This window comes from Pelodiscus sinensis, chromosome 20 (genome assembly GCF_052426305.1).
Source record: "Pelodiscus sinensis isolate ZL-2025 chromosome 20, ASM5242630v1, whole genome shotgun sequence".
Classification (NCBI taxonomy): domain Eukaryota; kingdom Metazoa; phylum Chordata; order Testudines; family Trionychidae; genus Pelodiscus; species Pelodiscus sinensis.
Window position 1 is genome coordinate 3,482,579 of NC_143071.1, and position 135,629 is coordinate 3,618,207.

General features: G+C 63.5%; 6 protein-coding genes across 13 annotated transcripts in view; 1 reads left to right on the forward strand and 5 right to left on the reverse strand.

The window, feature by feature from the left end:
- Positions 1-3,643: 3,643 nt before the first annotated feature.
- On the reverse strand, positions 3,644-16,793 carry GPRC5C (G protein-coupled receptor class C group 5 member C). 2 transcript variants are annotated; one of them, XM_075904047.2, is made up of 5 exons: positions 16,634-16,793; positions 12,935-13,982; positions 8,457-8,551; positions 6,756-6,899; positions 3,644-5,980 (listed from the first exon to the last, which is right to left on the reverse strand). In XM_075904047.2, the coding sequence occupies exons 2-5, from the start codon at positions 13,947-13,949 to the stop codon at positions 5,948-5,950; spliced, it is 1,287 nt and encodes a 428-aa protein (XP_075760162.2). In that variant the 5' UTR covers positions 13,950-13,982; positions 16,634-16,793; the 3' UTR covers positions 3,644-5,947. The 2 variants fall into 2 exon arrangements, with proteins under 2 accessions (XP_075760162.2, XP_075760163.2); XM_075904048.2 differs by lacking the exon at positions 16,634-16,793 and adding an exon at positions 14,303-14,434.
- A 10,049-nt stretch (positions 16,794-26,842) lies between these two features.
- On the reverse strand, positions 26,843-34,137 carry GPR142 (G protein-coupled receptor 142). Its single transcript, XM_075904046.2, has 2 exons — positions 33,994-34,137; positions 26,843-29,497 (listed from the first exon to the last, which is right to left on the reverse strand). The coding sequence occupies exons 1-2, from the start codon at positions 34,127-34,129 to the stop codon at positions 28,623-28,625; spliced, it is 1,011 nt and encodes a 336-aa protein (XP_075760161.1). The 5' UTR covers positions 34,130-34,137; the 3' UTR covers positions 26,843-28,622.
- Positions 34,138-52,904: 18,767 nt separating this feature from the next.
- BTBD17 (BTB domain containing 17) lies at positions 52,905-58,177 on the forward strand. 2 transcript variants are annotated; one of them, XM_075904045.2, is made up of 3 exons: positions 52,905-53,011; positions 55,079-55,355; positions 56,207-58,177. In XM_075904045.2, the coding sequence occupies exons 1-3, from the start codon at positions 52,918-52,920 to the stop codon at positions 57,285-57,287; spliced, it is 1,452 nt and encodes a 483-aa protein (XP_075760160.2). In that variant the 5' UTR covers positions 52,905-52,917; the 3' UTR covers positions 57,288-58,177. The 2 variants fall into 2 exon arrangements, with proteins under 2 accessions (XP_075760160.2, XP_089627992.1); XM_089771866.1 differs by lacking the exon at positions 52,905-53,011 and having other exon boundaries at positions 54,692-55,355.
- A 4,234-nt stretch (positions 58,178-62,411) lies between these two features.
- KIF19 (kinesin family member 19) lies at positions 62,412-96,695 on the reverse strand. Of its 2 annotated transcripts, none has more exons than XM_075904043.2 (20): positions 96,311-96,695; positions 92,222-92,302; positions 82,590-82,700; positions 81,743-81,830; positions 81,324-81,460; positions 79,087-79,212; positions 78,117-78,311; positions 75,960-76,106; positions 75,590-75,712; positions 74,773-74,929; positions 72,772-72,946; positions 72,333-72,531; positions 69,867-70,137; positions 69,455-69,576; positions 68,796-68,950; positions 67,493-67,598; positions 66,941-67,037; positions 65,099-65,484; positions 64,684-64,843; positions 62,412-63,886 (listed from the first exon to the last, which is right to left on the reverse strand). In XM_075904043.2, exons 1-20 carry the CDS (start codon positions 96,347-96,349, stop codon positions 63,735-63,737), a joined length of 3,027 nt encoding a protein of 1,008 aa, XP_075760158.2. In that variant the 5' UTR covers positions 96,350-96,695; the 3' UTR covers positions 62,412-63,734. The 2 variants fall into 2 exon arrangements, with proteins under 2 accessions (XP_075760158.2, XP_089627974.1); XM_089771848.1 differs by lacking the exon at positions 96,311-96,695 and adding an exon at positions 92,393-93,883.
- Positions 96,696-101,514: 4,819 nt separating this feature from the next.
- Positions 101,515-127,026, reverse strand: DNAI2 (dynein axonemal intermediate chain 2). Of its 5 annotated transcripts, none has more exons than XM_075904036.2 (15): positions 127,009-127,026; positions 124,848-124,953; positions 124,485-124,675; positions 122,938-123,099; positions 122,661-122,782; positions 121,001-121,143; positions 119,867-119,980; positions 117,284-117,423; positions 116,790-116,912; positions 106,021-106,244; positions 105,514-105,649; positions 104,641-104,787; positions 103,543-103,767; positions 102,448-102,501; positions 101,515-101,639 (listed from the first exon to the last, which is right to left on the reverse strand). In XM_075904036.2, exons 3-15 carry the CDS (start codon positions 124,665-124,667, stop codon positions 101,631-101,633), a joined length of 1,782 nt encoding a protein of 593 aa, XP_075760151.1. In that variant the 5' UTR covers positions 124,668-124,675; positions 124,848-124,953; positions 127,009-127,026; the 3' UTR covers positions 101,515-101,630. The 5 variants fall into 5 exon arrangements, with proteins under 5 accessions (XP_075760151.1, XP_089628155.1, XP_075760152.1 ...); XM_089772029.1 differs by having other exon boundaries at positions 124,485-124,672; positions 127,009-127,024; XM_075904037.2 differs by lacking the exon at positions 127,009-127,026 and adding an exon at positions 125,981-126,101 and having other exon boundaries at positions 124,485-124,672.
- Positions 127,027-129,837: 2,811 nt separating this feature from the next.
- The window catches only part of TTYH2 (tweety family member 2), a 42,484-nt gene continuing 36,692 nt past the window's right edge, over positions 129,838-135,629 (reverse strand). The window contains exon 14 of the mRNA XM_075904039.2: positions 129,838-132,409. Within this exon, the coding sequence (XP_075760154.1) occupies positions 132,329-132,409 (81 nt within the window). The 3' untranslated portion in view covers positions 129,838-132,328. The remainder of the gene's footprint in view (positions 132,410-135,629) is intronic.

Here is a 135,629-nt window from a genome sequence, read left to right on the forward strand (position 1 = left end):
CCCACGTCTGGCCCCAGAGGGCTGGGACCCCTGCCCCACGCCTGGCCCCAGAGGGCTGGGACCCCTGCCCCACGCCTGGCCCCAGAGGGTTGGGACCCCTGCCCCACGTCTGGCCCCAGAGGGTTGGGACCCCTGCCCCACGCCTGGCCCCAGCCCCCCCCCCAGCCCCAGCGGGCGCCTTGGCGGAGGAACCTGGCGTGAACCGTCCCGCGGCCCGTGGCCCAAGGGTGGGTGCGGGCGGCCGCTGGGTTCCCCGTCCCCGCCGCGCTGGAGGGGGAGCCGGGTTTGTTGACGAGGCCGGCGCGGCCCGCGGAGCTGAACCGCCGGTTGCTGAGCGACCCCGTGCTGCTGGCGCGGTGCCCGGTAAACACCAGCTGGCGGGGGGGGGGGACTCCCATGCCCCCCCGGGGGAGCCTTGGGGTTTGGCTCTGGGGCCCAGGGGCTCCAGCCTGTCTCGGCTGCAGCGGGCGGCTGGGGGGCGGCAGGGCCGGGGGGACGAGGGCTGGGAACCGCCGGGTCCTGGCACTAGCCCAGGCAGGCGCAGAGCAGCCGGCACCAGCCCAGCGACCTTTCCCAGCTGCGGGCAGTTAATATGTTACCAGAGCCGCCGATACCAGCCAGATCCTCCCGGCCTCCCCTTTCCTGCCCTTCCCCCCAGGGCTGGGGGCGGGGATGGGGGGTCAGAGCGGAGGGCAGCGCAGGGTGGGCGCAGGCTGGCCCAGTGGTTTGCCGGCACGGGTCCCTGGGAGAGCGCCGCACGCCCGCAGCCGGGGTCGCCTTTCTCCTGGGGCGCAGCCGCACGGGCCTCGGTGCACAGAGCGACTTTTATTCCGCACGCGGGGGGACGCGATTTGCGGGGGGGGGGTGCGTTCCAGCTGCGGGAGGGGTGCAGTCGGCCGCTTCCGGCTCGGGTCTTGGCTTTCGGAAGGGGGACTCCCAGAGCCGGGGGCCCTGCCGTGTCACCCCTGCAGGGGCGTTAGAGCAGGACCCTCGGGTTACCCAGAGTTGCTACTAACCGATGGGGGGCACCCCAGAGGCTGAACTCATGCTCCAGAGGAAACCAGCCCCGCCTGGCTTTGGGCCCTTCTGTACCTACCAGAGGCTGCCGCCCCAGACCTCTCCCGGCAGGTCTCGTTGCTGGGGGGGGGGGGGGGGCTGTCCCCCCCCCCCCCTCGCGGCAGGTGCCTCTAGTGCCACTCTCAGACTTTCCCCACAGGGTTACTCAGTAACCAGGATGGTCTCCAGGCAGACAACCAGCCGGAGGAATCAAGCCAGCAGCCTGGCTGGGCAGTGCTTGTGCACAGGCCCTCGCACACGCAGGGGCGCTCCTTCCACCCCGGGGCTGGGGGGGGGAAAGGGAGGCCCCAGGGTGGGCGCCGAGTGCCTTGGCAGAGCAGCCCGTGCAGCTCAGTGAGTACACGCTCAGCAGGCTGCGTGCGAGCTGTGTGCGCACAATATGCGTGCGAGCACGTGCAAGAGGGAGGAGGTGGGAGAGCGCTGCGGTGGCGGCACATGCGTGGGAGCAAGCAGCAGGCTGGGCACGGGTGCAGGGGCACGTCGCTGCAGCCCCAGGGATAAGGCTATGTGGGGATGTCTGATGTGCAGGGCACGGGGCTGTCGTGCACTGCACCGTGAGTGTGCGCACACGCACGTTTCGACGTGCAAGCCTCCCTCCCTTGCCAGACCGCGACCCTTGCCCTGGAGCTGCCTAGGAGAGGCTGTGTCCGGGGCCCCCATTCTGGTCCCTACCCCTCCAGGCGGGGGGGAGGGAAGCTGCTTAGCTCCCAGGCTGGAAGAGCCGGCAGGCACAGCCTAGAAGCTGCACAGGGTTAATGGTAGCGCCCAGCCCGGCTCCTCCCCGCTGCCCCTTCTGCAGGCCTTGAAACGGTTCCGTGGCACCTTTTCCCCTTTTCCGGCTGAGGCCCCAGGCCACGTGCAGCCTCCAGGAACGGCCCCTTTCCCTGCCCAGGGCTGGCTGGGGCTGTGGTCCCAGCCTGACACCCGCGGCCTGGGCTCACGCCGTGGGGGGTGCCCCCTGCGGGCTGCGCCTGCCCTGGGCACCGTGGTGCTGGGGGCAGCTCCCCTCACGGTTCCGCCACGTGGCGGCTCACGGAGGCAGCAGCCCCCAGGGCAGGGCGGGGCTGTGAGTTGCATCCCAGCGGCAGTGGCAGGGGGCTCAGGACGCCCCTCGGGCCGTGGCGCTGGCCTGCCTGGGGCGAGCCAGAGCCCAACCCCCCGCTCTGGCACCCCCAAGCTCTGCGGGGCTGGAAATCCCTGGAGAGCCGGGGCGAGATGCTCTTAGGAGCTGGGTGATGGAAAGGGGCAGCCCGGCTCCGTCCTCAGCTCGACCCAATTTGCATCCCCACGGGCTGCCCCCTTCTCACCCTCCTGCCCCTGCAAGCCACTTCCCCGCCTGGGCCTCTCCGTGCAGCACGGTCGCACCCTGCCCGTGCCAGGCCAACGCCCAGGGCACTGGCACGTGCCACGTGGGGGTAGGGCACCGTGCCCACGAGAGCTGGGGGAGGAGCTGCCCAGGGCTTGTGCCACACTCCCTGCCCTGCGAAGGCTGCGTGCTGGAGGCGGTAGTGCCCTGGGTAATGCCGCTGCTGCCTGGCTCGGGTGCTACTGCTCCCCGGGGGCATCTCAGGGAGGTGCCCATGGGTGCTGGGCGTCTCTCCCACCTGGTGCCAATGGCAGGGGCTCCGGCACAAAGCCTGGGGAGAATCCAGGTGTCTGGGGCCCCAGGGTAGACACCTGCCCACACTGACGCCGGCCACTGGGCCTCTGACGTGCCCCGGGGCCGGCTGACCTGCCCCACCCCAGGGGCGCCGAGGTCTCAAGGAGGAAGAGGTCGCAGGCCCCCATGAGCCCTGCCTGACGAGCCTCAGGTGCTAAATAATTCACGAGGACGCCGTTCGCTCAGCCTCCCTCTTCCTGCCTGGCAGGAAAATCACTGCAGAGTGGGAAACCCAATCCGGGGAGGAGACGCCTCCCCTGACCTTGGCATGTCCTTCCCCACCCCCTGCTGGCTGGCCCCCGCCCCCGGGACACGATACACGGCCAAGCTGCTGCCCCCGCCCTGCGCCTCTGGGGCCCCAGTTCGGACCCTGCAGGAGCTGCCAGGGATATGAGTTTGCTAGGACTCAGCCCCCCTTCCCTGGTCAGGCATGTGGGCCGCCTCATGGCACATCTGGCTACCAGACTGCTCTGCAAACCGGCCCAGTAGGAGGCGGGGAGGCCAGGGCTGGTAGCAGGGCTGAGGGGCGCAGAGTGGGGGATGGGAACAAAGAGGAAAAGTAGGGGAGGTTAGAAGAGCCTGCTTCCAAAAAGGGAGGAAGCCAACCTGGCCGTGTCCAAACTGGGCTGGACACGTTTCCATATAACCCGCAGCAGGATCCCACCGCTGCCACCTGGCTCAGCCACACTCCTCCTGCTGCAGCCCAGCCTCCTGCAGCCGTGTTCGTGGCAATTGGGCTGAGCCGGGATGTGCTTGGGGGCACCGTGACTCCGACCCATGGAAGGCCCAAATGGGAACACCACCGCCCACTCCCCCGCCCCCGATAGCGCACACGTGCAAAGCACCCTCTCCCCTCCTCATCCAATAGCAGCTCCCCTCTGACCCGGACAGGGACCAACAACGTGCCAGGTAGGAAAATCCAGCTTTATTCTGCACACACAAAGCCAAAAGCCACCTGAAAAGAAAAAGGGGCATTGCCCCTCCCCCAGCGCTGGGCGAACACTCGAGCCAACACCCCCTCGCCCCAGCGATCCTGAAACACGGTTGGGGACGCCAAGGGGACTCGCTCCCCCTCGATGCAGCGGCGAACAAGAGCAGAACCTGGCCTCAGAGACCAAAGGCAGTAGAGGAATTGGCCACGCCCACCTGGCACAGGCCACGCCCACTGCATAAAATCTATTTGCTTGCTGGGGTAACTTAAAAACCTAAATGCTCCTCCAGTCTCCGTAGGAAGCCCTGAGTGTGCCGCTCTCACAGGCCAGAGAAGAGGCCAAAGGGTTATTCAGAGAAGGGGGAGCCAGGCCGCCAAGGACCTGGGACAGCCCTGTTTCTCAGTCTTTCCCCACTCAGTCTCCTCCTGCCCCCACACCACGGCCTGGTTCTTGCCTCCGATCCCAGAAGATCACTTGTCCTCCTGCAGCCAGCGAGGAGGGAAGGGGATCAGGGCCGTCCTCCCCAGTTGGTGGATGGGGAAACTGAGGCACGGGAGGCATCACGGCTAAGGAGAGAGCTGCGGTGCTCCTGGCGCCCCCGGCCTGCATTCCGAAGCCAGCCTCCTCCCCTTCCCCCCAGTCTACGGGGGAGCAGGGGAGGCACCTTGGGGCAGCCGAAACCAAGGGGAAGCTCTAGGAGGGAGGACAGGCCTGAGAGCAGCTGGCTGGCAGAACAGGGCGCTCCCAGTGTGTGTGTGGGGGGGACAGGCCCCCAACCCCCGTTCTGCACCACGGCACGTCCACACGAGGCAGCCCACTTGGGGCATCCCCACACGGCATGGACTCAGCTGCCCGAGAGCCACCAGGCCCGGGCCCAGGGGACTCGCTGCCGTCCCATGGATCCTGCTGCTGCCCCCACGGCCCCGGCTGGGGAGACCCTCCGCCCCCCCAAGCAGCGGCTGGGCAGGGGGATCAGGCAGCCGTTACGTCCGGGTCCTGTCCAGCAGATCCACGAGCGGACGCCTCCCCGCACCTCGCTCCCCAGGCCCGGAACGGAGCCGCCCAGGAGACGGGCTGCCCTGCCGGGCTCTGACCCATTTCCCATCCCGGCCCCGAGGCGGATCCCTGGGCTGCTGCAACCCCACCAGGGACACAGCGCTGGAGAACTGAGGTCGCCCGATCCCCGGTGCACGTAGCCGTCTCCAAGCTGGGGCAGCAGGCAGGAGCTGCCCACAGCTCCGGGCTCCCCGTCAAAGCTGCAGATCCTGCCGGTGGCTCGCCGCAGGGCAAGTCCCAAAGCCAGGCAGCTCCGCAGCCAGAACTCGGGCTCCCCGCCGGGGGCTTCCAGGGTGCGGTGGGGACACACCACTATGGCCACCCCAGGCATGGCACAAGGAGCGGGCCCCGGGCAGGGGATGTGGAAATGCCAGTCCTGTGACCCAGCCTTTTCCTTGCCGGCTGCCAGGCAGGAAACGCCACACAGCCCTGCAGGGCCCCCGCCACAGGGCACAGGCCGGGTCTCCCATGCGGCTCTGCCCAAGGCAGGTCCCAGCTGAGACCGGCTCAGCTCGGCTCCCTGCGAAGAGGCTCTGCCTCGCCCGTCTTCCCACTGCCTTGAGAGCCAGCAGCCCTCCCTGGCCGCAGCGCCTCGGGGCGGGTTCCCCTCCACCCGGCAGCAGGCTGTCCTGAGAGCGGGTGCCAAGCTCACTTGGCTGGTGCTGCCGAGAGGCGATTCCCGCGGGGACGTGGCACCAGGCAGCCTGCGCGTTCCGTGGCTGGGAGGGCGAACGCCAGTGTTCCCTGTAAGCCGAGTGCGTGGCGGCCACCCAGGAGCGAGTCAAATGCCGCCCACGTGATTAGTGGCGCGCCAACCGCCAGTTTCTACTGTTGGTGCACCTCCTCTAGGGGCAGTGCACAAAATTAATTCCGCACATGGATGGAAACACGTAGAGGGAGCACTGGTGAACGCTGCCCAGAAAGGGACCTGGAGGTTGACAGCCAGGGCTGCTGCCATGTTCAGGTTCCCCTGGGCAGCCTCCCCAGCAGGAGCATCAATAGAACAGCGGGGTGCAGGGTCAAGTGTGCGTTTAGAAGAGCTGCAGGGGATGCCGGGCGGGGATGGAGCCGGATTGTCTCCCCTCTCCTGGGCTCAGACCTGGCCTTGCTGGAGGCGCCAGGGTCAATTCCCGTCTTCGAGCTTGGCGTGGCTGTCCGTGGCTGGAGGCAGGGGACGGCGGGTGATTTCCGGAGCGGCAGGAGCCAGGGTGGCGGGCGCCTCTCACCACCGGTTCTTGCTGTACGGAGCGGGAGCCTAGAGCAGACAGACCTGGGTGAGGACGCGGCCCCCGAGCCAGAGACCCGGATCTCCCCCCGGCCTGGAGTCGGTGGCGGTTTGCCCAACAGCCTCTCACTTTGTCCCACGCTCCGGTCCGGGCTCGGTGGAAACAACCAAGCCGATGGTTCCGCGGCGAGGAACAGGCCAGCCCCGGCCCGTCAGGCCGCAGCGAGACCCCCACGGTCCCCGGGAGGCGGCTCGGAACGGGGTCCTCTTAGCTTTGCTGTGTCTCCTCTGAAGGGAGGATCTATGGGAGAGGCCTGGATCCCTCCCTCCACTTGGGCTCGCTGCTCGCCCGCCAGACTCACCGCCTCTGAATTCTAATGCAGGTAGGGCCGGGCCCAGGCTGAGCAGGGCTCTGGGAGCCAGGACTGATACCAGTGCTGACCGCGCGAGGCGGGAAAGTTCACCCCTGGCCCTAGGCCCTGGGAATGAAGAACGATCCATTTCCGATCCTGCAGGTCCCCTGGGCAGCTGGGAAGTATGGAGTCAGCCGAGGGAGGCCAGGACGAGGACTCCTAGCAGGAAGATAACCCCTTGGACTCACACGCAGGAGTCATTTCCAGCAGGCGGCCTCCAGACACCGTCCCAGGGGAAGGGGGGGGGTCTACTCCCAATTTAACAGGTGGGGAAACTGAGGCACGGAGCCCACCAAGAGACAGCGGCAGCAGAATCACAGCCCCCTCCTGCTTCCCAGCTCTCCCCGCCCGCCCACGCTGCCCCCGTGGTCCCGCTGTATGTCGCCACCAACCTGGAGGCCCCAGCCGTCCTGGGCTGCTGCGTGCTGGCTCTGGGCCGCGTAGGCGTCCTCTGCGCGCAGCGTGGAGTTGGCGCTGCCGATGGCCTGGCTGTTGGCGGTGGCCCGGGGCAGGATGAGGTCGTAGCTGCCTTCGGGCTGGAACAAATGGGGGGGGGGGCGAGTGAGGACAGGGCGGGGAGGAGACACGGCTGGTTCCGGCAGCTCCCCCCCACCTCCCCAAGGGTCCCCTGGCCACACAGGCACCCACAGGGGCCATGCAAATCAGCTCTCCCCGTGGAAAGGGCAGGGCCCGTCTGCCCCCCTCACCCGCCTGCCATGGGGCTGGGGACGTCTGGCTGCTCCCCAACGCGGCTGGGATCCGGAGCAGCTCGTCCTGCCGGCTCCCTTCGCAGGCTGATGCCCCTGGCAGCGCCCACCCAGCTCCCGCCGGGCAGTCGAGGGGGGGGACACTGACGGGGGAGCTCCTGAGGTGACCTGGGCGTGGCTGCCGGGGGAGGGAATAAAGCCACCGCCTGGAAGTGGCAGAAGTCCCCGGGCAGGACTCTGGGGAACCCCCCGAGCGGTCGCCAGCCCCCCCGTGCCAGGGATCTAGCACAGCCGAGATCAGGCCCGCGGGCCAGGCGCTGCACAGACATGGGGGACAGCCCCTGCCCGGCTGGCTTCACAGGCCAGAGAGGGCAGGGGGGCACCTGAGGCCCTGCGGGAGGAGCGGCTGGGCCCAGGGAGGACAGAGCCGGAGAGAGAAGCCCCCCGCCCCGGGCCACCCAGATCCCCTCAGCCAAAGCCACTGTCCTGGCCGGAGAGCGGGGCCTGGTCCGGGACACCCCCGGCCTGCCCTCAGCAGCTCCTCCGGCAAGCGACTCAGTGGGGAGCCGCGGGGGTTAGCTGCGGTGGCTCCCGGAGCCGGCTGCGGGCTCAGCCCAGGCCAGGTACGAGCGCGGCCCCTCAGCCGCAGGCCCCACACCTTCCCAGCACCCTCCTTCCAGCTCTGCCGGTGGGGGAGGGGGGACAAGACCCTCCCCCCTTAACCCTCCTGCTGCTAATGGGGGCAGGGAGTCAGTGGCCTCAAATCTCCGCTTCCAGGTTATGGAGCCCTTCCCAAGCACCCAGGGTGTCCCCGAGCCAGCCCCAGCCCAGGGAGCTGCCCGTGTCCTCGCCCCAAAGCCAGCCCTACAATCCCCCCACCCGTCCCCACGGGCCAGCCAACCCTGGCCCCGCCTGCCCGGCCACTCCGCTTCTCTCCTGCTCCACTCACCCTGGGGCAGGCCCGGTGCCCAGCCGGCTGGCTCTGCCCCAGGCAGGGGCAATTCGGAGAACCCCTCTGGGGAGGCACCGACGCGCCCACGTGCCTGGGCCGAGCCCGCCGGCCCCGTGGCAGAGAGGCTGCTCGGTAGCTCGCAGGGCTGCAGCCGAGCTAGGGCCTGGCCACTGAAGGCCGAGAGTTCTAGCCCCCCCCACGCAGCCGGTGTGTGGGCGTCCCCGGGGTCTGTTGCACCCCTGCTTATCCAGAAACAGCCCCCTCAGCAGGAAGTGACGCTGGACCCAGTCCGAGGCAGCAGGCCCCGGGCTGCACCGCTCCTGCCTGGCAGCGCCTGAGCCTCCTGCCTGGCAGCGCCCGAGCCCGTCCGTCACCTGGAAGCGGGGCTGGGCCGGCTGACGTGGGAGAAGACGCACGCTCGGCGGCTGACTTACGGGTCCTTTGTGCATCAGCGCCATCTCCGTGGGCTGGAACACGCTCGTCACCAGCTGCCCGTTGTACCCGCTGTAAGGTGACACCGGCTTCTTGGCTGCAACGAGAAGACGCACGGGGCCGTGCTCACGGGGGGGATGAAGATTTACTGGGTCCCTCCCATGCCAGGCCCGGGCCCTGGGCCTGCTCCTATTAACACGGGCACAGTAGCCTCGGGCAGGTGCAGTGGGAGCAAAATCTGATCTGATCTGGCCTATTCTCGGGGGGCAGGGACATGGGCTGGGGCTACTCCTAGCCCAGGCAGGTGGGGGGGCTCAGGGCTCCCCGCACCAGCCCAGGTCCCCGGGGGCACCAGTGTTAGGGATGTAAAATCCCATTTGAAATGTTAAGCTGTTTCGCCAGTTCCCAGGCCCAACACGGCGCGCTGGCCTGGCTGGAGCAGCCCCCCACCCGTGACACGCCGTGGAGGGCCTGACGGGGCTGGCCCCCCGCCCCACAGCCTGCCACGGGGCCCTGGGCATGGGCTGTGCATTAGCCCCCACTGGCCGTGCCGAAGCTGGTGCCAGGGGTCCGGTTTTTGACTGGAACACCTGGGACCGTGGGATAAGGCAGGTTTCCTGCTGCCCCGGCTCCTAGGTGCAGGGGTGGCCACAGGGGCTCTGTGCGCAGCCCCCACCCTGAGCGTTGCCTCTGCAGCTCCCATTGGCTGGGACCCTCGGCTAATGGGCGCTGTGGGGGCACAGGCAGCGCGTGGAGCTCCCCGGGCTCTCCGCCTAGGAGCCGGGCGTGCTGCAAGCGCCGCCCAGCCGGAGCCCACACCCCAAACCTGCTCCCGCAGCCCAACTCCTGCCTCAGCCCTGAGGCCCCTCCTGCGTCCCACACACCCCTGCCCTGGCCCCATACCCCCCCTCCTCCTGCGTCCCACACCCCCCAGCCCTGGCCCCACACCCCTCCTCCTCCTGAACCCCACAGCCCTCAGCCCTGGCCCCACCCCCCAGCCCTGGCCCCATCCCCCCCTCCTCCTGCGTCCCACACCCCCCAGCCCTGGCCCCAGCCCCCCCTGGCCCCACACCCCTCCTCCTCCTGCACCCAACAGCCCTCAGCCCTGGCCCCACACCTCCATCCCCCTCCTACACCCCACAGCCCTCAGCCCTGGCCCCACACCTCCATCCCCCTCCTACACCCCACAGCCCTCAGCCCTGGCCCCACCCCCCATGCCCCCTCCTGCCCCCCCCCCACACCCCCCAGCCCTGGCCCCACACCCCCATCCTCCTCCTGCACCCCACAGCCCCCAGCCCTGGCCCCACACCCCTCCTCCTCCTGAACCCCACAGCCCTCAGCCCTGGCCCCACACCCCTCCTCCTCCTGAACCCCACAGCCCTCAGCCCTGGCCCCACACCCCCCCTCCTCCTGCACCCCCCAGCTCTCAGCCCTGGCCCCACACCCCCCCTCCTCCTGCACCCCCCAGCCCTCAGCCCTGGCCCCACACCCCCCCTCCTCCTGCACCCAACAGCCCTCAGCCCTGGCCCCACACCTCCATCCCCCTCCTACACCCCACAGCCCTCAGCCCCGGCCCCACCCCCCCCCCTCCTGCACCCCACAGCTCTCAGCCCTGGCCCCACCCCCCCCCTCCTCCTGCACCCCACAGCCCTAAGCCCTGGCCCCACACCCCCATCCTCCTCCTGCACCCCACAGCCCTGGCCCCACACCCCCATCCTCCTGCACCCCACAACCCTCAGCCCTGGCCTCACCCGAGAGTCTGCACCCTCAGATGGAGCCCTCCGAGCCCCTGCCCCAGAAATGAATGAAGGGAGGGGGACAGTGATTGATGGGGGGGGGAGGGGGAAGAGAGTGGGGGGTGTGGCCTCAGGAAAGGGGCGGGGCAGGGCAGAGATGTTGGGTTTGTGCAATGAGAAAGTTGGCAATGCCAAGCGCTAGGGGCTGCAGGGAGCGTACGGGCTTCTCTCCCAGGGGCAGGGACCTCCTGGCTGGACACTGGGGTCTGAGCCAAGCCCACTGAACTCAAGGGGAGCCGGCCCCCCAAGCTCAGCCGGCTTCGGATCGGGCCCCTGCCGCGGGGCAGGTGGAGTGCTGCTTGTCACGCACCTGGCAGGGGCCACACAGACCCGAGTCCTCGCCAAGAGCAGCCTCTTGCGCGGAGGCAGGAGCCGGCTAACCTCGCCGGAGCCCGCCGGAGCCGCACCCCTGGGGGCGATTTTCCACCACTGGGCCCCAGATGCGGAGGCAGTCGCACTGGGCAACGTGGGCTGTCTCAGGGCCACGGGCCGGCAGGACCTGGGCGCAGGGACCCCGGGAAGTGCCCCCCGGTCCCGTGGCCCGCAGCCATCCTGGCTCCAGCCCCTCCGTCCCGGGGCGGCTGCGCCCCCCTCGCATGGCACCGCCCGGCCCAAGCGGGCGGCGTCACCGGGATGCGCAGGGCACGGGGAAGGGCTTGTGGTCGGCAGAACCGGAACAAACAGGGTGTAAGGAGCCAGTTCACAAGAGGTGCCCCCCGCGGGCCGGGGCAAGGCCTGTTTGGTCCCAGCGCCGGCAGCAACTAAGTCTGGCGCAGTCGGAGCCCAGCAGCCAGGGTCTACAACAGGGGCCGGGAACCTCCCCTGGGTGGGGAGCCCCGACCACCGAAAAATGAGTTGGGGGCCCTGCTCTGGGACGAGCCCTCGTACCCCTCCCACATCAAAGCCTGGGAGGGGGCAGGCAAGTGGATTTTGTGGGCCCCCCTACGCTCTGGGGGGAGGCCAAAAGAAAGGAGTTCAGTGTGTGGGATAGGGCTGCCGGGGAGCAGGCTTGAGGGTGCGGGGTCTGGGCAGGGAGGAGGGGGCAGGAGTGGGGGAGGGGTCTGGGCAGGGGGGAGGGGGCAGGAGTGGGGGAGGGGTCTGGGCAGGGGGGAGGGTGCAGGAGCAGGGGGGTGCGGGGTCTGGGAAGGTGGGAGGGGGCAGGAGCGGAGGGGGGTGTGGGGTCTGGGCGGGAGGGAGGGGACAGGAGCGGAGGGGGGTGTGGGATCTGGGCAGAGGGGAGGGGGCAGGAGCGGAGGGGGGTGTGGGGTCTGGGTGGGAGGGAGGGGACGGGAGCGGGGTCTGGGCAGGGGGGAGGGGGCAGGAGCGGAGGGGGGTGTGGGGTCTGGGCAGGGGGGGGGGGCAGGAGCAGAGGGGGGTGTGGGGTCTGGGTGGGAGGGAGGGGACAGGAGGGGGGGGTGGAGGGGGGGGGGCAGGAGCAGAGGGGGGTGTGGGGTCTGGGTGGGGGGAGGGGGCAGGAGCGGAGGGGGGTGTGGGGTCTGGGAAGGTGGGAGGGGGCAGGAGCGGAGGGGGGTGTGGGGTCTGGGTGGGAGGGAGGGGACAGGAGCGGGGGGGGGTCTGGGCAGGAGGGGGCTGCAGTCCCCGAGCACCAGCCCTGGCCCCCCCGATGCTGGGGAAGGAGTCCAAAGACCCCGGCCCTCGGTCCCCCTGTGACAGGGTGTCCCGGATGCCGCTGGGCTTAGCGGGGGGAGGCCCGAAGCGGGGGCAGGAGGGAGCGTGGCTGCGTGGCTGGCAGCAGGCCGGGGAGCGATGGGTTGGGCTTCTCTCGCCCGAGACCCGTGGGAACCGTCCCGGCCGGGACACATCCCGGGCGCGTCTTCCCAACGCCAATCGGCGTCGCTATTCCCAGCGGCCGGGTTGGTCACGCCCCGCCGGGCTGCTCCGTCGCCGACCCCCGTCACCCAACTGTCCCCACAAACCTCCCCCCTGGCTGGCCACCCCCGGCGGGAGCCACGGTCTGTTGCTGTAGCAACCGGGGGCCCGTCAGCACCAGGGCCCTGCGTGCACCCCAGGGCCTGAGCGTGTAACACGCCGAGGGGAGGCGCGGCGGGGGAGGGAGAGACACGTGAGCGAGCCGGGGGCCGCCGAGTCGCCTCCCGGGGGTTAATTAGAAGGGATAAACAAACACGGCTGATCCGGCCAGTCACTGCCTCTGGGGCAGCCCCATACACAGGGGTATATAACCCTGAGCACGGACGGGGCGGTGCCTCTGGGCAGGCACAGGGGTGAAACTCTCCCCGTGCCCACGGCCGGTGGCCTCGGTCCCTGCCCAAGCCACGCCGTCCCCCGCTGTCCTCCGGGCTGGCGCACGGCCGCTCCGGCCTCGTTATGGGCCTCAGCAGCCCTCTCAGCCCGGCTCCTTGCCCCGATATTTGGCCGAATGGAAATGGGGGGGGGGGGGCCCGCAGCCTCTGTCCCAAAGGGCCCAATCCTGCATGGCATGGAGCTCCCTCGCGAGGTGGGGTGCCGCCAGTGCCCGCTGAAGTCAAGGGGGCGGAGGTTGCTCAGTGCCAGGCAGGGTTGGGCTACAGGAACAGCTCCCAGTGGGGCTCCCCTTGCCCTGGGAAGGGCTCCGGTCCGCTCGGGTGGACCCCCAACACCTGCATCGTGCCACCCCCCACGCCCCAGAGAGACAGGCCACAGCTGCCCCTCGGCCCCCCGCCTACCTGAGGCCGGCTCGTCCATGGAGAAGGCCTTGTTCTCCACAAACATGCTCTGGGCTTTCTGCTCCTTCAGGATGGTCTCGTAGCCCACGCCCCGGGTGGGGTAGGCGTCGTTCTCGTAGGCCTGCTCCGGGCCCGGGCGCGTCACGTGGCACAGCTCAGGGACGACGTAGAAGAAGATGAAGACGGAGGCGTTGGTGACCAGGGCGATGGCCAGCGTGGGGTCGTCCCAGGAGGGGCTGCCCCTCTGCTGGTTCCCATAGAGGTACATGACGATCCAGACCACCCAGACGGCCATGGAGAGGGAGGTGGTGAGGAGGATGAAGACGGCGTGTTTCCTCCAGTGCCGGTAGCGGCCGCACAGGGCGGGCCAGGCGGCGGCGAAGGCGGCCAGCAGGAGGAACATGACGAAGATGAGCGCCATGACAAAGTCCTTGTTGGCCACGGCGCAGGGGCTCTGGGAGGGGGGGCCGCTCCTCACCACCGTGATGAGCAGCCACTCGGCGTTGATGATCATCTCCACCAGGGCCAGCAGCAGGGCGGCGCCGAAGGTCAGCCAGCCCGGCAGCCCCTGGTTGCGCCGGGCCAGGACGTTGAGGGCGCCGGCGTGGGCCGCCAGGCAGGAGAAGCAGATCCCGAAGAGGACCCCGAAGAGGAAGCGCCGCGAGGCGCAGGTGGAGAAGGACGGCTTGACGATGAAGTCGAAGGTCAGGCAGAAGAGGCCGAAGGTGCCCAGGAGGAAGAGCGCCTGCGTCCCCACCAGGCTCTTCTTCCGGGGGTCCTGCATGAAGGGCAGGCTGGCCACCAGGACGATGCAGAGCACGAAGCTGCTGGCTATCCCCAGGCTGGCCAGGGCCTCCAGCACGATGCCCCAGGGCGCCGACAGGTCGCAGAGGTTGTAGTACAGCGAAGGCAGGTCCTTGCCGCACCCAGGCGGAGGGGTCTCCTGGGCCAGGCCCGTCGGGAGAAGGCTCAACAGGAGCCACACGGCCAGCGGCAGCGCCCGGGGCACGGCCATCCTGGGCTGTCTGGGGCGGGAGTCCCAAGGAGCCTGTGTAAACAAAACGGAGAAATGACGAGAGCAAGCTGAGAAAACAAGATCGGGACCCCCGGGGGCGTGGGACCAGGCGCCAGGCTGGCACCTCCCCAGCGCTCTGCTCTGGCGGCCGACACCTGCCCGGCTGCTGCTTGGCTTTTCACCGCCGCCTGCTGCAAGTTTCCCAGGCTCGGCGAGGGCAATCGCCTCCCTCTGCCTGCCCGCAGCACCTGGCTCTTCCTGTCCCCGAGCCGTGGCCTCCCTCACCTGCATGGAGCCACTGCTGGGCTCTCTCTAGCATGTCCTGCCCCCCCAGGGCCCAGGCCAAGACCCACCTGACTGCACCTTCCCTTCCTGCCCAGAGACTTAGCTCCTCTGCCACTCGCTCGGTGTCGGCACACTCTGTACCCAGGGGATGCACACGCTCCCCCGCCTCCCCACCCCGTCACACTCCCAGCTCCACCCCGCCCCGGCCGTGTCACCGCGGCGCTCTTCAAAAATCAAGAGCCGTGACTTTAAAGCCCTCGGCTACTTTGCCAGCCTGCCCCTCCTGTCCCGCTGGAAGGTTACAGCCAGCTGGAATGCTATGGTGGCCGGCTGGCCGGCCGTTAGGGAAGGCGCCTGGCTTAGCACCTTGCCCCTCCTGGCTGCGCTGTGCCAGCTGCATGTCCCCTCTCCAAAGCTAAGCTTGGCGAGGAGTCCCAGAAAGCTGCGGGCGCTTTGCCGGGGCTGGGGCAAAGCATTCCTCTTTGTCAAGGTCCAGACTGCTTGGTCAAGCTATCGCCAAGGTCCAGACACCAGAGAAAATAATCCCCCAACAATAACCCTGATAATACGTAAACAGAAGGACGTGGCGGCCTGCTCAAAGGCGCCTTGCGGCCTGCACGTGGCCCACGGGGTCCTGACGACCCCGGCCCTGGCAAGGAACCCCAGTGCCCCAGGAACCCCAGGAACCTGGCGTTGGAGCGAGTCTGCCTGTCAGCGCTGGGTGTCCCGGGCAAATCCCAGTGGCCCCTTCCTAGATCGCCAGGCCTGGCCCCTCACGTGCCAACCTATCCCAGAGAGAATTTCCTCCGGCTCCGAGGCCTCCATGCAGCTGGGGCTGGTTTGGCTCAGGCGAGGAGAGCGCCCTGCTCCTCCAGACCTTTACAAGCAGCGTGTCGTACGGGGGCAAAACATAAAGAGGGATCCGGCACGTGGTTACTGCTGGGGTCCCCTGGGGCTGACTGCAGGGCCAGGCCTGAGCAGAATGGCCCTTCTTGGTTCCACCCTGCACCCACCCCACGGGAGACTCTCCCCCCCCCCCCCCGCCTCTAGAACATGTCAGGCCCCTCCTGCCACTAGCTGGTTCCGCTTTTCACCTTCCCCCTCCCCCTCCGCGAAGCTCCAAGCCAGAGCAGGTCGCATCTCCTTGTACTTAGTCCAAACCAGCCCTTTTCTCAGCTGTGGGCATTGATCCCCCTGCCTCTCCAATTCCCTGCGCCTCGCTTTCCCCAGGCAGCACTTCCCTCCCTGGGGGGCTGGTTGTGGCCACCGGACCCATCCTGGATTGCCCAGCTCTGGGCCGTGCGTGTCCGTGGAAAGGCGGGGGGGGGGGGGGTAGGGGGAACATCTCTGCTCCCGGGCCAGAGCCAAAGCCACTGCTGGAGCAGCACTTTCCTGTTCAGGGCGGCAGGTACCGCTACGCTCCTGGCACTGGTGGGGAAACCGAGGGCCAGGCAGGGTAAGCCACCCACTCAAATCCCACTGCTCCTCTGCGGTGGAGCTGGGAATCCTGGCTCCTGCCTCCTCGCTCTAACTACCATACCCCACTGCCCTCCCGGAGCCAGGCAGAGAACCCAGGAGCCCTGACTCCCAGCCCCCCTCCCCCCCACTCTAACCACCATACCCCACTGCCCTCCCAGAGCCAGGGAGAGAACCCAGGAGCCCTGACTCCCAGCCCCCCTCCCCCCCCCGCTCTAACCACCATACCCCACTGCCCTCCCAGAGCCAGGCAGAGAACCCAGGAGCCCTGACTCCCAGCCCCCCTCCCCCCCCGCTCTAACCACCATACCCCACTGCCCTCCCAGAGCCAGGCAGAGAACCCAGGAGTCCGGGCTCCCAGCCCCTCCCACTCTAACCACTAGCCCCCACTCCCCTCCCAGGGCCGAGGGGAGAGAACCCAGGAGTCCGGGCTCCCAGCCCCTCCCACTCTAACCACTAGCCCCCACTCCCCTCCCGGAGCCAGGCAGAGAACCCAGGAGTCCTGACTCCCAGCCCCTCCCCTCTAACCACTAGCCCCCACTCCCCTCCCAGGGCCGAGGGGAGAGAACCCGGGAGTCCTGGCTCCCAGCCCCTCCCACTCTAACCACTAGCCCCCACTCCCCTCCCAGGGCCGGGGGGAGAGAACCCGGGAGTCCGGGCTCCCAGCCCCTCCCACTCTAACCACTAGCCCCCACTCCCCTCCCAGGGCCGGGGGGAGAGAACCCGGGAGTCCGGGCTCCCAGCCCCCCGGCGAGGCAAGTCTCCAGCGCGCGGAGGCTCCGTGGCACCGGGGGCCGCTCGCTCCCAGCTGGGAACCGGCCCCCTTTGTTCGCGGCCGCCCCGCGCCCCGGCCCGGCCCCTGCCCACGGGGGGTCCCGAGCCTCCGCTCCCGGGGCCGGCTCCGGCGGGGGTCGGGCTCCTACCTGGGCGGTGGCGGCGCTCGGCTCGGCCCGGCCCCTGCGCGGCCGCTCGGAGCTCCCCTGCCCCGGCCCGCTCCGCTCCCGGCCCCTGCCCTCCGCGCAAACTTCCCGGCTGCAGCCAGCCCGGCCCGGGCGGCCCCTCCCGCCCCGGCACCGCCCCCAGCTCCGGCCTCGCCCGCCGCCCCGCGGGGGGGCAAAGGTGACTCGTGGCAGCTCGTGCGCCGCCCCCCCGTGCCCCCCCGGCGATTGCTAAGCGCCCCCCCCACACAAGGGAGCGGTGGGGCCCGTCTCTGGCCGGGAAGCCACAACCTTGGAAGGCCCCGGGCCAAGTTCCGTGGCAGGTTCTGGGCAGGGGGGGGGTCCCATTAAAGGGGGGATCGGGCAGGCAGAGGTCCACGGGGCGCACACGCCACCCCCAGCATAGCCCCGAGCTGCTTCGGGCCTTCCTTCCAGCAGGACAGATCCCCCCCCCCCCCGCATCTGCCCAGGGCTGACCCCTTGCCTGAGCTGGGGGGGACGGGGCGGCAAAGGGCCGCTGCAGTGGCAGGATGGCACCCTGGCATTGCGGGGTGGGGAAGACGCGGCAGCCTTGAGCCGGTGGTGTGGGGGGCGCAATCTGGGAATGGGGGGCACAGTCTGGGAATGGGGGTCCATGGAACCCAAAGCAGAGATGCAGGGAGTCCCTGGAAGAGAAGGATGTGGGGGGTGAACAGGGGGACCCCTTGTACGACGCTCCCAGGGGCTGTGGGGCAGGCGCTCCGCTCCCCACGTCACACCTCAGCTGTATCACGTCCCCACCGTCCTAGCCCCTCTCCTGCGGCTCCCTGGTTCGGCCCTGCAATCCATCACCGTCAGCCACAGGGAACTGCCAACCGCAAGAAAAACAGCCCTCTTCGCGGCAGCTGGCCCCCGTTTTTATAGGTCCTACGAAAACCCTTCTTTGCTCCCCCGGTGTCACGGCAAGGAGAGTACAGCCGAGAGAGGCTGCGCCAACCTGCGTCTGGGATGATAAAGGGACTGCACAAACGCCGTGCCTACGGCATCGCTACAATGCAGCTGCCTCTGGGGTGGAGGGCAGCAGGGAGGGGAAATTTGGAGCAAAACAGCAGCCCCCCTTGTCTTCCCACAAGGAGCCCGGACCCCCAATTGCATGGCCAATGAAGCGCATGGCCGTCTCCTGGACACCGGGCCGAGCGGAGCCTGCTGGGACCGACGGGGTGTGTGCGTGCGCGTCACGCCCCTCGCCCCCGCGGCGTTTGAGATCCTGTGTCACGCCCTTCCCCCTCTGTCGTTCTGCCCCGGCACACACGGGGCGGTTTCGCGCTGCAGCGGGCCCTGCGTTGCTGCTGGGTTGCCAGGGAACTGGCTGCCAGGCCCTGCGTCAGCGGGTTACCGAGGGGTTGGCTTGGCTCTGACCCCCGGGCCCTTGTCTCCGGGGGGGCTGGGGCTTCATGCCAGGGCACCCAGGAGGCAGGGGCAGCATCTGAGAAACCCCAGGGGGCCGCATGGCTCCCCATCACAGCGGGGATGGGGCCCAGCTCTGCCCTCATGGAAGTGGGGCTGGCTCCCACTGGGGCGAGTGGAGCCCCAAGCATTGGCCCCACCTGGCTAGTGCCCACATTGCCCCAGGGAGCGGGGTTGGGGGGGGGGGGAAATGCAGCCGCTGCCTGAAAGGTGCTTCACCCTCCCCCCACCCCCATAGCTCCTGGAGCTCTCAGGAGAGTCCCATAGGAGTCTCCTGCTTTCCCCTTAAAGGCCCCAAATTGAGAGGTACTGGCCAGCGGATGGGAAGCCGCAGGTTCAAACCCAGAGGACAAGCCCAGCTGGGGAACGTGGCAAAGCCGCTGCGTGAATGGGAACTCTGATTAGCAGAGCGCCCGCAGCTCGGGGTTTTTCCTGCTACGGGTGGTGCACATCCGCACCTGCCACGGGGCACGTAAAATTTATTCCACACATGGGGGCCAGGATGAGCGGGAACGTTGCTTGTGGGTGGAGGCTGGTTGTGCACGAGGGCGCTGCCTCCGCTTACGGGGCGGGGAGGGAAAATGCCCCGAGACTGCGGGGAGGGGCCCTTTGCCCGACGTCACAAACATGGGGAGGGCTCCGGGGAACTGCCTGGCTGGCGAGCGTCACCTGACTGTGGCTGCTGGAGCCTCTGGCAGGGCGCAGGTGTAATGAGCAAAGCTGCCTGGGCCGCTCTGGCAGCCAGCAGCCCAGCCAGGAAGAGCCCCTGGCGTGGGAAGAAAGGCCCGTTGTTCGGGAGAAGGGGGTTTTCGAAGCCAGCGCTGCTCTGCCCTGTGGTTAGCTGGGAGTGGCGGGGGAAGGCAGGCACCTCCACCCCAGGGCAGGCAGGCACGGCCTCCCGGCAGCCGAATCCAAACAACCGGGCACGCCCAGGCCCTGGCGGCTGAGTCCCTGTGGAACCGGGGGCAGGTAGGGCCGGCTGCAGCCGAGGCTCAGGGAGGCAGGAAGGGGAAGGAATCAGCTGAAATTCAGGATGCGACTTTCTGCCCCCCCGTGAGCCATTTAAATCGAGATCCTTTGACAGTTGGGCTTGTGATCCTTTAATCTCCGGCGCTGAGAGATTCCCCCTGCGGCGCACTCTGGCTCGGTTTGTTTAAACGGGGCTGGACGTGCCGCCCCCTGCCCCCGCGGCCTGGGCGCTGATCGCCGGCCGGCTAACCCAGGCGAGAAAGCGGACACGAATCCAGCTACGTGCCCAGGAAAGCCAGCAGGATTCACACGCATCCCTGGGAAGGGTAGCGTTGGGCACGCAGCGAGAGCAAGGGGCAGGGGCCCAGGAGAATTGGGCTTAATTCCCAGTGACATTAGGCCTCCTATAGGACCACAGGCAAGCCCCCTCTCGGCCTCAGTTTCCCCAGATCAGAGTGCAGGGGAGAATGGGTAAGGGGGTGGAGAATCCAGGAGCATGGTCGCCCCACTAGCCAGAGCTCCCAGGGCCTGCTCTGGTCACTTCCCAGCACAGGGCAGACCTGGATTTGGGGAACAGCAGAACTTGTCCTGGCCCGGGACCCCTGGCTCAGGTGGTGGGGCGGTCCCTAGGGGGCTGTGTGCGTGCGGGTTGGGGGGGGGAAGCGAAGACTGAGAGGGTTTGTGGGGAGAGCGGGAATCCATCTGACCCCCCAATAATGTCCCCCCCAGTCCAGTCCAGGCCTAGGGCGACAGCCCCACTGTGGCAGGTTGCTGTGTCTCCTCCCCCAAAGCGAGCCCCCCCCCCCCACGCGCCCTGTGGCTTGGTGCAGCCGCCCAGCCCGCGGCCCCCACAGAAGGGCTGGGCTGTGTTTACACTGCAAGCAGCATGGCCCAGTTCCCCTCTCCTGCGGGCAAAATGCTGACCCATCACCCCGGCCCAGCCACATGCCGCTTCCTGCGGCCGCTTCCTTCCGCGGCCTGGAGCCTCAGGTTCTTTTGCCAGAGGCTGACTCAGCCCGGCACCTGGCACTCAGCGTGCGGGCACCGGCTGCCTCCTCCCAGCCAGGGCAGCGCATGGCAGCCCCCCGCCTCCCCCTCGTGCCGGCGCGGCGAGCAGATGGCTGCGGAGAGGGGCCGTGCGCCCGGGGATCTGCCTGCAGCCGATGTCTACTCCAGGGGTGGGACCTTTTGTGGGCCAGGGGCCGCTGAGCCCAGGAAAAATCAGTCGGGGGCTTGTCATGGGCCCAGCCCTTGCCCCCACGGCGCCTCCTGCTGGTTGCTTTGGGAATGAGCTCTTCAGCCCTGGAGCACCCCCTTTCAGCTGGTACCATCTCAGGGCAGTGCCCCTGGGGTCCTCCGCTCCCAGGGAACCCCCACCCCCAGGCCCGCCTCGCCTCAGGGACCCTCAGCGGCTATGTGTACGCTCGCGGCTTCTTGTGCCAGAAATATGCAAATGAGGCTAAGCGTGGACTATCGCCGAGCCTCATTTGCATACCTAATGAGCCACCCTTTTTGCAGAAGAGGCTCTTGCGCCAGAAGGAGCTGTGTCCACGGCCCCTTCTTGCGCAGAAACCCCCTCGTGCGCAACGCCGTTCTTCCTGAAGATAAGCGGCGTCGCGCCATCGCGCAAGAGGCAGGGCAGACAGCGCCTTCTGGCGCAAGAGCCGCTTCTGCAAAAAGGGTGGCTCATTAGGTATGCAAATGAGGCTCCGCAATAGTCCACGTGTAGCCTCATTTGCATATTTCTGGCACGAGAAGCGGGGAGGGTAGACATAGCCAGCGTGTCCTCATCTAGCTCCTGCCTCAGGGCAAACTACAGCCTGGCACAGCCACTCATCACTGGCATGGGGGTGTGGACCTGCTGCCTTCACCTGTGTCCCTCCAGCCCTAGTACCCCCAGCCTGACCTGACCAGAACATCCCCAGCTCGGCTCCGGCAGCCGCCAGTTTCCTTGGCAGCCAGCTCCCTCCTGCTCCCCAGGTGGAGTCCGAATGAGCCTGATCTCTCCTTCCCCCCAGGAGCCTCTATTTATACTGCCCCAGCTGGGCCCTGCCTGGCTGTATCTGCCCCAGCTGGGCTCTCTCAGCCCTCTCCCAGGGCTGGCTTGTCCCCTTAAAGAGCCAGTGGGGGGCACATGCCCTGTCCCCGGGCCTCACAACCAAAGAACACCCGACTGCGCAGCAGAAAGGCCCTCCACTCCCCACACCCCCCTCGCACATCAGAGCCTGGGGGGGGGGGGCTAGTGGATTCGGTGTGCCCCCTTATGCTCTGGGGTGGGGCCAAAAAGGAGGCGTTGAGTGTGTGGGAGGGGGCTGCTGGGAAGCAGGCGTGGGTGGGGAGGAAGGTGGGAGGAGGCCGTAGGGCTGGAGGGCCAGCGCCGGCTCCCTGATGCTGGGGGAAGAGCCCCAAGACTCGGGGGCTGGATCCACGCAAGTTGGGGGCCAGCTCCAGCTCTGGGCCATAGGTTAGACCCCTGGTCTAACAGCTTCTACCCAACAGCCAGGGCCAGCCATGCATTGTGCCGCTGCTCAGGGACCGGCTCGCGGCTCTTTCTGGCCTTCCTCCTGTGGCTATAGCCACCCAGGGGCTTCATCACATCTCTGACAAATCACAATGTTCCTAAAATGCAAGACACGGTTTTTATAGGTCCTACAGAAACTGTCACCTGATTCCCCACCCCCCCCCATCCTGATGTGCGGACATCCCCATCCACGAGAACACCCAAAGGGACGCAAAGAAACTGGAGCGATTGCTAGGCCAAAGGACAGCGCCTTGCGCTCCGGGCTGGGGTTGAGGAGAGCTCGCCCCTGCAGGATCAGGCCCTAATGAGGAGTGAATTTCCCTTGGGGGTGGCTAGGAAAGACTCACCCGCTCAATAAGAATCGGCTGCTGGATTTCTGTCCAGGCTCAACTTTCCGCTCCTGTCAGACCGCTATGTATCGAGCCCAGAAACTCGGCCAGCACATTCAGGTTTCCTGGCTCTTATCAGCGTGTGTCACTGCTCCATTGTTAGCTGAGCGAGTCCTTTGTTTGTTTTAAGCAAGCAGACAGACTCACCTTCTGGGGAAGGTTACACACTGCTTTACTGTGCACAGCCAGCGCTCAGGGCCTGGGGGTTTCTCACCCCCCCTTCTTACATTCTGGACTGGGGCACATTCCTGTCTTGGCCGCGTCCCTCCGGAAATCAGCCCCTCGGTGGAAACTCCCAGAGCTTCCAGATTCCGATTTTCTTCTCGGGAAAACAAAACGCAAGTTCTGAACCAAAGTGGGGTGGGGGGGACTTTTCATCACGGGGCGAATGGGGCAGGATGCAGAGTGGTACCGGGGAGCCCAGGAGCACCTCGCTGAGAGCACAGCCCCACTGCACAGGCGTGGAAGGAGACCCACCCCCTGCGCCAACGAGCTTACAGTGTCGACACGCAAAAGGGGGCGCAAACAGAGGGCAAATGGATGTGACCAAGGGCACCCTGCAGGTCGGTGGCAGAGTTGGGAGCAGCGCCCTTGTTTTGGGGGCACCAGGCCCAGGTGCTACCCACTGCTCCTGCCCCCTCCTTGCTGGGAAATGCCCCCCCCATTGTGGCACCCCACTGGGACCCCTTGATGTCTCCGTTGCCAGTTGCCGCCTGCTGGCTCCCAGCGGTAGCAGCTGGACTTGTAAAGATGCACCATCCCTGCCCTTCCGCACGCCTTGATCTGCACGTGCCCCTCGCCCCGGCCTGACCCCTACGGCCAGCCCCGGCTCCAGGTGGTATGGAACTGAACCCAGCACCCGGAAATGTTGCTGGGGGCCGGCATGAGCCAGCTCATCTCATCACGAATGCCCCCCCCCCCCCAGTGACAAAACCTCACTGGTTTGGTCCAGGGCATCCCCCCGCCGCCAGTTACATGGGCTGATCCCCAGACGGTGCAAAGCCATGTCGCTCCCTCAACGTGTCTGCCCCGGGGAACAGCAGCAGGGCCAACGGCCCCCGGCCCAGGGACTGGTGCTGTGAGCCGCCCGGGGGGAGCCGGGCAGCCGCCTATGCCAAGGCACCGCGCTACCCGGGCAGAGCGTGCCCACGTGGGCACTGAACGTACCCTACGCCGAGCGTGCTGCGGGCAGGGCGGGGGGCAGCCCCCCGGTTAGCCGGTTACCCCGGTAAGCACGCTGGCGGGGGCATGCTTACCAGGTAACCGGTTAACCCTTTGCATCCCTAGTGCCTGCTGGACATGGTGCCAGGGAGCCAGGGCCGACGGGCTGGCTGGGGCGGGCAAACACATCTCGGCCGGGTACCCAGCAGCCGAGTGCCCGCCACACGTGGCACAATGCCCCCCTCCAGCTGGCGAGAGAGCGGGCTGGATGGGCTCCGAGACAGCTCTCTGCCCATGGCTGGGGCCACACTCCATCTGCCCTGGGGACACGGGCCGGGTGTCGGCCCTGGGGCAGGACCACGGGGTGGAGAGGGACGGTCGCTGGGTCAGCTGCTGCTCCCACTGCTGCAGCCCCTCTGGTGCCAGCGTGCGGCCGAGCGCCCCTTGTCTGACGGGTGCCGCAGCCTGGGCAGAGCCACATAGCGCCCTGGATGGAGGCTGCAGAGCGGTTACGCTGGAGGCCGTGAGGTTGGGTGGAGGCCGGAGCAGGGCTGGGGGGGGACGGTGAAAGGTAAGAGGAATGGGTCAGGCGGGCCGGGGGGACATGCTGAGCTGCGGGTACCCAGGGTTCTGCTGGGAGCACGCGCCGGGTTCCTCCCAAGGCTGGCCCCGGGGGGCGGGGCGGCTCGCAGGACTCCCGGGCGCTAAGCCGCGTGGTGCAGGCAGACTTAGTGTGGGAAGCACGCCCTGGCTTTGGGAATTACCGGGGGATTAGGCTAAGGATCTTAGGGTGGGAAAGTGGGGCAGGCAATCCTGGCTCTCTGCAGGGCCAGCCCGAGACGTTTCGGTGCCCCGCGCTCAGGGCTGCAGGGGCAGAAGCTGGGGGGGGCAACAGGGCTTGAGTCCCCCCCCCACTCACCAGAGGCAGCGGGAAGCGGAGCAACACGGCTGGGACCAGTGGAGCGGAGTGGGCTGGGGCCGGGTTGCTCCGTTTCCCCCCACTGCAGGTGAGTGCGGGGGGGGGAGAGGGAGACACCCCTGCTGCCTTGGCCAGGGTGGCTCGGGGGAAGGGCGGGGTTGGGGCAGGGGTGGGAAGAGGTGGGGCAGGGGCTTAGAGGAAGGGGGGGAGGGTGGGTGTGGTCGGGAGCAGAGCAGGGCCGGAATCGGGGTGTCCCGGGCCCTGCATACCACTAGAGATGTCCCTGCTGGGCAGTGTCTGGGGGGGGGGGCTGGCCGCTGCCGAGGGCACTGCTAAATAGGGGGCAACTTGGTGCCTCGGTGGCTGCGAGTTTTGCACGTGGGGAGGGCCGGCCCTGGCCGCGCGAGCCCCCGGGGAGGGCGGCGCGTGAGCTGCTCCATGCACAGCAAAGCGCCGCCATTCCTCGTTCCCTCCCACCTGCTCACCGGGCCGGCCCCCGGCCACCACTCTCCCGCCCCAAACGCCCCCTTGGGCTCAGCTCCCAGCCGGGAGCCCTGCCAGGGCAGCCCCAAGCCCGGACTCCCTCCAGCAACCCCCCCGAAGAGGTGAAAGCTCTCTCCAGCCCCCCCCCATGCACAGCCCCTGCCAGGATGGTCCTGTGATGGGCTCCTACAAGGTCCGTTCCGGGTGTTCCTCTGGCTTCATGCAGGCCCAGCGGAGGCCAGGCCCCGGCTAGCGTCCCGTCCACGCAGCTCAGTGCCCTTCACAACAGCTGAACCCCTGCTGCAGGGGAGGCGCCTATACCCCTTTCGCAGAAGGGGAAACTGAGGCACAGGTCAGCCGTGGCGGGGGGGCGGAGGGAAAGCTCTCAAGCCAGGGCCCAGCTAGGTCCAGCACTGGGTTTGCAGCCTGGCGGACCCAAGCAGGATGGCGAGAGAGCGGCTTTCCGGCCACAGCTCCCTGGGGACGGGGGCCCCCCATCCACTGGGTCTCCGTGCAGCGCCAGGCACCCCACAGCCGCGGCGAGGTGGGGAGTGACGGAGATGGCGCAGTGCCAGGCCGGGCCTGGAGAGGCACATGCCACCCGAAGCCTTCATGGAACGCCCCCTTGTCCGCCCCACGGCAGCCGCCTGTTTGCAGAGCGCCGGGCAGCGAGGGGGGGACCCGGGCTGCAGCTGGGTGTGCGGATAAATATAGATACACCCTCCCCATGCACCCCCCTTCCTCTGCCTTCCCCTTCCCTGTAACACGCCCCCTCCGGGCTCCGTCACCCCCTCCCACCAGGAGCCTTACAAAAAAGGCTCTTTCCCTACAAAACCAGCGGCTGTAACCCATTGCTTCTTGGCCTGCCTCAGCGGCCAAGGGGACCGGTTCTTCTCCCTCCTTGCAACGCCCTGCTGGGTGCTCGAAAGCGGCTCCCCTGTCCCCCTGGGTCTGCTCCGTTCCAAAGGGGACACGCCCAGTGCGGTCAGCCTGCCCCAGAGCTCATGTTCTCGAGACCTTGCATCTTTCTTCTTGCTCTTCGCCGGCCCCTCTCCAATTTCTCCACCTCCAGCCTGAAAGGAGGCGCCCAGAGCGGGACACAGCTCCCCGCGGGGGCTGCCGGGTCACCTCTGAGACTCGGAACCAGCCACTGCCGAGGGCTGGTGTCGTGGTTGACGTGGCTTCGCCAGGCAGCCTCTCTCCGGGCCAGGCGCTGTGGGGCAGTGCTCCGCTCTGGGGGGGCCCGGCTGCCGGCAGCTGTGGAATGGGGCCACCTTCACCCCGAGCGCAGCGAGCAGACGCTCTCGCTCCACTGCTCACCCTGTGCCAGATGCATGCACAAGCTGCCAGAGTCCCTGGAGTGGGGGGTCAGGGGTGAGGTTCTGGGGGTGAGGCCTGGGGGAGGGGGGGGAGGGGCACCGGGGGAGGAACTCTGGGGGAGGGACACTGGCGTGGGGCCCTGGGGGAGGGGCTCTGGGAGAGGGGCACTGGGGGAGGAGCTCCGGGGGAGGGGCACTGGGTGGGGCCCTGGGGGAGGGGCTCTGGAGGAGGGGCTCTGGAGGAGGGGCACTGGGGTGGGGTTCTGGGGAGGGGCTCTGGGGGAGGGGCACTGGGGTGGGGTTCTGGGGAGGGGCTCTGGGAGAGGGGCTCTGGGGGAGGGGCACTGGGGTGGGGTTCTGGGGAGGGGCTCTGGGAGAGGGGCTCTGGGAGAGGGGCTCTGGGGTGGGGTTCTGGGGAGGGGCTCTGGGGGAGGGGCACTGGGGTGGGGTTCTGGGGAGGGGCTCTGGCTGGGGGAGGGGCACTGGGGTGGGGTTCTGGGGAGGGGCTCTGGGGGAGGGGCACTGGGGTGGGGTTCTGGGGAGGGGCTCTGGAGGAGGGGCACTGGGGTGGGGTTCTGGGGAGGGGCTCTGGGGGTGGGGTTCTGGGGAGGGGCTCTGGAGGAGGGGCACTGGGGTGGGGTTCTGGGGAGGGGCTCTGGGGGAGGGGCACTGGGGTGGGGTTCTGGGGAGGGGCTCTGGGGGAGGGGCACTGGGGTGGGGTTCTGGGGAGGGGCTCTGGGAGAGGGGCTCTGGGGGAGGGGCACTGGGGTGGGGTTCTGGGGAGGGGCTCTGGGAGAGGGGCTCTGGGGGAGGGGCACTGGGGGGGGGGAGAGGGGCTCTGGGGGAGGGACACTAGGGTGGGGCCCTGGGGGAGGGGCTCCGGGGGAGGCTCCGGGGGAGGGGCTCTGGGAGAGGGGCTCTGGGGGAGGAGCTCTGGGGAGGGACACTAGGGTGGGGCCCTGAGGGAGGGGCTCCGGGGGAGGGGCACTGGGGTGGGGCCCTGGGGGAGCCGTGGCCCAGGGGCTGGCAGCGTGCCGGGGAGGCAGCGCCCAGCGGGTGAGCCCTGCTGGTCGGTCCCTAGCTGCAGAACATGCTCAGCAATGGCAGGGGCGGGGGGTTCTGCCCCTTTTCTACCCTTCCTTTGCTCCGGGGCGCGGGGCTCCTGGAGCAAACCCCTGGGGGGGACCTGGGGCCGGGTTCCCCTCACTGCAGGGTCGCTCCAGCTTGGCAGGGGGCTGGGCCCCAGCTCCGGGGGCTCTAGAAACGCCCCCACCACACCCCGTCCCGAGCACTCAGAGCTGGGGGCCTCTTGCGCGTGCCTGGCAGCCTGGAGGGGGTCCGACCCTTTGGGGCAGGCCTGGGCTGGCTCTGGACTCTGCCCTGAGGGAGGGCAAACGGCACCAGTCCCTGCAGCCCGGGGTGCCCAGGCCAGCAGCTGCCCCTTTCCCTGGCCGTGGGTCAGACGTTGGGGGGGGCTCTCCCCTCCTAGCTTGGTGGGCGCGGATCCCGGTGCACTGGGCAGACGGGCCAACCTGCAGGGCATTCGGGGGGTCCTGAAGCCCCCCCAGATCCCGGGGGGCAGCCTGGGTTAAAATCCAAGCACTCAATGGGTCTGCGGGCACCTTGGGGTCCCTCCCTGCAAATGGGAAGCCAGGGCTGGGGGGGCAGGGTCTGAGTGGCTGAACCCCACCCCCCAGCTGGAGTCACGGGAGCGGGGTAACCTGGCCAAGGCATCTGTGGGGGAACCTACATCGCCCCCCCCAACCGGAACCTGCATTGCTGCCACCCCTCAACCATGGGCCTTCCCCTCTCCCCAGATCTGCCGACGATGGCCCACGGTCCCGCACTGGGGCAGGTATCCCATGGGCTAGGAGAGAGACGGGGGAGGGGGGACTCGGAAGCGAGGATTTTCTCGCAGGTTGCGGTGTGAGCGGCAGGGCTGTGCCCGGAGCGTTACTGTAGGGTCTCTGGGGCTTGAGGACAGTGCTGTGTTATTGGAGGGGGGCACGGGGGCAGCCAGAGGTGGATGCATCAGAGAGCCGAGTCTCTTGCAGACCCATGGCACCGGGAGTCACTCTGGGAAGAACGAGACCCAAAGCGAGAATTTTATCATGACCTGGAGCTCTACTGGACTTGTGTCCGGTGACCTGGGCAGGGTGCGTCCCAACGTCAGTGTCCCGCAGGCAGAGCCCTTTGCTTCGGGAGCGATGGGCAGTAAAGCAGCCTGGCCTAGTGGTTAGAACGGGAAACTGTCAGGGATCCTGGGTACCTGCCCTTTCGTTCCTCGCCCTCTCGGCTTCCCCTCCTGACAATCAATATTTCCTGGGGTCCGGGTTAGAACTGCAGAGCACCCCCTGCAGAATCCCCGAAGAGCTGCGTGTCTCCTCCCTCTGGCATTAAAAAGGCTCCCTGCAGCCTGACCCTGGCAGGGGTCTCAGACGGTCCTCGTGGGAGAGCGGCATGGGGGGAAGCAGCCTGGTGCACCAGGCCTGGCGCTTGCCCAGTTCGGTGTCGTGGGCCCAGGATCGGGCCGGCCTGGTTCCCTCCCGCACTCACAGCATGAATTCACAGCGATCACGGATGACTCAAGTCGGGCACCAGGTCCAAGGGTTCCCGTTGTGCTGGGGCCACTGTACCTGCTGGCATCCCAGTGCTAGCTGCCTCCTGCCCTCCGCTCTGCCCTGGCTGCTGCAGGGGCCGGGATGCAAGGGGCCGAGTGGCCAAGCTGTGCTTTCCGGGGTCCCTGGCTCCGGGGCGACGGCGTTGCCTATCGGGACACGCTCTCCAGCAGCCCCAGCCGAGCGGCACGCAGGAAGCCTCCCTCGGCGGGCAGCCGCCCGTGCTCAGCGCAGAAGGGGGTGCAGGAGCGGATCACCTGGCCTGCCGTCCGGCGGAAGGTCTTGCTGACGAGGCAGTAGAAGAAGAAGTTGACGGTGGTGCTGAGCATGGCGAGCATGTTGGCCAGGTTCAGGGCCACGTGCACCTTCCAGTCCTTGCTGGCGGCATCCGTGGAGAGGTGGAAGATGATGATGAACGTCCGGGGTGCCCACAGCACCGTGAAGGCGCCGGTGACGGCCATCAGCATGGCCACGGACTTGCCCACGCGCCGGCGGTGCCCGTCCACCCGCTTCCCCCGCCGGAGCTTGCAGACGATGACCGAGTTGGTGGCCAGGAAGATGCCGCAGGGGACAAAGTACATGGCGAAGCAGTGGCTCCACTTCAGCACCGTGTCCACGGCGGTGGGCGGCTGGGCGTCGCGCCAGAGGTCCAGCCACCAGTAGAAGGGGATGCCGGTGGCTAGGGCCGCACCGAACACGGCGGCGATGAGCTTGCGGGTGCGCGCGGGGTAGGAGAGCCGGCGGTAGCGCAGCGGGTGGCACAGGGCCACGTAGCGGTCGGCCGTCAGTAGCACCATCACCCAGATGGAGGCGTGGTGCGTGGCAAACTGCAGCACGTTGCCGGTGTGGAGGAAGGCCCGGGGCACTTTGTGGGCCAGGATGGCCGTCTGCAGGAGGAAGCCCATGAAGACGATGATGACTTGGGTGAGGATGTCGGAGGCTGTCAGGGCCAGCAGGTACCAGTAGGAGGACTTCTTCGTCCGGGCAGCCAGGCGGGACAGGGCCACGGCCGTCAGGGTGTTAGCTGGAAGGGGGAGAAGCACAGCGAGACGCGGCAGGGGTGTGAGTGGCTGTGATCAGGGCTCCTAGCCCAGGGCTGGGCAATAATTTTACCAGGGGGCCAACTTTATCATAGCGTCCTAGAGCACTAGGACTGGAAGGGACCTCGCGAGGTCATCGAGTCCAGTCCCTTGCCCTCACGGCAGGACCAAGCACGGTCTCCATCATGGCTACTGGACACACGCAATCGGCCCACGGTGCGTTTTGAGTTTACACGGGGCTCAACACGCGGCCTGCGGCGGGATCCTTTGAACGAGGCCTCCACTGGGAACACGCTCCACAACGGCGCGTCAATAGCACGCTCGTCGGCTGAGACGTGTTTTAGTCCAATTCCTGGACTGTTATTGCTCATTCAAAGTGCTGGCATATGGGTGGAAATTGGGTCAATGTTGCATTTTAATAATATCAGCAGAACTGACTTACATGGGGCCTGCGTGTTGTGTCGTCTGGTCTTAATCTTTGTCCTCATGCCAGTCAGTGTGAAAGAAGCTATTTGCATATATTTGCATGTACATGCAACTATAACCACCACCTGGCGGATTTGAACCTAGGACCTCTAGAGCTGAGTTTAGGAGCCTCTACCCTCTGAGCTAAAAGCCAGCTGGCTCCCAGCTCATGCTGTAGGGCTGTGTATACACTTCTTTTGCACAAAAGCACACGCCAGTGTAGATGCAGCCTAGAGGTCTCTTGATCTTGGCTGTTGCTGTGGTCTAGGTACCACTTGCATTGCTCAGGAGCCACACTAGGTGTGTGGCTTACACAACCACACAAGTTGTGGCCCTCAGCATGTGGCCCCCGGAGCTTCTAAAGTTGAGTAGCCGTGGTCTAGATGGTCGTTAATGGATTTTGGGAGGCGGTCACGGGCTGGTTCCGCCCTGGAAGGGGCGTGGCTTGGGGCAGAAGGGGCGGGGCTGGGGACTAGAGGCGTTGAATTAAAAGGGCTTGCAGCTCCTGGCACCGCAGGCTGGGCACCCGTCTCACTTGGGCACGTCTAAAAAACAAAAGGCCCCGTCGCTACCATGTTACCTGGCAGCCGCCGGGGGTTGCTGTGGAGATTTAAAAGGCTCACGGCTCCGGTCCCTGTTGGGGTAGCACCGTGTCCTGGAGCCATTTCAATAGGATCCTGCTGCCTGAGCCACCGCCCGGACATTCGGTGGCACGGACAGCAGGCTGGGAATAGGAAGCAGCCAGCTGGGAATAGGAAGCAGCCAGCTGCCGGCCGCGGGCCGGATCCAAGTGGTACGTGGGCAGCATCCGGCCCCATGGCCACATCTTGCCCAGCCCTGTCCTAGAGCAAAGCGAGGCAGCCTCTAAGCACCCACCACCCCGGCTCCAAAGCGGCAGGGAGAGCCCACCGGTGAGGTTCCTGCTCGGAGAGGAGCCAGGACCCTCCGCTCTCGCGGTGGGTCTGGAGAGGCCGCCAGCCCCTGCACTGTGCTGGCGGGGGTGAGGGATATCTGGGGCTGGAAAGAAAATGCCAGGGGCTGGGGGACCTGCAGCTGTGGGTGGCGGCGGCAGGAGGCAGCTGTAAATCCCATGGGCACTGTTGCTGGTTAATCTCTCCCCTGGGTCAGCAGCAAGAGGCGGATGCCACCTGTTCCCGAAAGCTGCCGGCATGGGGCCAGCTTGCTGGGGCTGCCCACACAGTGCCCCCTCCTGGCAGGCCTGCCTCCTTGCTAGCTCAGCTGTGCTGCCATCGCCACGGAGAATCAACGGAGCCGGGCAAAGGGGAGACAGGCCGACTGGCTGGAGAGGCTCTGACCCATGCTCCTTGGGTTCTCCTGGGGCTCCCCCTCTCCCCACAGGGCCCTTTCCCCTCCCCATCTCACGCCTTCCCTTTCCTTCTTCCTTCTCTCCAGGGAGCGTCTGGCTTAGCCAGCCACAGCACCGCTGTGAGCCTGTGGCCGGAAAGGCAGCGAAAAGCCAGGCCCTAAACACCCTGTCCCTGGGACGAGTTTGCCAGGCCTCAGCGCGGCTGAGGAGACCCCAGGCTGGGCCTGTGTTTCCCCAGAAGTGAGGCTGCGGTTAACACCAGGGACTGGCGCTGCATTTTCCCATTTTGCTGCTTTTTTCGGTTCCCCTTTTTTGGAGTGTGTGTGTTTTGTTCTCCTGCTAGGAGCCGGGACTGGATTTTACCAGCAGGGCCAGGGCCAGCGCACCCCAACGAATGGCTCCTTCTCTCCCCACATGTGCCACCTCAGACCCCATCTCGGCCTCTCAGACAAGGGGACTTTGGAACCCTACCTCTCCCCAGCGAAAGGGAAAGGGAGCACTTACGCTTAGCTCAGTGGTTCCCACACGTTTCGGCATCACGCCCCCTTTTTGATTTTTGAAAACAATTGTGGCCCCTTTAATTCCCAGGACCAGTGTTCTGGTGGACGCCCAAGCCAGGAAAAACAGAAAATACCGGACAGTTCACATGGTATTTTCTGAATTTTTTTACCAGACGGACTGGGCTCTTTCTTGGTGGGGAGGGGAGATTGTTGGGAGGGGACTGGGTCGCCTCGCGCTCCCCCCCTGGAATTTCTTCACACCCCCCCAGGGGGGCACACCTCCCCAATTTGGGAACCTATGGTTTAGCTGGTCTCTGCTCAGAGAGGCGGTGACAGGCAGGCAAGCAGCCCAGGAGCAATAGTGCCTCTAATCTTGTCCATCCATGTGCGGAATAAATTTTATATACACCGAGGCATGTGCGGATGTACACCCCCAGTAGAAACCTAGCGGGGGGTGCTCTGCTAATCAACTAGGCAGCCCTGGACTTGCTCGCAGGAGCGCATAGCTCACAGGGAACACAGCCCGGGAGACACCAGGTCCCATCAGCTCCTCCACCTGGCGACCTTCGAATTCCCCTGGGGGAGCCAACAGACACTGCCCGGCGGAGAGGGGTCCTGGGGGTGTGGTGGCCACATGCGGCCCTTGTGATACCCGGTTCCCCTTAGCCAGCCAAATCCGCCGCCATCTCACTACCAGCCCTACCCCTCTCCTGGCTCTCCACTCCCTGCGGCGGGTGGGGGTCTATGAACCTGGGTCAGGAGGCTCGGCGTTACCCTACAAAACTCCCATCACCAGGCCCTAGACGCACTCACGGGAGCCGGGCAGTTTTCCAAAGAAACGTTTTTTCCAATTGGTGAAAGGTCAGTTCTGGGGAAGGGTCCCCCAACGGCCGGGGCGCCTGGCTTGATAGAGACGCTGGGGACCCCCGTGTGCCCCTCCAGCATTTTCTCCGGGGTTTTCGAACCGGACGGTTGGAGCGAATTCACCCTGAAACCCAGGGCTTACACAAGGGCTGGAAACTAACGGCGGCCCCGTTAGCCCGAGGTTTCGATCGCCCAGCGCAACGTCTCAGCCGGGCAGGGAACTGCTTCTCACCCCGCCCAGCAGAACCAGCCTGCGGGGGCGCCGGGGGGATCACCAGCCTGTGCCCGGACCTGTGCCCTCGGGTAGGGGGCGTGCCTTGTGCCTCTGGCAGGAGCTGATGCCCACACCCGGCCTCCCTGGCTGCCCCCAAAGGGGCGCGATTCTCTGTGCCCACCCGCCAGCACTGGTGCCGGGGGAGCCCAGACAGCCGCCCGCCCTCCATCCCGGCACCCTCCTCCCCTCCCACCCTCCAGTTTGCAGGCTTGGGCTGCCCTAGACTACCCGGGCCCATTGCTGGCCAGCAGCTCAGCTCTGCCCCAGGCTGCACCAAGCGTTAGACCCAGCCCAGCCCCCCTGGTGCCGTGGGCAAGGCTCTGCCCGGCCTCCCTGGGAACCCCCTGGGCCAGGCTAGGGTTACCTGGTAGTCATAAGAAAAATACCAGACACGCTTCATCGGTCGGGAGGGGAGCGGTGCTGGCTGGGAGGGGGGGGGGGGCCGGGAAACAGAGCTAACTGGGGGGGACAACGGGGTTGGCTGGGGGAGTGCAGGGCTGGTTGTTGGGGGGGGGGTTCAGGAGGTACAGGGCTGGCCGTGGGACATCGGGGGGGGGCCGGCGGGGCCGGAGCTGGCCGGGGGAGCTCAGGAGGAGATGTCGGGGAGGAGGGGGGCTAGGAGGGGGCGGGGGAGGGAATCAGCCGGCGGGGGGCAGGACTGACCCAGGCTGTGCAGATCCCAGGGCGCTCCCGTCCCGCGCGAGTCAGTCCGGCTGCGGCTCCACCACGCGCTTGACCAGTGCACAGGAGCATGGACCGAGCTGCCCCCCCCCCACAACCAGGGCTCCCAGCGCCGATCGCGCCCCCCTCCCAGCCACTCCCCCACCCCCACCAGGCCTCCGTCTGGCGCCCAGCCGGGAAACCGGGAGACACCGGACACTGCCCATTGCACATGTCCGGGATTCCCCGGGTCTTTTTACTGGACAGAGGCCCCCAAACCGGACTGTGCGGTAGAAAAACGGACACCTGGCAACGCTGGGCCAGGCAGCCGCACCAGCCCCGTCCCTTTGCCCCGGGGCTGTGTCCCGCCCCAGCCCCGCCCGGCCTCACCTGGCAGCCCCAGGCCCAGCAGGACGCTGTAGTACACCATGGGGATGACGCCCCCACAGGGCGCCGGCTCCTCCCACTGGCGCGGCGCGGCGGGGCTCGCCCGGGCCCAGGCGGTGCTGTTGGGCGGCGGGAGCATCCTCCTTCACCATCAGCAGCTGGGGGGGAAGCCAAGGGCGTCAGGGCGGGGGAGGGGGCTCAAACTCTGCTCCAGGCCAGCACCGGGGCAGGATGGAGGGGAGCCCAGGGCTGGGCTAGCTGGGGGCAGGATGGAGGGGAGCCCAGGGCTGGGCTAGCTGGGGGCAGGATGGAGGGGAGCCCAGGGCTGGGCTAGCTGGGGGCAGGGGTGGGGGGAGCCCAGGGCTGGGCTAGCTGGGGGCAGGGGTGGGGGGAGCCCAGGGCTGGGCTAGCTGGGGGCAGGGGTGGGGGGAGCCCAGGGCTGGGCTAGCTGGGGGCACGGGTGGGGGGGCAGGCACTGCGGAGTCTGCTTTGGTCCCGGGGGGACATGGTCCCTCAGGCTGTCGGGGAGTCACACCACAGGGTTCCTTCCCCCAGCCCCCCGAGTGAGCAAGCCCCTAGGTGCTGGCGTGTGACCGCGGGGAACCCCTCAGCTCAGCCAAAGGCTCCTGCGGAGCCAGACTGGAGAACCGCCCCCCCCGGACAGGATCCCCCTGGCCTCCTCCAGCAGCCATGGGCTGGATACCAACACCGGGCAGGGAGAGGGAAGGTCGATAGAACAGCAGGGGGGTGGGGAGAGAGAGAGCAGGGCATGTGTGAGGATGGATATAAAGATGGCAGGGCCTATGTGGGGCAAGATAGGTAGCAGGGCGCATGTGGGATGTATAGACAGATTGCAGGCTGGGTGGGGGGGCTGGACGGACAGATTGCAGGGGTAAGTGGGGATGGACGGACAGACAGCTCACAGATGTATGGGCATGGACAGATTGCAGGGATAAGTGGGGATGGACGGACAGACAGCTCACAGGTGTATGGGCATGGACAGATTGCAGGGATAAGTGGGGATGGACGGACAGACAGCTCACAGGGTGTATGGGCATGGACAGATTGCAGGGGTAAGTGGGGATGGACGGACAGACAGCTCACAGGGTGTATGGGCATGGACAGATTGCAGGGGGTAAGTGGGGATGGACGGACAGACAGCTCACAGGGTGTATGGGCATGGACAGATTGCAGGGGTAAGTGGGGATGGACGGACAGACAGCTCACAGGTGTATGGGCATGGACAGGTTGCAAGGGTAAGTGGGGATGGACGGACAGACAGCTCACAGGTGTATGGGCATGGACAGATTGCAAGGGTAAGTGGGGATGGATGGACAGACAGCTCACAGGTGTATGGGCATGGACAGGTTGCAAGGGTAAGTGGGGATGGATGGACAGACAGCTCACAGGTGTATGGGCATGGACAGGTTGCAAGGGTAAGTGGGGATGGATGGACAGACAGCTCACAGGTGTATGGGCATGGACAGATTGCAGGGGTAAGTGGGGATGGACGGACAGACAGCTCACAGGTGTATGGGCATGGACAGGTTGCAAGGGTAAGTGGGGATGGATGGACAGACAGCTCACAGGTGTATGGGCATGGACAGGTTGCAAGGGTAAGTGGGGATGGACGGACAGACAGCTCACAGGTGTATGGGCATGGACAGATTGCAGGGATAAGTGGGGATGGACGGACAGACAGCTCACAGGTGTATGGGCATGGACAGGTTGCAAGGGTAAGTGGGGATGGACGGACAGACAGCTCACAGGTGTATGGGCATGGACAGATTGCAGGGGTAAGTGCGGATGGACGGACAGACAGCTCACAGGGTGTATGGGCATGGACAGATTGCAGGGGTAAGTGGGGATGGACGGACAGACAGCTCACAGGTGTATGGGCATGGACAGATTGCAGGGGTAAGTGGGGATGGACGGACAGACAGCTCACAGATGTATGGGCATGGACAGATTGCAGGGGTAAGTGGGGATGGACGGACAGACAGCTCACAGATGTATGGGCATGGACAGATTGCAGGATCTCTCTGGGGATGGATCTGTACAATCGCTGGCAAACCCTCGCCCGAAGGAGTCCTTTACCGACTCCTTAAGGGCCCTCTCGCCCGCCTGTAGGGCCAGCCTGGCCCGCGCTGGGCTCCGGTCCCGTGCCCTGGCTGTGTCACCCTCACTCGCCTTGGCTCTTTGAGAGCAGCCTTCCCGCGGTGGCAGGGTCTCCGGCGCCCGCTAGACGGGCTCCCCGTGTTCATGGCGCCGCGCTGGGCTCCTACCTGGGTGCCCCTCCGCAGCACCTGTCCCGGGGTCCCTCGCTGGCCTCCCGCTGCCCGAAGAGCCAGTCACCGCGCCCTGCCCCCGGAGAGCGCGCCCAGGCATCTCACCCCGGCCCCGTCGCCAGGGAAGTGCGCGCGGGTTCCTGGCAGCCAGTGGGAGCGGCTGGAGAGTCTAGAGCCCTGCAGAGGGGAGGGGAGAGGGTGTGTGGGCAGAGCTAAGGGAGACAGGGGAGGGAGCCCTGGCCAGCAGCTGGGCAAGCAGCCTGGGGCTTGAATAGCCAGGCTTGCACCCCTGGGCCTGTGGGGTGAGCCGGGACCAGGTGCTTCCCCCTGGCAGGGTGCAGTGGCCTCCCGGGGGCTCACCTGCACCCTCCATCCCTGGGAACTGAGACAGGGCTCTAGATCTCAACCACACTCCCTCGTGCACTCACACTCATGCACCCACACTCACGTGTGCACTCACACATGTGCACCCACACTCGTGCACCCACACTCACGTGTGCACTCACACATGTGCACCCACACTCATGCACCCACACTCACGTGTGCACTCACACGTGTGCACCCACACTCATGCACCCACACTCACGTGTGCACTCACACGTGTGCACCCACACTCGTGCACCCACACTGACTGATGCACCCACACTTACTTGCGCACTCACACTCCCTTGTGTACCCACACACACTCGTGAACATCTGTGCAAGATCACACCCACATGCGGGGCACGCACTACTTCTCCGTACAGAGAGCAACCTTCCCCCTTCGGCCCAGCCAGCTTCGAGCTGCCATTGAACTGGTCCGTGCAAGCGCACCGGGTGTGACGTCGCACGTGCCGGAGAGAGCGCAGCATGCGAGACTCGGAAAGCTGCAGCTCTCATTGTGGCTACTTGGAGGGATGAATCACAGCACGGCGCTCCTGCCGCGCTCCCCCTCCCTCAGCCCGGGCCCTGGCCTTGTGGTCACTGTGAGGAAGTGGGGAGTTCGGGGGGCTCAAAGGGGGCTGCATGCGGGGGTGTGTGGGGGGGGCTCAGTGCCCCGGGATCCTACTGGTTCAACGTGACATGGGGGAGGGAGTTTATTGTTGCAGAGACCAGCCCAGAACTGGAGCTGCGCTGTCCGGAGCCCTGGTGACCCCGGCCCGGCTCAGAGGACACGGCCGGTTCCGGCCAGAGACAAGGGGCTGCAGACAGGCCCAGCTGGTCCCAGCAAGGGGGGAACATTGGACGGGAGGGAGGCGGAGAAGAGAGGGGCCAGGTGACCCTCGTACCTGGAGAGAGACACTGGGGGGGGGCGGTTGCTGGGGAGATTGGAGGCTCTGGGGGGAGATGGGGGCTGTTCGGGGCAGAGGCAGGGCAGGCCCAGACCCCACAACCCCCCTCCGCCCCTGCACCCTCCCCCCTCCGATCCTGCACCCTCCCTCCCTCCCGCCCAGACCCCACACCCCCACTCTGCCCCTGCACCCTCCCTCCTGCCCAGACCCCCCCACTCTGCTCCTGTACCCTCCCTCCCGCCCAGGCCCCACACTCCCGCCCCCCCCCCACTCTGCTCCTGCCCCCCCCCCACTCTGCTCCTGTACCCTCCCAGACCCCACAGCTCCACTCCGCCCCTGCACCCTCCCTCCCTCCCAGACACCCCACCCCAAGCCCACTTCCCAGCAGCCCCCTAAGTCACACTGAACCTCTCATGTTTGGCCCCCTCCCCCAGAGCATGAGGGGGCACAAAAATCTCTGCCCCTGCGCCCCCCAGGCTCTGGTGTGTGAGGAGAACGGGGGGGGGGGGTTGTGCTTCTCACTTTCGTGTGGCTCCCGGCTGATTTTTCTGTGGGCCGCTGGCCCCAACCCAAGAGAGGCTCCCTGCCCCTGCCAGACACCCAGAGCCTGAAGGGCGCTGCCGGGCGAGAAAGCAGCTGTCCCCCCATCTGGGAGAGCTCCGGGCATTGCCTGCTGGCGGGCGGGCACACGGCCAGGAAGACGGGCCCAGAGGGCTGGGGAGCAGGGCTGCATCGTAGAGCCCCGGGGCTGGGAGAGACCCCAGGAGTCATCGAGTCCAGCCCCTGCCCAAAGCAGGACCAACCCAACTCAATCATCCCAGCCAGGGCTTGGTCAAGCCGGGACGTAAACACCCCTAGGGATGGAGATTCCACCCCCACCCTAGGGAACCCAGCCCAGCGCTGCCCCACCCGCTTAGGGAAACAGTTTTTCCTAATATTCAACTTAGACCTTCCCCACTGTGATTTGAGCCCATTGCTCCTCGTTCTGCCCCCCTGAGACCAGCCTCTCTCCAGCCTCTCTGGAACCCCCCTGCAGGGAGTTGCAGGCTGCTCTCAAATCCCCCCTCACTCTTCTCTTCTGCAGACTAAACAGACCCAAATCATCTTACCGTCCATTTATCCAGGTCAGCCCCCCCCCCCCGGTTTGATGGGGACCGATGGGGCCCTAGAGGAGCCAGGACCCCCTTGGGAGATGGGGCTTGCCCCCTTCATACACCTGGCACAGGGGCCTCGTGTGCCAGCTCCCCCCCTCTGCACCTCATTTGTCTGGGCTAGTGCTGGGGAGAGGAACCGTCCATCCCAAGCCTGCTTCCTCAGAGTCCTCCCTGTCCCTGACGGCTCCCTCCCCTGCTGCCACCCCCCGAGTGAGCTGGGCACCCAGTGGTGCGTCAGAACGCCCGGGGCTCAGGCACCAACCTGCTCTCGTCCCCGCCACGTGGCCTGGGGGGTGCCCGGGGGCAGCCACATTGCCCCATCTTGGTGCAGGCCAGCGGGGGGAGCAGAACCTCCAGGGAGCTGTACCAGGCACCGGCTGCCTGGCGGACTCTGGAGTCCCAAGGGCCGTGCCTGGCACCTGCTTCCCCTCACCAACCCGGCCCCCCTACCCGAGAGCAGCTCTGGGCTCGGCAGCCCGGCAGCCAGGTCTCGCTGGGCTCCCAGCACTGGGGCAGAGGCTGGCGGGAGCAGGGGAGGTTCGGAGCCCATTAGCGCCGCGTGGGCCCAGGAGGAAATGGCTGGTTAATCAATCGGGCGTTTATTGCCGTCAATCTCCGCCTGCCAGTCCCCGGCTGCACTGACCTTTGGCAAGGGGCAGCGACGTGCCCAGTCTGGCCCGGGCGGCAGGTGCGCAGCCAGGGAGGCTGTCTCATCCCGGGGGCCTGGGGCGCGCAGCTGCCTCGCCCCGTGCCTCAGTTTCCCCAGCTGCGCAATGGGGCTAACGGGATGGCCCCACCAAGGGGGCAGGGCTGGGGGCGGGGAGCGATCATGCTGGCTGCTTGCTCTGCCATTCTAGAAGGGCGAATTAATTGCGTGGCCTGAGGGGCCTGCTGTCCCTTTCCGACAGCTTGGGCCATTCCCTCAGGGGGACGGGCCTTGGATCCCAGCTAGGAACACAGTGTCCTTGCAACCCCGGCTGCCAGTTCTGCCCCCAGGCCTGGCACTGCCCCTCCCTCGCCGGACAGTCATTTTCCAGGGGAGCAGAACCCTGGGGTCAGGACCGGCTGCTGCAGGGGTGGGCCAGCCTGGAGGCTGTTGCCATAGGAACAGGAGATGCTGGATGCAGGTAGCAGCATCCCCAGGGGCCCTCAGATCCTGGGGTCGAGGGGCAGGCCTGGGGACATCCCCCCTCATGGCTGGGCAGAAGATTCAGGCCCTCAGCCCGTCCCCTCCCAGCACTTCCAGGCTGGGCAGGCAGGACTGGTGTCTCCCAGGGATAGGCCGTGGGCCACCCCCAATGGGGGGTGGGGGGCATGGGGCAGGTAGGGCAGAGAGTAGCATGTGCCACGTTGGCCATGGCTGCCGGCTGCCAGAGCAAGGCTTCTGGCGTTTCTTGTCCCCGGGTTCCCCTCGCTGCCCCAGTGACACCCCACACCCCGTGCAATCCAGCCCCACCGCACGGGGTGCGCCCCCAGCGACTGGCGTACTCTGTAGGATGCCGAATGCTGAGGGGCTCCGCCCCCCCCCCAGCCCGGCATGGCCTGGGGGAGGCGACTCCCACGCCAACTGGCCTCAAAGACTCTCTGCTTGGCTAGGGCTGGTGTCCACAGGGGGCCGCTGCCGAGGTCTCAGTTGGGGGATGCACCCCCCGGTTCCCAGCCCCCCAGTGGGCACTGGGCTCGCTCACCCCATGGCTGGCAGTGAGCCAGCTGGTGCCGCCCCACCCTGCAAGCTGTTGTTTTCCAGGCAGGCGGTGAAATGAGCCGTCAGCAAATGCAGCCTGGGCCATTAAGCTGCAAAGAGCAGGTGGGGAGGGCGTTGCCCCCCCTGCGCCCCTCTCCCCCCACTCCCAGGCAATGCAGGAATCCGGCTCGGCCCTGTTTGCTCTCTGGGCGGCGAAGCCATCTGGAGAGCCCAGGGTCAGCAAAGCCCTCGCAAGCCTTTTGTCCCCTTGTGAGGAAGGGGGGGTTTTGGGGGCTCAAAGGGGGGTTGCATACAGGGGCGCTCGGTGCCCGGATGTGACTGGTTTCATGTGACAAAGGGGGGGAGTTTGTTGTTTCCGAGACCAGCCCAGAACTGGAGCCAACGTGTCTGGTGCCCTGGTGACCCCGGCCCGGCTCAGAGGACACGGCCGGTTCCAGCCAGACAAGGACCGACCCAGCTGATCCCAGCGAGGGGGGAACATTGGCCGGGGAGGGAGGCGGAGAAGAGAGGGGCCAGGTGACCCTCTTACCTGGGGAGAAGACAATGGCCGGGGGAGGGGCTGTTGCAGGGGATATTGGAGGGGGTTGTTTTTGGGGGGGCCGAGAGCAGAGCCGGCAGGACTCCGCTGGCTGCAGGGGAGACGGACATGGGGGATCCGTTGCTGTGTTCAAAGCTCTTCTGTTTGGGGGCTGGCTGGGGGTCGCTCTGGTCTAGAGAGCAGGGCTGCGCTGTTCCCTCTGGGGGTGGAGGCCCCGGGGGGCCAGAGGGAGGGGACCCCTCCAAGGGACTCACAGCAGAGGCAGGCGGCTGACGGCCCTGAGAGGCGCCGTCCTGGGGGCAGAGGGGCAGACCCCCCCAGTGAGAGTGGGCCCCCCAAGAGAGGGTCGCTGCACTGGAGTGGCCCCCCCAGTCTCACTGCTGCTGGACAGGAGGGGGCTCCCAGATAAGGGGCTGATGCACTGGAGAGGGGGGTCCTGCCTGGGGATCGAGGGGCCAAGTGTGGGTACCACCTGTGAGCCGTGACACCCCCTCTCGCTGGGCCTGGGTCCCCCAGCTCCCGGGAGGAGGCCGGGCTCGGGGCGCAGCAGATCAGGCGAGGAGGCACCAGTCAGCTCAGCTTTCAACCCCAAAGGCCAATACGTGTGTGTGTGTGTGGGTGTGGGGGGGGGGGGGACACCCTACAGCACAGGGCAGCCAGAGCCAAGCCTCCTCTAGGAACCTGGAACCCACATGAGGGGAGCGACCAATGCTATGTCCTAGAAGAGGATAAGAGTCTACTACAGCTGCCAACTAGTGGAGCTACTCCTTCAGACTGTGCTGTCAGCTCATGTAGGGCTGATATACCCGGTACGGCCTCCCGTCAGCTCCCCTCCCTCCACGCCTCTGGCCCCTGCAAGGACCCCCCGGGAAGGAGAGGGGCGTTCAGCTTCCCAGTCCCATCAGACCAGCTCCTCCACCCCAGGCTGCGAGCAAGGGGGTGGCAGTGTGTCAGGAGAGGGGCAGGGCTTGCAATGTGGGCATATGTCTACTAGGAGCCGCTCTGGAGAGGAACGCAGACAAAGGGGCAGTAAAGCTCTGCTCCTCGGCTGCTTGCCTTGGACCTCTAAAGCACTGGATTCCATCAGGGACACCCAGAGCTCAGGGCTCTCGGGCTGTCAGGGCTTTTGTCTCACTTATAAGAACATCAGAGGGAGGAAACAGAACAGGGAATCATCACGTGATCCCTCCCCTGTCACCCATTTCCAGCCACTGGCAAACAGAGGCCAGGGACACCCTCCCTGCCCATCCTGGCTCATAGCCATAACCTCTTTTTTTCACCTTGTTAAAGTCCTGGTCTTCACAACATCCTGTGGCAAGGAGTTCCGCAGGTTGATTGTGCGTTGCATGAAGAAAAATTTCCTTTGGTTTATTTTAAACCTGCTGCTTGTTCATTTCATTTGGTGACCCCCCCTAGTTCTTGTATCATGGGGAGGTCCCCTCCTGGGTTAGATAAAAAACAGGAAATAAAGAGTCAGTTTTCACAATGGAAAGGCGTAGATAGCGAGGTTCCCCCGGGATCTGTGTTGGGACCAGGGCTGGTCAGCAGATCCCTAAATATTATGGCCAAAGGGATAAACAGAGAGTTTGCAGGTGACACAGAACTCCGCCAGATGATTAAAGCCACAGGTGACTGCGATAAATGCAAAGTGATGCCCATTGGAAAACAGCTTCCCAGCGAGACGCCAAGGGATGGGTCTGAATTAGCTGTTACCACTCAAGAGAGATCTTGGCGTCACCGTGGAGAATGCTCTGAAAACAGGCCCAGCGACCGTCAGAAACCCAACCGCATTGAAGGGCCATGAGAAAAGGGATCGTTAATATGGAAGCTGTAATATAACAGGGGCCTGGGGCACCGCGGAGAGGGTCAAATTGGGGCCAATTGCCTAGGACAAGGGCTACCTACAGCCCAAGACTGGGGGGCCTCCTCTGTGAGGCACAAACCAGCCCCACAGCGCTCCAGCCGCCACTCTGGCCAGCAAGAAGTCTCATAAGCAAATCCCCTCAGACACCCCAGAACTCCCTGTGCCCCCCAGCCCCCCCTACACAGGGGAGAGGTTATAACCCATCCCCCACCTCCCCTCACACACCCCAGTGCTCCCTGTGCCCCCCAGCCCCCCCTACACAGGGGAGAGGTTACAACCCATCCCCCACCTCCCCTCAGACACCCCAGTGCTCCCTGTGCCCCCCAGCCCCCCCTACACAGGGGAGAGGTTACAACCCATCCCCCACCTCCCCTCAGACACCCCAGTGCTCCCTGTGCCCCCCCAGCCCCCCTTACACAGGGGAGAGGTTACAACCCATCCCCCACCTCCCCTCACACACCCCAGTGCTCCCTGTGCCCCCCAGCCCCCCCTACACAGGGGAGAGGTTACAACCCATCCCCCACCTCCCCTCAGACACCCCAGTGCTCCCTGTGCCCCCCCAGCCCCCCCCTACACAGGGGAGAGGTTATAACCCATCCCCCACCTCCCCTCAGACACCCCAGTGCTCCCTGTGCCCCCCCAGCCCCCCCTACACAGGGGAGAGGTTATAACCCATCCCCCACCTCCCCTCAGACACCCCAGTGTTCCCTGTGCCCCCCAGCCCCCCCTACACAGGGGAGAGGTTATAACCCATCCCCCACCTCCCCTCACACACCCCAGTGCTCCCTGTGCCCCCCCAGCCCCCCTCACACAGGGGAGAGGTTATAACCCATCCCCCACCTCCCCTCACACACCCCAGTGCTCCCTGTGCCCCCCCAGCCCCCCTCACACAGGGGAGAGGTTATAACCCATCCCCCACCTCCCCTCAGACACCCCAGTGCTCCCTGTGCCCCCCCAGCCCCCCTTACACAGGGGAGAGGTTACAACCCATCCCCCACCTCCCCTCACACACCCCAGTGCTCCCTGTGCCTCCCCAGCCCCCCTTACACAGGGGAGAGGTTACAACCCATCCCCCACCTCCCCTCAGACACCCCAGTGTTCCCTGTGCCCCCCAGTCCCCCTTACACAGGGGAGAGGTTACAACCCATCCCCCACCTCCCCTCACAGACCCCAGAACTCCCTGTGCCCCCCCAACCCTCCTCACACAGGGGAGAGGTTATAACCCATCCCCCACCTCCCCTCACAGACCCCAGTGCTCCCTGTGCCCCCCAGGCTCCCTTACACTGGGGGGAGGTTATAACCCATCCCCCACCTCCCCTCACACCCCCAGTGTTCCCTATGCCCCCCAGCCCCCCTTACACAGGGGAGAGGTTATAACCCATCCCCCACCTCCCCTCACACCCCCAGTGTTCCCTATGCCCCCCAGCCCCACCTACACAGGGGAGAGGTTATAACCCATCCCCCACCTCCCCTCACACCCCCAGTGTTCCCTGTGCCCCATCCAGCCCCCCTTACACAGGGGAGAGGTTATAACCCATCCCCCACCTCCCCTCACACCCCCAGTGTTCCCTGTGCCCCATCCAGCCCCCCTTACACAGGGGAGAGGTTATAACCCATCCCCCACCTCTCCTCACACACCCCAGTGCTCCCTGTGCCCCATCCAGCCCCCCTTACACAGGGGAGAGGTTATAACCCATCCCCCACCTCCCCTCACACCCCCAGTGTTCCCTGTGCCCCATCCAGCCCCCCTTACACAGGGGAGAGGTTATAACCCATCCCCCTCTCTCCTCACACACCCCTGTGCTCCCTGTGCCCCCCAGCCCCCCTTACACAGGGGAGAGGTTATAACCCATCTCACCGACCTTGAAGAGGTTCTCCCAGTCCCAAAGGACCAACCACAATCCCAGATCAATTGATACCTTGGATCTCACCCCAAAGAGCAAGCTGGGCCGATCCTTTAGCACGTAACATCAGATGGTTTATTAATAAAAAGCAAAGGCCGAGAGCAGGCTGGTCACAGAAAGCCCATCACACACGTCACTCCCTTAGTTCTTGGTGCAGGCTCTTAGCAGAGAGGGAACAAACTCGCCGGAGCACGTGCTATGTCTGGGTGGGCCGACGCTCCTTCCGGGCCCTCTGTCCCTAGCCAAGGTGCTTCTGGAGAGGAGGGCAGGCGGGAGGACCGAGAGGGAGGATCCTTGTAGCCCCTTGCCCAGGTGGAGGGAGATCCGTTGTGCTCCCGTGTGATGGCGCCTCCCAAAATGGAGCTGATCACATGATCACCGTGTCCTCCTGAGGCAAGGAGCCAGGGGGTACCCAGGTCTGTCCTGAACCAATGGGTCATTGCGTGCTCCTCTGGGGTCAGCAGGGAACCCTGAAGAGCCATCGTCCCTGTGGCATTCGCTGGGCCTCCCAATCGGTGGGCGACGCCTGCCGCCATCTCCCAGACGGAAACCATTTCCGGCCCAAGTGCAGAGCCCCGACCCGTAACTTGACAGACAAGCAGCGTCCCCGTACCCGAGCCGCGCAGACAGCATCAGCCGCGCAGCCGCTTCCATTAGACGCCGCCCACAGAATCGGGGGCAACCACGCAACAGGGGGTTCTCCCCTAAGCTGAATTTTCCTATTCCCGCCCCACAACGTGGCACCAGTGAATACCCCAGTGCTGCTATTGACGCCCCTGGCACGCCCAGCCCCCCGAAAGCTATAGTAGAATTGCACAGGGCACAGAGAAGCCAGCGCAGACCAGGAGGGGGATGGCAGACGAAGCAAGATTAAAAAGCCCGGGAGGTTCACCTTGGAAAGGGGAGGCCCGAGGGGCATGGGAGAGCCGTGCCATCGCTGGGGTGGCGCCAGCGAGGAAGTGCCCTTCCCCCTCCCCACAACACACACACCGGGGTGCCCCAAGGAAGCGAACAGGCAGCAGATTTCAAAGCCCACCAAGGAAGCTGTTTTCTGCACACACCGGGCAGCCCCCCCGTGCCGCTAGGGGGGTGCTGGGAGCTGTTCTCTAACCGGGTTAACACCCAACGGGGTCCAAGGCGCCGAGGGTCACAAGCCCGGCGGCAGGGGACGGCACGCGTGGTACATTGCCCGGTTCTGTTCCTTCCCTCTGGGGCACCTGGCACCACTCTCGGGGGCCGTTCTCATGCTCTGCACTCCCCTAACCAAGCCGTGGATTCACCCTCAGGCCCCACAGCCTGTGCCAGAAGGGGGTTTCTCCCACAGTCCTGCTGCAGCGACGGAAGATTTGTTGGGAGCGTGGAGGACAGGGCGGGGGCGGCCACAGCCCCAAACCGTGGTCTGGTTGCAGGACAGAACCTGGAATATTAGCCACCCCCGGCCATACCCGAGATCCGCACAGGGCCCTGGCCCAGGGAGCCCCCCACCGGTGCTTTCCCCGCACAGCCCGGGTCAGCCTGGCTGGCAGATCCTGCATGGCCGGCCGGGCTGGACTCCCTGGCTTCCCTGCCGGGTGAGCGCTGGCAGGCAGAGAGCAGCCCCAGCATCCCGGCCCCCCAACACCTCCCCGGCCACGTACCTGCGGAGCCCAGGTGGGCAGGAGCTCTGGTGCCAAGGTGCCCTCTGGTGGGCAGATGTGTGCGCTGCACCCCATGGTGGGTCAGGTGCAGGCTGGCTGACTTGGCTAACGCCACCCTGGGCCAGAGCCTGTGTATTTCATCCCCCTCCCTCACCCAATAGCAGCTGACAATCCGTCCTCCTGCGGCCGCTTGGTGGGGTCCCCTCCCCTCGCCCGCCCCACCCCAGGGCAGCCAGCTGCTCAGGAACAGTGTCACCATCCGCGCCAGCAAACCTCCGGCAGTCTGGTGCTGAAAGCCTCCAGGGATGCCCAGCACTGACAGGTCTTGGGGGGATAACGCGGGGCGAAAGAGGGGAATTCATGCTGCCACAGGGAGCTCAGCCCGTGTACCCCAAGATGTGTTCCCACCTGCCTGGCACCCCTGGGAGAGCAACAGCCGAGGCCGGACACAGCATTGCTCTCTGGGGCTGGTGCTGCGGTCAGGAGCCAGGCTACAGAATCCGGATTGCCCCCGGCCTGGTCTACCGCACAAAGCTGCTGCCGGAGCCCGGAAGCAGCGACTGGAATCTGGGTTAGATGCCAGCAGCCAGGCCTCGGGGGACGGGCTGAGTTCAGAGACGAGCAGGCAGTGTGTCGAGCTAACGAGGAACCTGTCTAGAGCCAACCGAGCCAGGCTGGTTGGGACCCAGTGCGCAAGTGGCCAGCTGGGGCTTTGCCCACCCGCAAGCAGAGCCGGCCACAGGCAGCACAAAGCGGGGACCTGCCTACCTCAGCCTAGGCCGCGGGGGAGCGTGCTGGCTTCTGGGACTCCCCCAATCGTCCCTGAGTTCTACACTGAGGGGACCCCCACTCTAGCGTGGCTCCGACGGATTTCCCGGGCATGTCTGGGCCGCCAGCCTCTGCTGACCAATGTCCTCTCTAGTTTTTTTCCGTTCAGGTGCAGAATAAATTTTGTGATGCGCACTGAGCGGTGTGCAGATGTGCACCACAAGTAGGAACACAGGCTGCAGGCACTCTGCCTGTCAGCTGGGCGGCACCTGAATTTCTCCTGGATGGGTGTGACATAGTGTGGGTACCTTGCTGGCTGCTAGGCTTGGGTTGTGAGTGACCTCCACTGGCTGCTGTCTGCAGCACGGCTCAGCAGGGCAGGGGATGAGTCATTATGCAAGGGGGCTAAGAACCTGTCCGACCAGTTATCTCCCAGGGAGCGGAACAATGGGAAGAAGGGGAGTGGAGCCCTGGCTGGGGGCAGGGCTGGAAGTGAGGGAGTTAGGTTTCTGGCTGGGATCATGGAGGAAGCAGCCTAGGCAACGAGCTGGGATTTCGGGGCCCAGGCTCCCCCATCTCAAGGGGGGCTGAGGCATCCTAGCCCTGCCCTGGAACCAGATTACATCTGTGCTGTGCTGTATCCTGGAGAAGCAATAAACTCCCTCTGTTCTACTGGCTGGGGGAGTCTGTCCGTGCCATTCTGGGGGTGCAGGAGATGGGAAAACCCCAATGCGCCGTCACAGGGGGCCACCCAAGCGCTCCGCTTACAGGGAACAGAGCCCGTGGGGAGCAGCTGCCAGGCCGTGGCAGGGTCGCCAGTTTTCCAGTTGCCTAAACGTGGACAGGACAGGCCCCTGCCCTGGCTGCTTGCTCCCCTCTCCCCGCCCTGGGACTCACCTGCCATGTGCAGGGCCAGGCTGCGAGCTGACGTGCAGGACACATGGGGGCAGCGACCCCACCTGAGAAGAGGCTGGCAGCGGCATGGATTGTTGGCTCCGCCCCCCGCTTTGGCCTCTCCCAATCCCCACGCCCCTGACCAGGCTGGCGGGGGGGTGGGAGGCTGGTGGATCAGGCGGCAGCACCCCCCCCGCAGGCGGTAACCAGACCTGGGGTGTCCTGTCAGTGCTTCTGCCTGGACGCCAGACAGGTCCTACTTAGACCCAACTTTCAGATAGAAAACCAAGCACCTGGCACCCTGGCAGCGAGCTAACTCCCCTCAACGTGGGGGGTGCGCCGCGTTCACGCAACAAGGACTCGGGCCTGCAGCATATCCCGGAGCAGCTCCCCTGCCCGCACACTCGGCCGCCTCTGGGGAGGAGCGCAGCCCCCTCAGCAGGACCCGGTCACTTTGGATGGATCCCAGAGAACAGTTGCCCGGTGGCCTGCGGCGAGCAGACACATAGCTCCAGCATGGAGCGAGGCTGGGGCCCGGCGGCTTCACCCGCCACACGCGTTATCACATTACTGGATTTTGAGGAGAGCAGCCAGATCACTGCTGCACCCATGGGGGGGGTGTTGGCCCCAAAAATGGTACAAAGGGGGCCATGTGAGGTGTCGAATAGAAGCTTAGTGTCTGCTGATTCTGTATATGCTATTCATGTAATTGTAGAATGTCTGTGTGTGAAGTTATAAGCATGGACTCTGTATGAGCACTGAATGTTTCTCTGTATGTGGTTGAGCAATGGGCAGAGCTCGGCCTATGGACATGCTAATTAGTGAGGCGCTGTGGAACAATAGCTCTCAATAGGCCAAGGACACACCTCAAGGATGGGGACAGACACCTAAGGGCGGCCAGCAGGGAACACAGGGATAGGCCGCTGGCCAGGTGACCTGCTGCAGCTAAGAAGAGACCAGGAAGGAGGGATAAACAGGCCAAGTGGCCGACTCCATCTTGGTTCTCAGCTCAGCCCTTCATCCCAGAGGCAGCCGTGCAGGGATCGAAGAGCCAAAAAGAACTGTGGATCCATCCTGATGTAGGATGTTCACCAAAGACTTCTAAGCCAGCAGCTATTACATCTCTGCTAGAGCCTGCATCGAGAACTGGGAGATTCGAGGCATGTAATGTAGGATACCTTAACAACCTCACTCTCAGGCTTTTCTTTCTTGTAGTAATAAACCTTTAGTCGTTAGATGCTAAAGGATTGGCCCAGCGTGATTTGTGGGTAAGGTCCAAAGTGTAAATTGACCAGGGATCTGTGGCTGGTTTCTTGGAACCAGACAGAACTCATTCGGGGTAGGTGGGATTGGGTTCTAAGACACCCCCCCCCCCACTGGTGTATGAGGCCCGGGGCCATCTGGGGCATGGTTATTGCTGGGGTGTCGGAGGGGTTTTGCTCGTGAGGCTTCAGGCAGGCGGCTGGAGTGCTCTGTGGGACTGGTTTGTGGCCTGTTTGGAGAGGTCACCAGTCTGGGGGCTGTAAGGAGCCCCGGATTTGAGCAATTTGCCCTGAGCGGACGCCCTCAGCTGTGCCCAGACTGGCCCGGTCCATCACACGTGTCTCAATAGCCGCGCAGGATCAGGGACGCCCCAAAAGTCAGGGCCGAGGGAAAGCGACCGGCTGGCTCTCGGGGCGGGGAAATCAGGGCAGGCCTGGCAGAGCCATTGTGCTGCTCTGCGTGGAGGCTGAGCAGGGCAGGGGCTGGCCCAGGGTTCTTTTGTCCTCTGTCACTGAGCCGGCGAGCCGCTGGCCGGCCGCCAGCGCGGGGAGGGGGGAGAGCGGGCGGCGGAGCCAGGCGTGAAGTGCACAGCAGCCGGGCAGCGCTTTCACGTCCCTCGGCAGCGCCGCACAAAAGCCGCACGAAAGCAGCTGCCAGCTCTAATCCCATCAGCCCGACAGCTACTCGATACATGGGAACGGGCTTATCGTCCCACTGCCGCCCCGGCCCGAGCGGGCTGCTCAGGAGCCGTGAAGGTCACTGCGACTGGTCGAGCAGCGCCCGGGGGCCGTGGGGGACGTAGCGAAGCATCAAAGCTGCTGGGCCACCCGGTCCATCCCCCATCGCCACGTGACTGCCAGCAAAAGCACATTCTGCTGGCCAGGCTGGCAGGGGGGACGGACGGGACATGAGGCCCCTTGTGCCAGGCTGGCCTTTTTGGTGAGGTACCGGGCAAGGCACCTGCGTCCCCGTGGGACCTCGGCCCATCACGACAGCGCCCTGGGCCTCAGTTCCCCAGCTGTAAAATGGGCAAAATCGTTTGTATTAAAGAACTAGAATAAGGACATCCAGGACCCGGAGTAACAGCTGGACAGGGTTCCGAATGTCCCTGGGAATCGCCAGGGAGTGGGCATGAGTCTGGTGGGGACCTACAGGGATTGGTGCTTGGCCCCTTGCTAGTTACTATTTTCACCAAACTTCACAGATGATGTTTTTGCAGGAACTGGGGGGGTGGGGAATAGCAGGGAACAGGCCACCGGCACGGAGCCGGCTCGTGTCGCGCGGTAAACGGGGCACAGGCAAATAGCTGTTTCGATAAGGACAGACATGACCCTGCAGGGCAGGAGCAGAGGTGGCAGCCATGCGGCCAGGCTGGGGCGCAGCCCAGGGGAGCAGCAACACCGGACAAGGCTTGGGGGTGGCGGTGGGAATCAGCCGAACGCGAGCTCCCGGTGCAACGCGGCCAGCAGAGCCGCTGGGGCCCTGGGACACCCACGGGGATCTGGAGCAGGAGCCGAGAGGTTCTTGCACCCCGCCCTGGGCTCTGGGGCCACCCGGCGGGGCTCCTGGGTCCAGTCCTGAGACCACAACTCAAGGGGGAGGTCGATGAATCGATCGGAGGCGAGTCGGGGGGCTCGAGGGCTCAGAACATGCCGGGAGCAGAGCAGAGATGGCTCCGGGGGCCGTGGCCCCGGCTGTAAGGACCGTGGGGCGGGATATTGCCCAGTGGCGCTTTGGGGCAGCAGAGGAAGGTCTCGCACGGCCCGTGGCTGGAGGCCGAGGCGTGAATGGTTCACGATGGGAGCAACTCGCCATCGGACCCGTCCCCCGAGGGGCGCAGGGGACTCGTCATCGCCGGCGGGTTGGGAAAAGCTCTGCGCGGGGGTTAGTGTGGGGCGGGGCCCTGGCCCATGCGCTGCAGGAGGGCAGACGAGTCAGGCCTGGGCGCCTGGCTGGCGGGGGAGAAGTTGGGGACAGTTAGCAGGGAGGGGCTGCGGGCGGGGCAGGAGCTGGGGGAGGTGAGGGCTTGTGGGCACTGGCTGTTTGAGCTAGGCCAAGAGAACCGGACTTGTAGATGGCCCCCCAAAGAGCCACCCCAATGCCAGGGAGAAAGCAGCCCCAGCCCAGCTGCCAATACCAGCTCTGCAATCCCACGGGGCAGGCAGACACCCGATGGCTGTCTCGGCCCCAGTGCTCTGCCAGCAGCCCCCGCTGCAGCAGGGCCGCTCCCAGGAAGGTCAAAGCCCCTTGTGTCAGCCGGAGTGGGCACCCGTCCCCCAGGCAGGCAGGCACCAGGCCACCATGGCGCCCCTCAGCACGCCCCTGTCCCGGGGCGCAACCAGGAGGCCTGCGGGCAGGGACCAATTCCCCAGTGTCAATCCGGAGCAACGGCTGACTCCCAGGGGTGGCTGTGCCGTGACTCGGTGTCAATCCAGAGTGACTGGGCTGACTCCCATGGGTGGCTGTGCCGTGACTCGGTGTCAATCCGGAGCGACGGCTGACTCCCATGGGCGGCTGTGCCGTGACTCGGTGTCAATCCGGAGCGACGGCTGACTCCCATGGGCGGCTGTGCCGTGACTCGGTGTCAATCCGGAGTGACTGGGCTGACTCCCATGGGCGGCTGTGCCGTGACTCGGTGTCAATCCGGAGCGACGGCTGACTCCCATGGGCGGCTGTGCCGTGACTCGGTGTCAATCCAGAGTGACTGGGCTGACTCCCATGGGCGGCTGTGCCGTGACTCGGTGTCAATCCGGAGCGACGGCTGACTCCCACGGGCGGCTGTGCCGTGACTCGGTGTCAATCCGGAGTGACTGGGCTGACTCCCATGGGCGGCTGTGCCGTGACTCGGTGTCAATCCGGAGCGACGGCTGACTCCCATGGGCGGCTGTGCCGTGACTCGGTGTCAATCCGGAGCGACTCGGCTGACTCCCATGGGCGGCTGTGCCATGACGCGGTGTCAATCCGGAGCGACTCGGCTGACTCCCATGGGCGGCTGTGCCATGACGCGGTGTCAATCCGGAGCGACTGGGCTGACTCCCATGGGTGGCTGTGCCGTGACTCGGTGTCAATCCGGAGCGACGGCTGACTCCCATGGGTGGCTGTGCCATGACGCGGTGTCAATCCGGAGTGACTCGGCTGACTCCCATGGGCGGCTGTGCCGTGACGCGGTGTCAATCCGGAGCGACGGCTGACTCCCATGGGTGGCTGTGCCGTGACGCGGTGTCAATCCGGAGCGACTCGGCTGACTCCCATGGGCGGCTGTGCCGTGACGCGGTGTCAATCCGGAGCGACTCGGCTGCCTGGTGCACACGGGCACTGGCCCGCCCAAGCCTGCGGGGCGGTGGGTGAGCGGGGCCCGTGCCTGTCGGGAGCAGCGTGGAGGCAGGCGGGGCCACGCGGGGCCCGGGTGCCTGTGGCGCAGGCTGGCGGGGCAGGGGATGCTCCGGACGGCTCAGCCGCCCCGGGGAGAAGCCGCCAGGCTCGGTGGGGAAAGGGAATCAATTCACCATCCGAAGAGGTTTCCTTGGTAACAGCCGTTGTCCGTTTCCACCAATCAATGGCGCGGGGCTGGGAGGGTCAGTGTCCTACATAAAGAGTCAGGGAGGCACATCCCCAGCTCAGAGCCGGGTGCTGGCGGAGCCATGGCTGGGCAGGCGGGGGGCAGGCCGGCCGGGGCTCGGCGAGGGGGCTGCAGCTGGGTCACCCTGCTGCTGCTCTTACTCCCCGTCCAAGCAGGTAAGGGGCGTCGCCAGGGACTGATGGGGGGGGTCTGTGTTTTGGGGGTCACGGCCACTCCCAGCTTGGGGGCCGGGTGGGGCAAAGCCGATCGCTCTGGGGAAGGGGCACCGTGAGCCAGACAAAGTTCCGGGCAGGGCCGGGAAGGGGGCTGCCTGGGCAGGCTGGCATGGCCAAGCTGGCTCTGGGTCCGGACCACAGGCAGCCAGCTCTCCCCTCTCCCGAGGGGCACCTACCTTGGGCCCCTCAGCTCTTTGGGTGCAGGGAATCCACGCCAGGCTCCGTGCTGCGGTGGGACGGCACCCACCCCCCGCCCCGGCTTGGATGCGCGTTGCTAATCCCGGCTCCATGGGGCTTAGCGGGGAGCCGGTCCATGCGGGGAGCTGGTAATCCGCCGGCTAACCTGCGGGCGCGGATTTAGGAGCTATAATAGGGGGCCAAATTCACCAGGGCACAAGCAGCTCCGGCTCCAGGAAAGTCGAGGCCGGTGCGGACCGACGGTGTTTCCTGCTCCCCGGAGAACAGCTCCAAACCCAGCCGCCGCTGGCACAGACGGGGCGACTTGGGCGCTGGCCCTCCACCCCCAGCAGCTCCGCAGATTTGTCTGTGGGTTTCCCCCTGGGGGGATCACAGCTGAGAGGGCCGGGGGCGGGGGGGCTGGCTGACAGCAGGAGCAGGAAGCTGCTGGGAAGTGAAACTTGGCAGCTGTGCTGGATTCACCCCCTTAGCGAAGCGGCAGGGCTGGCATTGAGTTAATGACGGGCTGGGAAGCAGCTGGCTCGGCTGGGAGCCAGATCCCAAATTCCCCACTCGCTGGAATCTCTGCCCCTGGCAGCCGGCGCCGGGGGGCAGCAGCAGTGAGAGCCAGGGTGCCCATCGCGCCGTGGGGCGGGCGGCCTGCGAGCCCCTGGCCCAACGCAGGAGGCCGGGTGCTCTGGGAACTAGACAGAGCTTCTTGCAAGGGGTTTCCTGACGGCTCCCGGCTCGGGCTGTTGCCGAAGCCCCAGAGTCAAGTAGCCTCTGGCTCCCGGAGTTGGCACGGGAAGCGGAGGCCGGCTGGTGCTTTCCTGGCCAGCTGCCAGCCTCGCGGGGATTGGGAGCAGCATGTCCCCAGCCCGGCCCAGCTCCTGCGGGCGAGGACCCAACCCTGCTGCACCCGTTCCTCCCGGGGCTGTTTGGGAGCCAGGGGCCCTTGAGCCAGCGGGGGAAACGTCTAAGGGCGGGTTTGTCCTCCCACTGCCCCGGAGAGACCCCGATTGGCACCTGCGTCAGAGCCCCCCGCTGGGACCCGGGCCAAGCCCAGCAATGGAAGGGGTCACACGGGCGCTGCTGCTGTTCAGGAGGAGGAGGGGGGCACATCTGAGTCCTCTGGGGCAGGGGAACGGCTGGACGAACTCCCTGCTCTCTCCCCGCCCCGACGGGGGGAAGTTTTAGCTCCTCCGAGGGAGCTGGGAGCCGTGCCAGGTGACTCTCAACCGGCCAGAGCCTGCCCTGCTTCCAGGAGGTGGATTTCTCTCGCCAAGTTTCCCCTCCTTAGAAGCGCCTGGCTTCCCAGGGCAGACAAGTGCGCCAGCGTCCTAGCCTGCTGCGACGGACAAATCGCCGCCTCTCTGCTTTGCACCACGGAACCCTAAAACCAGCCCCTGGGAATCCAAGGTCCTTCCAGGCAGGGGGTGTCTGGGGCAGCCCAGACAAGTCGAAATGTGGGTTAGTGCTGACGGGGGGGGATCAGGGGGAGCGCTGGGTGCGCCTGGGGATCTGCAGACCCCTGGCTGAGAGCCACTGGGTGACAGCACTTGCCTCTGGGCTTCCTGTGCCTGCCCATCATCCGTGACGCTGTGCCCATCACCCTGCCTCATGCCCACCCTCCTCCCACTGCCCAGGCCCTGCAGCGTCCCAACCTCAAGGGCCATTCCCCAGCTCCCTCCATGTGCCCTGATCGCAGCCCCATCACCATGGGTTGGCCTGGCACCCACTCTCCAAGGCGCTCCCCCCCGTGTCCTGCCCACACCCTGCCCACGGACTGGAGAACCTGCCGCCGCTCAGCTGACTGTCCCCCCCGCACAGCCCAGAGAGCGGATCTCAGCGGCGAGGCCGCCGGGGCCACCATTAACCACTCGCTGGCGCTGCTCCACCGGCTGCAGGAGCTGCTGCACCACGGCAACGCCAGCGACACCACGCTGCGGGTGCGCACCGCCGGCTCCGACGAGGTCAAGGTCTTCCACGCCCACCAGCTGCTCCTGGCCCTGCAGAGCGAAGCCTTCCAGAGCCTCCTGCGCAACGAGAGCGTGGTGACGCTGCACGAGCCGGCCGACAGCGCCGCGCTCTTCGAGAAATTCATCAGGTGCGCGGGGGTGGGGGGGGACCCTCCGCACCCAGGGCCCCTGGCCTCCACGTCCCCACCGGGAGAGAGGCGGGCCCCGGGGACAGCCAGGCAGGGAAGCGAGGCAGGGAAATACCAGCCGAAGGGCTGAGGGAAGAAAGGGGCTGGGGGGCCAGGACTGTAGAGCACCCACCACCAGGGAGCCGGGAGCACACCCTCTGGGGGGAGCTGCACAGCCGTGGCCCAGTCGGCCCCATTCGTGCACCTCACAAACCACTCTGCCAGCTTAGGGAAAAGGGTGGAGACGACGCCAATGAGAGACCCAGGGCTGGACTGGCAGGGGCTGCGGGTCTGGACTGAGGGGCCCCGGCAGGGCTGGGGGGCGGGGGCTGCGGGTCAGGACTGAGGGGCCCCGGCAGGGCTGGGGGGCGGGGGCTGCGGGTCAGGACTGAGGGGCCCCGGCAGGGCTGGGGGGCGGGGGCTGCGGGTCAGGACTGAGGGGCCCCGGCAGGGCTGGGGGGCGGGGGCTGCGGGTCAGGACTGAGGGGCCCCGGCAGGGCTGGGGGGCGGGGGCTGCGGGTCAGGACTGAGGGGCCCCGGCAGGGCTGGGGGGCGGGGGCTGCGGGTCAGGACTGAGGGGCCCCGGCAGGGCTGGGGGGCAGGGGGGGGCTGCGGGTCAGGACTGAGGGGCCCCGGCAGGGCTGGGGGGCGGGGGCTGCGGGTCAGGACTGAGGGGCCCCGGCAGGGCTGGCGGGCGGGGGCTGCGGGTCAGGACTGAGGGGCCCCGGCAGGGCTGGCAGGCGGGGGCTGCGGGTCAGGACTGAGGGGCCCCGGCAGAGCTCATGCCGGAGGCACTGTGACTGTGTGTCCAGGTACCTGTACTGCGGGGAGATCTCCATCCTGCTGCACCAAGCCATCCCGATGCACCGGCTGGCTAGCAAATACCGCGTGGCCACGCTGCAGCGCGGGGTGGCCGAGTACATGAAGAGCCACCTGGCCAGCGAGTCCAGCCAGGGCCACGTGGTGGGCTGGTACCACTACGCGGTGCAGATCGGCGACGCGGGCCTGCAGGAGAGCTGCCTGCAGTTCCTGGCCTGGAACCTCTCGGCCGTGATGGGCAGCGCGGAGTGGGCCACGGTGAGCGCCGAGCTGCTGGCCCTGCTGCTGGCGCGCTCCGACCTGGTGCTGCAGAGCGAGCTGGAGCTGCTGACGGCCGTGGAGGCCTGGGTGGGCCGCCGGCAGCCCGAGGGCCCCGTGGCGGAGAAGCTGCTGCGCGCCATCCGCTACCCCATGATCCCGCCCGGCCACCTCTTCCAGCTGCAGACGCAGTCGGCCGTGCTGGCGCGGCACCACGGCGCCATCCAGGACCTGCTCTTCCAGGCCTTCCAGTTCCACGCCGCCTCCCCCGTCCACTTCGCCAAGTACTTCGACCTCAACTGCAGCATGTTCCTGCCCCGCAACTACCTCGCCGGCGCCTGGGGCTCGCCCTGGGTCCTCAGCAACCCGGCCCGCGACGACCGCAGCACCAGCTTCCAGACCCAGCTGGGCCCCAGCAACCACGACGCCAGCAAGCGGGTGACCTGGAACGTCCTCTTCTCCCCCCGCTGGCTGCCCGTCAGCCTGCGCCCCGTCTACTCCGACTCCGTCTCCGGCGCCATCCAGTCCGTGCGCCTGGAGGACGGGCGGCCCCGGCTGGTGATCACCCCGGCCATGACCAGCTCCGACTTCGCCGGCGTCAGCTTCCAGAAGACCGTCCTGGTGGGGGTGCGGCAGCAGGGCCGGATCTTGGTGAGACACGCCTACAGCTTCCACCAGAGCACGGACGAGCTGGCCGATTTCCTGGCCCACGCCGACCTGCAGAAGCGGGCCTCCGAGTACCTGATCGACAACGCCCTGCACCTGCACCTCATCGTCAAGCCCGTCTACCACTCGCTCATCAGGGTCCGGAAGTAGCCGGGCGGGGAGCAGGGGCCGGGGCCCGGCTCCCTGGACACAGAGGACCGCGCCGCGCACGGAGGGGGGGCCGCTAGGTGGCCGTGGGATCAAGCAGATGGACCTGCCAGGGCAGCTCTGCCTCTTCTGACTTCGGGGCCCCTCTGGGCCGGGCGGGGGACGACCGGGACGCCCTGTCTCCCCCAGGCTGGGCTCGCGGGCGCCTGGGGGGGCCCACGGATACCGGCCCTGTGCCAGGGCAGGACACTAACACACAGGCCCCTTTGAGAGCCAACCTCCCCCTCCCAGTGGTGCAGCCAGAGGGGCCCACGTGGGTGGGCTCTGACTTCGGAGGGGGGGGCAATGACGGGGATGGGGGTTAAGCCCCCGCGCCCGAGCCCTGCTCCCCGGCTGGAGCTCCAGGCAGAACAGGGTCGGGCCCCGCACTCGGCTGCGAAGTGGGTGGCCCCAGCCCCCTCAGGCCCACCCATGGCAAGGCCCCTGCCCCCCCCCTTTGTAAAGCCAGTTCCGTGCCCACCCCCCGGCTCCTCCACCTCCCGCCAGGCAGGGTCCCCGGTGGGAACTGGCCAGGTCCCCACCCCACTCACACACACGCCCCCCACCCTGGCTCTGTGGGCGTCCCGGCAGCCAGGCGCCCCAGCTCCTGGGAGCCCCAGCCTGGCAGGGCGTGCTGGGGGGTCAGGGTGTGCGTGGAGGGATTCGCCCCTACAGAGCACACCGTAGCTGCCCGCCCGCGGCTCCCCGGCTCTGCTGCCCCCTGCGAGCCCCCCATGCTGCATCGGGGGTGGCCCCCCCCCTACCCCGTGTTCGCCTCCTTCCTGGGACCTGCCGCACGGAAACTGGCTGCCCCGGGACAAGCCACTGGCACCATCTTCCGAATAAAAAGCAGAACAGGCGCCTGGGGTGCTGCTTTCGGGGGCTGGCGGGACGGGGCCTGAAACGTGGCTCGCGGCAGGCAGGAGGCGACCTCCGGCCTTGGTCCCCCGGGCCTCACATGGGGCTATGACGAGAGCTGCCTAGCCCAGGCCTTCGCCCCTGGCTCGGGGCCTCCTGCCTGGCGCCCCGCCCGCCCCTCTGGTTCTCACGATGCCGGGGAGCAGGTGCTGACCAGCCGGAAGCTCGGCGCACGCAAACACTGGGCGGACGCCCCTCGGCCCGCGCAGCTGGGAATGGGCCTGCCTGGAGGCCGCGCTCGTTTGCAGGGGGGTAACGAAACGATGGTGTGACGGCGTGTTGGGGGTTCCCCGTCTCCTGCACCCCGAGATGGCACAAACAGACTGCACCAGCCAGTGGAATTGAGGGTGGTTTATTGCTCCTCCAGCACAGCGCAGCACAGATGTAATCTGGTCACAGGAACTGGGCTAGGATGCCTCAGGCCCCCTTGAGATGGGGGAGACTGGGCCCCTAAACTCCAGCTCCTCTCCCTAGGCTGTCTCATCCATGCCCTCCGACAGCCAGCAACCAACTCCCTAACTTCCAGCCCTGCCCCCCAGCCAAGGCAGCATTCCACCTTCCTTTGTTCCTCTCCATGGGGGGTGTCTGGCCACTGGTTCAACCAGTTTGGCATTAGCTTTGCATAGTGAGGTTTTCCCTGCTGGGTCTTGCTCCAGACAGCAGGGGTCACCACAGCCCAGCAAGTACCCCCACTACGTCACAGTTCTCCCCCCTCCGAGAGCGAACTGAGCAGGGTCACTCCGCTCGTGACCTAGGGAAGTTCGGGTCCTCTGCGTGGGAACCCGCCCCGGGGACATGGGTGCTCCCCTTGACTCAGGCCGGCCGTGGCGAGGCCCCACATGAGCTGGCTTCCCTCTGTCCACTCGCCGCCCCGCTCCAGGGCGACTGGCGCAGGCCTGTCCTCGGGGGTCACACCCACCCTTCCGCTGGCCTTGATCTCTGGCCAGGGTCTCTCGGGCTGGGGCCATGAGCCCAGCGAGCCTTCTCTGGACAACCAGGGCGGCTTCCACCCCCGAAGCTCCATCCAGGGAGGACTTCCCCTCCCATAACTCTCTCAGCAAGCCCAGAGGGTCTATCTTGGGCCTTCCCGCCCCTCTGGCAGGAGTCACAGGACCGGCAGTACCGCTGCACGGCTGTAAAGATTCCCGGCCAATAGAAGTGCTGGAGCAGCTTCAGCCGGGTGCTCCGGATCCCCCGGTGGCCCCCAACGGGGACATCGTGGGCCAAATACAGCAGCTTGAGGCGATACTTTCGGGGGACGACCAGCTGCCGCTGGACCCCCCATGCCCTCACCTTCCTGGGGGGGAGCCACTCACGGAACAGGAGCCCACGCTCCCGCAGGAATCTCTCCTGGCCACCTCTCCCCCGGGGCTGAGCTGCACGGAGGCCAGCCTGGTCCCTCAGCCTCTGCAAGGAGGGGTCTGCCTGCACCTCAGCCTGGAATTCAGCTGCTGAGGCAGGGATCGGGACCTGTCCCCCACCTTTGCCTAGGTCCGGAGTCCCAGCCTGGCTGGACCCCGTGTCCACTGGGATGGGACCCTGAGGACGCTGCCAGGAGTCCTTCCCTGGACCCACGTTGTCAGCCCCCCGCTGGCTCTGGCTCCGGGTAGTGACTAGAGCCCGCTGGGATTCATGGGGCCACTCCTCTAGGTCATTCCCCATCAGCACCTCGGTGGGCAAGTGCGGGTGCACCCCCACTTCCTTGAGGCCTTCCTTGGCCCCCCATTTCAGATGCACCCTGGCTACAGGCACCTTAAACGGGGACCCGTCTATGCCCTTCAGGGTCAGCTGCGCGTGGGGTAGTATCCGCTCCGGGGCCACTATGTCGGATCGGGCCAGAGTCACCTCCGCCCCCGTGTCCCAGAAGCCCGTCACCTTCCTACCATCCACCTCCAGGGGTATGAGGCACTCGCTCCGCAGGGGCCGTCCTGCCCCCACCCGGTACACGGAGAAATCCGCCTCCTGAGAATCAGACCTCCCAGGGGAGGTGCACTGAGCATCCTTCCCCTCTCTCTGAGCGGAGGTTTGCCGGCCAGCCCCTGCCTCTGGGGCAGCCTGCCCTTCCCCCAGCCCCAGCCAGTTAACCCTGGAAAGTCCCCGGTCCTGGGACCTGGTGCACTGAGCCCTCTTGTGGCCTTTTTGCCCACAGCGATGGCAAGTTAGGCTTTGGGCTGTCTCTGTCCAGGCCCTGGCTGGTTCTCTGGGGCGCAGACGACCTGTTCCTTGGTCTCGCCCCGTAGTTGACTCCCTCCGTCTCTCAGCCGAGATCCGGTCTCTGCGCGGTTCCCTTTCTCTCCGGGACTCCCGTTCACACCCGGACCGGCTCTCCGTGAACTCGTCCGCCAGTCTCCCGGCCTCCTGGGGGTTCTCTGGTCTCCGGTCCTTGAGCCACAGCCTCAGTTTGGGTGGGCACGCTTCATAGAACTGCTCCATCATGACCAGCTTGAGCAGCTCCTCTGCGGTCTGGGCTCCGACTCCAGACACCCACTTGCGGCAGTATTGCGACAGGCGGGAGGCCAGGTCCACATAGGTCTCCCGTGGCCCTTTCTGTACCCCCCGGAACTTCTTCCTGTACATCTCGGGGGTCAGCCCGAACTTGTGCAGCAGGGCCTCCTTGACTCGGTTGTAATCCCCTGGCTGTAGGTCCTCCAGCTGACTGAGCACTCCGGCCGCCTCCTGGTTCAGTGCGGGGACGAGCTCCTGCAGCCAGTCAGCCGGGGGAACCCGTTGCAGTCCACAGGCCCTCTCAAAGGCACTGAGGAACCCGTCTATGTCACCCACGTCCTTCAGTTGGGCCACCACGGGCCTCTCCAAGCGCCTGGCAGCCCCGGGACCCTGGGGCCCACCCGCACTTGGCGCAGCTGGTGCCCCGCCGGTTCTCCGCTCTGCCCTGGCCAGCTCATGCTGTCGCTGCCTCTCTCGATCTTGGCGCTCCTTCTCTCGATCTTGGCGCTCCTTCTCTCGGTCCTCTACTTCCAATTCCCTGATCCGCAGCTGGATCTCCAGCCGCCGCAGCTCCGCTGGGCTGGCCCCTGCCCTAGATGGGCTACGGCTTGCAGGCCTCCCGGGAGACGCTGTCTCATCTCTCCGTTGGGTTCCAGCGCTCCTCCCCCTCTCTGAGCCTGACACACTCTCAGGGGGGGTCTGGCTGCTTCCCCTGGGGACAAGATCCTGGCCCCGTGGCTGGTCATTCTCTTCCAGCTGGGTAATCAGCTGGGCCTTGGTTGCTTTCCGCACCGGCAAGCCCCTCTCTCTGCACAGCCCCACCAGCTCTGCCTTCAAGAGTCGGGCGTAGGCCATCTGCCCGCTGGGCCCCTCGGTGCAGACTCACCAGTCTAGTGCTGCAGCGCCCCACGATTCCCAGGAACCGCTTCGCTCTGTCTCCAGCACGCCTGGCTCCAGGGCTCTTGCTTCTACTGCGCCTTGTCGCTCACCGCTGGGAGCTCCATCCACGGGGTGCAGTGCATCCCGCTCCTGACACCAGTGTGACGGCGTGTTGGGGGTTCCCCGTCTCCTGCACCCCGAGATGGCACAAACAGACTGCACCAGCCAGTGGAATTGAGGGTGGTTTATTGCTCCTCCAGCACAGCGCAGCACAGATGTAATCTGGTCACAGGAACTGGGCTAGGATGCCTCAGGCCCCCTTGAGATGGGGGAGACTGGGCCCCTAAACTCCAGCTCCTCTCCCTAGGCTGTCTCATCCATGCCCTCCGACAGCCAGCAACCAACTCCCTAACTTCCAGCCCTGCCCCCCAGCCAAGGCAGCATTCCACCTTCCTTTGTTCCTCTCCATGGGGGGTGTCTGGCCACTGGTTCAACCAGTTTGGCATTAGCTTTGCATAGTGAGGTTTTCCCTGCTGGGTCTTGCTCCAGACAGCAGGGGTCACCACAGCCCAGCAAGTACCCCCACTACGTCACAGTTGGCCAGACGGTTCAGCAAACGCCCCGTCCATTGGCAGGGCCTCAGGGGCTGCTTATAACCATGTGTCCCGCCTTCCCCCGCTGGGTTCCCAGTGCTCTCCCCACCCCGCTGGCCAGGGCTGCGACGCGCTTCCCCCAGGTCGACCGGCTATGGGCCTGCAAGACCCAGAACCGTGCCCCCCTTACTCCCTCAGGCAGGAGGGGCGGTCCCAGACAGCAGGATGGAATGACTTGCCCAAGGCACCCGGGGAGTCGGTGGCAGAGCCGGGGCAGAGCGCACGGCCGTGCCCAAGGCGGGTAGTCGCACACAGCCGGGGAAGGCAGCCGGCGACTGCGCGGCGCGGCCACTGCCCCAAAGCCGCCGAATCTCAACAAATCGCATTTTAATTGAGTCTTCCCAAGAGGAATAAAAAACAAGGTTCCCTGGTTCAATCCCCCGCACCCACCCAGAGACCAGGGCAGCCCTGGCAGCTCAAGGGCCAGGGGGCTGGGCAGGTGCTGAGCGCACCTGGATCGGGCCCAGCCGTGAGCCCCCGGGTCACCCCCGCTGCAACACAAGGGCCTGACCCCGAGCGCCGCAGGTCCCGCTCGCCGCGCCAGGTGAAGGGTTTGGCAACACGATTTAGCGACAGCGTGACCAAGCCCGCACGAGGGCCGGGCGCCTCCTGCCTGCTGCCCGCTGCCCATGCCACGGAGATCCCCTCCCGGGCTCCGCCCACCCCAGGAGACCACTCTGGGGCGCGCCTGGCCCCCCAGCAAGCCTCAGCCCCAGAGCCCCAGGGGAGCAGAGCCGGGAGGCCCCGAGCTCCCTGGTGACAGTGCCCTGTGGGGATCCCCTTCAATGGGGACGGCCTGGGGTGCCCCCAGCCGGATTCTCAGCCCCCGCTTTGTAGCCGGCCAGGCCTGCTGCGACTCGGCCAGCAGGGAGTGCTGCTGAGAGACCCGCCCTCCAGGGACTGGGATCAGCTGCCCCTGGGGAGCATCCCGCAGGCAGGACCAGGGAGGCCGGTGGCTGGGCACCCATCCCTGGAGCTGCAGCACTGACCCCCAGGGGACGAGCCCCGGGGGGAGTCGGCCGGCACGAGGCAGGCATAGGGGGCGGCAGCCGGCACTGGAACTCGGGGTTCTAGGGAGCAGGCACCCCACATCCAGCCCATGCCCAGAGGCTGGGGAGCGGGGCAGACAGGGCCAGCGGTCCGGAGGGCGCAAGGGGGCTGGGCGGCCACGGCCACTGGCTCAGCACTTCACTGCCCCCTACTGTCCGCCGGCCGAGCGACTCTGCAGAGAGCTCGCTGCACCCTGGGCCAGCTCCCGCCTGGAGCGGGAGAGGGAGCGTGTCCACGCCGCGGCGGAAGGGCCAGACCCCCGCGGCCATCGGGGAGACAATCATCCGCCCCTAGGAGCCTCGCCGGCCAGCCCCTTTCCTCCTACAGGCCCCAGGCCCTGCGCTGGCCCCACCCACGGGCCCCTGCTGAGCCCCCACGGTCCTGCCAGGCCCCAGCTTCCGGCCACTGTCTCCCCTGGCCCCGAGAGCCGGGCGCTTGCGGTCCTGCGCTCGCTGCTGGCGGCCTGTCAATACCGCTGGCTCCTGCCATCCTTGGCGCAGGCGCTGGCGCCCTTCAGCACGATGTAGCCGAGCCGGGGGCGCTGGCCGGGCTGGGGGCCTCTCTTCACGCTGCTGGGCTGGGCGAGGGGCAGCGGGAGAGACGCCGGGTCCCCCAGACCTGGGGGGATGGACACAAAGAGGGGAGGGTTGCAAAGCAGCCTCCAGCTGGGCCCCACCATGGACCAGGGGGAGGCGCCCTGGGCAAAGTGGCCACTAGGGCAGGAGCAGCCACAGATAAAGGGCCAGCAAGGCATGCTGGGAAAAAACAGCTGCTAGAGAAAGGGCTCTGGGTTCAAGTCCCGTGCCTCCCGGGTCGGGCTGTGCTGGGCTGGGGCGACTTAGCAGGGCCCAGAGGGCGCCAGGGAAGGGCACTTGGCGCGGCCCCCAGTTCTGCCCTGCCAATGGCCCCTGGCTTCCACCCTCTCCTTCCGGCGTGGAGGGAGGAGCAGGGAACCAGCTGGTGACACGGCTTGTCCTGGGAAGGGATCGGGCAGGCGGGACGGGGGCGTTTACTGCCGGCTGGTCTGGGGGCACCATCTGGGGGTGGCACGGCTGGCAGAGGGCCCCCGTGGCGGGTGGCAGGACACTAGGGGGGGCGGCATGGCGCAGCCGGCCCTGCTGTGGGCTGGGCAGTGCCCGGTGAATGAGCGGAGCGAGGGCTTGGCAGCCATCACGCCCAGGTGCGCTCCGGTGGCCGATGCGGGAGGGGTTTGTGCCCAGCCTGGCACACCGAGCCCTGATCCAACAACACAGGGTCCCCCAAAGCACGAGGGGAGGCGGGATCCCATGTCCACGTGCTGGCATCGGGGGGTGCCCTGGCAGGAGATACTCAGTGGTCCCCTGCGGTGGCCGGGGCAGGCTCGGTCTGGCCCAGGCGCGTGTGGGCAGCCGTGGCCAGGCGCCGAGCTCACCCACCTGCATGCTGGCTGTGCGGGAGCCTCCCCTTGGCGAGATGCAGGGCGGCTTTGCCAGGCGCCCGGTGGGGCGGCGCCAGCGGCCCCCCCGGCGGGAACCTGTGCTCGGACGTGCTCTCCAGGGCGCGGCCCCGGGTTGCGTTGCTCCTCGGTCCGGAGAGCTGCGGGGGGAGGGGCAGACACGGTCACCGTGGCTCGGAGGGGCGGGGGGCAAGACTCAGCCGAGGGGGCAGCGCGGAGTAGCCGGAGCCCCGGATCCAGGGTTACATCTGGGAACCCCCCAAGCCAACGGGAGACGAGGGGGGAGACGGCCCAGTGCATGCAATGCCAGGTGGGGCACCCCCCAGTGCATTGTGGGTGTCCTGGAAGCTCCTCCCACCTCCGCAGAGGACCCGCCCCCAATGCACAGCACGTACCCCGTGGCCGGTGACCTCGAAGGACCTGGACCGTCGCTTCCGCCTCCTGCCGTCCTGCGAGCCCTCCCTCTTCTCCAGCTTCTTCCCGCCCTTCCGGTGGCCCCGGAGCCAGGGCCCGGGCGAGTGGGCGGGGCGGGGCCGCCTGGCGCTGCTGGCCAGGTTGCCGTCGCTGGCGGCGTGCTGCAGGCCGGGGCCGGGCGGGCGCCGGGCCGCGGGGGTGTCCGGCAGCAGGGGCTCGTCGGTCTCGCTCAGCGAGCGCAGCGACAGGCTGCTCTGCTCCTTCATGGGCGCCAGCAGGTGCAGCCGGTCGGCCTCCAGCACCCGGGAGCGGCGCCGGGCCGCCTTCACCGCGATGCTCTTGAGGCTGCTCAGGATCTCGCTGCGCTCTGCAAGGGGGGGGGCGTGTGAGGGGGGGGCCCCCCAGTCCTAGGGTCCAGTCGGGGGGAGGTTGGGCCCCTCCCTGACCCCCTCACCCTCTCCCCATCTGGAACTGCAAACTGGGAACTCTGTGCCCTCAGTTTCCCCTTTACTGGGCCCTAAGCGGGCAGCCCCCCAAGGGCTCTGTGAGCTGCAGCAGCGTTTGGGGGGGGGGGCGCACCGGCTGCCCTGTCCTGTGTTGGCTCGGTGGCTCTGATCAGGGCCCCCAGAGGGACGCATGTGGGGAGGGGGGGAGATGGCCAGTCGCTACAGCTTGGGCCACACTCAGCAGCTGGGCCTGGCAGGAGCGTTTCAGGGAGCGGCCTGGGGGGCAGAGCCGGCCACACACCAAATACGAGTCAGTGGGACACGGCTGCCAAAGCAGCAAACAGGAGTCTGGGGCGTATTCGCGAGGCGTCATTCTTCCCTCTGCTCTGCGCTAACCAGGGCCGGCCCTGCCACGAGGCAAACTGAGGCAGCCGCCTCAGGTGCCAGACTGTAGGGGGGGAGGGGGGCGCCCCTAGGACCCAGAGGGTAGAAAGTTGTGTCTGCTGCTGGTGCAGATGTATTCTCTCTGCTCTAGATGCACCGAGATGGAGGAGTGCTGGGCTGGAGGAAGGAGGCAGACTCGAGATGTTTCAAAGTTTTGGCCCAAGCGAGGGGACATGGGGGGCGTCATTTGAGCTCCCCGCCTCAGGTGCCAAACTGTGGTGGGCCGGCCCTGGCGCTGACCCGGCCTCAGCGGGAGTATCGTGGCCAGGTCTGGGCCCCCCGTTCAGGAACATTTTGGGGAAGCTGGAGGGGGTACAGAGAAGAGCAACGGAAAGGATGAACGGCCTAGAAGTCAGGAGCTAGGAGGGAAGGCCGAAAGAACCGGGCTTGTTTAGTTTGGGAAGGAGAAGACCGAGAGGGGACAGGAGCGCGGTTTTCAGGTCTCTAAAAGGGTGTCAGAAGAAGGAGGGAGAGAAATTGTTCCCCTTGGCCTCTGAGGATAGAACAAGAAGCAATGGGCTTAAACTGCAGCAAGGGAGGTTTAGGTTGGACATTAGGAAAAACTTCCTGTCAGGGGGTTAAACACGGGAATAAGTTGCCAGGGGGGTTGTGGAATCTCCACCACTGGGGATATTTCGGAGCAGGGTGGACACACCCCTGTCAGGGCTGCTCTAGATGGGGCTTGGCCCTGCCGGGAGGGCCGGGATCTGGACTCGATGGCCTCTCGAGGTCCCTTCCGGTTCTGAGTCCGATTCCATGGCTTCCACGCCCAGCCCCTGATCTCCCCACAGTCTGGAGCAGTGGAGACCCCAAAGCCCCCAGACGGGACCCAAGGGTGCCCCAGATGGCGCCTGGGCGGCAGGAGCCCTTTGCTGCTGGCCCGGCCCCCGGGGAGGCGGTGCCTGGGCCTGGCCCTGCGGGGAAGCGCCTCACCTGTGTGCGTCGGGGCGGGGTCCGCGCCGCTCTCCACGCTCTCCGGGGAGGAGTTGGGGTGGCTCTGCACACTGGCCAGGCTGCCCCGGTGCGGGTGCTGGGGGCGAGGGGAGGGGGTGAGCACGCCTGCCCTGCACTTGCTGCCTGCCCGGTAGGACCGGCGAGGGCAGGGCCCAGCCCGAGAGGTGGCACCAAGCCCCGAGCCCAGGGCAAACTAGAGCAACCCAGGGTGACGCTAGGCGGCGGGAGCAGAACCTGGCCCACTTTCCATTTGAGTTTCAGGTTCTGAATCGCCCCCGGCCAGTGACCACCACCGAGCGCCAAGCCCCGGGCGGCCGGACGTGGCACAGCGAGAACAGCTCGGGCTGACCGAGGGGAAACTGAGGCACCTACACGCACCGAAGGTCACCCAAGCAGGCCAGTGGCAGAGCTGGGAGTAGCCCCCAGGACTCCACGTGCTGTGCAGTGCTCCAGCTACTAGGCAACGCTGCCTCTCACCGAGGCACATCCGTGCCCTGGCCCCTCCCACACCGGCACCTTCCCCATGCGCACCTCTTGGGTCACCAGGCCGTTCACATGGATCGGGGGCGGGGTCAGCACGGCCAAGCTCTTGATGTGCCGCACCTGTGGGCTGGTCCGGAACAGCTGGGCCAGGTCGCTGCCGGAGGGGGAAAGGCGCCAGTCACACCGGCGCAGAGGAGAGAGCTCGCCAAATTCACACGCACGGGCTGGGCCGAGAGCTGCTCCTGGCTCCGATCCAAAGCCAAGCCTGGAGCTCCCAGCCCCACGCTCAGCGAGCCGCTGTGGCCGCAGGGGCAGCAAGGAGGTGTCCTTTGCTCTGAACGTGGCCCTTTAATACCCCCCAGCTTTTCCCCTCTGAGCACAACTGAGCCGGGAGCCGGGCGTCTTCCTCCCCCGGGATCTGCAGGCGACCAGAGCCTGGTGCTGGGTCTTCCACACAGACACCCATGTGTTCTGGACATGTGGCTTCTCCTGCCCTAGGGCTCTGTCTCTGGTCCCAGGGGTGCAGGGTGCATGGTGCTTGGCCCCTCTTCGCCAATGTTCCCTCAAATCTTTTCCATCCATGTGCAGAATAAATTTTTCTATGTGCACCCAGGCATGTGTGGATGTGCACCACCCATCAAAACACAAACCCAGCTGTGGGTGGCTGGTAAATGGCCGGGCAGCACTGGATTCTCTCCTGAGTGGCCACACAAGTGTTCAGTTTGCAGGGAACACTGCTCCTGCCCCGCGGGCGCGCCCCTACCTCTGCCTCCGGCACCAGGGGCGGCAGGGCGTGTGGTGCCCGGCCCCTCCTGCCCCGCGGGTGCGCCCCTACCTCTCTGCCTCCGGCACCAGGGGCGGCAGGGCGTGTGGTGCCCGGCCCCTCCTGCCCCGCGGGCGCGCCCCTACCTCTGCCTCCGGCACCAGGGGCGGCAGGGAGTGTGGTGCCCGGCCCCTCCTGCCCCGCGGGTGCGCCCCTACCTCTCTGCCTCCGGCACCAGGGGCGGCAGGGCGTGTGGTGCCCGGCCCCTCCTGCCCCGCGGGCGCGCCCCTACCTCTCTGCCTCCGGCACCAGGGACGGCAGGGCGTGTGGTGCCCGGCCCCTCCTGCCCCGCGGGCGCGCCCCTACCTCTCTGCCTCCGGCACCAGGGGCGGCAGGGCGTGTGGTGCCCGGCCCCTCCTGCCCCGCGGGTGCGCCCCTACCTCTCTGCCTCCGGCACCAGGGGCGGCAGGGCGCGTGGTGCCCGGCCCCTCCTGCCCCGCGGGCGCGCCCCTACCTCTCTGCCTCCGGCACCAGGGGCGGCAGGGCGCGTGGTGCCCGGCCCCTCCTGCCCCGCGGGCGCGCCCCTACCTCTCTGCCTCCGGCACCAGGGGCGGCAGGGCGTGCCTGTCCGAGTCGCGCTGCGGCAGCGGGTGCTCCGAGCTCAGCGTCCGCACGCTCTCCTGGTCGGAGTCGGGGGCGCTCTCGGCAGCCGGGAGCTGGGGAATCCTGGGCAGAGACGTGTCCTGTGGGGGAATCAGCTGCTGTTAGGCCCAGCCCAACTGCCCTGCAGTTTCCGAGGGGTGTCCTGGGGGCGCTGCACCGGCTGCTGCCTCTCCCCTCCACTTGCCAGTGGATTGGCCCCGGCCCCCCTCCCCTGGGAAATTACCTGGTTCTCCGATTGCCCCTCCCCCCTGTGCACACCACTGACCCCCGGGGGCCACATCTGGGGCTGGACGCAGCGCTCCCTTTGCCTGGGCACCCCTCCTGTGCCAGGGTACGCGAGGGCCCAGACAGCACCCAGGGACATCAGACTGGCCAGGCTGGGTCAGACCGACGGTCCCTCCAGCCCAGCGTCCTGGCTATCACCACATCCCCTGGCGAGGAGTTCCACAGGTTGGCAGTGCACCGGGTGAAGAAAAACTTCCTTTGGTTTGTTTTAAACCTGCTACCCTGTGTCCAGGGGGCTTAGCAATGTCCTGGCCCCATGAGGTGTGAGTCCGAGCAGAGCAGGAGGGACCAGCAGGTACCTTCAGGGCTTTGGCAGCCACGCGGTCCAGGCTGGCGACGCGGTCCAGGCTCCCTTCCTCCAGCTCACGCACGTAGATCTCGTACAGCTCCTCCAGGTGGTGCGGCACGGAGAGGTGGTACTCTGCCAGGGAGGGGGGGACAGGGAGGGGGGTTAGAGGGGGGGGCACCCCACAGAGCACCCCACTGCCCCTGACACAGCTCCTTGGGCCAGGGCGAGCCGGGGGAAGGGGCTCGTGCCAGGCCCGGAGGGGCCGAGAGGACACGCTCATGTGGCGACAGGACAGCCAGGCCCGGGCTCAGCACGACGCCCGCGGACTGGCGCTGACGTGCCAGCCACTGCGCTGTGGCTGCCTCCCGCGGCACCGCCGTGGCATCGCGCCGGGGCCCCGCGGAGCCGCCCGGCGCCCCTACCGTGGATGAGCTGCCGCTGCTGCTGGATGATGCGGTGGCAGAGGCCGCGGTGCTGCTCGAAGCGCTGCACCACGTAGCTCTTGTGGCGCAGGGCGTTGTCCTTCAGCAGGGCGCTGGACTGCATCTCCGTGTTCTCCAGCTCCAGCTCGTGCACCTTGCAGAGCAGGCTCAGCACCTCCCGCTGCTCCTCCGAGCTGATGCGCCGTGGCAGGACCTCCTCCAGCCGCCGCCCCCGGCGCCGGGTCTCCCGGAACCGCTTCTCCAGCTCCGCCTGCGGGCGCAGAGCAGCCGGGGCCTCGCGTCACCGGCCCACGCAGGGTCACCGTGGAATGGACTGGACCTCCGGCCAGGGGGACCCTGCCAGCCCCGCCATGGGGACCCGGCCAGCCCCGCCCTGGGCTCCCCCTGCTCTGCCGGGGCCCCTCACTCCCGACCCGACCCACAGCCCCTGCCAGCCCCGCCCGGGGCTCCCCGCACCTCTGCCAGGGCCCCTCACTCCCGACCTGACCCACAGCCCCCGCCAGCCCCGCCCTGGGCTCCCCCTCACTCCCCACCCGACCCACAGCCCCCGCCGGCCCCGCCCTGGGCTCCCCCTCACTCCCGACCCGACCCACAGCCCCCGCCGGCCCCGCCCTGGGCTCCCCCTCACTCCCGACCCGACCCACAGCCCCTGCCGGCCCCGCCCTGGGCTCCCCCTGCTCTGCCGGGGCCCCTCACTCCCGACCCGACCCACAGCCCCTGCCAGCCCCGCCCGGGGCTCCCCGCACCTCTGCCAGGGCCCCTCACTCCCGACCTGACCCACAGCCCCCGCCAGCCCCACCCTGGGGACCCGGCCAGCCCCGCCCTGGGCTCCCCCTCACTCCCCACCCGACCCACAGCCCCCGCCGGCCCCGCCCTGGGCTCCCCCTCACTCCCCACCCGACCCACAGCCCCCGCCGGCCCCGCCCTGGGCTCCCCCTCACTCCCCACCCGACCCACAGCCCCCGCCGGCCCCGCCCTGGGCTCCCCCTCACTCCCCACCCGACCCACAGCCCCCGCCGGCCCCGCCCTGGGCTCCCCCTCACTCCCGACCCGACCCACAGCCCCCGCCGGCCCCGCCCTGGGCTCCCCCTCACTCCCGACCCGACCCACAGCCCCCGCCGGCCCCGCCCTGGGCTCCCCCTCACTCCCGACCCGACCCACAGCCCCCGCCGGCCCCGCCCTGGGCTCCCCCTCACTCCCGACCCGACCCACAGCCCCCGCCGGCCCCGCCCTGGGCTCCCCCTCACTCCCGACCCGACCCACAGCCCCCGCCGGCCCCGCCCTGGGCTCCCCCTCACTCCCGACCCGACCCACAGCCCCCGCCGGCCCCGCCCTGGGCTCCCCCTCACTCCCGACCCGACCCACAGCCCCCGCCGGCCCCGCCCTGGGCTCCCCCTCACTCCCGACCCGACCCACAGCCCCCGCCGGCCCCGCCCTGGGCTCCCCCTCACTCCCGACCCGACCCACAGCCCCCGCCGGCCCCGCCCTGGGCTCCCCCTCACTCCCGACCCGACCCACAGCCCCCGCCGGCCCCGCCCTGGGCTCCCCCTCACTCCCGACCCGACCCACAGCCCCCGCCGGCCCCGCCCTGGGCTCCCCCTCACTCCCCACCCGACCCACAGCCCCCGCCGGCCCCGCCCTGGGCTCCCCCTCACTCCCCACCCGACCCACAGCCCCCGCCGGCCCCGCCCTGGGCTCCCCCTCACTCCCCACCCGACCCACAGCCCCCGCCGGCCCCGCCCTGGGCTCCCCCTCACTCCCCACCCGACCCACAGCCCCCGCCGGCCCCGCCCTGGGCTCCCCCTCACTCCCGACCCGACCCACAGCCCCCGCCGGCCCCGCCCTGGGCTCCCCCTCACTCCCGACCCGACCCACAGCCCCCGCCGGCCCCGCCCTGGGCTCCCCCTCACTCCCGACCCGACCCACAGCCCCCGCCGGCCCCGCCCTGGGCTCCCCCTCACTCCCGACCCGACCCACAGCCCCCGCCGGCCCCGCCCTGGGCTCCCCCTCACTCCCGACCCGACCCACAGCCCCCGCCGGCCCCGCCCTGGGCTCCCCCTCACTCCCGACCCGACCCACAGCCCCCGCCGGCCCCGCCCTGGGCTCCCCCTCACTCCCGACCCGACCCACAGCCCCCGCCGGCCCCGCCCTGGGCTCCCCCTCACTCCCGACCCGACCCACAGCCCCTGCCGGCCCCGCCCTGGGCTCCCCCTGCTCTGCTGGGGCCCCTCACTCCCCATCTGCAGCCCCCAAAGCCCAGCCCAGAGCAGCATTGCCCAGAATCTGGCACTCACAGCAGCTGATGCCGATCAAGCGGTCGGGGGGGGGGGGGGGGAGGGACCACTCCCAGCACGGGGCCAAGACCCACTAAACTCATCTCCCTCCATCAGGCGGAGGCCCAGCCCCACAGCCCCGACCCCCGACCCCTCCTGCCCGCTCTGGAACCTTCTGCCGGTGCAGCTTCTTCTGCTCGCCCACGAGGGCAGCGATGTTCTCCCTGGCCGAGGTGACGTCCTGCGGCTCCGGCCTGTCCAGCAGCTCGTCCCCGGCGTCCGAGTCCTTCTCGCTCCCGGCCCTGCTGAGCGGCTCCTTCGGCGGCTGCTCCCTGCTCCTCTGGGCGCGGCGCCTCCTCTCCTGGTCCCAGCTGGAGCCCCCGGAGAGAGCAGGCGTCAGCTGCTGACCGAGGGCCGGCCCCGGGGACCCGGCTGTGCCCAAGGGCTGATGCATGGTGCTCCTGGCACACTGACTCCTGGCTGGGCGATATCTGGCTATACTGACCAGCCCCGCCCGCTGCTGAGCCCGGGCTCTCCCCGTAACGCCCAGGTCGGGGTGATTCCTGCAGCCCCAGTGACAACCCGCTCTCGGGGGGCAGGGCCGGGCTTACTCCGCAATGGTCAGCAGGTGCCGGGTGCTCTCCAGTTGGATCTCCATGTAGCTGTTCTCCAGCTCCATCAGCTGGCGCCGCACGTCCATCTGCTCCTGGAAGGCGCCGATCAGCTGTTCCCGCAGCCGGTCCATCTCCTGCCGGTCGCAGAGGGCGCCGTGGAGCTGCACCTCGGCTGGAACACACGAGCGGGGATCGGGCGCCAGCCGGATCGGGCACGAGCAGAGCGGCCGCCGGCCCCGGGGCGCTGCACACAGGGGGGCAGGCAGGGGTCCCACGAGGATCGTGAGAACCGGCCTCCACATGGGCAGGGCACAGACGCCCAGACGCCCCTGCCAGGGAGGGGCCACGGCCGCCCAGCCACCCCCTGCCAGGGAGGGGCCACGGCCGCCCAGTCGCCCCCTGCCAGGGAGGGACCACGGCCGCCCGGCCGCCCCCTGCCAGGGAGGGACCACGGCCGCCCGGCCGCCCCCTGCCAGGGAGGGACCACGGCCGCCCGGCCGCCCCCTGCCAGGGAGGGGCCACGGCCGCCCAGCCGCCCCCTGCCAGGGAGGGGCCACGGCCGCCCAGCCGCCCCCTGCCAGGGAGGGACCACGGCCGCCCAGCCGCCCCCTGCCAGGGAGGGACCACGGCCGCCCAGCCGCCCCCTGCCAGGGAGGGGCCACGGCTGCCCAGCCGCCCCCTGCCAGGGAGGGGCCACGGCCGCCCAGCCGCCCCCGCCGGTGCCCCGTGGGCCGTGGCGGCTGGGTGGTCCCGGCATGGTGCCTCAGGGAGAGGGCGGGGCTGGCAGGCCGGTGCCCCGTGGGCCGTGGCGGCTGGGTGGTCCCAGCGTGGTCTGTCAGGGCAGGGGCAGTGCAGGCAGGCCGGTGCCCCGTGGGCCGTGGCGGCTGGGTGGTCCCGGCGCGGTGCCTCAGGGAGAGGGCGGGGCTGGCAGGCCGGTGTCCCGTGGGCCGTGGCGGCTGGGTGGTCCCGGCGCGGTGCCCCAGGGAGAGGGTGGGGCTGGCAGGCCGGTGCCCCGTGGGCTGTGGCGGCTGGGTGGTCCCGGCGCGGTGCCTCAGGGAGAGGGCGGGGCTGGCAGGCCGGTGCCCTGTGGGCCGTGGCGCCTGGGTGGTCCCAGTGTGGTCTGTCAGGGCGGGGGCAATGCAGGGAGGCTGGTGCCCCGTGGGCCATGGTGGCTGGGTGGTCCTGGCGGGGTGCCTCAGGGAGAGGGCGGGGCTGGCAGGCTGGTGCCCCGTGGGCCGTGGCGGCTGGGTGGTCCCGGCGCGGCGCCCCAGGGAGAGGGCGGGGCTGGCAGGCCGGTGCCCCGTGGGCCGTGGCGGCTGGGTGGTCCCGGCGCGGTGCCTCAGGGAGAGGGCGGGGCTGGCAGGCCGGTGCCCCGTGGGCTGTGGCGGCTGGGTGGTCCCGGCGCGGTGCCTCAGGGAGAGGGCGGGGCTGGCAGGCCGGTGCCCCGTGGGCCGTGGCGGCTGGGTGGTCCCGGCGCGGTGCCTCAGGGAGAGGGCGGGGCTGGCAGGCCGGTGCCCCGTGGGCCGTGGCGGCTGGGTGGTCCCGGCGCGGTGCCTCAGGGAGAGGGCGGGGCTGGCAGGCCGGTGCCCCGTGGGCTGTGGCGGCTGGGTGGTCCCGGCGCGGTGCCTCAGGGAGAGGGCGGGGCTGGCAGGCCGGTGCCCCGTGGGCTGTGGCGGCTGGGTGGTCCCGGCGCGGTGCCTCAGGGAGAGGGCAGGGCTGGCAGGCCGGTGCCCCGTGGGCTGTGGCGGCTGGGTGGTCCCGGCGCGGTGCCCCAGGGAGAGGGCGGGGCTGGCAGGCCGGTGCCCCGTGGGCTGTGGCGGCTGGGTGGTCCCGGCGCGGTGCCCCATGGAGAGGGCGGGGCTGGCAGGCCGGTGCCCCGTGGGCCGTGGCGGCTGGGTGGTCCCGGCGCGGTGCCTCAGGGAGAGGGCGGGGCTGGCAGGCCGGTTCCCCATGGGCCGTGGTGGCCGTGCCGGGGGAGGGCCGGCCCACGGGCGTTACCTTGGATGTGGCGGATGCTGCCCCGCTCGCCCCGGGCCGGGCCCAGCTGCTGCGCGTCGATCTTGCTCTTGAGGCGCTGGATCTCGCTGCGCAGGTCCGAGATGATGCTGGTGTACTGGGCGATGTGGTACGAGACGTTGAGCAGGTTCCGCTTCACCTGCAGACACGGGCGGGGGGGCGTCAGCACGGCAGGGGCGGGTGCACCCCTAAGGACTGCGTCTGGGGCGGAGGGCTCTCGCCTAGATGGCAGGAGGGGTGAGGGGCTGGCACACAGGCTGGGGAAGGGTCGGGATGCAGGGTGCCCTAGGTGGGGGAAGAGAGGGGGGTGCTGGTGCCCAGGCTGCGGAGAAGGTGGGGGCAGGGTGCTCAGGCTGTAGTGCTGGGTGGGGGAAGGGAGGGTCATAATATAAGAACCACACTGGGTAGCCCAAAGGCCCATCTAGCCCAGTCTCCTGTCTCTGACAGTGGCCAGAGGGAGTGAACAGAGCAGAGAATCATCCAATGACCCCTCCCCTGTCGCCCATTCCCAGCTTCTGACAAACAGAGGCCAGGGACACCATTCCTACCCATCCTGGCTAACAGCCATTGCTGGACCTAACCTCCATGCATTTATCTAGCTCTTTTCTGAACCCTGTTCAAATCCTGGTCTTCACACCATCCTCTGGCGAGGAGTTCCACAGGTTGGCTGTGCATGGAGTGAAGAAAAACTTCCACTGGTTTGTGTTAAACCTGCTGCCTATTCGTTTCCTTTGGCGCCCCCTAGTGCTTGTGCTGTGGCGGGCAGGGCCCTGGGTGCCAGGCCGGGTCCCCGCCGTACCGTGGTTTTGATGCTCTTGGCGCGGTCGGCGTAGGTCAGGGTGCTGCGCGACTCCTCGAAGGCGCTGCTGGCCGGGCTGATGTGCGCGATCATGACCGTGCGGCTGTTGCCCCCGAGGGAGTCCTGGCGACAGAGGATCGTGGGGCTGGGCGCGCGCCAGGGGGCTGAAGTGCAGCCCTACCAGGAGCTGGGCCCCAGCTTGTCTCCCCACCCCCAGCCGGGTGCTCGGGGCACACTGGCTACCGCGGACGGGGCCCAACATGGCGCCAGGCGATTCCAGCCGGGGCGCTCCAGCCCGGGGCCCGTGCCTGCCCCCAAGCCTGCCCACCGCCCGGCCCTGGCCAGGAGCAGGCGGCCGGCCCCGCCGTACCTTGAGGAGGCGGGTGAGCTTGCTGTCCCGGTAGTTGACGTACTTGGGGCCCCCCTTGTCGCTCAGGGCGTTGATGCAGTTCCCCAGCGCCAGCAGCGAGCGGTTGATGTGGGCTCCCTCCTTCATCCTCTGCCCGCGGTTCTGGGTCTGGGGGGCAGGGCGAGGGCGTGAGGCAGGGGCCCGGTGCCAGCCCCGGGGGGAGGGCCCGGTGCCAGCCCCGGGGGGAGGGCACGGCTTGCAGGCTCCTAGCAGCACACGGAGGCGTCGGCTGGAACCGGACAGCGCCCGGCAGCAGGAGTCTGGGCCGACCCAGGCCAGGGCAGGGGGCCTGGACCTGCCCTGCTGCCCAGGCAGCAGCCTCGCCAGCTCCCCTGGCAGGGCAGGGCGTGGCCAAGGGTCACCCTCCTCCGCTTGCCACGTGCTCACAACCAGGGGTGCTCGGCTGCACTGGACACGTCCGCCCCTTCCTGCTTACGCGGCCTTTTGCTTTTAAAAGGAGAGAAAATCCAGGGCAACAGCCCAGCTCTGAGCAACAACCGCCAGTCCACACAAGCAACCCTACAATAACACACCAGTCCACACAAGCAACCCTACAATAACACACCAGTCCACACAAGCAACCCTACAATAACAAACCAGCGTGTACTGCGCTGCCCACAAATGACACTATATAATAACCAACCCGTACACACAAACAACCCCACAACAGGAGTGTGGTGAGCAAGACACGAGCAGTCATTCTTCTGCTCTACTCTGCATGGCTCAGGCCTTGGTTGGAGTACTGTGTCCAGTTCTGGGCCCCACATTTCCAGACAGATGTGGAGAAGCCGGAGAGGGTCCAGAGAAGAGCAACAAGAATGATGAAAGGGCCAGGAGACACGAGCTAGGAGGGAAGGCTGAAAGAATCGGGCTTTAGTTTGGAAACGAGAAGCCGGAGAGGGGACGTGAGAGCTGCTTTGCGGTATCTACAAGGGTGTTACAAGGAGGAGGGAGAAAACTTGTTCTCCTTGGCCCCTGAGGATCGGACAAGCAGCAAAGAGCTTAAACTGCAGTGAGGGAGGTTTAGGCTGGACATCAGAGGTGCGTTACACAGCACCCTTAGCTCGAAATAAGCTACGCAATTTGCGTTCTTTGCATCACACAACCTGTGTCGCTTCTTTCGACGATATTTCGAAATAGCTTATTTCGTACTTTGCCACGGTCCACACAGCGCCCAATTTTGCAATAACTGGCTATTCCGAAATGCGGAAGGGACAGCCGAGGTCATCCGACCTGGCCCCCTCCTCGGGGACACCGCCAGAGCCCCCAAACTCATGCTCTGCCCAGAACATGGAGCGGGAAAGGGGGCGTGGCCAGAAGGCTGATCCCAAGCCTGGGCACTAGGGGGTGCTGCGAGCTTGGCTAAACCCAGGCAGCACCAGCTGGCCAAGTTCATCGTTCTGCCTGGCACCGGAGTACCAGAGCGGAGCCGGGAGCGAGGACTCCGATCCCGTCTGCTCCCTGCAGCCCAGGTCGCTGAGCCGGCCGGCGGCTTGACCCGCCTCTCACAGGGACACACGAGGGGCCTATGGCCCGGGCCTGATCCAGCCCCGAGGGGCACATGCCGGGCTCCGCTGGTACCCCCCTCAGAGTCCTGACCCGCCGCCCCTGCAAGCGCCAGTCACTGCGTAGGAGGGGCCGGCTGCTGGAGCCTGCCTCTCCACCCCCACCCACTGGCCTTGCTCGTCCAGCCCTGGCTCGCCTGTGCCCAGCAACGGGCACCTGGGTCCCAGCACCCACACGGGGCATGTCCGGCCTGCGCCTGGGGGGGTGCATCGGGCATGCCCAGCTTCCAGGGCCCCTCCTCTCTCCGTTCAGGGGCCAGCCCAACCCCGCAGCCATGGGGGGCTCGGGCAGCAGGGCCCCCCAACCCTCCTTTCCGTGGGAAGCAGAGTCCATCCCCAGCCTCAGTGACCCCTGGCTGAGCTCTGCCCAGGTCCGGGCCCCCGGCCCTGCCTCACAGACGCAGCTGGGGTGCCCGGCTCGCCCACGGCGGAGCCGCCAGGCCCCAGCAACCCTGGGGCTAGAACCCGCCGTCCTGGCTGCCGGGCCCAGCCACGTCCCCGGGACCAATCCTGCTGCCCCCGCCCTCTGGCTCCCTCCAACCCCCCCTCCTACCTGAGACGCCCTCTCGGAGCCGGCCAGGTCGATCATGAAGAGCCGGCCCAGCCGCACCTCCTGCAGGACGTCCTTGAGGCGGCTCTTCTGGCGCACGGTGACCTGCAGCACGGCGTGGGAGCGCGACGACGTCTGGTTGGCGGCCGTGGGCTCCTGCATCCTCTGTTTGTTCCCCTTCAGCAGCAGCTGCATGATCTGCAGGGGGCGGAGGGGGCCAGAGGAGATGGGGGGGCTGCTCCCCTTCCCACACCAGCCAGTCGCTCTGCCACGCAGTCCCCCCCAGCTCCCGACTGCTGGGCACCGCTGCAGCACGTGCAGCCTGCACCCATGGATTTTCACCCCCCCTCCCTGGCGCGCCAGGATGGTACAGGCCCCGCTGGAGCCTCCCTGGGGTTTGTTTCCCCACAACATGGCTGGCACCGCGCCAGGCGAGGGGCAGGCCGTGGGGCTGGGCTGGCCATGGAGACAGCTGGCACCAGCGCTCCCTGTAAGCTGAGCGCTTGAGCGGTTGCCCAGGAGAGATTCCAATGCTGCCCAGCTGATTAGCAGAGCACCCACAGCCACCCTCGGCCATGTGTTCCTGGGGTGGTGCACATCCGCACATGCTTTGGTGCCCAGAACAAAATTTATTCTGCACATGGATGGAAAAAGTTAGAGGGAACATTGGCTGGCACCGCGCCAGGTGAGGGGCGGGCTGTGGGGCCGGGCTGGGCATGGATGCAGCTGGCACCGCAACAGGCGAGGGGCAGGCTGTGGGGCCAGGCCAGGCCAGGGCACTCACACGACTCGGGGAGGAGGGGCTGACGTCTGGATGCCCACGGCCACCAGCGGAGCCGCGGCTGTTCCCGACCCAGCTCGGCTGGCCTGGCCCTCGGGCACAGGGCGAGTCCCCAGGCTCCTATGCTCAGGGCTGGGGGGCGGGGCAGGGCGGCAGGCCACCACGTGGCGCGGGGACCTGGCCCCGCCTCACCTCCTTGGCGTTGATGGTGGAGACTTCCGTGATCCCCGCCACCTGGATCACGCCCTTGGCGTCTTCCCGCAGCTCCAGGAAGCCCAGCGAGGGGTTGAGCAGGTCCCGGATCATCTCGTTGTAGATCTGCTCAGAGCGGGCATGGTTGGCGAGGGAGGGAGAACTGCAGCCAAGCCAGCCCTGCACTGGGCCTTGGCCATGCCGGGGGCCAGCCAGCTGCAGGGACCCAGCCCTGGGCCATGCCGGGGGCCAGCCGGCTGCAGGGACCCAGCCCTGGGCCATGCCGGGGGCCAGCCGGCTGCAGGGACCCAGCCCTGGGCCATGCCGGGGGCCAGCCGGCTGCAGGGACCCAGCCCTGGGCCATGCCGGGGGCCAGCCGGCTGCAGGCACCCGTCCCCCCGGGGCCTCCCCATGCCTGGCTGTGACCATGCCCCAGCTGCTGGGTTCTTGGGATCACATCCTGGCAGGGTGAGGCCCACCCGGAGCCAACGTGGGACAGTGCCAGACACAGACCCGCCCTCCCCACAAGCCAGGGCACCCCCCAGAGCTCTGGGCAGCTGCTGGGAAGGGCCAAGTTCCCCTCCGCTGGGCGTCAGGCTCCTGCCCTGACCCCGGGCAGAGTCTGGCCAGGGCCCCGTGTGTGGCTGGTGGGGGCTGGGGGTCGGTGCCCGGGCCCGCTGGGTGCTGCCGGAGGATGGGTTTGATGCGCCAGGGCAAAGCGCCCCGGGGGTGAGGCTGAGGAGCCGAGAAGGAACAGGAGCGCACTCGGGAACGGGGCACCCGCGAGCTCCCTCCGGCCCCACGCCTGCTCCCCACCCTGCCCCATGGCAGCCCCGGCACGGGGCTCCTGGAGCCAGCCCGCTGCCCCTGCCCTCCGAGCGAGGCGCCGGCTGGGCCCGCCCCCGGCTGTGTGTCCTCCCGGCCCCGTTGCCTGGCTCCCGAGCGGTCTGGGGGCGGCGCCCGGCTGCGTGTGTCAATATTGTACGAGCCCGAGCAGGCAGCGGGCTGGTGGCGCGTCCCCGAGCGTTACCACGGCGATTATCTGCGCTGGGCGCAGAGCGGTCCGCTGGACCAGAGTCGGGCACCCGAGATGGGCGGGGGGGGGGGGGGGGGCTCTGCAGGAGCTGGGGGAAGCCAAGTCCCTCCGGGGCCAGACACATGAATGCACATAACATCCCCGCCCACTGTCAGTACGCACATGTGCACTCGCACTACACACGCCCCCCATGGGCACCACACACAATAGAAACACACCTGCCTCTCCCCTACACCTGTCCTCTCTCTCGCTCTCTTTCACGCACACCCACCCACCCTCTATGGGCCCCACCCACCTGTACACACACACACACACACACACACACACACACACACACACTATGTAGACCAGTGTTTCTCAACCTTTTTTTATAAAATACCCCCTTTAAAAAAATTATAAGTGCCCCCCCAGTACCTATAGTTTTCAGACACACAATTTTTCTACCATTGCAATGCATTTGTTTAAACAATTTAATCGTAGCCGGGTGGGCGATGAAATTTTTGGGTGTAAACAGTACAAAAATAATCAAGCGCTGTAAAACTTAAAACAAAAATTCGGTTTTCTCCAAATGTCAGTTGTGCTGACGTACCCCCCAGACTTCTCTCCAGTACCCCTAGGGTCCTTGTACTGATATAGACACACCCTGCATGGGCATCACACACACCAGAAACACACCACCCGCATCTCCCCCCACACCTATCCACACGCACCCATATCCTGCATGGGCATCACATATCTGTAAACACACACACACAAATGCACTTCATACATACCTACCCTGCCTGTGCACCCCACATACAGTGCACACACAACCCACATGTAAACACAGGCACCAACGCACTCTACAGCACCTGCACACCACATACACTTTGCACAAGTACTCACATCCCATTGCACACCGCACACCCTGCTACATAAACAGACCATCCACAAGAATGCACCTGACACAGACACCCCCTACCTGGACACCCCTAGACCCTTTGGCCATCCTGTGCCCCTCCATTACCCGCCCCCCAGGCCATGCCAGTTATGGGTACAGAAAGGGGTCTAAAAGGAAAGTCAGACCCTCCAGGCCGGCTCGCTGCAGGGTGCCGCAGAGGGGGTGTCAGTTACAGTCAGCCCAGTCCCCAGACAGCGCCCTGCTCCCGGCCACAGACCCCGTGTGGATCCGGCCGCCTGGCTGTGCCCGGCCCGGCCATACCTCCAGGTAGGACATGGACACCTCATACTCCATGGCGTCGCTGGTCTCCTCGATGGCTCGGAACAGGTCGTGGAGGGTGCGTGCGTAGATCCCGGGTTCGTGGTCGGTGCCCAGCATGGTGTACGTCTTCCCGCAGCCTGGGGGGCCATGGGGGGCAAGCAGTCAGGGCTCTGTGGGGCAGGGGGTCCCAGGGATCTGAACTGGGGGTGGAGGGAATGGGGCCCGGGCCACATGGCATCTGTGAACCCCTGCCCCATGCCTCCCCCGAAGTGCCAGGCCTGCAGACCCTGGGTCCCGCCCAGTCCCTGCCTTCCGCCCTCCCCCGGGTGCCGCCATCCTGGCCAGGGGAGCAGGTGGCGGCTGGGCCCCACGGTTCCCTGCCCCCCCATCCAGCGCTCCCAGGACCACGCAGTCCTCACCGGTGGGGCCGTAGGCGAAGACGGTGGCGTTGTACCCGGAGATGACGCCCTCGATCAGCCCCTTGGTGGTGGCACGATAGACCGTCTCCTGCAGCCGGAGAGCACGGGAGGTCACGCCCTGGGGGGGAGGCCGGGCAGAGCTCCCCACAGATGCTGGGATTCACCCCGTCACCCCCCCCCCCGACTGACATGTGGGGCACGTGTGCACCATCCAGCCTCCCCCTGGACCCCTCCCCAGCCAATTGACGATGGACTTTGTCCGGCATGTGGCCACTGCCCTAATTCTCCCGGCGTGCCCCACAAAGAGGCACATGCCCCCGCGTGCTGGCACGGACCCATGCTCACTCGGGGCACAGGGACAGAGCTCAGACCCTTCTGTGCCCCATGCCCTGATTCCTGCCACCCAAGGTGCAGGAGAATCACCGCTACTGGGGAGCAGTATAGGGCTGCTGACACACCTGGGCAGCTCTGATTCCATCCATTAGATTGCATTCTCCCTTCCCCTGGAGCCATCGAGGGGCTGAGAAAGCGGCTGAAGGGAGGGTCTCTGGGCATTGGAGGAGAGGGGATGCCCAGTGCCCCCCCCCCACCGTCCCCTGCCACCCCTAGTTTTGGCTGTCAGGAGGGGGCATTCGATGGGGGCAGCTGCTCTGGAAATGGAGCTACTGAGACTGGGTCAGGGCCTGGCCTGGCCTAGCCCTGCTGTCCAGCTGCCTTTGGGTCGTGCAGGTGGGGCGGGGGCAGGGATGCTGGGCTAGCAAGCCCCCCCCACTCCCGACTGAGGGGGCCCCCAATCCGGCCCCTTCGGGGGGGGAGCCCCCAGGCTCCGCGGGGCCCAGTGCCTCACCTGAGTTGCCGTGAAGTCGAACGCCACGTCGAACACGTAGGATTTCTCGCGGGAGCGGTTGGCTCGCAGGATGTCCTCGGGGTCTTCCAGGGGGTCCATGAGCACCACCACCTGCCGGGACACCGGGGTCACGAGGCCACGGCCGGGCGCCTGCATCCGGTCCCAGGCCCCCCCCGGACGGCTGGGCAGGGATGAGCCATCTCCCGGGGCCCGGCTAGGGCAGGCGGCTGCTCCGCTCTCCGAGGGGTAAGCACCGCCGTGTGACCCAGCGCCTTCCCTCGGGGATTGCGCCTCCCGGGGCTCCCCAAAAGGCCGCGACACCCCGAGGCAGCACCCCTGGAAGGCGCGGGGGGCACGGACACTTGGCGCCAGCTGGCAGCTCCGTGGCCGGGGAGTGGCTCTGCCCCAGCCAGGGGGCCCGGCCGGCTTCCGTCTGGGGTGCTTTGCGTTTCACTCTGTTTACACGCAACCCAAAGCCACTTCCGAAATGAACCGGGCCTGTTGCAAGCCACCGTGGCCCCCGCGTCCCGGCCCTGGCCAGGCGGGGCACGGTGCTTGGCTGCCCCTGCTCCCCTTTTTGCTAAATGAAATTTACATTGAACCAGAAGTGAGATAAAAAAAAATCAGTTTAATCAAAAAATGTTTCTGGGGAGGGAAGGGGTTTGGTCCGTTCTCAGCCAGCTTTACTGCAGACTTCAGGGCGGTGCCATCTGACACCCGGCTCTATCATGCCTCCCATCCTGGCACGGCTCCATCATGCCCTCTGCCTTGGGCTGTAGGTTCCTGGCTCCATCATGGCTCCCACCCCGGCATGGCTCCGTCATGCCCTCTGCCCTGGGCTGTGGGTTCCTGTCTCCATCATGGCTCCCTGGCTCCATCATGGCTGTCACCCTGGCACGGCTCCATCATGCCTCTCACCCTATCATGGCTCCATCATGCCCTCTACCCTGGCACAGCTCCATCATGCCCTCTGCCCTGGGCTGTGGGTTCTTGGCTCCCACCCTGGCATGGCTCTATCATGCCCCCTGCCAGGCACAACTCCCAGCTCCATCATGCCCCCCACCTCTGTCCTGCCCCAGCTCTGGCATGACTCCTGCCCTTCCCTGTCTCAGTCTCCTTGTTTGCCTTCATCTTCCCCCAGGGCCCAAGGTTTGGGGCTGATCTGACTCAGCGCTGGGCGAGATGCTGGCCCCTGGGGGCTCAGCTGGCAATTAGCGCTAACCTGGAGCTGGGTGGCGCTCCGGGCAGCGAGATGGCTGCAGCCTTGTACCAGGCAGACTGCCTAGCAGGGAGCGAGCTCTGACACCCCCCTGCCCCCCGGAGAAATGGAGAAGGTGGCTCAGAGGGAGCCGCAGAGGCAAACACAGGCCCCAGGGAACATGAGCCAGCGACCTCCCGGCCGGCCCGTCGGCGAGCAGGGCCAGCGCGCCGGGGAGGGGCCCGCGGCGAACGGCCCGGCTGCTCTCTCCGGGGAGAGTCGCTTTGCCGGAGTGGCCTTTATTTAAAGACCAGCTGGGTCTCAGGTGTCGGCTGGGGAGAGGCGCCCAGCTGGGTGGTGAAAGGGAGCCAGCCCTCCGCTTTCCAGATGGCCACGGGCACGCCAGGGCGGGGCTTGCCGGGGGCTGCCGAAGAGGGATGGGAAGAGCTCACTGGTTACCCGGTTACCCCGAAAGCACGAGGGTTACCGGGGCGGTAACTAGGTAACCGGGTAAGCCAATGGGCTCTGGCCACGCTGCAGCAGCCCTGGGAGGGCAGGTAGGACCCCGGCCATGGTCCAGCGGCCGTACTAGGCCTGCCCACACCCCGGGAGACACCCGCCCCGGCTGCCCGGCGCCGGCACATCAACGGTGAACCGGTTTGAATGACAGGTACACCCCCAGCCCCGGCAGGGTGTGAGGTCAGGCCGGAGGGGCACCAGCGAGGGGTGTGAGCGGGCAGGGCCAGGGGCACCGCGCTGGGCTCGCTGGCACAGCCCCCATCACACCACGCAGACGCCAGCCGGGCCCAGGTGGCTGTGCCGGCAGACCCCGTGCGTTCCCCAGTGCTCCTCACCCAGCTCCTGCCCGGGAACATTTATCTTCCTTTGTCTGCTGCTCCCGGCTTCGGCTCCGGGCGCAGCCCAGGGCTGGGGTGGGGAGGACAGGCCCGTACTCGCTGCGGGGCCGTTCACCAAGCACCTGCCTGCTTGCCGGAGGAGAGAAGCTGGGCTTCCGCCAGGCTGGGAGGGGGGAGGCTGGCTCCGGGGACGAGGGGCTTGGAGGACTGAGACCGTGTGCACTGTGGGAACGCCACGAGGCAGGCCTCTTACAGCACCAGAAATTGGAGGAAATGCAGTGGGATGGGGGATCCTCCTCTGGATAGGGGGATCCCCTGGCGTAGCTCCCTGCTGTTGCTCAGGGTCCCTCCACTTGCATGGGCAGGGCTGGCGGCAGCTGGGAGAGGCTGGAGGCCCAGGGGCAGGCGAGCTGCGGGGGTCCCGCCGCAGGTCCCAAAATGCAGCCCACCCCCAGCGCTGTGCTTGGCCCACCGAGCTGAGGGGAGTGGGGCTGGGGAGCTCGTTGGCACATCATCAGCAGGACCCCGAATTGTGGGGCAGCTCAGGCCAGGCAGCCCAGCCAGAGGGGCGTGGGGGGCACCAGGACGAGCTGCAGCCAGCGGCAGTGCCCGCGAGCCCAGCCCCCGGCCCTGTGAGCGGCCGTCTGGCATCGGGTTCCTCTTTGAGCCGGTGGGAAGGAGGCTCAGGTTGGGTTTCAGAGCCAGGAGGGAACAAAACCGGCCTCAGCGCCTCCTGGCCAGGACTCAGCGTAACACGATCAGCTGCCACCCACCCAGCCGAGCGAGGTGCCTGCGCTGCAGGGAAGGGGCCCGGCCGACGGGCCAGCAGCCTGGCAGCTCACGCCCTCGCCATTCCAGTCTTGGTGCAGGATATCTCAGATCACACCCCCAGCTCAGCCGTGCTGCACAGAGGACGGGGACGGCTCTAGGACCCTGGCGGCTGCTCTGTCCATGCCTCAAGCTGGCACTGGCGTCCTCACCAGCACCCTGGCATGTGCCACTGAAATACACACTCCCTAGCTCTTACCTAGCACTGGCTACCTTACAAAGGAGACCAATATTACATTTTACAGATAGAAACTGAGGCACAGAGAGAGGCAAGGACGGGCCCCAGGTCACCTGGCAGGCAGGTACTCAAAGCAGGACTAGAACTCCCAGTCTCCTAAGTCTCAGCTCAACATTCTAGCCACTCGAGCCTCCCTCAGCTTTCCAAATAATCCTGCAGCAGCAAGTTCCACAGATTAACATCCTTCTGCATACAAAGTGAACCCTGACATACAACCCATTGGGTGAACCCCCGGCTCTAAGCAGCCATGGCTCATTTGTACAAAGGGCTCGCTGTATCCACATGGAGACTGTTGCCAAGGCAACCACGCGATGGCAGCAGAAGATACGGGGTTCAGGTGAGTCCGTTGCCCTCAGGCCCATCTAGCCCATGAATTCGGGAGGTGAGGGGGGCAGTACATACAGTGTGTGTGGGGGGAAGGACCAGTGCAGCTCAGGATGAAATGCTTTGGGCCAAATTTCTCCCGGGGTGCACTTGCAGGCCAGCCGAGGGACAGCGGCCCAGCAGAACTGGCGGCTCTCCTGAATTGGGGCATTGTTCCCAGGGCCAGGCCCGGCCCTTAACGAGCGCTTTGTGCGCGGTGCCAGGAGACTTCAACTGCCCCGATCCGGCCCTTTGATCGCATCCTCGCGAGGCACAAAAGCGGCTCTGTGCCGGGCAGCACCACCAAGGTGCCCTCCATGGGGGGGGGACACACGGCTGCTCCCTCATAACGTGGGCAGCGGCCCAGCAGGGGGCACTCTCGCTGCCCTTGCTGGAGTGTTGGGGGGGGGGGCGCTGCTCACCCCCTGCCCCACTCAACTCCCAGCCGGTAGCTGCCCCTTCCCCGTCCTGCCTCAGCCCCTTCCCCCCAGTGAGGATATGGGGGGGGGGGTACAGCCAGCGCATCCAACACCTCCCCTGCCTCGCCCCGGCTCCCATTTCAATGCAGATTTTGACCTTTCCCGAGTGCCTGGCTCACAGGCTGGTATCTGTGTGTAACACTACCCGGGGGGGGGGGGGGGGCGAGCGGGCAGCGTCCCTCCACCCCCACCTGCCCTACTTCTAGCCTCATCAGCATCTCCTAGGTGAGGGAGAGGCCCCCCCAGGCTGCAGGCACCCCCCAGGCCCGAGACAATTAAAGGGGTGCCAGCCCACAAGACAAGGATAACATTCCCCGGTATTCCCTCTGGCTCAAGTCTTCTAGGGGTCCCATAGCATCCTGCTCTGCTTTGGAACCATAGGGTCTCCCGTAAGGGCAGGGTTACGAACGCTGGTTTGTTATGGTAGAGTAAGGGCAGGGCTACCAGGGCATGGTTTGTTATTGTAGGGTCTCCCGTAAGGGCAGGGTTACGAACGCTGGTTTGTTATGGTAGAGTAAGGGCAGGGCTACCAGGGCATGGTTTGTTATTGTAGGGTCTCCCGTAAGGGCAGGGTTACGAACGCTGGTTTGTTATGGTAGAGTAAGGGCAGGGCTACCAGGGCATGGTTTGTTATTGTAGGGTCTCCCGTAAGGGCAGGGTTACGAACGCTGGTTTGTTATGGTAGAGTAAGGGCAGAGCTCCCAGGGCATGGTTTGTTATTGTAGGGTCTCCCGTAAGGACAGGGGAACGAACGCTGGTTTGTTATGGTAGAGTAAGGGCAGAGCTCCCAGGGCATGGTTTGTTATTGTAGGGTCTCCCATAAGGACAGGGGAACGAACGCTGGTTTGTTATGGTAGAGTAAGGGCAGAGCTCCCAGGGCATGGTTTGTTATTGTAGGGTCTCCCGTAAGGGCAGGGTTACGAACGCTGGTTTGTTATGGTAGAGTAAGGGCAGGGCTACCAGGGCATGGTTTGTTATTGTAGGGTCTCCCATAAGGACAGGGGAACGAACGCTGGTTTGTTATGGTAGAGTAAGGGCAGAGCTCCCAGGGCATGGTTTGTTATTGTAGGGTCTCCCGTAAGGACAGGGGAACGAACGCTGGTTTGTTATGGTAGAGTAAGGGCAGAGCTCCCAGGGCATGGTTTGTTATTGTAGGGTCTCCCGTAAGGACAGGGGAACGAACGCTGGTTTGTTATGGTAGAGTAAGGGCAGGGCACCAAGGGCATGGTTTGTTATTGTAGGGTCTCCCGTAAGGACAGGGGAACGAATGCTGGTTTGTTATGGTAGAGTAAGGGCAGGGCACCAAGGGCATGGTTTGTTATTGTAGGGTCTCCCGTAAGGACAGGGGAACGAACGCTGGTTTGTTATGGTAGAGTAAGGGCAGAGCTCCCAGGGCATGGTTTGTTATTGTAGGGTCTCCCGTAAGGACAGGGGAACGAACGCTGGTTTGTTATGGTAGAGTAAGGGCAGGGCTCCCAGGGCATGGTTTGTCACTGTAGGGTCTCCCAGGGCTGCTGGCGCTGGTTTTTGTTAGATAAAATCCATGTTTGAATGATAAATATGAAGCTCAAAAAGCAACCCTGCTCCCCCACCCCTTGAGCACAGGGCTGGGACAGGGCCCCGCTTGCCAGCTCCCAGACAGGAGGGACCCAAGATGAGCAAGGCCAGAGCTGGGCAGGGCAGAGTCCTGTCACCATGGGAATGGGGAGGGAGCGGGCAGGACCAGAGAGGCCACAAGGAAGCCCCCATAGGCCCCGTGCCCAAGTGCTGGGATCCGGAGAGACCCTGCCCAGCCCCCCAGGCCCTGGCGTCCCTGCCCCCACCCTGACGTGGCAGCGCTGTCGTCTGCAGACGTTATCGGCGCCGGCGTCCCCCATCCTCGCCGGCCCCATTGTTGCCACGGTGACTAGGTGCACCGATGAACCATGCCAGTGCACGTCTGCGAAAGCATTGTCCATTGGCCGGAGCAGGGCCCGGCCGGCCGCCGGGGGAGGGTGCCCGTCCTAGCCAGACAACCCGGGGAAGCCGCTTGCGTCTGACCTGCCAGCGCCACACGCGCGCTCAGCCCTGGCCAGCCCCCCCGCCCGCCGTGGGCACAGGCCTGGGGGGCGGGGGGCTGCTTCCCGTGGCCGCTTTACCCGGGGCTCCCTTTGGATCTGGCACCCCAGAGAAGCAGGGGCCGGCTCTTCTTGGAAACCCATGCGGAGCCCTTTATCCTCCCGAACGAGACTGGTCTCGCATCTCGGCCCCCGACCCGCCTTAGCGCCCTCCTAGCCAGGCCTGGGCCCCCCCTTTAGCTCTGGGTTCCCCCCGTTAACACAGCCGCTGCTACGCCAGGCCTGGGCCCCCCCTTTAGCTCTGGGTTCCCCCCGTTAACACAGCCGCTGCTACGCCAGGCCTGGCCCCCCCTTTAGCTCTGGGTTCCCCCCGTTAACACAGCCGCTGCTACGCCAGGCCTGGCCCCCCCTTTAGCTCTGGGTTCCCCCCGTTAACACAGCCGCTGCTACGCCAGGCCTGGGCCCCCCCTTTAGCTCTGGGTTCCCCCCGTTAACACAGCCGCTGCTACGCCAGGCCTGAGCCCCCCCTTTAGCTCTGGGTTCCCCCCGTTAACACAGCCGCTGCTACGCCAGGCCTGGGCCCCCCTTTAGCTCTGGGTTCCCCCCGTTAACACAGCCGCTGCTACGCCAGGCCTGGGCCCCCCTTTAGCTCTGGGTTCCCCCCGTTAACACAGCCGCGGCTACGCCAGGCCTGGGCCCCCCCTTTAGCTCTGGGTTCCCCCCGTTAACACAGCGGCCCCCCACGTGGCTTGGCCAAGGCAGCATGTCCCGCTCTGGAGCTGCCTAGGGCAGTGCCCGCTCCTGTCCTGCCTGGTGCCCGCGTGTGGAGGAACAGGCCGGAGACTGTCTACATGAGAGAGCTTGTGCCATACGGAGCCACCCTGCCCTGCCTGGGCGCTGGGGGAGGAGAGGCCTTGGGCACATTCCTGCCTCCCGGTGCCATGAAGAAGGGAGGGAAGAGGGGGGGGGGACACACCCGAATCCTAGAGAGGAAGGTGGGCAGGAGAGAGGGAACACGCTCCCCCCAGCCACCTGCCCCGTGTCCAGGTCTCAGCTGACACCCGGGGCAGGCCGAGGGTGGCAGCTGCCAGAGCCTCGTGATCACAGCAGGGCACCAGGAAGTTGCCCGCGCTTGTGAAAACGTGCCCAGGGTGTAACCCACACGATGACGCCCGCAGGGAGTCGCTTCGAGAGGAGGCGACCCTGCACCCCAGCGGGGCATTGCCTCTCAGACCGGCCGACCTCTCGCCGAACTGCGTTACAGCCCTTCCCCCGGTCTCCACGAGAGCTGCCAGGCCCTGCAAGTGCTGGGCACGCAGACGCAGACCACCGAGCCGGAGGGGGGATGCCACCGGACCTGCTCCATCGCAAGCAAAAACGCTTGGGAGCTCAGGTCTATTGGCTGGAATTTCATTTGGCAGCAGGCGTGTGGGGTAGGGGCGGGAGGCGTCCTGAAATCTCGCCCTGCAAGAGTTGTGGAACAGAGCGTCCCGCAGTTGAAATGCAACGCGCGTGACAAAGGGGAAGGCAACAGGGTTTTGTCTTTTTAAAGCCAAAAGCAAAACCAAACGCTGCTACCAAGTTGGCAGGGGGGAGAAAAAATAATCTCCGTGGCCTCTGAGAATAGGCCAAGCAGCAGTGGGGTTAAATTGCAGCAAGGGAGGCGTAGCTCGGACATTAGGAAAAACTTCCCAACTGCCAGGGGGGGTTAAACACTGGAATAAGTTGCCCAGGGAGGTTGTGGAATCTCCATCGCTGGAGATATTTAAAAGCAGGTTGGACAGACGCCTGTCAGGGATGATCTAGATCAGGGCGACTCGACTTTGGAAGCCCCGGGGGCCACAAGGATACAGCCCACGCCACGGGCCGCAACTTAATGTACATGCAAATATATGCAAACAGCTTCTTTCCCAGGGACGGGCATGAATACAAAGATGAAGGCGAGACGGCACAACACGCAGGCCCCGTTTAAGTCCGTTCTGCTGAGATTAATAACATGCCATAGTGCCCCAATTTCCACCCACATGGCGGCACGCTGAACGAGCGACGACCGTCCGTCTCAACAGAAGACCGTCATATTGACTCCTGTTTTGTTCTGGCTTCACGACAGCCCAGGAATGGAACTATTAAACCACGTATCAACCCAAACCGCCCCGCGGGCCGCAAGCGAACAGGCTGCGTGCTGAGCAGCCCGGCTCGAGATGGGGCCGGGTCCTGCCGTGAGAGGAGGGGGCTGGAGTTGATGACCTCGCGAGGTCCCTTCCCATCCTAGACTTGTAGGGTTCTATCCTTTGAAACGACTGGGCGTGACCATCACCCCAGAAGATGTTCCCGACGTTCGGAACGGGGCGGGGCGAAGCGGGGTCGCTCTGCTGCAGGATGAAGGCGGAGGTCAAAACTTCCCGACCCTTTGTGACCCAGACTTCCCTTGTCCCCTGCTGGCTCTGACCGACACCCCCTCCCACCCATGAACTCCTGGCCCGTCTCGAAGGGGCTACCCTGCTTTGCCCAGCCGCCCTAGGGACCACACCGGAGCACGAGTGCAAACTCCTAGCCCAGCCAGCTATCATCTGACTGGCGAGTCCCCTGGCGCCGCGCTCGGCCCAGGTAAACACAGATGGCAGAGGCGCACCCGGCCGCCTGCTCTTCCCGTAATTGCTTGAGGGGAGTAAAAATATCCTGCTAATAAACACAGCTGAATTTCCTCCTGACGGGCGGCCGCCCTGGGGCCGGCGAGTGGTAACCGGGCCCAGAGCTCCGGAGTGGCGAACAGAGCCGGGTCGATAACGCGGCCGGGAGTGGGGGGCCAGGGTCAGGCAGCGCCCGGGGACACGGGAACGGTTGTGAGGCTCAGACCCTCTGCCACGGGCCTTTGTTCTCATTCTGAACAGCTGCTTCAACCTGCCATTTACACGCCCGCGTGGGCAGGCCTGAGGGGCAGCCTGGTGTTTATGGCGAACCCTACAGCAACAAACCAGAGAACACCTGGTGTCCCGGGGGCTGCCCAGGGCTATTGGCTCAGGACACGGGGAACACTAGGCCACAGTTAACCCGCTCGTACCCACTGACGCGAGGTTCTGGTTCTGGTTCTCCTCCTCCTAGGGGTTTACACAGGGGCAGGAGGCTGCTCCGAACTGCGGCCGGTCAGGGCGAGCGACGGGCTGCTCGTTAGCATGTAACTGGCTCGGCCAGGTTCGGGAGACGACTCCTCGCTGAACCGAGCCTGGAACATTCCCCGGTACCGCTTGCAGCCTTCTTCCCCGGGGTGTGACCCCCACCCCGAACCTGAGGTCACGGACCCACCCTGTGGGGCATGGCACGGACACGCCCGGCCCTGAAGCCGGGAGGAGGGGCCCAGGTGTGCCCTGAAAAATGCTAGCCCAGCCCTGTGCTCTCTGCACACAGCTCTGCCAGAGCCCCATAACCCTGCCCTGCCGGACCCCCTGGCATGTTCCTTTCTCTTTCCTCCGGCCACCGGGCGCTTTGGTGAAATTCACCCCCAAAATCAGTCACTGCTCTGACATGACGCTGGGTCAGAGGGTGGATTTCCCTGGCACACGGGGCCCAGCCAGCCCCCCGCTCGCCCGCCTGCCCCGAACCCTCCGGCCGTACCTGGTCATCCACCTTATGAGCAATGAGAGTCGCTCCTTCCTCCAGCTCCGCCATGCTGATCGGCCGGATGCGAAGGGCCACCTGGAAGAGAGCGAAGAGGGTGAGCGACGCGGGCGGCGGGAACGGAGCCGAGCCGGCGGAGCGACGGCAGACGGGAAGGGAACTCGGCACCTGCATGTGAGCCATGGTGCCCGCCAGGCACAGGGAGTCTCCGAAAGTTCCTGGCCCTTGGGAAGGTGGCGGAGGGCGAGGGCTGCCCACCCGGTGCAGTGACTTTGCTGCCGACGGCCATTCCCCACCCCAGCCTCGCCGGAGGCATCGCCTCTCCAGCGAGGCAGCCCTGACACGCCCTCCCCGATGGACACGCACGCACCAATTGCGGCTTTTTCCTGGAAGAAAGAAAACACCGCTGGGAGCAGCTCGGGCTGCACACGCCAGCCCTGTCGCAGAGTTTAAAGGGACAGCTCCAGCCAGTCTGCCCGCAAACGGGCTTGCCCATGCCTCTATCCCTGAGCGCTTCACCTCCCGGCCAGCTGCCGGAGGGTCTGGGCTGCAGAAAGCTTCTCAAACCCAGCAATTAGTGAAGCCCCCACCCGCGGTTTGGACCCCCCAGCGCACGTGGGGTGTGCAGAAAGGTTTGGGCTGTGACCGCAAGGGTGCTGATGGCTTGTGATTCCCGGTGCAGCCAAGCAATCCAGCCGTGCCCCCCACAACTCCCCAGACATCGGTGCCTTCCTGTGCCTCACTCATCAGGGATGGGAAGGACTAGTTGACTATCGGATAAGCAAATGCCTATCGGTGAGTCAACAGGGTAGTCGACGTGCCGCCTCCCCCCACTCTGCTGCCTCTATCGGGGTACTTCAACGCGGCAGTGCCAAGTGGAGCTTGGGGCCAGACCCTGGGCTCCATGTGGTGCTGCCGCTTTGAAATGCCGCATGCAGCCTGGAGCCAGCTGGGGTGTGCCCAGGTTGCACATGGTGTTTCAAAGTGGCAGTGTCGTGTGGAGCCCAGGATCCGCTGGGGACTCCCTGCGGCGTTTCAAAGAGGCAGTGCAGCATGGAGCTCAGGATCAGTCCCCAGCTCACCCCGGGCTCCCCGCGGAGCTTTTGTCTTTAAAGTGTAGCAATGGCTACACGTCAAAGACAGAGGTGCCCTATCGACTGTTCGATTAGTCAATTACTTGCAATTTAACATCCCTAGGGCGTATTTCACAGCTGAGCGGGGTGCTGGGCATGGCTGGGAGGATGCTTTTGAGGAGAAATTAAAGAGACTGGGACTTTTCAGCATGGAAAAGAGGAGATGAAGGGGGGATAGGATCGAGGTCTATAAAATCATGAGTGGTGTGGAGAAAGTGGGAATAAGTAAATAACTTTTCCTTATTCATAATATAAGAACTAGGGGCCACCAAATGAAATGAATGGACCGCAGGTTTAAAACAAATAAAAGGAAGTTCTTCTTCACCCAGCACATAGTTAATCTGTGGAACTCCTTGCCTGAGGAGGCTGCGAAGGCTAGGACTATAACAGGGTTTAAAAGAAAAATGATCACGGGACGCCACCACTGGGTGTCCACTCGCTGAGGAAATAGCCTCTCATGCGCATCTACGATAACGCAAATTACGATTCATCTGTCCTGAGACATCGTTCCTGTCCCACCGCCGCCATCTTGGCTCCCTCCCCCGCGCGCCATTTAGACGCACATCTTCCCCCACGTCCTTCCCACGCTGCCAGGACCGACGCATCCGAACCAAATTCACAATCCTCAGCCCCCCTGGTTAAAGACCTCGCTGGAACCAACTCGTAGGCCAGGAACCCAGCCCGCAGGCAGCCTGGCTCACGCATCCCTTCCTGTAGCACTCGGCCTCCAGCTTATCTTTAACTCTCCCACAGGAACAACTACAATCACAGAATCCTGGAGCATGAGAACGGGAAGGGACCTCGCGGGGTCATCGAGTCCAGCCCCCTGCCCTCACGGCAGGACCAAGCACCAACTAGCCCATCCCTGACAGGTGTCTGTCCAACCTGCTCGTCAATATCTCCAGGGATGGAGATTCCACAACCTCCCTGGGCAATTTATTCCAGTGTTTGACCCCCCTGGCAGTTAGAAAGTTTTTTCTAATGTCCAACCGAAACCTCCCTCACTGCAATGTAAGCCCATCGCTTCTTGGCCTATCCTCAGAGGCCAAGGAGCACAATTTCCTCCCCCCCACCCTGACACCCTTTTAGATTCCTGAAAACCGCTCGCAGGACCCCTCTCGGTCTTCTCCTTTCCAAACTAAACAAGCCCAGTTCTTTCAGCCTCCCCTCATCGCTCAATGCCCCAGATGGACCCGCTGCAGCCCACGAAAGCTCAGGCCCGAAACCACTTGTTTGACTTTGGTTTTGTGGAAACAGACTCACACCGCGACCCCCTGAGACGTCCCGTTTTCCAGTCTCCTCCGCACTGTGGCTGAGTTAGTCTCCGATCCTCACCTGCACCCTGTAGGCACCGTGCTGTAAAACCCGGCAGAACCCAACCCTCGGCGGAAGCCTGGTGAGTAGCCAGAGCCGAAACCAAGGTCTTTGGACTCATGCGGAGCAAACACTGCAGCCCCAGAGACACGTCACTTAACATTTCTTTTGGGCACTGGCCTGTTGCACCCCGGGGCCTGCCAGCTCTTGAACGAGCTCCCTGCCGGCTTTTGCCATGGCTCAGCCCGCTCTTGCTGGAGTGGCAGCCTGCGGTGTCCCCGCTGCCTCTCACCTCTGAGCGTTACCCGCATCCGCCTTCCCAGCCAAGGCCGAGCTGAGCTGGGCACTTACAAACTGTCCAGTATTAATGAGCAGGAGGCGGGGGCCACCTCGCTGGCCAGCGTCTCTTGCGTGAGCGGCTAGCGAATCGGTCCAGCCACTATCGCCCATGGGCACGGGGGGGACTAGCATGTGGGGCATCACCCGGGCCCTGTGGGGTGGCCACAGCATGACCCCCCCATGCACAGGGACCCAAGGGTCGCTGACCCTGACCCCTCCCGCTCACTCAGCTGAGTCTGTGCCCCCGGGGGCCTGCCTCTCCCCACAGAAGGACTGGGGGCACCATGTCAGCCAAGCTGAGCAGCACAGAGATGAGGCACTTTGGGAGAATACACTCTGCAGTGTGCCCGGGTACACGCCGCACACCCACCCTCCGCACGCTCACGCTCGCACACCCGGGGGCACTGCTCAGCCTCCGATCCCATAAAAGAAAGTGAGGACACGCTGTGTTGTCCAGGATCGGGCCCTGCTTGGCCTGCTGCTGTTCTATGCCCTGCAGAATCTTTCTCCGCCTGCAGGAAATCTGGGGGTTTTGCAGGCGACAGTCGGACTGCTCTCCCGCAAGCGGCTCCTTTAAAAGTACTGGCCTCCTCTGGGCTGTGTGTGTGAGATGTAGCTGCAAGTCCTGAGAGCAAACTGCAGGAGGAAAAAGGCTGCAAAATCCACCCCGAGGAGGCTTTGGCAGGGACTTTGATGCACACACTAATACAGTGGTCCCCAACCGTTTGGAGCTGCTGGGTGCCTGGGGGAGGGGCCACTCATGCGCCCAGGGGTGGAACCACCCATACACCACATGCCCGGTGCCGGCGCCACCCATGCACCACACTCCTGGGGCTGGCGCCGCTCCTGTGCCGCGCGCGCCCAGGGGTGGGGCTGCCCATATGCCACGCGCCCGGGGCTGGCACCCCTCCCCCTCGCCCCAGGTAGTCGCTGTGTGCCACACCAGTCAAGCCACGACGTGGACAGTTTGCAGAGAATCTGCCCAGCTGCTTGCACCAAGCGTGGGGCCAGAGCCCGGCTGCAGCCCCGTCCCTCTGCCCACATGCAGCTCCCGACACGGCCAGGGACGCGAGCCAACGGATCCGGGGCATGTCCGGGCTGAGCAGGGAGCAAGGGCCGCGACGCGACGGGCACCCACCTCCCCGACCCCCGTCTCCCGGGCCGACGTCCGAACTCCGGCGTCTGCCCCCATTCACACCGGGCACCGGCATCATGAACCCGCTAGGCAGGGAGGCAGGCGCCACTGGGCACTTGGCAGCGAGTCCCTGCCAGTCCCCCCTCGCCCCAAAGAAGAACTTACAGTCAGTTGCTGGTCTCTGGGCTCCCTCGCCTCCTTCATGGTCCCGGCAGGTGCACAGAGGGGCTAGCGGGGAGGGCCAGCAGCGGCCCCAGGCATGGCTCTCAGGAGCTCCCCCTCCTCCGCCCTGGCACTGGCATCAGCTGTTTCCTAAACAACGGGCTAATCCTCCCAGGGAGGGAGGCTCCAGCCGGGGCTGCCCCGTCTCATCCAGGGGCTCAGAGCCTGTTGTCCTCTCTGCCCCCCTGGAGGCTGCAGAGCCACAAAGGGGCGGGGGGCAGAGAGGCCCCGGCTGCCTCTCGCCAGCTGACTGGGCAGTGCCGCCTGCAGGATCTCGCCGGGTCCCCTGGAGATCGTTCAACTGTACACAACAACCGCAGCACACGCGCTGTCGACACAGGAGCGCACACGCAGCTGGGCTGGGCTTTGCTGGGCTCAGTCGCCCTCTGGTGGCACAGTGTGAGTGTGAGTGTGTGTGTGTGTGTGTGTGTGTGTGTCAGCCACAGGGGAGCTGGCTGTGTGACCTGACCTCTGGTGGCACATTGTGTGTGTGTGTGTGTGTGTGTGTGTGCGCGCGCGCCAGCCACAGGGGAGCTGGCTGTGTGAACTGACCTCTGGTGGCACATTGTGTGTGTGTGTGTGTGTGTGTGTGTGTGTGTCAGCCACAGGGGAGCTGGCTGTGTGACCTGACCTCTGGTGGCACATTGTGTGTGTGTGTGTGTGTGTGTGTGTGTGTGTGTGTGCGCGCGCGCCAGCCACAGGGGAGCTGGCTGTGTGACCTGACCTCTGGTGGCACATTGTGTGTGTGTGTGTGTGTGTGTGTGTGTGTGTGTGTGCGCGCGCGCCAGCCACAGGGGAGCTGGCTGTGTGAACTGACCTCTGGTGGCACATTGTGTGTGTGTGTGTGTGTGTGTGTGTGTGTGTGTGTGTGTGTGTGTGTCAGCCACAGGGGAGCTGGCTGTGTGACCTGACCTCTGGTGGCACATGGTGTGTGTGTGTGTGTGTGTCTGCCAGCCACAGGGGAGCTGGTTGTGTGACCTGACCTTTGGTGGCACATTGTGTGTGTGTGTGTGTGCGTGCGTCTGCCAGCCACAGGGGAGCTGGGTGTGTGACCTGCCCTCTGGTAGCACATAGTGTGTGGTTGGTGTGTGTGTGTGTGTGTGTGTGTGTGTGTGTGTCTGCCAGCCACAGGGGAGCTGGTTGTGTGACCTGACCTTTGGTGGCACATTGTGTGTGTGTGTGTGTGTGTCCGTGTGTCTGCCAGCCACAGGGGAGCTGGGTGTGTGACCTGCCCTCTGGTAGCACATAGTGTGTGGTTGGTGTGTGTGTGTGTGTGTGTGTGTCTGCCAGCCACAGGGGAGCTGGTTGTGTGACCTGACCTTTGGTGGCACATTGTGTGTGTGTGTGTGTGTCCGTGTGTCTGCCAGCCACAGGGGAGCTGGGTGTGTGACCTGCCCTCTGGTAGCACAGTGTGTGGTTGGTGTGTGTGTGTGTGTGTGTGTCAGTCGCAGGGGAGCCGGGTGCGTGACCTGTGTCTATCCAGCAAGCGGGCATGGTTGGCGCTGGGCACCCCGCGTGGCTCTGTGGAAGCGCCTGGGCGTGGTGCCGCTGTTCTCCCCGCACAGCGCTGGGGGCAGCCCGCAGGGGACGTGCGCACAGGTCCTGTCCATGCTGCACCGGGAGGTCGAGGGGCGCGACGCTGCCAAACCGGCAGCATCTGGGGCAGGCGCTGCTTGGCCCCCAGAGATCCGTGCCCGGTCGCACCCACGGGGTTGGGGCGCATCTCCCCTCTGCCCACCTAGGCCACGCCCCCTCTGCACGGCTCTCGATGCCCGCGGCGGGGAAGGGTGCCGCGTACGTACCCCATGCGCCATGATAAGATCGCCGCAGTGCAGATGCCCTTTAAAGAGACCCACCTGTGCTTTGGCGCACTTACCTGGGCTTGCCCAGCCAGCGGGAGCTCTCCGCTCCCAGCCCGGAGAAGGTTTGTGCGTGGAGACTGGCGGGGGCAGAGAGGGGGTTGGGCTGAAAAACGGTGTAACAGTCTGGCAGCAGCTTACAGTGTGGACACAATTTAGGGGCTAGTAAAAGGAGTAAGAATCTGGAGCAAGTTTACAGCATAGCCCGTCCTGCCGGGAGAGCAGGGGCCAGCACGGGTGGGGAGAGGGGACAGCATGTGTCTCTCTCGCAGGGCTCCGAAGCTTCATTCCCAGTTCTCAGCCCAGCACCCTGCCAGACTTTTATAAGGCGACGTCAGCACAAGTGCAGCACGTTCACTTCCTGGCGCCTTTCTCTGAGCCTCCCCTGCCAGCGTCTGGGCCACGTGGGGAAGAGGAATGGAAAGATGCCGTAAGTCACTCCCAGACTTCCGTCGACGGCTTGGAGGAATCCAGACCGGCCAGAATCCAGACGTGCCAGGTGGTCCCAGACTCCGAAATAAACGTAGGCAGATGTGTTTTCCTGCGGGAGGCAGGGGCTGGTCCTCTGCAGATCCCGTCAGGCAGGAGGCGGGCGGGGATCCTGGCACCCGAATGGCCGGAGGCAGCAGAGGAGGATGAATTTGCAGCGGCGCTATGCTAAGGGCGTCTCTTCGGGCGCCGTGGCCCTTTGCGGCGCTGGCATCAGGCTGAGAGGGCGGCGGCAGGGCTGCGGGGCCGCGCTCGCCTGGCCTTTCCGGGGCACAAGCTGCCTGGCTGCGGGGCAGAGAGCTGGTTTCCCGTAAAAATCGCGTGGTTGGTTTTCCAAACTGCAAACGCACCAGCCTCTGGGTCTGTTGGAAACTGAGGCCTGGCCTGAGGAGGGAATCAAGAGCTCGGGGCACGTCCGGTGAAGAGGGGGCCTGCAAATCTCTATCTGGACATCCCATGCCACAGGCCTCCCTTCCAGCCATCAAGGACTGTGCTCAGGCTGGGTCATGCTGCTGGGCCTGGTTGCACCCCAGAGCTGGCTGCATTGCAGGGGTGTTTCATGCAATCCTGGCAGTGTTCATTAAGCGCTCCCGCAGGCTCTCTGGGCTGACCAGGTGCCATCTGTAAACTGAGCATCACGGCCTCATTCCCTCCCGCTCCAGCCAGGGGTGGCTCCTGGGGGGCCTTGGCTGCCACCACCTCCCTAGCTACCAACCACAGACCCCTAGAACAGGAAGGAACCTCGCGGGGTCATCGAGTCCAGCCCCCTGCCCTCATGGCAGGACCAAGCACCATCTAGACCCTCCCTGACAGGCGTCTGTCCAACCTGCTCTTCAATATCCCCAGCGATGGAGATTCCACAACCTCCCTGGGCAACTTATTCCAGTGTTTCACCACCTACATTTCTATCACTATCCTGACAGTTGGGAACTTTTTCCTAATGTCCAACCTGCACCTCCCTTGCTGCAGTTTAAGCCCCTTGCTGCTTGTCCTGTCCTCAGAGGCCAAGGGGAACAATTTCTCTCCCTCCCCCTCGTGACCCCCTTTTAGGTGCTTGAAAGCCGCGCTCCTGTCCCCGCTCAGGCTGCTCTTTTCCAAACTAAGCCCGGTTCTTTCAGCCTCCCCTCCTAGCTCCTGTCTTCGAGGCCCTTCACCCGTTCTGTGGCTGCTTCTCCAGTTCCCCACGGTTCCTGAAGGGCAGGGCCCAGACCTGGACACGCGTCTCCGGCTGAGGCCGTGTCGGCGCAGAGCGCAGCGGAAGCTCCCCACGCGCCCGTGAACGCGGCCAGAAGCAGGTTTGCTTTCCGTGCGGTGGGGGCACGGAGCCGACTCCTGCTCAGCTTGCGGGCCCCTCTCCCCGTGGAGTGCGGGGCCTAGCCCTGTCCGCAGCAAGTGCGCTTTGCTGGGAGGGTTTGCTCGCCTGCACTGGTAGGACCCTCCCCCTCTCCTTTCCCAGCCCGGCCCCTCCCCGCTGTGGGGCCAGCCCCACCCGTCAGGGAAGGGGCAAGCAGGAGGAGGGGTTCACCACGGCTGGGCAGGGGCAGGGGCAATCCACACTGGGGAGACTGGGCTAGTGGCTGATACACTGGTGGCCAGACGGGCTCCCTCTGGAGCCTGCAGACCCTTTCTGCAGAGATACGGCCAGCAGGGGAGGCGTGGACGTGCCCGTGGCTGGAACAAGCCATCCGGCCCGTGGATGAGTGTCCCGGGGGAGCCCAGCCCGACAAGCTGGAGGCGGCCGCAGGGGGCACAGCGGGACGAGGGGTTTGCCCAGTCCCGTTTGGCCTGTCGTCATGTCACAGAGCCACCTCCCTGCAGCAGACGCAGGGGTCAGAGCCCGGCCTCAGCCCCAGCGGGGGCCTGCTGGCGGGGGGCCCTTTGGTCTCACGGGGCCGTCTCCTGAAGCCACGGATGTCGCTGGGTACCCAGAGACTCTGCCGCCCTCCCCCCGATCACAGCTGCAGCACGGACGGCCACAAACCCCCTGCCCAGTCTGGCCAACGGGCCTCTGCCCCAGCCAGCGGGGACCACGGCCACCCAGCGCGAGGGGTTCACCCCCTGGGAGGGGCCTGGTCCGGGCGGGGCTCCTAGGCGCCAGGTGACTATGTGGACATGGGCCAGGGGCTCTGATGGAGACCGGTTTGCACCCTCCCCACGGGCCAGCGCCGGCCTCACCCAAGGGCCTGGGGGGGGGGGGCGCGCTCGGCTCTCTGAACAGGCTGGGAGGGAGCCCCAGCCCAGTGGTGAGGAAGCCCTGCAAGGCCGCTCCCTGCTGGCCAGTTCTAAGGACCAGCCTGTAGCGGCCTGGACGCCGCCCTCTCCCCGGTAACCTGCCCGTGCCCAGCCCGGCAGCTCGTTCTCCGGGCAGGCCACGGCTCTCAGGCCACGGGGCTCTGCCACGTCAGAGCACGCACGAGATGCATGCACTGGGCTGGCCATGGGAGCTGCCCTCTGCCGGGGCAGCGCACTGGAAGGCAGGCAGCAGCCAGCACTGTGGGCAAGCGGGCTGCGCCCAGCCTCAGCGGGCTGGGCTGCTGGGAACTGGCGGGAGGAGGCGTGGGTCTGCCCTCGGGGGAGCAGGCACCACCCGGCAGCCCTCTGCCCACCAGACCTGGCAGGCGGGAGGCTCCAATCCCTCAGGGGAGAGGGAGAGCCCATGCTGCGGTGAAGCAGGGAGGTGGAGAAGAGCGAGCGGAGCCGAACTGGGGGGCCAGCCCGGTCTCTAAGCCGAGCGCAGCGCCCGGGGAGGGACCAGCAGCCCTGTCCATCCTGGCACCGGTGGGCCCAAGCAGGCGCGGCTTACAAACACTGCTCTTTATTAACCCAGCCTAACCCGCAGAAAAGATCCAAAGGGGGAACAACCGACACTGGGACAGGAGTCAGTTAAGTGGGACTCTGCAACCCGCACGCCAGGCTCACTGCTCCTGTGGAGAGAGAACAGGGGTTAGGCCAAGGAGGGGTCCTCGGGGCCCGATTCTTTTCCCATAGACAGCCCCCCAGGGCCTGGCCCACTGGAGAAGGGCCTGAGAGCTGGGCTCCAGCTGCCGAGCGCGGCACTAGCTGGCCTGCCCTGACCCTTCGCAGGCTCCCACGCCAACGGGGCTCTGCCTCTCGCTCCACTGAGACTGGATGCGGGACGCCTGGGTCCCAGCGCTGCACCGGATGGACGCTAACAGGGAAGCCCCCTCCCCACACCAGCCTGGACAGTGGGAGGGAACGGCTGCCTTTGCCAGATCGCCCAAGGAGGCTGGCGGCATGGAGACGCAGGGTTAGCAGCTCCCCGGCACGGGGCGAGGGGAAAGCAGCAGCAGCTGAGAATAAAGGGCTGGGTGCAAGCTCCCAAGCCAAGCCTGCTTGGTATCCATAGGTAGGGGCCTGCCCCGCAGCACAGCCCACGTGGGAAGGGGGGGGGGTTGAAAGGCATGAGCTCTCCTCCCCCCTTTCAAACCTCGCCCGGCCCACAGATGCGCCAGGCCACGTGGGGGACCAGCTACACGGTTCCCGCGGGCGGTGCAGGCGGGACGGCCTCGTGTTCCCCGGCTGCGCTCCATGGGGGCTGGGACACGGATGCCCCGAATTTTGGCTCCTGGGTGACTGGCAGGCTGGGTGCTCAGAGGAGGGGCGCTGGAAAGTGCCATAGGGGGTCGCTTGCTAGCTGGGCGGGAACTTCCCAGGAGTCTGGGGCAGTAGAAATGGGGGTACTGGGCTGCAGCAGGCAAAGGGGAGCCTGACCTTGGTGGGGTCCTGCTCCTCCTCCTCCTCCTCTTCATCTGAGACCTTCCTCTCCTGAAAGGAAACGGGAGACCGTCGCGTTCCAGTCCCCAGGCACGGAGACGCCTCTTCTGACAGGCCCCCACCTGCTCTGCTGCTTTCGGTTACCAGGGCCTACTTAGAAACTCGGCTCCCGGTCTCGTGGAATCGGTGCCAGCTCCCCAGAACGGGTAAAGGGGGCAGGGCAGCCTGTCAGGCACCTGCGCACCCCACGAACGCAGCTGGTGCTGTCCAACAGGCCGCACTTCCACGGAGGAGCTGCCGCAAGTTGGGGGACAATGGTGGGAGCCACACGGTGCCGGGCTCACGTCTACGGGCCTGCCTGAGGCCTGGGGGTGCCCGCTAGCTGTGACCCTGGGCTCTTGCCAATCTGGGGGGTGAACGCCACGTTCTCCAGCAGGAACCCCGCAGCTTGGCAGCTGAGGTACGACACAGGGCTACGGCACGCTGCTCTTCATACCCTCCGGGTACAGCCCTTCCCCCCCATCCGCCGGGGTCAAACGCTGCCGCCATGTTTCGGGAGGGGAAGGCTCCCGGCTCCCCGGCTGCGATTTCACCGTGCGGCGAGGGGGGGCCACGGTTCCCAGAAGGCTCCGGTGTCAAGCGCAGTAGCAGCGACCAGGGGATCGACGCGCGGCTGTAGGAGCCCTGCAGAGCCAGCCCGGGCTGGGCTCCCCGGGATTCACACACAGATCGGGGCGCCGCTTTCCGGTCACGCGTGTGCAAACCAGCTGAGGACAACGGGGCTGCACGGGGGCTGGGGGGGCTGCAGTGCCCCTGCTCTCGAGGGCGATGCCACCCCCAGGCGCCGGGAGGGGGGCTGACAGGTGGGAAAGTCGCCTCTTAAGCAAGGCCCCAGGATTTGGAATCCACAAGTCCCTCGTCACGGGGCTCTGGCGGAGCAGAGCGGGTGGCCCTGTGGGCTCCTCACAGCACATGCTACGGGCATCGTCCCCCCGCCCGCCCCAGGCTCTGGAGAGCAGGACACAGCGCGGGTCAGACGAGGACTAGGTGCAGCCGGCCCCCTCCCCCCGGCCCGCTGGCCCTCTGGGCTACCTGGACTTTCGACTTCTTGGCTGCCCGCTCCTTCCTCCTCAGCTCTCCTTCGATGATCTCAAAGAACTCCTGCTGGACTCTGGCCAGCAGCTGCTCCGGCGACTCCTCCTCCGTGTCCACCTTCACCTCCTCCTCCTTGCCCTCAGCCTTGGTGCGCTCCTTCAGGCGCATCTCACGGTGCCGGGCCTCCAGGATCTTCTCTCGCTTCGTCTCTCGCTCGAACATCTGCGAGGCAGGGCGGGTGGGGGATAAGGCTCGGGGACCTGGGCCCACAGCGACAGGGCTGGGGCAGGAATCCTGGCCTCTGAAGGGAAGCAGAGTCCCCAGGCGGTCAGCCCCTACAGCGTGGGCTGCTGCTCCCCTCCCGCCCATAGCAGGCCCCACATTAGCCATGTCCTCGACATCTCTGCAGTCCCCCTCCCTCCAGGGATCCGCCACAGCCTCTGTCACACCGCCCGGGGCAGGGAGACCCCACGAGGGGAGTGTGAAGCAATTACATGGTGGGGTGCGTCCCTGTGGGACGAGGGTCTCTCACGACTGCGTGCCAGGGCCAAACGCTAGGGGCTGCCAGCGGGACTGGGAGCGCCCAGCACCCTGGTGCTAGCGAGAGCGGGAAGGCCACCCGAATGCCCCCTTTCTGCAGCCTGGGCCCAGGACTGCCGACCTCGGGGTCCTTCCTGACATGGCCCTGCCTGTGCAAGAGACCCTGCGGGAGGCCAGGACGCCGCCCAACACCGCGCTGCTTTGAGGGAAGGTTTGAGTCCCCTGGCGCAGCGCCGTGTGTGGACACTTCCCTCGCGCCTGGGAGCTCACACGGCGAAGCGAAACCAGCAGCCTCAGGCTGGAGCAGCCGCCAGCGCGTCCACACAGGGCTGGGCACTGGCTTCACTAAACTGGTTTGGAATCCAATTTGAATCAACCGGCCGCAGCTCCTGAGCGGAGACGCCCCAGGGGTGCTGGAGATGCCCCCTGTGCGGGTGCCCATGCTGAGCTCCCCAGCCACAAGCGCCAGGCCATGCCCGTGTCTCCCGGCCAATGCTACAAGGGGGAGTCCAAGCGTCAGGGCTCAGGGAGCGAAGCCCGGCCCGAGAGACTCACCGCCGTGGCCAGGTTCTTCTCGTTCCTCTGCAGGGTGCAGAGCCCGGACGAGACCTCCAGCAGGGTCACCGTGCCCAGCTTCGAGCCGCAGCCAATGAAGCGCCCGTTGTCCTGCAAACGCAGGCTGAAGAGAGGCTCGTCGCAGACCTGGAGAGGCAGAGTTGGGGGAGTTTGCTGTCCAGGTGCGTGGGCGCTGAGCCGGTCCAGGCTGGCCCCCCGGCAGGCATGGCAGGGCCGACGGATGCAAGCGCCTCCCACGCTGTCAGTCAGATTGGTTGATTTGGGAAGGAGGTTTTCGCTCCTGGGTGACGTGGTCCAAATGGGGGAGCGGGGAGGCCTGGCTCCTGCAGAGGGGAGTGCCGCAGGCAGCCAGACGGGCCGGTGATGGGCACATCCGACACGCAGGCCTAGCTAACGTTGCTTTCCTACAGGGCTGGGTTGCCCAGACAGAGAGATATGGGCGAGTGCCCATGTGTGCACCAGAGCGCACTATGATTTCCTCCCTTGCTGGGCTGCAGAACCAGCGGGGCCGACAGCCACCGTGGGCTCGGGGGCAACGTGTGGGGGCCTGACTCCATGCCCCCGGAAGGCGCAGGGCCGAGGGCAGTCAGCCCCCGCTTTTCCCCTAGCCCTCAGAGCCACACGGAGCAGAGCTCGTGGCGATTCAAAGGGGCCCGGAGCTCCCAGCTGCCACCGTAGCAGTTGAGAGCCCCGGGCCTCTGACTTGCCCCCTTCATCTCCCCCCACCCCCATCAGTGGGCCTTGCACGAAGCCCGGGAGAGCTCTGCAAAGCCCCTCCCCGACCCCTCCAGGGGGTTCAGATCTCTGCTCCCCCTGCGGGCGAGGTGCAGGATGGCGCGTGCCGGGACCAACCTTCACGCTGAGGGAGGGGTCGTTCTGCTTGAAGAGGAAGTCCCAGACGTCAAGGGTCCCGTCCATTTTGGCGGTGAAGAAGACGCCCGGGCGGACGGTGCTCCAGCACCCGTCTGTTAGGTAAGCCATGTGATACCTGCCAACGCACCCAGCGGCTTAGGGCAGCTCGGTCACGCCACTCGGGGCTGAAGAATCCATTTCAAAGAGCGCCGTGGCACCGGAGCCGCTGCCCCTTGCCCGGCGTGCGTGTCGCTCTCACACCCCGGGCAGGTCTCGCACGGGGACGGGGGCGGGGACCGACAGCTGGACAAAGAGCCAATATCCTACCACCACTCGCAGGGACTGGGGGCGGGGGGGGGGATTTCCAAAGTCCCCAGTGATCCAGGCACTGAAATGCTGTTAACATGAAGAGACTCGTGGGCCTCTGTCATGGAGACGCTTCCGAAACCCCTTCCCGTCCCTATCTGGGGCAGAAACAGCAAGTGCAAAATAAAACCCATCGCCTACTTGGTCCACATGATGGACGATTCCTTGCTGTCCTCAGACCAGATCCGAGCCGTCCAATCCCCGACGGTCAGGAAGTTCTTGGGGAAAAAAGGGTTCCGAGCCAGAGCGTAGATGGGGCCATGGTGCCCACTGTACGTGCCAACTATCTTTTCGGCGGGCGTCTTGGCCTTGCGGTTACAGGTGATCACCATGCCTTGTTCCGTCCCCACCATGAACTTGGTCGGCTGTGGGTGGAAGCGCAGTGGAACGCACGGTCACTGGGTGTGGGAATGCTCTCCCAGCGAGGGGAGAGGGACCGCTACGGGGGGCCTTGTTCTCCTCTAGACGCGTGGAGGGTGAGGGTGAACTTGGATCCAAGTTACGCAGGCAAGCTTCCCCCCCAATGTGCATCGAGAGGAGAACTGAACCGGCGCTGGAGACTGGCAGGTGTACTATTAACTAGAGCAGGGGTTCCCAACCTTTTTCAGTCTCTTGGCTTTTAGTAAACCTTCCCGTAGCTCCTATTCAATAGGAAAGGAAATCAACTCTAGACTCTAGAATCCACAACTCTTTTCACTAACACGACTACTTTTGGAATATTTCAATTAGGATAATCTAGTTATTTACCACATATTCCCCGTACCCCCTTGACAAGCTTTTTGTACCCCCTGGGTGTGCGTAGCCCAGGTTGGGAACCCCTGAACTAGAGGGATACAGCCTGCTCTCAGCCCCATGGCTGTACATCCAGAGTAGCCCTTGGAAGCTGGCGGAGTTACTCTGCGCGCAGGCGGGCGTGCCACATGGTAACAAAGCACAGCGAGGGTGAGGAAGCGAGCTCAGGCAATCTTGCTGTTGGCAAGATCCACTGTTCTAGGGACAAGCCCAACTCCGGCTTCCCGAAGCTGGCGAAAGGTGGGTGGAAGCTGCTGTGGAGCAAGTGACTGCTTGGAAGGTGGCATTTCCCCAGGCAGACACTGGTTATTTTTTTGCCTTCGCTTAGAATCATAGAACTGGACGGGACCTTGTGAAATCATCAAGTCCAGTCCCCTCCCCTCCCGGCAGGACCAAGCTCCGTCTAGACCATCCCTGACAGGTGTCTGTCCAACCTGCTCTGAAACAGCTCCAGTGACGGAGATTCCACAACCTCCCCAGGCAACTTATTCCAGTGTTTCGCCGCCCTGACAGGCAGGACGTTTTTAAGGATAGGTGATGAGAATGGGATAAGCCGCCTCTTTAAAACATGGACACAACGGTTCGTCTTTGTAAAGGGCTTTGCGCTGCTCAGACAAAAGGGTCTAGAGAAAGAGATACTTATTTTCTGGTTGATAAACTTTATCCTCGTGGATGGCTCCTGTACCGTGCACATAAGCTTAGGCTACGATTTCCTGATGCCTGCTGGAGAGAGGGAGCCTCACCCAACAGGACTTACATTCCATATTCAGCTCGGCTCCTTTGTCTTCAGGACATAAACTAAAGACACTTCCGTGGGGCTGAGCTTTGCTCCACAGAGCCCGTGTCAAAGCGGCCCCCTGGCTCTCAGCCACTGCTGCCCTCATGCCTTTGTAAACATCCCAAAATCTGTGCCCACAGCGCAGGATACTTATCAACCACAGCCCCCCACCGGCTCCAGGCAGCCCTGCATTCCCAGCGATTGCGGCACTGCTCGGCTGTGCATGCCGAGATAAAGATGCTCATCCCGGTGAGGCCCCTGCTGGCGCTAGAGATTGGAGAGCCCTCAGAGTCTACACCTGATTTCTCCTGTCTCAGCAGCCATCAACTGCAGCGGCAGGGAAAGGAAGTTACAACTCAACACCGGGTAATTGACACTCACTAATGTAGAACCCAGCAGGCTGCCGGGGAGAGCGCCCTGTGTATGCCGCGCATACTCAGCTTTAGCAACAAACAGTCTCACGTCATTATCAGTCTTCGAACAGAGACTGTTACTTGTATGCCGAGATCAGAAGAAAATAAATACATTCCTGGCTTGTCCAGTGCTGGCTCCGTGCAGGACGTCCGAGCCGTGGGAGCATGGAGATTACCACCTGGAGCATTTGAGAGGCTGTGACGGCGCGTTGGGGTCCCCCGTCTCCTGCACCCCGAAATGGCGCAAACAGACTGCACCAGCCAGTGGAATTGAGGGTGGTTTACTGCTCCTCCAGCACAGCGCAGCACAGATGTAATCTGGACACAGGAACTGGGCTAGGATGCCTCAGGCCCCCTTGAGATGGGGGAGACTGGGCCCCTAAACTCCAGCTCCTCTCCCTAGGCTGTCTCATCCATGCCCTCCGACAGCCAGCAACCAACTCACTAACTTCCAGCCCTGCCCCCCAGCCAAGGCAGCATTCCACCTTCCTTTGTTCCTCTCCATGGGGGGTGTCTGGCCACTGGTTTGCATAGTGACTCATCCTGTTTTGCTGGGTCGTGGTACCCACAGCAGCCAGTGGGGGTTCCCCCAGAGCCAGCAGCATAGAAACCAGCCAGGTACCCCCACTACGTCACAGTTCTCCCCCCTCCGAGAGCGAACTGAGCAGGGTCACTCCGCTCGTGACCTAGGGAAGTTCGGGTCCTCTGCGTGGGAACCCGCCCTGGGGACATGGGTGCTCCCCTTGACTCGGGCCGGCCGTGGCGAGGCCCCACATGAGCTGGCTTCCCTCTGTCCACTCGCCGCCCCGCTCCAGGGTGACTGGCCCAGGCCTGTCCTCGGGGGTCACACCCACCCTTCCGCTGGCCTTGATCTCTGGCCGGGGTCTCTCGGGCCAGGGCCATGAGCCCAGCGAGCCTTCTCTGGACAGCCAGGGCGGCTTCCACCCCCGATGCTCCATCCAGGGAGGACTTCCCCTCCCATAGCTCTCTCAGCAAGCCCAGAGGGTCCTCTATCTGGGGTAGAGACCCCCAAGCCGCGTTCCTCCTGTCTTGGGCCTTCCCGCCCCTCTGGCAGGGGTCACAGGACCGGCAGTACCGCTGCACGGCTGTAAAGATTCCCAGCCAATAGAAGTGCTGGAGCAGCTTCAGCCGGGTGCTCCGGATCCCCCGGTGGCCCCCAACGGGGACATCGTGGGCCAAATACAGCAGCTTGAGGCGATACTTTCGGGGGACGACCAGCTGCCGCTCTACCCTCCATGCCCTCGCCTTCCTGGGGAGGAGCCACTCACGGAACAGGAGCCCACGCTCCCGCAGGAATCTCTCCTGGCCACCTCTCCCCCGGGGCTGAGCTGCATGGAGGCCAGCCTGGTCCCTCAGCCTCTGCAAGGAGGGGTCTGCCTGCACCTCAGCCTGGAATTCAGCTGCTGAGGCAGGGATCGGGACCTGTCCCCCACCTCTGCCTAGGTCCGGAGTCCCAGCCTGGCTGGACCCCGTGTCCACTGGGATGGGACCCTGAGGACGCTGCCAGGAGTCCTTCCCTGGACCCAGGTTGTCAGCCCCCCGCTGGCTCTGGCTCCGGGCAGTGACTAGAGCCCGCTGGGATTCATGGGGCCACTCCTCTAGGTCGTTCCCCATCAGCACCTCGGTGGGCAAGTGCGGGTGCACCCCCACTTCCTTGAGGCCTTCCTTCGCCCCCCATTTCAGATGCACCCTGGCTACAGGCACCTTAAACGGGGACCCGTCTATGCCCTTCAGGGTCAGCTGCGCGTGGGGTAGTATCCGCTCCTGGGCCACTATGTCAGATCGGGCCAGAGTCACCTCCGCCCCCGTGTCCCAGAAGCCCGTCACCTTCCTACCATCCACCTCCAGGGGTATGAGGCACTCGCTCCGCAGGGGCCGTCCTGCCCCCACCCGGTACACGGAGGAATCCGCCTCCTGAGAATCAGACCTCCCAGGGGAGGTGCACTGAGCATCCTTCCCCTCTCTCTGAGCTGAGGTTTGCCTGCCAGCCCCTGCCTCTGGGGCAGCCTGCCCTTCCTCCCGCCCCAGCCAGTTAACCCTGGACAGTCCCCGGTCCTGGGACCTGGTGCACTGAGCCCTCTTGTGGCCTTTTTGCCCACAGCGATGGCAAGTTAGGCTTTGGGCTGTCTCTGTCCAGGCCCTGGCTGGTTCTCTGGGGCGCAGACGACCTGTTCCTTGGTCTCGCCCCGTAGTTGACTCCCTCTGTCGCTCAGCCGAGATCCGGTCTCTGCGCGGTTCCCTTTCTCTCCGGGACTCCCGTTCACACCCGGACCGGCTCTCCATGAACTCATCCGCCAATCTCCCGGCCTCCTGGGGGTTCTCTGGTCTCCGGTCCTTGAGCCACAGCCTCAGTTTGGGTGGGCACGCTTCATAGAACTGCTCCATCATGACCAGCTTGAGCAGCTCCTCTGCGGTCTGGGCTCCAACTCCAGACACCCACTTGCGGCAGTATTGCGCCAGGCGGGAGGCCAGGTCCACATAGGTCTCCCGTGGCCCTTTCTGTACCCCCCGGAACTTCTTCCTGTATATCTCGGGGGTCAGCCCGAACTTGTGCAGCAGGGCCTCCTTGACTCGGTTGTAATCCCCGGGCTGTAGGTCCTCCAGCTGACTGAGCACTCCGGCCGCCTCCTGGCTCAGTGCGGGGATGAGCTCCTGCAGCCAGTCAGCTGGGGGAACCCGTTGCAGTCCACAGGCCCTCTCAAAGGAGCTGAGGAACCCGTCTATGTCACCCATGTCCTTCAATTGGGCCACCACGAGCCTCTCCAAGTGGCTGGCAGCCCTGGGACCTTGGGGCCCATCCGCACTTGGCGCAGCCGGTGCCCCGCCGGTTCTCCGCTCTGCCATGGCCAGCTCATGCTGTCGCTGCCTCTCTCGATCTTGGCGCTCCTTCTCTCGGTCCTCTACTTCCAATTCCCTGATCCGCAGCTGGATCTCCAGCCGCCGCAGCTCCGCTGGGCTGGCCCCTGCCCTAGATGGGCTACGGCTTGCAGGCCTCCCGGGAGACGCTGTCTCATCTCTCCGTTGGGTTCCAGCGCTCCTCCCCCTCTCTGAGCCTGACACACTCTCAGGGGGGGTCTGGCTGCTTCCCCTGGGGACAAGATCCTGGCCCTGTGGCTGGTCATTCCCTTCCAGCTGGGTAATCAGCTGGGCCTTGGTTGCTTTCCGCACAGGCAAGCCCCTCTCTCTGCACAGCCCCACCAGCTCTGCCTTCAAGAGTCGGGCGTAGGCCATCTGCCCGCTGGGCCCCTCGGTGCAGACTCACCAGTCTAGTGCTGCAGCGCCCCACGATTCCCAGGAACCGCTTCGCTCTGTCTCCAGCATGCCTGGCTCCAGGGCTCTTGCTTCTACTGCGCCTTGTCGCTTGCCGCTGGAAGCTCCATCCACGGGGTGCAGTGCATCCCACTTCTGACACCAGTGTGACGGCGCGTTGGGGTCCCCCGTCTCCTGCACCCCGAAATGGCGCAAACAGACTGCACCAGCCAGTGGAATTGAGGGTGGTTTACTGCTCCTCCAGCACAGCGCAGCACAGATGTAATCTGGACACAGGAACTGGGCTAGGATGCCTCAGGCCCCCTTGAGATGGGGGAGACTGGGCCCCTAAACTCCAGCTCCTCTCCCTAGGCTGTCTCATCCATGCCCTCCGACAGCCAGCAACCAACTCACTAACTTCCAGCCCTGCCCCCCAGCCAAGGCAGCATTCCACCTTCCTTTGTTCCTCTCCATGGGGGGTGTCTGGCCACTGGTTTGCATAGTGACTCATCCTGTTTTGCTGGGTCGTGGTACCCACAGCAGCCAGTGGGGGTTCCCCCAGAGCCAGCAGCATAGAAACCAGCCAGGTACCCCCACTACGTCACAGAGGCTCGGCCAGCCTCTCTGAAATTCAAACTTGTGCACAACCTACAGCCTGCTCTCAGCCCCACGGCTGTACATCCAGAGTGACCCTTGGAAGCTGTCGGAGTTACTCTGCGTGCAGGCGGGTGTGACGCATGGTAATGAAGCACAGGGATGGTGAGGAAGCGAGCTCAGGCAATCCGCACGTTTGAGACATGCAAACCAGCGTGTAGAGAACCTGGTTTGCCTGCTGCACCCTACACGTCAGGACCATATGAGATGAGCCCACACATCTACCCTCTGTGATGCTGGCAGGCCAGGTGCCGGCTCATGGCAAGGTCCCCATGTCTCAGTGGAACACTGACAAATACATAGCAAGTATCTGTCGGGCTCAACTGGGGTTGGTGCTGCTAAAATAGGTAGCAGGGTTCTCAGACTGCGTTAGTGTTTAGACTTTAATGAATGCTTGTGAGTTGTAGTTGGCATAAATCCCACTTACAGCATCTGCATCCCAACTTGCCGCTGCACTATGATCCGCTGTGACTAACTCACCAGACAGGGGAGAGACATTAACTAGCGTGAAGGGTTGGTCTTCAACATCCTTCCCGAAAGGAAAAGTCTGCCAATACCTGATGCACTATTGTGGGATGCAACTGGAATTTCCCCATGTACTGTCAATAAGTAGGGACATTCCATATTTCGGTTTGCGGTTATTCTGTCTCCTCTCCATGCAGATCAGCCATGCCTCGGACTCCACCCATCAGCTGAGCTTTGCAACCAAAAGCGTGGGTGAAGAGAAGAATAAAACCCCTAAGAAGGAGGAACTGACTATCTCTGGGCTGCTTGGACTCTAGGGAGGCATGGTTTTCTAGGTATAAGCAGGAGATCCCCATCTGCATAGACTGGGTAAGCCCTAAGCAACAGGCAGAGTTTGCTGATTAAAAAACCTTCTATTATCTTTTGAAACTTCTGCTCATTTGATGAAGTGGGTTTTGCCCACGAAAGCTCATACGGTCTCTATATTGTTAGTCTCTAAGGGTATGTCTACACTACCCTGCTAGTTCGAACTAGGAGGGTAATGTAGGCATACCGCACTTGCAAATGAAGCCCGGGATTTGAATTTCCTGGGCTTCATTTGCATAAGCGGGGAGCCGCCATTTTTAAAACCCCGCTGGTTCGAACCCCGTGCAGCGCGGCTACACGGGGCACGAATTAGGTAGTTCGAACTAGGCTTCCTAGTTCGAACTACCATTACTCCTCGTGAAATGAGGAGTAACGGTAGTTCGAACTAGGAAGCCTAGTTCGAACTAGCGGGGTTTTAAAAATGGTGGCTCCCCGCTTATGCAAATGAAGCCCGGGAAATTCAAATCCCGGGCTTCATTTGCAAGTGCGGTATGCCTACATTACCCTCCTAGTTCGAACTAGGAAGGTTGTGTAGACATACCCTGAGGTGCTACAGGACTACTCGTTATTTTGAAACTTCAGACTGTAATTCATTTGGGTTTCTGTGCTCACCTGCTTGTAAATAACTCTCTGGTTTCCTTTTCCAGTTGAATAAATCTTTAGCTAATTTAGTATAGGATTGGCTACAATAATTGTCAATAGGGGTGTAAAAAGCATTTAAAAAAGTAACCGTGTAACTGTTAAAAATCTTAGCGGTCACATGGTTACACACGCTGCGGGTTCTGCAATATAAGGGTGATACTGCAGGTCCCGGCTGTCGGCCCTGCTCCCGGGGAGCCGGCTGCGCTGCGGGATCAGAGCCCCCAGTGTGGTGCGGCTGGCTAGGGCCAGCAGAGCTTGCAGTTCCAGGTGGCTGCCAACTCCTCAGGAGCAGGAACGGCAGCCAGAGCACACCGGGAGCCAGTTTACACTATAAGCTGGCTCTTGGCACTCACTGGCTCTGGCTGCTGGTCCCATTCCCGGACCCGGGGCCAGCAGCAGGGAGCCAGCACACGCTGGCAGAAGAGTTTAACTGCAACCAGACAATAAGCAGATGCTTATCGATTAACCGGTTAAACTCTTACATCTCTAATTGTCAGTGGTGTGAGAGCGAAGGTGCAATTGACCTACGGTGAGGTGGGGGGGTGAGGGTTCTCACACTTCATTGCCCTGCAACCCCCTTCTGGCAACACAAATTCCTACACATCCTTGGGGAGGGGGAGCAAAGTCTGAGCCTGCCCAAGCCCTGCTGTCCTGGAGGTGGGGGAAGCAAAACCTGAGTCCTGCCGCTCAAGACTTAGCCACAGTTGACAGGGCTCGGACTTCAGCTCTGTGCGGGGGGGGCTGGGGCTTTGGCCCCGTACTCCAGCAAGTCTAGTGCCAGCCCTGGCAACCGGATGAAAATGGGGTTGCGATCCACTTTGGGGTGCTGACCCCCAGTCTGAGATCTGCTAGGGTAAGGGACCGGTCCTTGGGACGGGGCGGAACCTGACTATCGCTGCAGGGGGCCATCTCTCACAAAGGCAGGCTCCCCGGGCGAGAGGCAGACTGCCCTACCCCAGGGACTGTCTGTGACTCCACGAGGAGGCTGTTACTTGGCTGGCCAAGTCTAAGCGTAGAACTCAGAGCCCGTTTGGGGGGTGTGCCCTGGTTCCTAGCAGCCTGCCTTGCGTTGGTACCCACGCTCTTCAGCCGCCGCGGGCGGGCCTACCCTAACCGAGCTGCGGTGCCAGAAGGGCGTGAAAGTTCGTGAGCTGTGCCCACAACCCATTACAGCAAGGGCTGCAGGGACCGGTGTATAGGTCAAGCACAAAGGCCTCCTATTTAGCTCAAGGACTAGGTTAAGACCCTACTTGGTAAACTAGCAAAGCACGGAACCAGAAATCAGGGAACCACAACTGGTGCATCAGAAAGCAGGACCAACTGGTGGATAAAATCAGAGGATGGGAAACTGCCCATCACATCCTTCTGGAATCCTTAAAGAGACTCAGGGAGAAAAACTGTCCGTGGGTGCAAGCTTCGCCCGCCGGGCTACCATCCCTACCACCTCCGGGACCCCTGACCTCCTTCATTCTAATCCTGAGAAATGTGCAGGCCAGAGCGGGGCAGAGAGAGGGACCCAGCTGATACTGCCACTTCCCCTGGGAATCCCGAATCCCAAACTTCATCTGGGGTGTTGCCCTCTCCCATGTGTCCTTTACCTTCCCTACTACTTGTGACGTAGTGGGGGGACTTGCTGGGCTGTGGTGACCTCTGCTGTCTGGAGCAAGACCCAGCAGGGAAAACCTTATTATGCAAAGGTGACTCCATACCGGTTGAACCAGACACCCCCCTTGGGGAGAAACACAGGGAATTGGATGCTGCCCTGGCTGGGAGGCAGGGCTTGGAGAGGGGGAGTTAGTTCCTGGCTGGAAAGCGGGGAAGAAGGAACTGGGGAGGGGGCTGGGATCCCCCCATCTCAAGGGGGCACTGAGGCCTTTTAGCCTCAGTTCCTGTAACCAGATTACATCTGTGCTATGCTGTATCCTGGAGGAGCAATAAACCACCCTCAATTCTACTGGCTGGTGGAGTCTGTTTGTGCCATTTCGGGGTGCAGGAGACGGGGGACCCCCAACGCGCCGTCACACTGCTACTACTACTACTTCTTTCTCCTCTTTCCTTCTGCATAAGAGGAGTCTGGTTTAGCCAGCCTGTACATTTTACAATACTTCTGACAGTCTGTGACCGAAAAGGCAGCTACACGGACCGCCCTAGCCAGCCCCGTGTTGGTAAAAGTTTGTCAGGTCTCAGAGTGGCTGATAAGACCATGTTCTGTGCTGCCTTTTGAGAGGCAAAATCAGAGCCAGATGCTGTATTTTCTAGCTCTGCTGTTCTTTTCCTGCCCCCTTTTGTGCACCTTGGTTTTATTTTGTCGTCTAAGGAAACGGGACTGAACTTTAACAACAACAATGCCAGCTCCATCCCAGCTCAACTCACTTCTCCTCTTTCCTCCCAAAAAATAGTTATTGGCGTCTCTGAGGCCATCTAAGAGCGCGGGAACCTTTTGTGGGTCGGGGGCCACTAGCCCAGAGAAAAATCAATCGGGGGCTGCACGCAAGTGAGAAACAAAAGCAAACAAACCAACCCTCGTGACGTGGCCCCCGACTGAGAAGCAGAAAGACACTCCCACGTTCCCCTCCCACACTAGCGCCTACGGGGGCCCAGGCTAATAGATTTTGTGTGCTCCAGCCTGGGGGAGGCGGCAGGGGGGCTGGAGTGCCAGCGTGGATTGGATGCTGGCAGGGGGGGAGCCCTGAGCCTCGGGGCCAGATCAGCCCCTAGGTCTTAGGTTCCCCTCCCCCGATCTATGGCGTTGTCTAAACTACACAGCTTTTAGTGACAGCCATGTCGACACAGCCGCGTCACTAACAATCGAGCGGTGTAGCTGCTGTTTCTTGGCTCTTTTGCCAACAAAATACTGATGCCCCCAGGGAGACAACACTCCTACAGACAGCGCACGGTTCACACCGGCACGGGCTGCAGCAAAACTTGGTGGGGAAGGGAGGGGCGTCTAGCACCTCTGAAGGACAAAAGTTTTATGGTTCAATTACCAGTGTAGACCTCATTAAGAGTCTGTCAGACAAGGGTTTTTTCCTTTAAAGACTCTCTCTCTCCAGCTAAGGGTAAGGGAACAAGGGCTGTTGTTAACAAGAAAGCCTCACTTAGCACTTCACTTTTCAAAGACTTTCAGTTTTCCCTTCTGCCCTGTCTCTAATAAAAGGCGAAAAGGGTTCCTAAGAGCGTGTTCACCTTGATACTAAGCCAGTGATTTACTTTGCGTACAAACCCCAGAGCCTCACGCTGCTCAACGCCAGACAGTAACTTACTCCATCTAAATTAATACAACTAACGTGCACGTTCCCTCCCCACATCCGCCTGCCCATCATCCAAGCCTGCCGAAGGAGTCCACCACTGGGCACTTCTCCCCCAAGGCGTCACCTCCTGGCTGAGGAGCCCAGCACGAGCCCACTCAGAACCCCCAGCCTGGACTAGACGTAAGCTGGGACGCCCAGGGTCTTTGGAACGCCGCTGCCCCCGGGGCAAAGCCTCCGGCGTGGGGAGTTCTGTGGTCCAGCACAGCAAGCAGCACTCACCAGGGTAGGTTCAAACTCCAGCGCGATGGCTCCCAGGGCATTCTCCAGGATCCCTTTCCTGCTGATGTCCATCACCAGGGTCTCGGTGGGCTCGGTCAGCTTTCGGATATCCCACCACAGGACCTGCGGAGGGGAGGTCTCAGAACCGCTCGCTCTCAGCATGCCCAGAGTTTCTCTCTTGTATAGAGCAGCTGGGATTTGTACTACCCAGCATCAGACAGCGGCAGGGTCAGACCAGACTGTAATGGCAGGACGCGTGAACACACGTGCTTTCGCTCTGCAGGGGGAGGGGGTATAGCAGAGTGTCCTGGGACAAACCAAGGGTCCGGCAGCAAGCATGCCCCATGTTTTATAGCCAGCAGACAAGCGCCGCCAGGCAGGGAGATGTCACCATGCTGGCCCCGACCGGTCACTGACCCAGCGCCTCTGAGCAGAGCCTGTCGGTGCTGCACGCATGCTGTGGCAGTGGGGCGAGGCCAGGTGCTGGCCTTTACCTGCCCATCCGTAGAGGCGGAGAAACAGTCTGTGCCGGTTTTGGACTGAAGCCAGATCACTCCATACACGGGGTCCCTGTGGCTGAACTCTACGGTGGAGAGCTCCACCGGCTGGCCCCCTTTCCGGGTGTCCCAGTAAGCTGTGAAGGGGGAGGAGACCATCAGCAGTGCCTTATCCATCTGCACTGGCGAATAGCCACTTCCACCCGGTGCGCTGCCTCTGGGCCAGCTGGCTCTGGTGGGCGGTTTCCCCTTCAATGCTTCCTAACGAGAGGGCGTGGGCTGGAGTTAGTCCGCCGGGGGCTACTGCTTCAGCGGCGCCGTCAGCGAGGCCAGGAATAAGAGCAGGGCTGGCGACTGACGACCAGGCCCTGACGTTGGGCATTTCACCACAACAGAGCCAGGCAAACCATCCACTGATCTCGGCCTCACCTGCTCTGGGGCTTGTAGCCACCCGCACCGCAGCACCGGCCTAGCAAAACTGCTGCAGCCACTCCAGCGGATTGGGGGTGTGAAGGGTTAACCGATAAGCCTCATTCTAAACCAGTGAGGCTTCCTGGTTAAGGTTAACTGGTGGAGGTGGGAGCAGCTCCCTGTCTGCCTGCCACGGGCAGGGGGTGGCTCCAGACACAGGGGGCTTGCCGTGGACAGGGGCTGCTCTAGCCCAGCCAGTGCAGCCTCTGCCTGCGGTGGGGGGAGTGAGCGTGGCGGCTCCAGTTCAGCGGCAGGCAGGGGGGCTGCTCCAGTCACGCTGGAGCCATCCTCTGCCCACCCTTCAGCTAACTGGCTAACCGATGAACGGGATTTTGCATCCCTAGTGCGGATGGGCTGCACAAAGGCTAACCGGTGGCTTCCCCGGAGCAGCTCGAAGCTGAGGTGAGCAAGGCTCCGACGCAGCTAAAAACTCCAGTGCCGGAGAGTCCAAGTGTCCCGGGTGCCCCTGCAGGGGCATGGGACGAGCTCTGTCCCCACAGAGTTGTATGCGGGGATGCAGTGCAACACCTCAGCTCCCCTCAACTCCAGCTGGTGGTTTGGTCCTTGGCAGTTCTGAAACCCAGGCCCCAAGATCACACAGCAGGCTACTCAAACCACTCCGGAGCCAGGCTAAGGGGCTAGGTTGATTCTCTGCAGACACAGCAGCGTGTCGCTCGCTCGCTCTTGCCGGGTGACAATGAAACAATTGAATGTGACAGCGCACGCTCTGCTGGGCCATCAGCTGTGTGCCTGGGGAGCCCTGCGAAGGAGGAGGTGAAATTGACTCTCTCTTCCAGCACCTAAGGAGCACACGATAATGTCCTTCTAATACATGCCCTGCCAGATCAGATGGCTGTTGCAAAGGGCAATGAAAACATAAAAATGAGCCCAATTAAATCGAATGGGTCGTGTGGCTGAATAAATAACAGAATGTTACTCAGATCTGGCAAGCGGGGGAGGGGGATGTCTTTTAATGTTTGAAACAAGCGAACAAAAAATTATTCTCCAAAGGAAATGAAAGCAATTGGTTCAAGCTTCTCTAACACCACGGCATGCTTCCCAAAGCACGTCAGCGGGGGAGAGAGGGATAGCCAGGAACACTACCCACCGACAGCTATCTGACACAGTGTTCTGGTCAGGGTACGGGACCTACAACAGCAGCGTCCTGTCCTCAGCGCTAGCCTGCTTGATGACATGGTGTAGCTACCGCCAGGAAGGACACTTCTGTTAGCAAAGACATGCCCAGTGCATCTCCAGAGAGAACGTGTGTGTCGGTGAGAGTAGCTATTTGGACACAGTGGACCAGAGACATCCCAGGGCTGGGGGGTGGGGTCTTTCCTAATGAAGTCAATTAGATCTATCTGGGCTACCGCTGACAATCAATGACATGCTGACAGGCGTTGCTGGACTCAGTCCTGCTTCTGAAGTCCACACCCCTCCCCACTGCACTGATTCCCGGGAGTGAGGGGCAGAAAGAGACAAGCGCGCACAGGCAGACTGGATGGACACTGAGACCCACTGGCCAATTCTACGTAATGGGGCTGAAGTTACATTGGGAGCCAGGAAGTTCTCACTGTCCCTCTTCGAGCTGTACTGGTTGTCTGGAGAAGCATGAGCCTCTGCTCCCTAGGGGCAGCTAGTTTCACAAGCACTGAAGTTACTTAGTAATTCAAAACATTCTTCCAGCTACGGCCGTGTCCATTTCCCATCTGGAAAGGGCTTGACATGTTTTGAGAGCTAAACAAAGGAAATGACCCTCTTTCCCCCCCTTTGTTCTGGGAAATAACACAGCCTCCTTGTCTGCGGAGACAAGCCCACCTCCCTCCCTCCCTCCCAGAATGGGTTTCCCCCGGATCACGATCACACAACGGTGACTTATCAAGCAACACAGAGTGTATGGCCACCACCTGCTGCCTAATTAGGTGACCGCGTGTTATTTCATCAGGCTTGCAAGTCCCAGGGCTCCGATTGCAAGTTAGCGTTCCAGGCCGTGGTGCTAATGACGCTACGGAGTCTTTGTGCAGATCAGCACTGGAGCGAGGCTAGCGCAGAATTAAAATGAAGCAGTTCCCCGGTAGCGCTGCTTGATAAACAATGGCTGTCCCTTACCGATCTGCCCATTGTAGCATCCACCAACCAGGACGTGGGAGTCTTTGGGGTTGTACTCCAGGCTCACGAGCGGGGATGATGGCCTCAGAAGCTGCTCTGGTCTGTTGGGACTTTCTACCAGGAAGGGACAAAAGAGAGGAAAAGCAAAGTCTAAGTGAAGCCCAGCAGGAAAACAACACCTGCAACTAACTCAGCTCAGGAATGCTGCAGGCTAGCCAGTGACCACCGGAACCCACGTCTCCCCAGAGGTCTCATCAACAGAACACAGTGCTAGCTAGAGGAAGGGCAGAAACCGTTCCTACAAGGTACTAATCCGGAGGAAGAGCGAGCACCTAAAACCACTTTGCAAGCAATGTACAGGCGGAGGGAGAGAGTGGAAATGACTTGCCCATGGTATCTCAACAGCCAGGAAGAGAACCCAGGAGTCCTGACTCCCAGCCCTGCACCTGAAACAGACAAGCAATCCACCTTCCCCCGGTATTAGCCAGGCCAGGTCTTGGCGCAGAAAGAGGAGTGCTGCATTGAGTGCTCGCTTTCTGCCTCCATTCTGCACCGCTCCTTTCCCAGTTACCACCCATTCTGAAGGGGGAACCAACAGAGCGGGCCATCACGGAGGAGCCCCAAGTAGCTGGGAAGGCAAGTCACTAGACAGCCAGCTGGGATGAGAAGGAAGGTATCTAGCTCCCTTGTCAGGTTGTGGTCAGAGCCTCAAAGCTCCCTGTGGCAGCGAAAGGTTCGTTCACTTTGGGTGGGCAAGGGTGGAGGCCTCACCCCTTTCTGCTCCCACCCCTTTCGCTTGTCAGTCCTAAAAGGGACACCCCAGGGAAGTGCCTCAGCAACACAAGGTGTTTCCGAACATGGGTCTTGTGCTGCTTTTTGCTTTTTAACAGATTGGGCAAATGGGCAGAGAGTGGGGCTTTCCAGGCTGGTTTCCACACTTTGATCAGGTTTCAGATACCCAAAACCCCTCTTCTCATTCCTCCGTGTCCGTCCGTGAAACAGGAGGCGCCTCCCCTTTCTGCTCTCCCAAGGGTGAGCTGCGAGTTAGCTAGTCTCCACCTGCAGAGCACTTCCCAGACATTAAGGGCCATCTCAGTGGCAAGCGTTCCTAACGGTAGCATTTTTGCCTCTTACCGAGATCCCATATGTATGAATCGTAGCTCATTTCTTTAGAGCTTCGCTGGAACTCCAGGCTGGAATAAGCTACTGCCAGCTTCTTGCTAGCATCGGGATGCCAGGAGAGATGCGTGGCTGTCCTTTTGATGACATTGGGATCTCTGTTTGATAATAAGACATCAAACAATAGCGTTAACTTGCTAACAAAATTGCCACACTCCAGACTATCAACAGGTTCCCAAGGGAAGAGGTGGGAACTTCAATTAAAACAGGTTAAACCCCTTGATGGCACTGATTGTAGGAACCAATCCTGCACTGAATTAGGAAAGGAGGACCTAGATGAGCTGATTAGTCTTTCCAGTTTGAATGTGTAGCAGTCCGGGTACATGCCAGGAGCTAACTTTGAAAAGTTAATAAGCAGGCCCCAACACTAAACAAACGGAAGGAAATTCCTGTGAAATTCGCCCGGTACAAAAGATACTGAACCTGGGATACTCACTGAAGTGCACTAACTAAAAAGAGCCCCACAATATCGCAAGCCCATTAGATCCTCCCCAGATGTACATTATTTGACCGGGTTTTGAAGGACATGTGAAATCAGAGGTGGGCAACCTGAGGCCCACGGACCCCCCCCCCCATCTGCTCCCTTCCCCCATGCGCTTCTCACGCACTGGGCACCAGGAGCCCCACGTAACCTACTCCTTCCCCTCCCTCCCAGCACTTTCAGAGTGTCACAAATCGCCTGACTCACCCTCCGACTCTGCTCCCCCCTCGGCACTCTGAAAGTGCTGGGCGGGAAGGGAAGCAGTAGGAAGTGCAGGGCTCTGGTGCCCCAGTGAACAAGAGGGGGGCAGACGGGGGCCCACGCGGCTGCAAGCGGAACCCCAGTGAACTGCAGGCTGCTGCCACCCACTGAGATGAAGGAGGGTCACTCATTCGGCCCGCTTGGTTGCCCATCGCTGTGTTAAATACTCCTCAGCGCAGGGTGTAGGAAAAACTGCCTGCTTTTGGGGATCGAACAATCTGAAAAGTGGGGGAGGTGAGGGATTAACCTCTTGTAGTAACTGCCCTCCGCCCGAAAAATTACTTGGAAATACCCAAAGGAGCATCTATATTTATATATTACTCTCCAAGGATTATTTTTCTGAGCCAGAGATGACATTCATAGAATCCTAGAACTGGAAGAGACCTCGTGAGGTCATCAAGTCCAGTCCCCTGCCCTCATGGCAGGACCATGCACCATCTAGATCGTCCCTGATAGATGTCTATCTTACCTGCTCTTAAATATTTCCAGGGATGGAGATTCCACAACCTCCCTAGGCAATGTATTCCAGGGTTTAGCCACCCTGTCAGTTAGGAAGTTTTTCCTAAACCTCTCCTGCCACAATTTAAGCCCATAGCTTCTTGTCCTAAATTGCCAGGGTTGGTCTGAGTGCAGAGAGAGATTGACTCCACCAGAGAAAGCCTGCCATTCAAACCACTAGGATGTCCTGCAGTTAATTCTGGCCGAGCTGGGTGGTTGCTAGGATCTGCTGTGTTTGCTGCTTCAATTATGCCTGCTCCTGTCAGCAGATGCAGCTTAACTGAAGCAGCTGCCTGAGCTGGCCCAATGGTCAATATGAACAGGAAAAGAACAGGGAATGTTCAACTCTAGGCAGCGCCTCCGGGCTGCCAGTACCTGAAGACAGTAATGGTTTTTGCAGATGGAGGCTCATCTGCTATGTCCGCCGTCTCTTCGTCTTCAAAGTACTCCTCGTAGATATCGATCGCGTTGTTCTGTTTGATGCAATGCTCCATCAGCTGTGAAGCAAGCCATGCAAATAAGCTATGAGGTGACATTTGGGAAAGGGACTGGTTTTAGCGAGCAGGCAGCGAGCAGAGCATGACGGGAAAGGGAGCTATACCACCACCAAGTAGGCAGAAAGGCAGAGGAAAGGATGGGACAGCGGCCTTACACTGCCGAGCTGCATGATGGTGTTGATGTAGTTCTCATCTTTCTCCACTTTCTTCCGGAATCGGATGGTCTGCTCCATCTCCAGCGGGTTGACGTCTTTTGGCCACCCACCTTCCAAATGGTTAACGCCCTCATTTTCCATCTCAAATCTCTCTGTGTTGACCTGGAGTGTTGCACAAAGCGAAAGATACAAAGCTGATGGGCTGGGTTTAGATGGTTGCTCCATAAGCTGATGGAGATGGGGAGGAGTCTAGCACTTAATCCTTCCCTGATCCCAGATCCTGCTAGCATTCATACTACCAGTCAAGATTTTCCTAGCTTTATCGGCGCTGCAAACGCCATCTGGGTCCTTGCATCTCAGCTTTCTCTTCTCTAGCTCTTAGCCATTGCCAGGAATGAAGATCCAGCAGTCAGAACAGAACAGTGTTCATTTGCTGATGCACAAACTTGACCCCCCTCATACGTCTCCCTGGCTACATTGCTTCTGCAGAGCTAAGGGGAGGAAATGCTAGTTTTTGTCAGTGCCATCAGCAGACGTGACTTGAACACACACTCATGCCCATGGTGAGAAGCTGCTAGCTTGACAATCACTTCTCTGGCCGCAGACAAGTCTTGAACTCGCAGTCCCTGCTGTGCCTAACAATGGAATGATGGATAATCACTTCACCAAACCTCTGAGCACTCTCACTCACCTTCCAGCAACCGGAGTGCAGGAGGGATCATGTAGTATTACATCCTATACCTTCCTGAGCAATCCCGTAATGTATATCCCAATTTCAAGGAAGGCACAGAGCTCTTCTGGAAATATTAACACAGGGAACTCTGCAGAGTTGTTATTTTCTATTACTCCCCACACAGGAAGAGGGGTGGGGGGTTCCAACAATGTGATTGCAAACAGGAACCAGCACTGGCAAGAAGAATTATTGGCTATTTCGCCACCGTTTAAAACTCAAAGTAGCTTCTCATAGCTCATCCAAGCGGAGCAGATTGGCTTAGCAAAGGATCAGTCCAATTCTGGGAGCTCTTAAGGAATCATTCATTAATTGCTTTATTTACCGTCACTGACTGCAGGAAGTGAGAATCCTCCAACCTCCCCTTTTTTAATGGAATTCCAGATTTGCAACCCCATCGCTTCCTTCCTGCTCTGGCAGTGGCTCTCCCCTGAGCATCTCAAGCCGTGCTACAAACAGCCATGGAGCCTCCCAACTGGCTTTCCATAAGGTAGCTAAGATAAAATCCACTTTATATCTGAGCAGCTCTGTCTCTCGAGCTGCCAGGGTCCCACAGTGAACAGGACCCTCTCTCCTGTTTTAAGCACTTGACAAACTCAAAGCTCTTAACTGGCCTGCGGCAGCCAGCAATGAAAACATTGTCGCCATTTTGTGAATTTTTGGGATGGGCAAGAACCCTGAGATAATATCACTGACAACTGCTCAGAATACAGCACCACCATGGTATTTCTTCCAGAGAAGATCTTGATTCCCTATATCCTGCTCCCGCGAAGGAGGTCCCAGAAGAGCTGCAATTTATTACTGACTCCCACTCTACCTCATGCTCTGACATGTCACTGGCACACTGTATTCCAGTATCAATGGGGTTCCTCTCTATGAAGTTTGTGGCTTGGCTGGGGTCCGGATGGATGTCCACGTTGATTTCGACTGGCCGGTCGGAGAAGTTGCATTGTCGGCCAAACTCGCTGCGCTTCTTCACGTACACGTAGACGATCTCCATGGCACCTGCTGGGGTGAGGGAGAAGGACACATTGCGCCTTTGCATGCTTCAAACTCACCCTTTCACTGCTGCACGACACAGCGGATGCTTCCCGGGGGACACGGAAAGACGTGATCCCTCCCTACCCACAGGGATGACGCTCTGGGTTTAGAAATGATGAGTTTAAATTTGGGAACTAACCTGGATTGGATGATCTAGTGCAGGGCTACTCAATGATACTCACAGCACACGCCGAGGGCCGCAACTTAAGTCTGGTTGCATATACATGCAAATAGCTTCTTTCACACTGAGGGGCATGAATACAAAGATTAAGGCGAGATGATACAACGCGCAGGCCCCATTTAAGTCAGTTCTGCTGACTTTAGTAAAACGCAATATTTACCCAATTTCCACCCATATGACAGCACTTGTAGGGTACGGTTAGACTACAAGGCTGTGTCTGGACTGGCCAGTTTTTCTGGAAAAATAGCTGCTTTTCCAGAAATCTTGACAGCTGTCTACACTGGCTGCTTGAATTTCCGCAAAAGCACTGGACTTCCTACTGTAAGAAATCAGTGCTTCTTGCGGAAATACGATGCTGCTCCCGTTCGGGCAAAAGACCTTTTGCACAAAACTTTTGCGCAGAAGGGCCAGTGTAAACAGCGGAGATTTGTTTTCCGCAAAAAAGCCCTGATGGCGAACATGGCGATTGGGGCTTTTTTGCGGAAAACCGCGTCGTGATTGGCCACGGACGCTTTTCTGCAAGAGGTGCTTTTGCGGAAAAGCGTCCGTGCCAATCTAGACGCGCTTTTCCGCAAATGCTTTTAACGGAAAACTTTTCCGTTAAAAGCATTTGCGGAAAATCATGCCCGTCTGGACGTAGCCCGAGAGTTTTTCCGGGATGTATCCTGGAAAAACTCTTCTGCGTCCAGGGACGTGTTTGCGCTTCCGTTTTTCGCTCTGTCGGAAGCCGCGTGCCTTGCTCTCCGAGGAGTGAGGGGGCTTTGAAAGAGCCCCCCCCCCCACATCTGGCCCAGTCTGGCCCCACATCTGGCCCCACATCTGGCCGAAAAGGGAAAAGCCCCTCCCAAGGGCAGGATGGAAAAGCGGCCGGGCCGGGCCGAGTAGCCCTGCGCTAGCGGGGGGGGGGCTCCCGGGGCTCGCACCCCCCCCCGCGGGCAGCGACTCTCGGGGGTAAACTGAGGCCAGACCCCCCCCCCCCGCGCTGCACGGGGGGGGGGGCAGCAGCGGGGGGACCCGTGGGGGGAGGGGCGAGCTGCAGGGCACGGCGGAGGGAGCGCTCCTGTTCCCCCCCCCCCCCCGCCGCATCTTACCGGGCGGGGGCGGATCCGCTCCGGGTCTCGGCAACCGTGCGCCGCGTGTCCCCGGTTGCCTAGCAACGCCCGGGAAGGGGGGGATGGCAGCGGAGCGGTCACGTGACATGCCGGGAGCCGCCGCCATGTTGGGGGGGGAGGGGAGAGGAGCAGGCAGTTCCCTGAGGGGGGAGGGGAGGCGCCATTGCTGAGGCACGTGTGGGGGGGAGGGGAGGGGAATGGCTCCCCCCCATCCCCCGCTGTCCTGCTGCCCGCCCCTCACCGTGGCCTTGGGCCTGGCCTGCGCAGCCCAGCATGGAGCCCCCGCCCGCGATGAGGGAGACTGAGGCCCACGGCGCCGGGCCTGGCCCCGACGGGTGGGCAGTAGCCTGCTGCTTGGGGAGCTGGGGGTGCAAGGGGCTGGAGCACGGCCCTGAGCCCCAGGAGGTGGTGCGGGGTCAAGGGAGACCCTCAGCAGAGCTGAATCCCAACGCGCCAGGCGAGGCCCCTGCCCGATAACCCGACGGCGGGAAGGACGCTCTCACGCCCGTGGACCCTGTCACGACCCGACGGCGGGAAGGACGCTCTCATGCCCGTGGACCCTGTCACGACCCGACGGCGGGAAGGACGCTCTCACGCCCGTGGACCCTGTCACGACCCGACGGCGGGAAGGACGCTCTCACGCCCGTGGACCCTGTCACGACCCGACGGCGGGAAGGACGCTCTCACGCCCGTGGACCCTGTCCCGACCCGACGGCGGGAAGGACGCTCTCACGCCCGTGGACCCTGTCCCGACCCGACGGCGGGAAGGACGCTCTCACGCCCGTGGACCCTGTCCCGACCCGACGGCGGGAAGGACGCTCTCACGCCCGTGGACCCTGTCCCGGCCCGACGGCGGGAAGGACGCTCTCACGCCCGTGGACCCTGTCACGACCCCCATGTGGGAAACCTAGGAGATGAAAGAACAAGGCCTGCCCCACAGCCCGTTATTTTCATTCATTAAACGCCAGCCAAAATTTAACTAACTGACTTCGTAGGGAATAACATACCCAAGACTGTGAGGAAGCATTGATTGAAGAGAACAGCTTCAGCCCAAGCCTACCACAGAGGAATAGATCTCATCAGAACCAGCTGTTCCTTGCAAATTCAGGAGCTTTACAAAAAAAAAAAAAAAAAATCAGATGGAAAAGCAACTACTTTTTTATATTAACAGTGTTATTACAGCACTGTGACCCAACAGCCGTGGGCTGCTGCCAACAGTTATAAGCAGTCCCATTCACTATCAAAACAGCCATTATCTACCAGCAGCTTATTTCCAGACACTATTGCAAGGAGCAAAGAGAGATGGAGTGGAATACAAAATAAGGAGCGCTCAGTATGAAAACTAGATGGTATTGGAAACCATTCAAGAAAAGCATGAGTCACCAAAAGAATCCTGGGATACTAGAGGAGAAAGATGGAGAATGTTGAACTCTACTGCTACCCTTAGTAAGACAGGACAGTTAATTCACCTGGCACCCTGGCTGTGGCTAAAATGTCTAGTAACAGCTAGAGGAAGAATGTGTATTACTCACAAGAAGTCAGACAAAACATCCTTCCCCTAGTTCCAGAATTTGCCATTGCTCCCTTTTTGGGGGATTTGTGGGGGACAGAAATTCCCCCACCTCTGAATTAATCTCTTTCTCTCAAAAGTTTTTCCTGCCACGTGACAATGACATCATCAGGCTCTCTGGCCGCAAAAGTAGCCAGAGAGAGGAGGGTTGGCGAGCGTAGCAAGTACAAGGCACAGCCCCCTAGTTTTATGTAATAAAAAAATTAAATCCTGTTATTCAAAATTGTACTGAACTGAGAAAACAGGCTACAGAGCCTTTCCACAGGTGAGTACCTTTACAGAACTCTCCCAGATCAGCGATGTTCCGATATTAACATCCAGTTACCAAGCTGCACCTTACGGAGCAAGGAAATAAATAATGCAAAGTTAGAGTTCACTGACATAGGGTGTCAAAGCTAACAATTTAGCAAAATTCAGGGAAGAACCGGGCATTTATATGGATGACAGGACTATCCAGAGTTCTAATACAAAAAAAGGTTGTGATGGAGTAAGAATTTTTATGCTTCAGGACTTTGGCCACTCTTGGTTAACGAGATTTTCTCAACTACATCTTGTGGGATTTCTTGCACATTCCTCTGAACCACCTGGTGTTGATCGCTGTCAGAGAAGATAATGAAGCAGATTGACTAGCATAGGCATAGACATGTTTTTTTAACATGACCTGAAACCAGCCATTGTGATATTCAGGCCTGCCTACAGGGTGTGAGGGGGCAGTTGCCCCAGGGCCTGGTGATTCAAAGGGGTCTGGGAGAATCACTGCTGGAGTGCCACACCACACAGCTGAAGGCTGGGATGGCGTCCAGCACGATGGGCTGGGCAGCAGTGAGGGCAGCTGCACTGGCCCCACCCTTTCTGCCCGATGTCTGCCCCTTCCACAGGCATGGTGCCGCCCCTCTGTCCCACTTGTCTGGGGACCTGCAGAAGCTGTAGCCCCCCCGGTGATAGACAGGCTTGCTGACACATTCAGCAGATAGGCCAGGAATAAAATGGACCAGAGACCCACAGTTGAAACACTGCACCTACCTGCATTCTGGAGCTTTTATGGCCATCTTTGTTAGTAGCAATCAAAACAAAGTTTGATATCCTGGCCATAAAAACCAGCTTTAGTAGCAATCATGACAGACGTGGCACCATATCAGGCTATTAAAAGCCTACATTAATATCCTAGATACCAGCATTTGTCTAGTGCCATTTAAAAATGACACGTTTGCAACACACAAGCAGGTTCCAAGCATGAGCTAAGGACGCTAACTGCAGATGGAGTTGTCAGAGGGCAACCGGTTGTTTTAAATTTAATGTCAATTAAATCCATCGAGCGTTATCCATTTACAACGGAACCTCGGTTACGAACTGACCAGTCAACCACGCACCTCATTTAGAACCAGAAGTATGCAATCAGGCAGCAGCAGAGGGGAAAAAAGCAAATATACCACAGTATGGCGTTAAATGTCAACTCCTAAAAAAGGGAAAGCAGCATTTTTCTTCAGCTGAGTAGTTTCAAAGCTGCAGTAAGCCAATGTTCATCTGTGAATCTTTGAAAAACCGTAATGTTTTGTTATGAATATTTCAGAGTTAAGAGCAACCTCCACTACACCGAGGTGTTTGTAATTTTGAGGTTCTTCGGTATTGCACAAACAATTTATACCATAAGGTGGCACTGCTCTCTGTATCAAATAGCTGAGTCCTAGCATCCTTATATCTGGAAGAACTTTTTCGAGCTCTGAAATTAAGCAATTAGAGCTAGGCAAGTATTGAAAAAAAATAACCCCAACAATGCATTCCAGAGATGTTTTAAAATGTTTGTTTGTTGCACTTGCGCTCCTAGTATTCATTTCCCAGAATACTCTAGCAAATCTGTTTGCTGGTGTGAATATTTTCAGAAAAGGCGAATGTTCAAGTGAATATTCTAGTCCATTGGCAGAAAGCCAGGTTCAAATCCACAGATCAGTGTAGGTTTTAATAGCCCTCCAGGACTGGAGCATCTCAGCATTTAAATAATCCACACAATTGTGAGCACTGGTAGCAGAAACCTGATTATAAATGACTCTCAATTCAGTCAGGGAATAGAAGCAGTATCATGTGACCTGTGCTCAATCTAAAGAGCTACAATTCTCATTTCAGCAAACTATTCCTGCGCTCAGTGTTGGCTGCAAAGTGTGCACCTGGCTTTGGAGGACAGCAAGCTAGGATGGACTGAAGCCTCACCTATGTAAGTCAAGGAAAATGTTGGCAGATACCATCTTGCTCTAATAAGGATCAACAACAGTTAAATGTTTAGTCAAGTTTTTATTGTCTCCTTCCCAGAGGGTACATACAAATCAAGCAGGATTTCCAGTTCCTCCAAGGAGGCCAGAAAGAGGTTAGTTCCCATGCGTTTAAAAACAGCTCTTCTACCAGTACTGTTACACTGAAACATTAAAAGCAGAAATGAGGACTTTCAACCAGACCCTAAGGCTAGCCACGCGCAACATGGACCTACAAACAACGTTATGGAGCATGATATGTACAGTTATCTTTAAAAGACATGAGTAATAAAACCTCCACGAGGTGTCTGCACGCCAGGGAGGGTAGCTCCGCACAGTCCAGAAGGAGGAGCCGGCCCAGTTTTAGCAGCGCAAACCACAGTGTTAGGCTAAGAGGAGCCAAAATGAGTTTGTGGAAGGATAGCTCAGCGCCAGCAGGGCAGGCTGGGCCAACGCCATCCAACCAACCTTGCAAGATCCAGGGTTGAGAGTTCCTCTGGTTTCTTGTGCTTGGGGAGAAGGAAGCCTGGACCAATCGCTTTGTTCTGAGGTGGTGGCGGCAGGCTGGCTTTTCTCCCCGTCAGAGCAGTTTTGGAGGGGATGCAGTGCTACAGTTTAGGAGGCCCAATGGCTCTGACTCAGTTTTGGGTGCAAGCAGATGCAACCTCACTGAATTTAAATGGAGCTAAAACGCACATGCTAGAGCTGTATTTAACCAGGGTAGGAGGATGCACCTGGAAGAATCACGTGGGTAGGAATCTTTCCCCATCTGGGTCTTTTGATCCTCTGAATCCCCTGAAGCCAGAAGTCAGTTCACACCCACCAGTGCGGACTAGATGTTCTCTCCTGTCCCAAAGGAGAAGAGAGGAGGAAGGCAAAGGGTGAACCTGTACTTTCTTTGACAAGGGATGGGAGAGGAGGTATCTGAGGTCTTGTCTACACTGTAAGAGAAAATAGCATTGGCAATAGCTGTATTACTGGACTATTGTAGCTAACCGGGTTTCCCTGATCAGTGTGAACGGGGGAGTTTTCCTGAGAACTGTTGGGTTTACTCTATAGCGCTGTTTAGCTAGGAATGCCTCAGGAAAAAGCCAGTCCAAACTGCTCAGAATTAAGCACCACCATCTACCCCTTGCTGCTAACACCATTTCAACTGCTGTTGAGACAGAACTGCCCCTTCCCCCCACACGATGCTCAAATCCAATCTTCCGTGGGACAGAAGTGGCTGTCATCCTCCACAGCAGCAGTTAAGGGCCTGAACGAGATGCAATCGCACACAATTCTTAAAATTATCACAGGGTTTGGGTTAAAATGTTTTCTAAAAAGTAATTTTTAAAGCTAGCCCCTAGGAACAAACAAACAAACAAAAAATCAGTGCCAAAAAAGCTGCAAGAACCCCCCTCCCGCCCCGCCAAAGATTTTTATATAAAAACCATGAAAAAAAAAAAAAAACCACCTTCTAAAAAAAGGCAAAAAAGTGTGCTCTGTGTGGGTGTGTTCTTTGGATAGTCGATAAAACCACTGGTGGAAAAAAGATAAAGGCAAAAAATAATATAAGGGTAAATATTATTCTACGTATTCTGACGTCTCTTAATACCCAAGACCGCCCTGGCTTATTCCAGAAGTAAAGGGACTGCATGAGAGGTGAGGGGAAGCATGTAGGTCTGGTGCTGTACATTCCAAACAGGTGCTACAGAGAGTGTGGGGAGATTGCCATCACAGGATGGCAGGGGGCAAAGCCCACCCGCTGGCACCCTCCAAAGGGTGCTGGCATCACTAGTGGCTCTTATTGCTTTGATGCAGGAGTGAGGAGCATCTCTCCACTTCGCAAGGTGGTGGTGACCACACCGAACAGTGGATGTCCCCGTGTTCTGTGGATGGACAGTGTACTGGTCTTGCTATTCATAGCTAACTAGTTAGAAAAGGAAGGCCACCAAGACTCTCCAGTGACGTGAAATAACCCCAATTTGGTGCAGACAGGAAGCAAAGAGGAACCCACCCCATGCGCACAAAGCTGTTTCAGTCTTCAAATTGGCATTGGCTGTCATGCTAGAAATGGCAGCGAGTGGCATTCAGCCTGGGGAGGCAGAGAGGTGGCAGAACCTAGCCTGTTGTATCACAAGCCAGCTGGAATCCCTGCCCCACGCTGGGGGTGTGCTGAGAGGGAAACCATGTTTCAAGCAAAGGGCATAAGGGGAGTTAATTCAGAGGATGGCGGCTGTGAGCATCATCCCGTGTGCCCATCAGAGAGGAAGACTATGAATAAAAGCTGCCAGATAATACAGGAGGGATCTGCAGAGCACATGGTCCGGGCTTCCAGCAACCATCCGCTTTTGACCTGCAATTTGTCCTTCAGCCAGAACCATCTCCAGATCTCTCCTGTCAGCTCCCATCCCTTCTCTTCTTCAGCAAGAGGCCTTATTGTTTCATGCGCTTTCCAGTTGCCTTTGGTTTCTGTGGCAGAAACGCTGTTTGTGTTTTCATTGCTTGTAAGTTGCTCAGGGAGAGCACGCATTAGGCTGGAAATTCATTGCCGTAATGTCTTATATGCTCATCGTTGACAGAAAGATACGTGGCTCGCATGCTGGGAGAATACTGTGGAGGAGAAGAGGGAGATTAAGCAATATTCTGAGCTGCTCGCTACCGAACGTGGAAATACCTGCCTAAGACCCCAAGTCAGTATAAAAGTAAGCTGCAGTGGCCAATCCCATCTTCCGGCATTGTTCGGCCATCCCTCACTATAATCTTCCACATAAAATCAATAGCAGCAACAAAGACCCTAATGAACTCCGGGAAGCGTTTGTGTTTTAATGTTCAGATGTCAGTCCTTTATTTATCAGTCAGGTTCCCGTGTTTAAAAGGAATCTAATCCTATTTATGGGCAAGTTTCCTCCCTTCGGTGAAATGAAAGCTAAAGTGCTCTCTGTAAAACAAGCGATTTTATTTGTGTTGGAAATATCTGATTTTACCCCAATTCGAGCGTTTCTTTTTTCACTCTGCTGGGACAGTGAAATGAGATTAGTCACATTTGTTTTCTGATTTTTTCAGGTCCTAGCTCTGAAACTGAACTGTAAATACAGCAGGGGAAAAGTCTAAATCCAAATTCAAAAACTCCCACACTTGCCCTCCAGTTCTTTAAGCCCCAAGAAACCCCACCAGAGCCAACGACAGATGGATGCGGGCTCTAAACCACTCCACAGTCCCTTAGCAATTAGCCACTCTCGTCCCCTGCATCATCTGGTATTTTGACCGCCTAGGAGAGAGACACAAGGAGCAACTGGCTTGGGTGGCTCACAGGCCATGGTAATGGAGGAAGAATCGATTTTAAAGTATTTTTCTCTACTGTTGTTTTTTCATGGTGGTACCCCATGTGTATCCATTTAGAGCCACATAGGCGATGGGGCCTGACTGAAGAGCACAAAAGCCTTTGTGTTTGCCATGCTGAGCTGCCCCTGGGATGAACACACGGTACGGGCACTTGGACAATAGCTCCATACAGGAGGTGAAAGGCACACCAGAGGTGTCTAGCCTCACCCATTGCATGCACCATTCGCTGAGGGGGGGGGGGGGACGGAGGGAGAGGATGGAGGAAGACCAATCTGCCAGGTGCCACAGCTCACAGGACCGCCCCTCTCCCTAGGGCGCCAGTTTGCTGGCTGACCTTCTGTTGAATTATTAGTACATAGCGATTAACGCGCCCGGTTCTAGTTCCAGCAGGATGAGGCAGGCAGTGGGAAAAGGTAACCGAGGCTGCTTCGATACTAGCCTGCCTCACGCTCACCGTGCCAGAACAGCATGGACAGCTCCATCAGTGGGAGCACGGGACAGCTGATCCTGCTCTGAATAACCCTAGACAAAGCCTATGTCTGATTTCACTGCACAATTAACAGGCTTACTCAGGTGCTACCCTCTTCCATCCACACACAAAATGCTCTGGGCCCGAGTTCAGTGCTTCTTCCGACCCGGGCGAGCTGGATCGTCTGGGGCTAAAACCCATACCGGTAACCCGCCTACTTTGCAGAGTGGATACAGGTTAAGCCATTCAAGTACGCCTTCCCACAATTTCCCGTTTGCTTAGGACAGACAAAGTCGCCCACAAGTTGCTGTGAATGGATCAGAATGGATCAGCTCCGTGCAGCACAGAAAACGACTGGACACCCCAAAAGTCGTAAGGACACACAGTGAAGACACGGCAACTTGGGCAGGGCTTTGCAGTGTGGCTAAGCCAGGCCATCTGGGGGTGGCTCACCCAAGCTAACCCTGCGGTAGGATATGAGTAGTCGCCACAGAACCGGGGGGATGGGACTTGGCTGTCCTGGGGAAGATGAATGGCAGGAGATTTGAAGGGAGATGCTGGTGCAGACAGAGCCTCACCCCAGCAATAATGCAAAAGGAAATTCTCCCCCAGCTTTTCATTTAAAGGTGAGAAGGAGAAGAAAAAAGTCCCCACCGAGCCAAGGCCTTGGGGAAGATTATTCCATTTGTTATTTTGGAACCTGAAAGCCCTTCCTTGGGGGATTGCAATTCGACTGCTCAGTGCAGAGAAGGCAAAGAGCTGGGAGGAGCATGGGCCTTGAATTCATCTGGGCACACGAGTCTCTCCTCATGGAACAGACTTGGAGCCAGCTCTGAGTTTTACACAGCCAGAGTAAAGCCTCCCGAACGGGCACTGCTCCAGCTTTTCACGGATAACATTTCCTGTGCACGACGCAGCAACCAGCTGCCCCGGCAGCCTGCCCATTCACAGCTGGTCACAATGGCCTACCGCTTAGCTGCAGCCTAGGTGACACCCAGTGGGGGCATAGGTCAAGGGAAGGGGGGTTACAGCCAGAGATGTAAGTATCTAATTTAAATGCCGATCATCTTCAAGCGGAGTTGGGGAGAGGAAGCCCATGCCTAGAAGAGTGAATGAACGAGGGTGTGCCCGTGGCGGAAGCGTAATGATTTCTAGCAACCATTGAAAAACACGTTAGCTCTGCCTTCAAATCTTGGCGTCCGGCTCAGCAGGTCTCAGCTTAGACCCGTTTGCAAACCCCGATTAACCGCTACACAGCAGCCTCGGCAACAGGGTCGGGTGAAGGCATTCTGGGGCCCAGCCAACAGCATACCGTGGCCCTGTCTCTCCTTGGGGCAAAACGGTGGTCATCCCGCAAGAGCAATCTGCCTGGACAGGCCATCTGGGACCCCCTTGGGCAGGCTTGAATGACAGGCCTGCATTTCAGCCATTAACAGATAGCCCTTCTGCCCAAACGGATACTGCTTGTACAAAGTGCTCTCCCCGGCTAATTGCAAGCCCCTCTGGGCAGGTGCCAGATATCCCTATGCATCTAGAGCACCATGTAAATAGCAATCAAGTCGGAGCTATTCCAACCACAGAGGCAGTAACTCACTGCAAAGGGCCACACCCAGGCATTCCCAGAAGCGCTGCATAATATTGGCTGGGCAAAGAATCAGGTACAGGACTTAGTTATTTTCTATAAATTCCTTCCTAGTGTTACTGCCACCTCCTCCAGCCATATTTACTCCAAGTGGGGTCAACACTCATCCTGGCTTCTCATTGCATTTCACTCAGATGAGGCAGGGGTAGACTTCTAAGGTAGAGAGAGATGGAAGATTTAGGGGGGAAGTCTCCCCCTTTTCTGTGGAAAGGGCATTTTGATGGTGATTTTCCAAACAGCCCACCAATTAGTTTCAGTCTCTGGTTCTAGTTAGCTTCCCCCCAACGCAGGAGCACAAAAACTCCTGAAGAACTCTAACGGGCAGAGACTCTGGGAATCCAGGTGGATTCAGGCTTTGGGCTGGTGTTGAGATGCAC

Excerpts from the sequence above, each read along its gene's own strand:
- KIF19 (XM_075904043.2), bottom strand. The coding sequence starts at position 96,349 with ATGAAGGAGGCGAGGGAGCCCAGAGACCAGCAACTGACT. Across the intron at positions 76,107-78,116 it reads GCTCCGAGAGGGCGTCTCAG|ACCCAGAACCGCGGGCAGAG; the intron begins GTAGGAGGGGGG and ends CCTGCCCCCCAG. Across the intron at positions 64,844-65,098 it reads TCGAGGTCACCGGCCACGGG|CTCTCCGGACCGAGGAGCAA; the intron begins GTACGTGCTGTG and ends CTCCCCCCGCAG.
- DNAI2 (XM_075904034.2), bottom strand. The coding sequence starts at position 126,107 with ATGGCGGCGGCTCCCGGCATGTCACGTGACCGCTCCGCTGCCATCCCC. Across the intron at positions 123,100-124,484 it reads GTGACATGTCAGAGCATGAG|GTCAACACAGAGAGATTTGA; the intron begins GTAGAGTGGGAG and ends GCAACACTCCAG. Across the intron at positions 116,913-117,283 it reads CCGCCTCTACGGATGGGCAG|GTCCTGTGGTGGGATATCCG; the intron begins GTAAAGGCCAGC and ends TCCCCTCCGCAG.
- BTBD17 (XM_089771866.1), top strand. The coding sequence starts at position 54,940 with ATGTGCCCTGATCGCAGCCCCATCACCATGGGTTGGCCTGGCACCCAC. Across the intron at positions 55,356-56,206 it reads CTCTTCGAGAAATTCATCAG|GTACCTGTACTGCGGGGAGA; the intron begins GTGCGCGGGGGT and ends CTGTGTGTCCAG.
- GPR142 (XM_075904046.2), bottom strand. The coding sequence starts at position 34,129 with ATGCTCCCGCCGCCCAACAGCACCGCCTGGGCCCGGGCGAGCCCCGCC. Across the intron at positions 29,498-33,993 it reads GCTGGGCCTGGGGCTGCCAG|CTAACACCCTGACGGCCGTG; the intron begins GTGAGGCCGGGC and ends TCCCCCTTCCAG.
- GPRC5C (XM_075904047.2), bottom strand. The coding sequence starts at position 13,949 with ATGGCCGTGCCCCGGGCGCTGCCGCTGGCCGTGTGGCTCCTGTTGAGC. Across the intron at positions 8,552-12,934 it reads CATGGACGAGCCGGCCTCAG|CCAAGAAGCCGGTGTCACCT; the intron begins GTAGGCGGGGGG and ends TTCTCGTTGCAG. Across the intron at positions 6,900-8,456 it reads CGCTGATGCACAAAGGACCC|CCCGAAGGCAGCTACGACCT; the intron begins GTAAGTCAGCCG and ends CATTTGTTCCAG.